General features: G+C 42.6%; 2 protein-coding genes across 5 annotated transcripts; both read right to left on the bottom strand.

The window, feature by feature from the left end:
• Positions 1-7,148: 7,148 nt before the first annotated feature.
• Positions 7,149-102,213, bottom strand: MID2 (midline 2). 4 transcript variants are annotated; one of them, XM_059384720.1, is made up of 10 exons: positions 101,954-102,213; positions 88,185-88,900; positions 74,605-74,700; positions 31,949-32,056; positions 30,190-30,338; positions 18,279-18,406; positions 17,226-17,459; positions 10,136-10,297; positions 8,431-8,638; positions 7,149-8,056 (listed from the first exon to the last, which is right to left on the bottom strand). In XM_059384720.1, exons 2-10 carry the CDS (start codon positions 88,842-88,844, stop codon positions 7,654-7,656), a joined length of 2,148 nt encoding a protein of 715 aa, XP_059240703.1. In that variant the 5' UTR covers positions 88,845-88,900; positions 101,954-102,213; the 3' UTR covers positions 7,149-7,653. The 4 variants fall into 4 exon arrangements, with proteins under 4 accessions (XP_059240703.1, XP_059240704.1, XP_059240705.1 ...); XM_059384721.1 differs by lacking the exon at positions 101,954-102,213 and adding an exon at positions 101,808-101,881; XM_059384722.1 differs by lacking the exon at positions 101,954-102,213 and adding an exon at positions 101,324-101,460 and having other exon boundaries at positions 17,316-17,459.
• A 32,106-nt stretch (positions 102,214-134,319) lies between these two features.
• On the bottom strand, positions 134,320-135,022 carry NCBP2L (nuclear cap binding protein subunit 2 like). The gene has a single exon (XM_059385519.1). It carries the CDS (start codon positions 134,994-134,996, stop codon positions 134,469-134,471), a length of 528 nt encoding a protein of 175 aa, XP_059241502.1. The 5' UTR covers positions 134,997-135,022; the 3' UTR covers positions 134,320-134,468.
• Between the last annotated feature and the right edge of the window lie 9,157 nt (positions 135,023-144,179).

The raw sequence follows: 144,179 nt of genomic DNA on the forward strand, positions 1-144,179 counted from the left end.
TTCCTACATGGACACATGGAAAACTGTCAGACAGCTAACCTGAAATTTGAAACTGAGACGTGACTAGAGCAGGATCTGCATTTTGTACAGTTAGTGAATAAATCAAGGGAAGAGGACTGAAGTGGAAAGCTCAAAAATAATGGTGTCAAATGTATGTGGGGGAGTCTGGCATGGGAGCTCTGAGTGAAAAGAAGTGTGTGAACAGGAGTACAATCACCTGGAAAGGGAGTCTGATGAAGGTCCCAAAGTAATAGCAATGTTACCCACTTTTCTCTTCTAGTTGCAGGGGTCCTGATGATCTGCCCTGGTGTCCCAACATTTTTGGGCTAGGTATGCAGATTTGACTTCTAGCACTACATTCAGGAAATTTGCATTTATGGGAAAGCCTACTGTTATAGCTAAAAGGGACCTTAGAAATTACTCATACATTTCAATTTATAGTTGAAAAACTGAGCCAGAAGGGACTTGGGTTTTTGGATTCTCTGGCCTTGGTACTGAATTTTGCTGGGTCTGAAATTGGTTGTGTGTCCCAGTTATTCCTTAAATCCCTGCCTCCACCCCATCCCCACCCCAAAGACACTGAAAGGACATGAATGGAAGGTCAGCAAAAGTGAGGGAGAGGGGGAGCTCCTCAGCAGACCCTGACTTTGCTTCCTTTGGCTTCCCCCCAGGGAAGGTACCTTAGCGTTCAGCTAGCTGCTGTAGGAGAACAACTGCTCTATGGCACCCAGGCAATCTCACATGATCTACATTCATCCTGCCAGCAAAGGCTTGAACCTTGAATCTGAATCTTGGCAGAATGCCTGTGATCCTCCCAGGGCACTAGAGGATGGGAGGCGTACAAGGAGCTGCTTCCAGACCATGGCTACTTATCTCCCACTACCTCCGTATCCCTCCCCTCTCCCCTGGAAGGCTGTCAAGTAGAAGCTCTTACCAGACTTGGACATAGGACATACATAGTAAATGCTGATTGAATAGAGCATTTCATCTCCTCCCACCTCCTGGGATCTGAGGAGATGAGAAACTTCCTGACTCATCCCTCTCAGAATAAAGCTACATACTATAAACCCACTTAGCTGCAGTATAAAATTGGCTTCTTAGCAAAGGGATGTCCCACAACTACCACTGCAGTCCTCTGGCCCCTTTTTCAGTGTCATCCTTTTTGGTGTTTGGGACAAGGACCACTAGGAGTGGGAACCTTTGACTACTTTTTCTTTCGTTGTGTAAATAATAAACTTAGAATTTTTTTTTAAATGATCCATTGTACCTGCTGAATAAGTCAGGCCTTGGATTTGTGTGCTTGACAGCTGCTTGCTGTGAATTTCACATTTCTGGCATATCACAACACCCTCCCTTATCACCAAGGGAGTTAAGCTGGGCCAAAAAATGTGTAGATCATAATGGCTTTTTCCTACCACTGGACATGAAAGAGAAACCAGCCCAAATTCAATTTTCTGGGACTCTAATCTGGCTGGAGAAGTAGCAGATCCTCTGCATCCTGTGGACAAGGCTAACCCAACAGGAAGTAAGCATCTATATTCCATTATTTGAAAGACACCTCTTGGCCCCAAATATGTCCCAAACAAGCCTGCCAGAGCATTACTGGCTGACCTTTTCAAACCTGTTAAGTCTATAGCTTGCCCCCCCACTTGTCAAACCCCCAGATTGGACAACTAAAGTACTGTCTCTAGGAGGTTATTGCTCACATTTTCTTGTTTTCTGAGAAGAAAGGAAGAGGTAGAGTGAGGAGCTGGAAGAGGTTTGAATTTTCCCCATCCTCCTCCATTAGCACATTATCGATGGCTAATCTATTAATTATTCTAATTATTCCCTTTGAAGAAGACCAGCCTTAAAGAACAGTTGCCTGTTACAAAGAGGCAGTTGTGGGAATGCTGGACCAGAGATATGTGCCTGAGAGGGATTACACAAGTGGTGCTGTGAAGTTCACCTAAGACAAAATTACAGTGTACAAGGTGGCCTGTTTGTCATTCTGTTTATCAGGTTCTATTTCTATTCAATCAGCATTTACTATGTATGTCCTATGTCCAAGTCTGGTAAGAGCTTCTACTCTCACCCCCTGTGTCTTCTGTAAAGGCTTCCTTTTTTCAGCTACCTGAGTACTCTTGAGTTTAGAGGTTAAAAACTATCTGGGGATGAATTATTGAATTGGATGCCCCACTAGATTATAAATGTTAGGAATACTATTTTCATCTTAGTATGCCCCCCAGAGAAATGAGAGGAATACTGGGAACACAATGAATGCCTTGTGAATGACCCATCCAGGCCAGTCACAATTGTAATTTGCATATTGTGCCCAACAGTTACAGGAAGTCCACCTTGATCCTCCACCCCTGAAAATTCACAGTGGAGGAGAGTCATTCTCATTAGCTATCATGCTGTATACACTTCCATTGTCCATGTAACAACCCACTTGGCAGATTCTGTTACTCCTAATCTTTATAAACCTCACCCCCAGTTACAGGCTCACTTTCATTGAGACTCCAGGAGCAACCCTATTCCCAGGTAGGAGAACATGAAGAACCCCATATCTTCTCTGTCCTGGCCTATCAAATAGAGTCAGACTTTCCAAACGTCACATCCCAAAACACACACAATCTTACCTGTGGGTAATAGCCCCATATTTGGCCTTTGCCTAGGTTGCTCTCCAGGTAGACCAGTAAGCCCCTGATATTCCAAATTTGTCTCTCTTATATTTTAATCTTCTTGTGTTGTGGCCATCATTTCTATAGGCCCTTGGTCTGACAATCTGTTTCAAGTCACTTCTGGCCCTACTGTGACCTTAACCAATAAGTTCCAGCAATGGGATTTTCTTTGTTCTTCCTTAATTCCCTCCTTCTGCCTCAATCCCTGAAACATAATGTGCATGTCTTCTTGGGTCTTACACCTTCATTTCTTTAGTCTTCCTGACTATTGCCTGTTCCTGAAACCAGTCTCCGTGATTGGATCCCGATTTCTAGACTCCCTGGATCTTCTCTGCCCAAATCTCTACCTTTTAAATGATAACTGATTTCCCCCAAGTCATTTAGACAACTCTGGTAACCTACAGCCGTCTTCCTTTTCAGTTTCCCCCAATTTAAACTCCAGTGAGAGACAATCGAGAACTCATGAATACATATATATTTATTTAATTCATAATATAGCATTTTGGATGGCTGGGATATTTTAGAAGGATGAGGCTGTGTAATCCACAGATGCTCAGATTTCTGTCACTAGGAGAGACACTATTGGTCCAGAGCTCTCAGTACAAACAAGTCTGGGATAAAATATTTGATAAAAAATAGTCCGACAATAGTCTAATAAATATTCTAGCCAACAACAATAACACAGTATATGTCTGAAGCTGGCAGACCAGACCGTAAAAGGCAGTTTCACCTGCCCTGATGGCAGTCAACCTGGCCAACCTGTAATACACAGCCAAATACAGCCAATGGCTCCAAGGCTGCAATTGGCTTCAGGAATGGAAATAAGCATGGGAGTGGTTCTTATCTGTCAGCCTCACATTCTCCATTCTGTAGAGGAAATGGTATCAAATATTTGAGCTTATCAAAAAGTCCATCCATGGATTGCTCCATCCAGGTAGTCATATATAAATATGTAAACCATGGAAGCTTAGAAAATTCACCTAGTGTATTTAAGCTGAAAAGAACACATAAGTGATGTTGCTGGAATCTGAATTTCACTGCATCCAAAGTTACACAATGGAATTACATGATAAAAACACATACAGATGCAGCAATTCTTACTTACAAGTAGTCACAACTCTGACGTGGCATTAAAATTTCTTTCATATTCTCAAAACAGTTTTAACTCTATTTTGATTAGTTTTGTGCTTTCTTCAATAAGACAATATAAAAAAGTGGAAACAAGCATAAATTGCAGACAGAAAGAATAATTTGCTAGCAGAAAGGATCGTAGGAGAATAGATTGAGTAGGGCAACAACAATGAAAACTGAGAGCGTCGCCTTCCTTGAAGATGTTAAATACAGGTCTTATTCCCTTTGTCCAACTGGGTTTATCTAGCTAGAGCCAGTCAATGGCTTCACTTAAGGTCTCTGGGGTTGCCACTATAGAGGAAAGCCTTGAAGTCTCCGGGACTAACCACACTGCCACAGGAGAGTACTTTGCCACCATGTTGTTTCGTGGAAAGCACTTTTCATTATTTGGCTGAGAGACGTCACTGTTTACCCCAAACCCAATTTAATTTCCTACATTATTCAGTAGATTAAACTATGAGCAATTTTTGGCTGTAGCCCAAACTTAAATTCACCTTCAGAGGACAAAGTTTGAAAAGATTGGAAAGTTCTTGAAAAGAATAGTGCCACATGCTCTAGACAATTCCCCAAGTTAACTTCCAAAGAGCTTCTGAGGCAGACAATAGTCATTTATATGTATGAGTCCTGGGACATCTGAAAAATAATATTAACACAGCCCAAATGAAGAAGTAACCAAGCTTTCCTGCCCAGGAAATAACAAACACCGGTATGGATATCAGAGTACAACAGGGAAACTTTGCTTATTCATTCATTCATTCATACATCCGTTCAATAAACATTAGTCAGGCAACTACTCTCTTCCACGCACCATGCCAAGTATTAAAAAGTACAACAACAAAAGACACAGTCCCTGCCCTCAAGGTATTCACAGTCTAGTAGGGAAGATGATTATTATACATTAAACTTTTGTGTGCATCAGAATTACCCGGGAACTTGTTCAAAATGTTAAAATTCCACTTATGTGCCCAGATAGTCCAATTAAGTACATCAGGAGTGGGGTCTAAGATCATTGTTTTTACAAACACCAAAGGTGACTCTACCAGGCGGTCTGAGGACCACACTTTGAGAAAAACACTGCTATACAAGGTGATTATTGCTGAGAAGGGGGTGGGGGGAACTCTCAGGGTGCCATGAGAGCTCAGAAGAGAACATACCCCAGTCTAGGGGTGGTCAGGAGTTAATCTGGTTGAGAGGGTGGGGGTGGGGAAAGGTAGTCTAGGCTAGGCTCAAATGTAAGGTGGGGAAATTGAAGCTTTGTCCCAGGCCACTAAAAGGTAAAGGGCAGAAAAAAATGAATAGCTGCGGAGACCCAAAGATAAGGTAAAAGGAATTGGACTGGGGTGGAGGGGGCGTGTTCTGCATTTATAGCATTTTCACACTATTCCCTCAATGCAAGAACAATTCCTGTCCCCTCTGGGCATCAGAACTGTTAGTAATGTCTCTATTCCAGGACCAAAGAACAACTTGTATGAAGAGTTGACCTTGTCTCACGCGACAAGTGGAAGGAGGAAAGTGGCAAAAGCTGAAGCTGGGAAAGCTAACAAGGGTCCTGAAAAGCCAAACCCAAAGTAAATGGGACCTTCTACTGAACGCTATGGGAGCCAGTGAGAGGTTTTCTGAAGGGGGAGTGGGGAAATTTTTTTTTTTTTAAACTGAGGGCCGACCCCTAGAGGAGAGACCAGAGTAACTGAGAAATGAAAGGCATCCATTTTAAAGCACCACTACACTGTACTGGGGCTGGGGCCGGGAGGAGGGGGTGAATGTTTCTTGTGCACTTCACTACGTGCCAGGTGCTGTGCTAGGCAGTTTACATGTGCTATCTTTTGAAATCTTTACAACAGCCTTGTGAGGTAGGTATTATTTTACAGAAGAGGAAACAGAGGCTCAGAGAAGTGAAGTGCTTACCCTAGGTCACACCACTAGGAAATGGCAGAAGAACTAGGATTTAGTCCAAAGACTACGAGCTGTCCATGGCAGCAAGCTAGCTCCCCGCACCGCTCAATCTGACTGAGGTTGCTCCTTTCCTAATTAGCAGAAATGACATACGGTTTATTTCAACCAAAAAGCCGATGTTGCTGCTAGATAACTTAAGTCTGAGCCTGCCATCTGTGTGCGCATCAGTCCTGCTTTCCCTGTTAAGTGAATAAACAATACAAAGCTGTTATTTAGGGGATTTTTATAGCTACTTTGTCTCTCCTACAGAATAGTAAGGCATTTGACAGCAAGGGACTGTGTTTTTATCAATACATCAGCAGCAGAATGGTACCCAGCATCTAGTAGTTTGTTGAATGAATGAATGAATGAATGAAAGAACGAACGAATGAACATACGTCCACCGAGGCTGTCGGAAGGAAGAGGGGAGACATTTTGGCATTGTTCCAAGTCTCCAGTCTGGTGGCTTGTAACAGCTACCACTTTGTACAGAAATAATATTTTTGCAACTCCCAAGAAGTAGAGTCCTCAAGGCGGACTTAATCTCTCCTGGGAAGGAGAAAGCTCTGGTTCTGACAACCTGAGTCCCTGCAGCGAGACTGACAAAAATCACAGACCATAAAACTTGATGCCCTTCAACAACAGTGAGGAAGACTGGGATGAAAGTTACATTTGCACTTGCCACGGAAGGGTCCGATAAGCAGATGACTAGTGTAAACAAGATCGCAAGAGGAACAATTCTTTAACCTGTTTAGGCAGACTGTTCTCGGGCACTCTGAAGCACTTCAGAAGTGTTTTATCTGAAAACACAAGTACATTTATATGCAAATTGTTGTTGCATCTAGAAAACTCCATTCTTACTGATTAAGTAAATAAAGTTCCTAAAGAACATCCATTATGCAACTCTTTTTTTCTTTTCTTTTTTTTAAGCCTAATTCTAGTAACTGTACGTACTTGAGAGTAATGAAACGTTATTTCTTTGGGACATCCCGTGATGGAATTTTTAACAATTCAAATGAACCTCCTCCATTAGGCAGCCTCAGTGAAACTGTGCTTCTACTTGGATCAATTTTCTATCCGGCAATAGCATCTCTTGTGCAGTCTTGTCCCCCAATCTCTCCTAATCCAATTTAGAGCTCTTCCCAGCATCTATGTCATTATTGCACATGTACCTGTGTGTGTGACAGGAGGGAGAATGGGAGGGATGAATGGAGTGGGGGAAGAAATGTTGCCTGATTTTGATGATGTTCCCTTTAGGGGACAAAAATGGATGATATAACTCATTTTCCCTTCCAGTATATTTCTCACTCAAATGAGCAAATCAAAAAATTTATTAGGTATATATAATTATAAAATGAATATATAACATATATTATTTATTCATTTTATATATATATTATATATACACATACATGTTCTTTGTATAATAAATCCTCGATTGTAGGCTTTTTATCAAAAACTACATATAATATGTGATCCTTTGACTCCTCAAAATTCTACTTGGCCAAACTGGCCAGTGCTAGGAAAGGCTGACACCCCCACCCACGCACACCTTTCCGGCTGGCTAGCCCCTTGTTCAGAGCATCTTTCTACATTATTTACTTAGAATTATCCTAATTCCTTCCAATATCATTTATACTCCTAAATCACTGGGAATTTTTAATTCTCCAATGATAAGAGAGGTATTCTCTAAATTTCTCCTCCAATGGCTTGAACCCAGACTACTCAGATAATTCATTCTGAGAGACTCAATACATTAATTCAAATACAAGCGTTAATGCACAGAAATTAAATCTATAGTATCTAGTTATTTTGGATGCTTCAGATGAACTTTATTTTGTATTTTGTATATTGGACACTAACTGAGGTTTAGGAGGGGAAGACCTGCTGGACTGGAGAGCCAGTGAATTATAGGCTCTCTGAAAACTTAATGGCAAGCTTTCATCCCAGAAACATAAGGGGATTCTTGAGGCCTGCAGTTGCATTCCTGCCGCTCAGGGTAATCAATAAAATCTGGGGCAGGCAAGCCAGACAGGATCATTAGGGATTTGTTCCAGATTGTGAATGTTGGACAAACTGGAAGAATGAAGGTCACGTCAAAAGTATGAAGATGGAGAGAGTTAGCTGGGTCATAGAAAGACAGCATGTTGTTGTCATAATCCAGAAGGACACCCAGACGTTTCAACTGTGGGGGCACATCCACCAGCATTTCCTTGTTGTTATGTCTCACTACAAAGTTACTATTGCATCGAGAGAAGACCCATGAGGAGGCGTTCTTGCCAATCCATTCATTCTTGGGCGCTGATTTGTAAGCGATACCAATTGCATACCTGTGAGACAGTGGAAAGGAGAGAGAAATAAACATGCATTAATGATCTCAGTGGTGCCAGGCACCATATGGGATATATAAGAAATCTAAAGCATGCCTTGTCCTTTACTAAATAGTATACTTTTATACCCATAATGTTAATAGCACAAGAGTTTTAGGAAGTCAGCAATTAGAGTGCTGCAGTAATTTCCAACCCCTAGCTCAGGGTATTTCCCAAGATTTTATATTTTTGCTTTTGTAAAAGCTGGCCAATTTTTCTAGGAGTGGTTTTCCTCACATGCCTTTTAACCTTGACTTACTGGTACTATGTTCAGGCTATGGAACTGAATCTCGCAGAAAAAAGGAAGAGAAAAACTACAAGTGGGATCCACTCACCAGGTGGAGGAACCCATGACCACTTCCCAGTAGTGGCAGCCACTGTCAATGAATATATTCCCTGCTGCCCCGTAGCACCCAGCTCCGCTAAACCTCTCCGGGGTATGGCTCTTCTTCAGAGAGCTTTCATCCTTCTCCATCTGCAACCCGTCATTGGAGATCTTCAACTTCTTGTGAGTCATTTTGGGATCCAGTTTAAAGGGTTGGCCTGAAAAACAAAAGAAAGAAAAAACAAAACGCATGATAAAGTATTTAAGAATGCCATCCCTGTCCTCCAGGACTATCGCTACCAGGGGATTCTTTATAGGATGATCTTTCTTGGGCCAGTGCAAGTTGGCTGCTCTTTTGATTATATTAAGAAAGTAGGGCCGGAAGCCACCATTTTCAATAAAAGAAGCAGCAGTTGCCCCCCTGGATAGGTTATCAAATTACAAGGAGGCTCTCAGGCTCTCTTGCTTTCAGATACGTTTTGTACTCTGCTTTATTTCAGTGGGTAGCTTGGGATTTGAGTAGGTCCTAGGGGAAGGAGTGTTTGAGGTGAGACAACGTGAGGGGAGCTGATGAGTTAATTGCTGGTTGGTGGCAGAACAAAAAAAAATGTAAGAAGAACTCAGTGAAGACCATCTTTCTACCCTCTTACTATGGGGATGTAAAGAACATATGATTAGGTACATTCATTAGAGTGACAGATGCATCAGGAATGATCAGAGATGGAATTTGTTGTGTAGGACCATTCACAACCTAGAATTTCTTATAACCGTATGATAAAACAAATGACTAGAAGCCAATTGCTGGGTACGGCAAGAGCTGTGTTATACAAAATAGGTCTGTGACAGACACTGTTGGCAAACATAACGCCCCTTCCCTACTTTTTTCTCTTTTCCCCATTTTCACCACAGAGGGCAGAAGAGCTAAATATTCCAGCTCCAAGCCTCTCTTGCTGCTAGGGGTGGCTAATAAGATGGAAGTAGATGGAAACAGAAGTCAGACAGGGTTGGGGACACTTCTAGAAACGTGCCAGGCTTTCTCAATAGAAGAGACAGCCATCCTATGCACCGACTCTCTCCCCCTCTTCCTATCTTAAAAAAGGAAATATGACATCTGGAAGCCACAAGGGCCGTATTGTGGCCATATGACAATAAGTCACTATGCAAGGGGAGAAGAAGCTTAGGTCTTTTACAACATCACAGAACTAGCTGCTGCACTAGCCCTATCCCGAACTGCCTACCTTCAATCTTCGTGCTATGGGAGACAGAGAAAAAACTGTTTTAGCTACTCACAAATACTATTTGTTAAGCTGAGTTAGCTGGAAGTCTGGGAAGTCCCCTTAGGTCAGAAGCATTCCTAAAAGGTATTGCTTCTCTGCAGAAGGATTCTACCAGATTATCCCAAATAGTCGTATCTTACAAAACTGTTCCCCTAGCACGGGATGGGGTGCAGAGAAAAACCCTTTATTAACACCCTCCCCAAACACCAGCTACTACTACATGCACTTTGCATGTATCTCTGGGTTCATATATTTCCCAAGGGCACCAGTAAACCCTGTGCCCAAAGCATAAACTATTAAAGCTATATAAAACTATTAAAGCCCCTCTCCTCAGTGCCTCCACTATGTTGCACTACTGTGGTTCCCCGCTCAGGCTAAAGGTATTCCCTGGCACAGAGGGAAAAACGGAGCTCTCCTTTTGGAATCACCACAACGTACTATTTGTTTTTAGTCGGGTGGGTTCACTGTTCCGGCTGCCTGCCTGGTTTATGGCTTTAACAATGAAGATGTAGCGGGTCCCGCTCTGAAGTCCGTGTACTGTGTAATGGTTCTGTTTAATATTGGGCACAATCATCCAGCTATCCACTGAATTGTACAGGCCTGTAAGGGGGGGAAAGAAAGGACATTAACCAGCAGGTAATACAAACAGGATGAGAAGCACACTGAAAATTCATCAAAAGCTCACCCCTCCCCCAACCTGCTACCACCCAAAAAAAAAAAAAAAAAAAAAGAAAGAAAGAAAGAAAAAAGAAAAAAGAAAAAAAAAAGAATTTCATCTTGTTTTCTTTTGAGTCCCAGGAGACAGAGTGAGATATCTTCTGCCTCTTTTCTCCCATGGAGCTAGGCTCATGCCAGGCTCCTTATGGCCACTCTACAAAAGTCATAGAATCATCCCTATTTTATGGAATCCCTGGATCTTGACACCCAAGGCCCAGTCCTCTGACAGCTGAGCCTGGCCTGGTATGGATGGAGTGGCACTGGGCAGAGCACAGGAACATGGAATCTCAGAGCCAACAGGACACCCACACATCCTATTTCCCTCATTTTACAAAAGGGAAACTAAGACTGAGAGAAAAAAAGTGACTTGCCCAAGGCCACAGACAGATGGTGATGTGCTGAGTGTAACCCTCGTCTCTCACCCTAGTCCTGTTCTCTCCACTGTGTGACAATGCATGAGGTGGACAGCAATGTGGCTTTGTCCCTGCAAGGTAGCGAAGCTGTCAGGGCTAATGGCTCATCTCTCCCACCTCCTCCCCACCCTTCCTCTCAAAACTAACTGCGCTCCGAGGTAGCATATAGGGAAGCCAAGGAGATGGCATGCAAATCAAAGCAAACATTACCATCTCCTCACTTGACACTACCCATTTTTTGCTCCTTCTAATACCCATTCTAAAACCCATTTGAAGTTGGGTAGTCCAGGAACACATTGTGGCCTGGAACCTTCTTCCCTCCCAAGCTCAGAGATCTAGGTTTTTGCTTTTGAAACTCTTTGGATCATAAACACTGACTTAAACAGAGAAAAATGTGCATAATCAAAAACATGTATTTGGCTAACTGTGAGTAAAAGAGGGGTTGACATTCTGGTTTGTGAATTATTGAGGCTCCTCTCTTCTGTTATCTGCTTTTCAATCCATTTATTGCTTTTTAATCACCATTCTACCAAAGAGTGCGAAGGAATGAGCAAGGAAAATGAGCAGTAAATGTCGTCCCTTCTATGCAGCACTTGTAAAGGATTTAGTGAGGCTGAAAATTAAAAATAAGCATGAGTGTTTTAGAAAAAAAAAATCATGGGTGTTTTGAAACAGATCTGAGCATGAGGGCTTTATAATGAATTTGGTAGGAAGTTGAAAAAGTCTCAAATAAAACCAGAAAAAGAAGCACAATGGAGGGCAAACAGAGATGTTCGAGAAAGAATAACTGGTGAAGATGCTCAGTCGTGCTCATGAAAAGAGAAGGATATAATATAATATAATAATTATAATATATATATATAATATTATATTATATATATAATACAATATAATAATTCCAGGAATAATGTTGGAGGGCTTGGTTATCCACATACCAATTCACAGTATGAATCATAAATTGCACTTTGAATTTTAATACAAAGAGGGAAATAAATGGTCTTCCAGATATTCTTCTAACAATACAAAACAAAAAACTGAACTTCATAATGAAGTACTATGTAGCTATGAAAAAGAATGAGGAAGATCTCTATTAACCAATATGGAGTGATTTCCAGGGTATACTGTTAGCTGAAGAAAGCAAATTGCAAAAGAGCATGGATAGTACGCTAATTTTTTTTTTGCAAGAAATAAAGGCAAATAAGAGAACAATACATATGTTTGAAGTCAGCAGGTAAAGGGCTAGGGATAGGATTAAAAAAGGGATAGGGATAGGCATGGGATTAAAAAGACATGGGAAAGAAAGACACTTCTCTGAATACACCTTTTTTGTCTTGTTTTTCCTTTTGGAAACACATTGTCTTACAAATTCAGAAAAGCACAATTAAATCAATACGAATGAAAAAGTGGGGACAAAAACTGAAGACAAGCTGAAACAAATGAACCCTACTGCATTTCAGATGAAAAACAACACACCAAAGGGAAGGGGGCAGGAGGAGGACTGAAAACAAATCCTGAACTATTAGTGCGGGCAAAGCGCTTCTGAATCTGTTCGATACATTACAGGATTAAGCAAATGAGCACATGTGTTGATGTCATTGGGAGCCAGGGTTCTCACTATGGAGGTTGGAACGTACAAATATGGAGTGGGGGAAGGCAAGAAAGAACCTGTGGGGATGGACTGGGATTGGAGGTACTGGTATGAACTCGTGATTTCTATTCGTGTGTGTGTGTGCGTGCACGCGTGTGCACACACACGTGCATCCATATACACACGTATGTTAGGTATGTGTCTCTGTATATTATGCGTGTGCATAGGTATATGTACATGGGTATATGGGTATGTTCCTAGTACCCAGATCTTGTTCTCCAATAACATCCTCCCATTAAAACAAACCAGGGTTCCTTAGAAAAATGACTGATTTCAAGGCTGGGGCAGGATAAGGTCAGTATGAGCCTAGAATCTTCTGTTCTGCTAGAAATAAAGAAGTCCTCAGAAAATGATGGGAAAATGTAAGAACCTAGGAGTCAGCTTAAATGGCCCTTACTGGCTAAATCTGGACAATCTGAGCATCAAAATAAGCAAGGGCAGTGAAGAATTATAAACGACCGAAGAAAGAGAATTCACGAGTCTACACTGAGAAGTAGATAAATAAACAGAAGGTGGGGCTTTTGCTTATAGTAGAATGCAGAGTGCCAACTAGTAAATGGGGGAAGGAGTGTTCATTTGGAAAATCATCATTCTGCAATCATCAGGGTAAAGACTGGAACATGCAAGAATTTTTGACTGATGCTAAAACAGGAGTGGGGTGTGATGAGTTTGATGAGGAAGCAGGACATTTTCATTGTCTCAAAGTATCACCACAGGGATTGCTTATTAGTTGCAAAAAGAAAAATAGTAACTATATGGTGAAGAAATCCGGCAATGTCTTTGACCAGCTGAACAAAATTAGTATCACCAACGAAGGGCAAGTGGACATCACATGCCTCCAGATGTGATGTCCTCAGGAGGACACAACATCTCCAATGCAGTATTCCAGCCATGAATGCATAATTTGAATGTAAATTGTGAGGAAGCATCAGAGGAACCCAAAAATAAGGGACAGTATAATAAAGAAATAAAAGGGCATTTTTAAAAAGAGGTCAATGTCGTTAAAGACAAAGAAAGGCTGAGGAAGCGTTCTAGATTAAAGGGGACTAGGGATAATGACAATTGAATGCAATACCTGATCCTTGACTCTAAGGGACAATATCAGGTCCTTTATATGTTAGAAAGGAGGTTATTGGGTCAACTGTCAAAACTGGAATATGAATGGTGGGATCAGAAGAAAAGTATTATATTAAATCTCTTCAAGTTGATAACCACACTGTCGTTATATAAGAGTTTCCTTATTAGAAAACCTACGTTGAAGAATTTAGTGTTCAGAGGTGATGATGTATGCAAGTTACTCTCAAATGGTTCAGAAATAGATGGGGAATGCTAGCAAATGATAAAGGAAATGGGACAAAAATATTAACAACAGATGAATCTGGGTAAAGAGTATACGGGCATTCTTGTGCTACTCTTACAACTTTTTTGTGACTTTGAAACCATTTCTAAATTTCGAAAAGGCAACTATAGAATTCTCTAGGTGTCACTGAGACTTGGCGAGATGGGGTTAACGAGTGAATTCTGGTAATGGAAGTATACACCTGGCTCAAATGGGAAAGACCACAACATGGAAATCCATGAACCTGAGTGTAAATGTGTGGTGGAGAACATTTGCATGGAAATAAAAAGGAGAGGAAATAGAAGTTTTATGTTTGTGGCAGTATGTTATTGTCGGCCTGCTCAGACAGAAGGTATGGCCAGTGCTTGCATAATGCAAAACACATAATTGAAATAGACTAAAGATAGACAGTAATGGGGAAGACAATTGGCCAAACATCCGTTTGAATCCAGCTAACAGCATCATCGGAAACACTATTGGCTTGTGACCATTTCAAATCTTAGATGAGGTGGGGAGATAGTTACAGATGAAGAAAAGAAAAGGGAAAAGGAAAAGGAAAAGAGAGAAAGAAAGAAAAGCAAAAAGACTAAGGGGAAAAGGAAAGCAACTCTCAGAGCCAAGGTTCAATCAACAGTGGCAGAACAGAGGTAGGCCAGACCAATGAAAAGATTAGGCCCTTGAATTTTCATGAATATGTATTCCCAATAAAATAGTTTCATCTTTTTCAAGATTTTATTTATTTATTTACTGAGGGGGAGAGGTGGGACAAACAGATTTCCTGGTGAGGAGAGAGCCCAACATGGGACTCGATCACAGGACCCTGAGATCATGATGTGAGCCACAGTCAAGGGTTGGAGGCTCAATCTACTGAGCCACCCAGGCACCCCCTAAAATATTTTCGTCTCATCTGCCCATTGCCAGGCAGAATTTTGCTCAGGGCTCTGCTCCTGTCACTGTCCTATTCCACTAGACTGGAAGATGACATGGAAGACAGGCTGGGAGGACAGAAACTGGATTTGAAAGGATTTGGGCAAGCTAGAATGTGAAGTCAAAGCTAACCAGACAAAATGGAAGCGGGATGAATTTAAGGTGTTGCATTTCAATTTATACAATCAAGAACTTGAAAGACCTAGGGATTTCAAGTGACTACATGCTCAGTAATCAACACTCAGTAGTCAGTGTGACTACTCGAATAAAGAGGTTCAGGGCTAGGGGGGTCAGACCACTTTTGTAGTACTGTATTCACTTTTTTGAGAGCACTTTTTGAAAAGATGTTATGCATTTATTTTAGAGAGAGAGTGAGCACAAGCGGAAGAGGGAGAGGGTGAGAGACTCTCAGACTCCATGATGAGTGCAGAGCCCGATGCGGAACTCGATCCTGGGCCCCTGAGATCACGATCTGAGCCATAACCAAGAGTCAAGTGCTTAACCAACTGAGCCACCCAGGCACCCCTAGACAGTGCATTTTATAATGCACTTTGACACACAGCAGTGTGTTCCTGAAAAGGATACCATGACAGTAAGGGGCCTGAAACCATCTCACATGAGGAGCGATTCAAAGAATTAAGGGCGTTTAGCCTGGAAAAGAGAAAATTTAGAAGGGATGTACATGAGAGCTACCTAAAGTTATCTGAAGAACTGTCATGGGAGAGATGGATCAGGTTTGTTAGTGAGGCACAAAAGGCTAGGATGAGGACTAATTAGTAGCTGTGGGTTTCATTCAAGAAACATTAAACTTGAAGTCTGACAGGCTTGTGTTCAAACCTTGACTCCATCAGTTTGTATCTCTGTGACTTTGGGCAACTCATTTCACATGAACCTCAGATTCTTCATCCATAAAACAGAATTAGTATCATCTATGCCATAAGGCTAGGGAAGAAGCCATGAGGACTCAGCGTGATGATCAATGTGGGAGCGTTTATAAATGACAAAGTGGAATGCACGTTATCAATTCCTATCGTCATTGTTATTTACTAGGAGGAAGGGTTAGGCCCTCTGTATGGAAGCCCTGACAATTATTTACAACAACAACAGAATGAGTTATTTTGTTAGAAGTGAGCTACCTATCACCAGAACTGGAAATGTTCCAGTAGAGGCAGGACAATCATCCACTGGGTATCTAGTAGAAGGGAAGAAGATTAGCCTAAAGGACTTCTAAGGTTCCTTCCAATCTGAAGGCGCTATGATCCTATCGCCATTAAGAATCATCCTTTAAGTTCTTCTTTACAAAGGGCTATATATCTTTGAAAATGGAGAGCAGAGCCTTCAGATCTTTGTCGCTTGGACTTATGGCTCAGCTCCCAGCAGACCTCTGCTCTATCCCTCTCAGGAAGGAGAAGCTCAGTTGCTGGCTTTAAGACTCACCAGAGCAAGGGAGAGAGAGACAAGTGCAGGAAAGCATGTCAGGGAGGCCTCAGGGTTTGTGACTCCTCAAGCTGAATAAAACACCTAGGAGCACAGCTACCCAGGCCAGGTGGCTTAGGTGGGAGCTGCACGAGGCAAGTGTTTTTCGAGTGTGACCCACAATGTCCTGTCACCTCCCCAGCCCACCATGTGGCCCAGCATGGGCACCAAACAGGAAAAGGAAGCCTATTGGGCTGGTGTCATGGGGAAAATTCCTCTCATGTGGGCCTGTGTGCGAAGTGAGACACAGATGCACACACACGTACAAAGGTAAAAGAAAATACTAATTTGCAGCTCTGTGGACTAGGGCGAGAGCCCCAGGGTGAACCTTAGGGTGGGAATCAGCTCTGGTCTTGAATCCAGTTTTAATTCTGCTTTCCAGTTCTCCCCGGCACAGGGAGGGGAACTCGCAACTGGGTCTCTCTCATCTGGCCATCGATGAGTCAAGTTTCTATTCTGCCTGGTCTTGCTCTAATTCACCAGAAGGTGAAACCATAACATGTGAGCTCAGTGACTGCTTTTTAAACATCTTTCATTTCATGGCCCACTGCCACATTTTTGTATTTGGTGTCATTCTCAGAGGAGGGGGAGAAGGGGGACAGTGACAGAGGCAGAAGGCTTATCACTATCATCGCAGACACAAATAGGTCCGGGAAAGGAAGCAGTTGTCCTCCAATGTGATGTATTTTATCATGTTAATGAAGTGGAAGAAGAGCCGAGGAGAGAGATGTTCACACACACAGAATCAGCAATGACAGTGGCGTGGCTGCCCAGGAATGAATCCTGCACTGGGTTCTGACTCAGGATGAGCAGAATGACATGGATTAACTGAGGAAAGGCTAGGGATTACAAAAACAAATGGGAGTGGTCCCCATGACTCCCCCAGCAAGGAAATACACACCTTGCTTGTCCACCCAGCAATACGGTCTTTGCAATGCCCTGGGGGAGCTTACACTGTCTACGAGAAACACTATACTCAACAACCTAACATGTCTTACAAACACTTGCCTCGTGGCGCCCCGGCCAATCTTGAGCAGCTTACTGCTTCCTTACATTTCCTTATCTCTGGCCACAGGCCCCAACTACACCATGACTTACTGATGAAGTTAGCCTGGCCAGTGAATATGGTGTACTGAAGCTCATAGGAGCTGATGCTGAACTCATCATCTGAGATCCAGTGGACTGTAATGGTGTCGTGGGAAGCAGTACAGAGCTCCTCTCGGATAGATGGTGGGTTTGGGGCTGTAAGGAAAGGTGGAAAAGAAGGTGAGGAAGGCACACTCTCTCTGTTCTGGAATTTTAGCAGTTGTCACTCTTGCTTCCCAACTCAACACCACGTGGCAAGGAGGTTCTCTTCATCAACGAGATGCATTTGATGGAAGCCAAGTGCCAAGACCTCCAGTGGTCATGTGGTTTTCTTATTGCATGACCTTCGACCTGTTTCTTTTTATTTTAAAATAAGTTTTGTCATATATTCTGGGCAGGATGTCCAAGAGCCAATTATACGAGTTTTCTTATCTGTGAAATAAGGGATGACCAATACCTGACAGATTTGTGGTAGATACTTACACTACAAAATGAATACACAGTGTCTGGCACAAAGTAGTTGTTCAGTAAATGACAGTTATTTTAATATGTTAACAAAAATAATGACCAGTGACAAATTATTGTACGTGTGTATTTTTCTCGGGAAGTGGCCATTCAATAATCCTGAAGGTAACAAGAATTTTTCACAGGCTGGATGCATCCCTCATTTCCTAAAATTGTCTGCAAGCCAGACAGTTCTTACATTTTTTCATCCTAATCTGCTAGTTTCTCAAATTTCCTTAAAATCATTTGAACAGTACGCATATCCAAGCGGGACATGCCTTAATATTCCATAACTGCCACCTGAGTTCTAACCCCTTCAACAACAAGCAACAATATATTACTGACATGTATTATCTTAAAAGTTATAAAAGCATTTTCATTGCAAATATGGTCCTTTTCTGATTACCTTAAAGTAAGAGAACACCAAAAGACAAGCATTAAAATGGGAAGGAAACCACAGTATTTTCACACCTGTTAAATAATCTAGCCCCTCCAGCAGTTTCTTTTCTCTGGAAAAATCTAAAGCAAAGTTTTCAAAGGCATCATTAAAATTGATGTCTGGAATCAGAACTTGAGAAGATGCTGTTGCCATAGCGACCCTGGAAAAGAGAAAAAGTGCATCAATATACATCAAAATCAGTTTGCAACTTTTATCCAATGTTTGATTCCTGGTTCAACAAGGCAAAAATATATGAGTCGGGGGGCTTGATTCATTAAATGGAAAATATCATATCTGTGATTTTCCAATGGAAACCAGTTAAAATTTTATCATCAGGAACAAATTAAGAGATATACCATATTTATTCACATATGTTCACCCCGCAAACACACTCCCCCATCCTGTCTTAATTTTGAGAAGTAAATACAGGATTTTTTCCCCTCTGCATCATTTTCCATCTGGCAGGCAGCATCAAAACTAGACCTCTGAAGGCTTGGTTAGAGCAGTTTGAGAGATATTTTTTCTTCCCCTCTATTTTTTTTATGCTAATCAACAAGCCAGCATGCTGGGGCTGAGCTGAGTTCAAGCCTTCACCTAAATACTGTACTTGATTTGTTCTTTTATAACATTTGCATTTAATTTTATTACTATTTACCATGATTATATAATGCTCTGCTACTTTTACCTCCCCAGTTAGTTCTAAGTATCTCAAGAGCAGGTTTTGTATTTTGTACCTCTCATAGCTTCCATGGTCCGAAACACAGTGTTGGACACATGGTGAATAAAAAATTGTTAAATGAATAATGAATGACTAAAAACAACACAGCTGCTAACATTTATTGAGCATTTAGTAGACAGAAGAGACCACGCATGCACTTTACATTCATGATTTAATTTACCTCTTGCCATAATCCTGTGTAGTAGATGTTATTTCCATTTTGTAAATGACGATAAGATATAACATAAACAAGAAATGATACATAGAAAGCTTAAGTAACTTGCCTAAGGTCACACAATCAGTAAGGGTCAGAAAAAAAAAGTCTATGAGTCTATGTTCATTAGATTCTAAGCTCTATACCCTGAACCAATTTAGATAGCTCTTAAAAAAAATTAAGGTAAATTCTTCTGTGCTTCAGCAATTCTTAACCATAACACATCAGAATTCTCTTGGGCAGTTTTGACCAAAGCACACATGTTGAGGCCCTATGACAGACCTCTGAATCACAGCCAATGAAGATCCTTGAACATGCAAATGACAGAATGGAAAAAAAACATTAATCTGGCAACAATACACAGGTAGAATAAGGGGAAGAGGCACTGAATGTAGAAGACTAGAGAGGAAACTTCTAAGGTGAATTAGTTGTAAGGGGTTGAGAAGTTAACAAACATTTACCCACGTAAACCCAGCTACACATCTACCAACAAGAGCTCTTGGCTGTTTGTGAAAATAGAGATGACTTAGGAATAAGCTGTAGGCCAGGATAAACATATGAAAGACTAACACTATAATCTTCAGGTCTTACATAGAATGGCCAGTCTTCAGGATTCAATGAGTAAGAAGACAACAACCCCTATAGGGCAAGAGTTAAGGCAGAAAATTGGCTCATAAAATTTCTTCCTGGCCTCCCCAATCTTCTTTCTTCCATTCATCCACCCATCTGTCCACCAGCCCATCCATACATCCATCCATCCACCCATCCAAACTCACCGAGCACAAATAATGTGCCAGGCATTGTGCCAGGCACACTGGAGACACACAGTTGTGGTCTTTGCCCTCACGAAATTCAATTTGTGGAGGAGAAAGATATTAAATAGGCAATAAAAATGCCACTACAAAGGGACTGTACCATACACAAGACCCCCCTGGCAGGGACTTGGGCACTAAGGGAAATCTCCCGGGAGGAAGTTCATTTTACGCAGTGACCTACACAATGCGTAGGAGTTAGGTAAGCTGAGACTATGTGGCTCTGTGTGTTCTCTCTAGCCTGAAGGTTGCAGAATTAGCAAAACCACACAGGGCCTTGTGGGCCACGTTACAAGGTTTGCACTTTATCCAAAGAGCAGTGAAGGCCACCGAACCACTTTTGGCCGAGGAGTGATGCTCAAATTTATGTTTTAGGAAGCGTGTTCTGCCTGTACGGATGGGTTGGAAGGGATCAAAATTGGAGGCAAAACAGATTTTAAGGTGTCTACACATGAGCAAAAAGGAAGGTAGTGACAGGAACATAGACAAATAAAACAGAAAATTAATTCACACAACATGAAAACAAATAGGCAACAAATATATTTCAAAGCCCAGGGTGCCTGGGTGGCTCAGTCAGTAAAGCATCTGCCTTTGGCTCAGGTCATGATCCCAGCATCCCTACTCAGCCTGCTTCTCTCTCTCTCTCTTTCTCTCTCTCCTTCTGCCTCTCCCCGGGCTTGTGCTCTCTCGCTCTCTCTCTCTCTCTCTCTCACTCACTCTCTCTCACAAACAAATAAATAAAATATTAAAAAATATATTTAAAAGCCAACTATATGAGGAATCAAATAAATGTAAATTAAAGTGAGTTTGCATTGAAGATTATAAATAATGACAATTATAGGAGCTTTTTATGCTGGTATGAGATAATGTCTACATATTTTATTAGGACTGAAACTGATAACGAACTTTGGGGATAAGTTTGGCATTAAATACCAACATAGATTAAAATGCAAATATTCTTTGACATCACAGTTCTATTTCATAAATTTATTGCTAAGGAAACAACTGAGGTGTAAGGGCATTCAACATACCATATGTACCCTAACTCTCTAACCATGGGGACTGAGCTAAGTAAATGTAATACATCAAAAGATGAAGTACTACAAGGCCACTGAAAATCAGTTCAATGACAGGGACAAGTTCATGATATATTGCTAAGTTTCAAACATAGGGTATAATGAAGTATATACAGCATGACCCTCTGTTTGTGAAATATTTATTAAATCTAGAGGCGCCCGGGCAGCTGAGTCAGGTAAGCATCTGACTCTTGGTTTCAGCTCAGGTCATGATCTCATGGTTGTGGGATCGAACCCCACCGCGGGCTCCATGCTCAATGGGGAGTCTGCTTGAGATTCCTTCTCCTTTCCCCTCTGCCCCTCTCCAGTCACACACTGTCTTTCTCTCTCTTAAATAAATAAAAATCTTATAAAAAATAAAAATCTAAATATTGGGATACTATATTCCCAAATGTTAGCAGTGGCTGAAAGTTAAGGATGAGTAAAAATGGCATCGGGGTATATGTAAGTGTGTGTGTGTGTGTGTGTGTGTGTGTGTGTGTGTGTATGTCTATGTTTAATATGTTTAAGCAAAACAACATTAGTTATCTCTCAAGGACAATATGATAAGTGTCATTTGTAAGGGGGGAAGGAATACTCTCCCAGCTAGAATTTCATTTTAACCGAGGTCTTGGCCCATAATAGATTATTACAATTATTATTGGTGGGGAAGAATTTCAGACCCTGTGAGAAACCACTGATGAAGATATTGAGGTTGGGCAGATGATTCTCAAGAGAAAAGAGAATAGCCTAAAACAGAATCATAAAGACAAGAGCTTTAAAGGAATAGGTCAAAGGCGATGTGCTCCCAAAGGCAAAAAGAAAATCAGTAGGTAGGAAGAAAAGCAGAAGTGTTCACCGAAGCTAAGGGCAGAGAAATTTCAAGTACGAATCATTGTCAGTAGGAACAAAGGTTATTGAGTAATTTTTTTAAAAAGATTTTATTAATTTATTTATTTGACAGAGACACAGCAAGAGAGGGAACAGAGCAGAGGGAGTAGGAGAGGGAGAAGCAGGCTTTCCTCGGAGGAGGGAGCATGATGTGGGGCTCCATCCCAGGACCCTGGGATCATGACCTGAGCGGAAGGCAGACGTTTAAGGACTGAGCCACCCAGGCGCCCCTATTGAGTGATTAAGGAAGACGAAACAGTAAGATAAAACAAAGGAGGGTATGTGCTATGGTGAGTGCTGTGAAGTGTGTAAACCTGGCGATTCACAGACCCGTACCCCTGGGGATAAAAATATATATTTATAAAAAATTAAAAAATATGGGGCACCTGGGTGGCTCAGTGGGTTAAGCCTCTGCCTTCGGCTCAGGTCATGATCTCAGGGTCCTGGGATCGAGTCCTGCATCGGGCTCTCTGCTCAGCAGGGAGCCTGCTTCCCTCTCTCTCTCTCTCTACCTGCCTCTCCATCTACTTGTGATCTCTCTCTGTCAAATAAATAAATAAAATCTTTAAAAAAAATAAAAATAAAAAATAATAAAAAATCTTTAAAAAAACAAAAAACAAAGGAACGTCTATTAGATTTGGCAACAGGGTATCCATTTGGTGACCTCAGAAAGAACACTGGGAATAGTGTGGTAGAGGCAGAAGACATTTCAGAGACTTGAGTGAGTGGGGAGGATTGAATAATGTGGTTTAAATTTATGTTTTATCTCTGCTCTCATGAAATACCATTGAAATGACAGTCAAAGAATAAAATGTCATAAACCCACAAAGACAAAGAGAATGGAAAAAGACATGCCAGCAAGTAAGAGATTGTCAGCAAATGTTTGGAAGCTAGAAAGGGATGCATGAGCGGTAACCAACAACAGACCAGAGAAAGCTGGGTCAGGAAGCCAACAACGTCAAGCTGATTTTGTGCCGCCGACAGTTGAAAGTTTATAGGAAGAATAGCTAGACCCCAGATCCACTCGACCAGAGAGACTACTCCTCCCTCGTCCTGGCAGGAGATGTGAGGTTCAGTTTCTGCAGAGCTTTGACGCTGCATCAAAAGCAGTCTTTTTTTTTTTTTAAGATTTTTATTTATTTATTTGATAGACAGAGATCACAAGTAGGCAGAGAGGCAGACAGAGGGGGGGGGGAAGCAGGCTCCCCACTGAGCAGAGAGCCCAATGTGGGGCTCAATCCCAGGACCCTGAGATCATGACCTGAGCTGAAGGCAGAGGCTTAAACCACTGAGCCACCGAGGCACCCCGCATCAAAAGCAGTCTTAAAACCCTCAGCCACCTTTTCTTGCTTGGATCCCAGAATCGTGGCAGCCAGCCTAGTCCCCCTCATCCCCCATCAGAAGCAGGAGATTGGTAGATTCTTTCTAGGGGAAACTGACTGAAGAGAAAACACCTACAGAACTGACATTTGGGTCCCCTCAGTTAAAATCTGGCATTCCACCTTATCCTATAGTGACATTCCCCAAGGAACAAACTGTTCCCATCACCTCAGATCTTCCAGTCACCCTCTAGTGGTCAATTCAAACAGTCAGCTGAAAGCTTACGAAACATGTAGGGGAAGATAGCAACTTAAACAAATGAATGGAGAAAAGGAACTTGGAGGAGACCAAAACAATGCAGAGCTTAGAAGTTTTTAAATCATCGTCCAGATCTTCAAGAAGATAAACAAATAGTTTGTATCCACAAAGCAAGGACAGAATGCTAAAAAAAAAAATAAAAGCAAAGATCAAGAAAGAGCTCTTATAAATAAAAATAAGAATGCTGAAATTAAAATTTTAATAGAAGGACTGGATAAAAACTTAAGGAAACATCTCAGATAACAGAGCAAGTAGACAGTGTCATGAAAACTAGGAAATGAAAGATTTTAAACATCAGAGAGAAAATCTAGAATGTTCAACCTCTGACTAATTAGCGTCCTGGAAAGAGAGAAGAGGGGAAATAAATGGGAGGAAATTGTTAGTGAAAAATATAAGAGAACTTCCCAGAATGAAAAGTCACTAGCCTCCAGATTGGAAATACCTACTTAGTGCCCAACAAAAATTAATGATAAAAGACCCATACCAAGGCATATCTTGGGAAATTTTAAGAAAAATGGGATTAAAGATAAGACCTTAAAACCTTCAAATGTTAAAATATAGATCAGGGATCAAAATAGCAGTGGGCTTCTCAGCCCAACACTAGAAGTCAGGAGAAGTCTAGGAGACTAGAAGTCAGAGCCATGCTTTCAAAATTATAAGGGAAATCTATTTCCAACTTACCAAATGTGAAAATAAATTTCAAATATTTTTTAAACAAAAAGTTTTTGAAAATTTACTTCCCATGCATTCTTTCTTGGAAGACCACGGGAAAAATTGTTCCAACAAAATTAAGAGAGTGAAATAGTACATGAAGGGAAAATCAGGCAGATCTTGATGATGTCTCTAATTAAGAACACTGAGACTCTAAGAGACTAAGTTGGCTGGAGTTCACAAGGCAGAGTATCAGAGAGAAGGCTGCACAGAGAGAATTCTGGAGACCTCCGGAAGGTTCCCCTCTAAGTATTCAAGAAAATACTGATCAATACATGCATGTGAGGAAACTGCCCAAGGCCAAGAAAAGAGCTCCCTTAAAAGATGAGAGGAAAGTGTGCGTGGGTGGCTCAGTTGGTTAAAAGTCTGCCTTAGGCTCAGGTCATGTCCCCAGGGTCCCAGGATCAAGCCCCACGCCAGGCTCCCTGCTCAGCAATGGAGTCTGCTTCTTGCTTTTCCCTCTCCCTTTGACCCTCTCCCACTGCTTGTGCTCTCGCTCTCTTTCAAATCAATAAATTTCAAAAAGTTTTTTAAAAACGGTTGAGAGGGAAAAAATCCCTGGTCCTCACAAAGGGCCAGGAATAGAGTCTGTTCCCAAAAGCCAGACTGGAAAATCTCATGATGCATAGAGCACCTAGGAGAGTACTCAGAAATGTCTTGCCTCGCTAGTACAGAAAATGTGACTCAGACTAAACACTGCTCTGATTCCACCTGACATGTCTTAAAAACAAGACCCAAAAGGATCAAGTTATTTTCAAGAAACCAAACCATGTCCTAGAACAAAGCTTAAGAATATTTATAGAAATACAAAAATATACAGCACCCAATAAGATAAATTTCATTATGTCTGACATCCAGGAAAAAAAAAAAAAGATCAGATATGCAAAGAAGGAAAAAAAACACACAACCCATAATGAGGAGAAAAAGCAATCAATTAAAACTGACCCAGAACTGACACAGATGTTAGAATTAGACATTCTGACAATTTTGATAACTGTATTCCATGCTCTGCCCAAGATCTGATTTTAATTTTCTTTTGAGTATAGTTGACATACAATGTTACATGAGTTTGAGGTATACAACACAATGATTCCACAAGTCTGTATGTTATGCTCTGCTCACCACATGTGTAGCTACCATCTGCCACCATTCAACCCGATTACACTACCATTGACTATATTCCCTATACTGTACCTATTATTCCCATGACTTATTCATTCCATATCTGGAAGCCTGTATTTCCCTCTGCCCATCACCCATTTTGCCCATCACCCACCCACTTTCCCTTGGCAACCATCAGTGTGTTCTCCATATTTGTAAGTCTGATTTTGCTTTTTGTTTGTTCATTTGTTTTGGTTTTGTTTGTTTTGTTTTGATTTAGATTCCATATGAGTGAAATCATACAGTATTTGTCTTTCTCAGTCTGCCTTATTTCACTTTGCATGGTCCATCCATGGTGTTGCAAATGGCAAGATTGCATCCTTTTTTATGGATGTGTAATATTCCTCTGTGTGTGTGTGTCTGTGATCTTCTTTTTTTTTAATATTTTATTTATTTATTTGACAGAGAGAGATCACAGGTAGGTAGAGAGGCTGGCAGAGAGAGAGAGAGAGAGAGGGAAGCAGGCTCCCCACGGAGCAGAGAGCCTGATGCGGGACTCGATCCCAGGACCCTGAGATCATGACCTGAGCCGAAGGCATCAGCTTAACCCACTGAGCCACCCAGGTGCCCTGTGTCTGTGATCTTCTTTATCCATTCATCTATCAAAGGACATGTAGGTTTCTTGGCTATTATACATAATGCAATAAAAATAGGGGTACATACATCTTTTTTGAATTAGTGTTGCGTGCCATATATTCAAAAGCTAGAGGAAAGGCTAAATATGTTTAAGTAGAAATATGGATATTATAGAAATAACTAAACTGAACTTCTAGAGATGAAAACTACAATGTCTGAGATGAAAAATACACTGGAGAGATTAATGGCAGAGTAGGCATTACAGAAGAAAAGGTTAGTGAATGCCAAGATATATTAGAAACTATCAAAATGAGGGGCAGGTGAGTGATTCAGTCTATTAAGCATCTGCCTTTGGCTCAGATCATGATCTCTGAGTCCCGGGATCGAGCTTGGGGTCAGGCTGCCTGCTCAGTGGGGAGTCTGCTTCTCCCTCTGCCCCTCCTCCGTTCTGTCTCTCTGTCTCTCTCTTTCTCTTTCTCTCTCTCTCTCAAATAAATAAAATCTTTTAAAAAAAAAAAGAAAAGAATATTATGGCTCCATCAGAAAGGATGAATACCCAACTTTTGCATCAACATGGACAGGACTGGAGGAGATTATGCTGAGTGAACTAAGTCAAGCAGAGAGAGTCAATTATATGGTTTCACTTACTTGTGGACCATAAGGAATAAAACAGAGGACATTGGGATTTGGAGAGGAGAAGTGAGTTGGGGGACATTGGAGGGGGAGATGAACCATGAGAGACTATGGACTCTGAGACACAAACTGAGGGTTTTAGAGGGAAGGAAGGTCGGGGGTTGGGTGAGCCTGGTGGTGGGTATTAAGGAGGGCACGGATTGCATGGGACACTGGGTGTGGTGCATAAATGAGCCTTGGAACATTGAAAAAAATTAAATTTAAAAAACATACCATTTTATGTGTCAATTATATCTCACAAAGATAATTTTTTTAAAAAAGAAAAAAAAAGTAGTTCAGAAACTACTGAAATGAAACACACAGAGAAAAAATAGCTAAAAAAGGAACAGAGCATCGGAGGGCTGAGACAAACTTCAATGAGCGTAACATACATGTAATAGGAGTCTACATAAGAAGGGAAGGAGATGGTGTAAAGAATACTCAAGGGGGTGCGTCTGGGCAGCTCAGTCAATTAAGCATCCAGCTCTTGGTTTCAGCTCAGATCAGGATTTCAGGGTGGTGAGATCAAGCTCCGCATCAGGCTCGGTGCTCAGTGCACAGTCTGCTTGGATTCTCTCCCTCCCTCTGCCCCTCACCCTGCATGGGTGTGCTCGCTCTCTCGCACGCTCTCTCTCTCTCTCTCATAAAGAAAAATTCTAAAAACTATTTGAGGAAATGATGGCTAAAAAATTTCCAGGTTTGTAGAAGTCAATTGTTAATGTCTAAAATGGTGGGGGGGGGGAATAGCAATATAAGAATGTTATTTAGAAATGTAAAGGCCATGCCAACAGAAATACCTAATAGAGCTGAAACTTCTTGGCTTTGCTAGGAAGGTGTAGACTGTGGCACTAAACTCCCTAGGTTTGATTCCTGTCTCTATCCTTTACTAGTTGGGTCATGTTAGGCAAGTCACATAACCTCTCTGAGCCTCATTCTCTCACTTGTAAAATGGGGATAATAATAGCATCTATCTCATAAGGGGTTTTTCTTGTGAGGATTAAATGAGTTAACACTTGCAGGGGCTTAGACTAATGCTCAACACAGAATCAATGCTCAGTATTATTCTTATTGGAGAACAGAAACCAGCAGTGAGGAGATTACTCTTTCTTATAATATGACTATTAGTAATATTTGATTTTTTAAACTATGCACAAGTATTACTTTAGTATAAATAACTTCTAATGTTGGAGAAGAGTAAGTCAGAGGTGAGGACATGGCACTGTCTTTGAAAAAGTTTGCTATGCGGGAAAGAGATGGATACAGCAATAGCCAGAGGGGGTGTAAGATTAGAGAAAGTTGTGGGTGTTATATTTTTTAGATAGGAGAGACATGAGTGGGTTTAAAGGTGGATATGAAGTCAACTAGAGAAATGGAAAAACTGAAGCTATGGGAAAAAAGAGAAGCATGTGGCCAAAACACAAATAATACAATGTAATCAAAAGGGAGGGGTGCCTAGGTGGCCCAGTCGGTTCATTGTCAGACTCTTAATTTCAGCAGGTCTTGATCTCAGGATTGTGAGTTCAAGCCCCACCTTGGGCTCCACAATGGGCATGGAGCCTACTTAAAAAAAAAAAAAAGGGGGGAGTGGGGAGGCAAAAGTGATGGATTTGGATGTAAATATGCCCAGCAGTTTGGTTTGAGAAGCTGAGAACTTTGTCCTTTGTCCTTTCATACCTGCCACTCTTTAAAAAAGGATGTGAAGTCATTTGCTGAGCATGAGGGGGAAGGTGGCAGGGTTGGAATTTTTTAGTTGAATGCAGAACACTTGAAATAGTCTTTAGGGAGACAAAGCAAAAAGAAAGCTGATCAAGGTGACGCAGAAGGATTTCAGGGCCCCAGTGAGATTAGAAGCCATAAATGTGTGCTGTGATAATACCAACCTCTTTGGTTATGTGGTTTTCTCTAGCTGGGTTCTGCAACTCAAATACAGACATGGAAAAGGTGGGAAGAGGGGGACCTGGGTGGCTCAGTCAGTTAAGCATCTGTCTTCAGCTTAGGTCATGATTCCCGGGTCCTGGGATTGAGTCCTGCATTGAGCTCCCTGCTCAGTGGGAAGCCCCTCTCCTCCCTGCTCATGCTCTCTCTCACTATCTGTGTCTCCCAAATAAATAAATAAAATATTTTAAAAAAGAAAACAGAAAGAACTGGGCTGGTTCGGGGTTGGGGATTCGATCAGGTTGGTGTGATAAAAAGACCAGGGAAGTGGGTACATTGCAACAAGAGTGAGCAGCTGACATGAGAAATCACAGAGCCTCAACAGACCAAAGAAAGAAGTAAAGACAGTAGGTAGCTGGTAGGTAGCAGTCGGGTCTTAGGGATCCCGATGAAGTTGAAGAATAGAGACTCTGGAAGAAAACCAATCAACTTTAAGTATAGCGGTTGTAGCTAGAACAGAGCGGGGATGTTAATTTATGATTTCAGTGTAATTCTGACTGATGGCAAGGTTCAGCATGGGAGCCATGGAAGCAGGTAGATAAAGGGGAGCAGAGGTGAGGGTCACTGGAGGAGGGGATGGCAAGGAGCCATGTGGAAGCCAGGGTCACCCGGAATGCTGGCAGAAGCAGGAAGAAGGAATACTGTGTACGTGGAGCCAAAGCCTTAGTAAATGGGAGACAGAGAAGGAGGCCAAGTTTGCCTAATATGTCTCTGTAGCCCCTTAAAGCCTCTGTGACTCTACTGAGCAATGTGCCACTTTAGACTTCAGATTCTTTGCACATGGTGTATAGATGGCCTTCAAAGGACCCATGAGTCCTCTAGAATCACATGCAAAATTCTACATGTACGTATCTAACATGCATTTCCCCCTCAGGAGAAGGCTCAGGACATTCATCACATTTTCAAGGGGATGACTGATTAAAAACAAAAGCCCAAGAATTACTGCTCTATCCATCTGTGTGAGAGATAACTAAATGAAAGGAATAAAAATTGCACAAAGACTCAGAGAGGGCACACACCTGTCCCTGTGGCCAAAAGTCTCTCTGCCCCTATGCTAACACCAACCTAGAAAGCCCCAGCACATTGGGACACCTGGGTGGCTCAGTCAGTTGGGCATCTGCCTTTGGCTCAGGTCATGATCCCAGGGTCCTGGGATCGAGCTCTGCATGGGATCCCTGCTCAGTGGGGAGTCTGCTTCTCCCCTTGCCTCTTCCCCTGCCTGTGTTCCCTCCCCCACCCCTTCTCTCTGACAAGGAAATAAAATCTTTAAAAAAAAACCCAAAATCAAAACAAAAAAAGAAAACTCCAACACTGAATGGGCAGCAGAGAGCTGGGGCAGAGCCCTAGCTAGTTCCCTAGTTCCCTAGGGAATGTGGCTTGCTGTGCACTGGCAGAAGGGGTGAAGCTACCTAGAGGTTACCACTGAGTCTTTAGTAAAAAAGTATCTGGTAAGATCTTCGGGCAGCAGCTGCTATGTAGGTGCCCAAACAGAATTCAGTGACTTCCAGCTGCACCCTTTTCCTAAGAGCAGGCCTAGAGAAAAGAAGAGAAGTTGCTCACCTCTCGGCAATATTTTTTGCAGACTGGAGAAACCGGGCCTGGTCATTTTCTTTCAGGATATGTTCAGCCTGGTTGATGAGGACTGTTGAGCGCTCAAGACACTGACGGCAATTAGCAACCTGCTGTGCCAACTTTCTCAGTTTCATAACCTTAAAGGAATGAGCAGAAGAAAAATGAGCTTCAACATCCAGGGCTTAATTAAAAACGATAAAACAACACGAAGGAGATCTGCTGCAGCAATGCTAAAAATAAGGCCTATTAATATCCCATGGACCCCGTACTAACCACTCACCTTCTCACCCCACCGTCTCTGTCTTGCCAGCCCCTCCTCCCACCTACAGCCCGCTTACTTAGGCTGCAACGCACTCATTCATACACTCTCAGTCATCTGCCTCCTCTTTTTCATGGACAAAAACGTTAATTTTTCTGATTAGAACAAGAGTGCATGCTCACAGTTGAGTATTTAGAAAATAAAAAGTATCAAAGGAAGCCCTGCCACCCAGGGATCTCCATCGACCCATTTTTATGGTTGATATATTTTCAGAGCCGAGTTTAATAAAAAGTACTTCCTTGTTCTTTATGGCACTCTACCTTCCAACGAGTATCTTTCTCTCTGTATTCTTTTTTTTTTTAAATATTTAATTTATTTATTTATTTGACAGAGAGAGAGAGAGATCACAGGTAGACAGAGAAAGAGGGGGAAGCAGGCTCCCTGCTAAGCAGAGAGCCTGATATGGGGCTTGACCCCAGAATCCTGAGATCATGACCTGAGCCGAAGGCAGAGGCTTAACCCACTGAGCCACCCAGGTGCCCCTTTCTCTCTGTATTCTTATGAGCACCTGCACATTCACAGATCTGTGTTCTCGGGAATTTCAGTTCCTGCGTTGGCTGGAACCACCCAGCATGGCACAAAGTATTGATCATCACCTCAGACTCTCATAATCCTCACACTGTATACCTGGCATGAACTTATTATCACTATGCTGACTGGCTGACCAATATGCCTACAACCATAAGGATGCATGGAGGCTCACACCTGACCTTGACCCTACTTCTTCAGTTCCTAGGCTAAAAACCTGGAAGTCTTCTCTTTCCCTTCATCTTTTACAGTGGAGCAGTCGAGGATTCCCATCATTTCCTTTCTAGTAATTCCTGTTCTGTCCTTTCCTTCCACTTGTGCTGACATTTCCCCTGTGTAGGTCTTCATTGACTCCTATCAAGAATCATTCCATAAGCCTCTTAGATTGCTTCCCTGACTTCAGTGTCATCCTGTTCGGATACACCCTGGTTACTTCTGCCATATCGATCACTCTCTCCCTTCCTAAGAAACTAGGATGGCTTCCCAATGCCTTTGTGGGTGAGCCCAAAGTCCTCATAATAGCACGCATGGTCCTTCCGAAATTCTGGCCCACATTTCTACCATCACTTTTTTTCTTTTTGGATTGACTTATAACATACCTACAGTAAAGCACCCACCTCTGAGTGGACAACTCAATGACTTTTTTTTTTTTTTGCATATACATACACCGATGTAACCATCAACCCAGTCAAGGTATAGAGCATTTCCAATACCCCAGAACTCATCATTTCTACCAGGTTTATAGCACTAGGCCAAACATCGCTTCTTCTTTGCCTCCCTCCCTCTAACCCCATTTCTTCTTACTTTCACGATCCAAGTTCAAACTGGAATCATCAGGATGAAACTCTGACATTTGTAAAGTCAACTCTGCCTTGGCCTCACTGAAGCTCCATGCTTTACCTTTGTCTCTTTGATTTTGACAGCGATCATTTGCTTCCTCTGCTGGATGATCTCTACCAGCTCGTCACATTCTTCCATGAGTTTTGCCTCATGCATAGCAGTATTCACCTGCCAAGAAAGTCCAGAATATTACACAGTGATTGCTGCCTTTTTCCCTTGCTGGTTCTCAAAGGTTGGGATTGACGCTAAGCATGCAGAACTTCTTCCATACCTCCCTCATTAGATCCACTCCTAGAAGAAGGGTAGAGATGATGATATTAATGATGCAAGGGCATTGAAGCACCACAGACAGGAAGCTCTCCGGCCTCTGGTAGATCATGATGGTTAATGGAAGGCTGGGCAGAAGGACAGATGAGATGGGGGCATGTTATTCCCACTGTATAATTCCCTTTACTCCAGCACCCTTTCCTCCTGTTGTTCTTTTGAAAAGAGGGTAAGGAGAATTAAGTATGTCAGGAAAAGAGGATCCCTCTCCACAGGCACAACAATATTAAGGTAACATTACAACAATCTAGTTCTACCATGCTAAAAATGAAATGTTTTCAATTTTCCTAGTTCCCGTCTCATCCTAAAACATACAAATGCACAGCCATGAGTTCAGAGTAAATATACACATGCGTAGATACATTTTCGTAGAGTTGTCACGATGTCTTAGCAGATACTTCTCACCTTCGGCCATCCAGAATCTGAATACCTTTCCCATTTGGGAATACTGGCTACATCAAAATATCTTTACCACAAAGTCAGATTTGGGGGGACAGGAGTTGAAAAAAGAGCCACCATTTTTCACCGTCTTTCCATATACTGATTTCTCCTTCTTCCCATCTCTACTACTCTGGACATTAGACAGGAGGAAGCCCCCAGAAGGGCTAAAATGAGAGCAGGGATCTTTGGGTGACCTAAGTATAAAGGCAAAAGAAGGGAGATGAACTTACAACTCTTAAGCACTCAGTGTTCCAAGCGCTTTCTAGATAAATTCTTTCATGTAATTACCATAAGCCCTTCATAATAGAGGAGCCATTTTTGTTCCCGTTTCACAGATGGAGAAACTGAAGCTCAGACAATTTGAGTGACTCACTCAAGATCACACAGCTATTGGTGGTAAGCCCAGCATTCACACCCAGTTCTGTCAAGTGAAACCCCAGGGCCGGCTGTGTGTCAGTTCCATTTTGCAGTCACACGGGGAAGTACAATCATTCCAAGAGTCTATTCCAGGAGTGCTGGAGCAGAGCTCTAGAAAGCCGAGGAAGAGACAATGGGTTCCTTGAGAGCATCCAAACTCCTGGGGTGAGATAGGCTTCATTAGCAAGGTAGGTCTGCATTTCCGATTGCTAGCCCCTTTCAGAGGATTCCTTTACATATTCTGAGCCAAGCAAAGTACTCCTCACTGGACCCTGCTGCCTGTTCGCTCATCCTCTGCCGGCCAATTTTCTGTTTCTTACTCAACTGAAATAAAATACGCGTGTGGTGTCACTGCCTGATTTCGTTTGATTTCCACTTGCTGGAGGGAATACCATAATGAGAGCTCCCATTTATTGTGAGTCAACAGTCCCACTCTGGCCATTAGAGTTTTCCCCCACTGAGGCTGTTCACACTTTTCCTAAATTGGATCTACATTTCTAAGGCAGAGAACCTCACCCTCTCTAGAAACTCCCACTCCTGTGAGAAGAAATTCACCTAGTGTTCCCTGAATGTGTGCTTAGAGTATCTGGAGACTTGGTTCCCGTAGTTTCCTTTTGAAGCTGTGGATGGTGTAGTACACAATGGTGTAGTGGTCTGTTTCTTGCCATTTCGCCCTTGGGCTGACCTTTACATATCCTCACTATATGCCAGGCAGGACCCTAATCAGTTTACACATAGCCCTCTCAACCATCAAAGCAATCCTACGAGGCAGGTACCATCAACCCCATTTTACAGATGGGAAAACTGAGCACAGAGGGACTAATGGATTCACTCAGAACTAGTAAGTGGCAGAGATGGGATTTTGACCCGGGAGTCTGACACTGGCGTCTACACCTCTAACCATTGCACTAAACCGCCTCCACAGGCTAGTGTAACAAAGTTCCTCCAGTCTCCGACACCAGTTACTTCTTTTGCTCCATCCATCTTTATTCTGTCATCCCATTCTCTTTAGTCATTTCAGATCACTAGAATGCCCCACACTTCTGTGACCTGTGCCTTGGCTTGAGACTTCTTTCACTTGGAAAGCCATTTCCCTATTTGTTTATTGAACAAACGTCTACTTTTTCTTTCCAGGCCTTGCTCAAAACTCTTCACTTCTGTAACTTTTTCTCACCCACTCGGATGCAAGTTGTCCCCTATTTATACCTTCACTGCACTTTCAATTTCATATTCAATTTCATATTTCAATTATACCATTTACTACCTTATGCCAGAGGAATTTACTAGTCTGTCTTCCCCACTCAAACATGAGTTCTGGAGGACAGGGCTTGTGTCGTCTTTGACTGTCTCTCCAACATGGTGACTGGCATATGGCAGATGTTCAGTAAATATTTGTTGCATGGAATTGAATAGAGGTAGAGAGTATCTCACTGCTTGCTAGACATGTCCACTTGGTTACTCAAGTTACCCTAAACTCAGTATATCTGAAAACAAACTCACTGGGCACCTGGGTGGCTCAGAGAGTTAAGCGCCTGCCTTTGGCTCAGGTCATGATCCCAGGGTTCTGGGATCGAATCCCACATTGGGCTCTGTGCTCTGTGGGGAGCCTCCTTCTCCCTCTGCCTGCTGCTCCCCCTGCTTGTGCTTGTTCTGTGTGTGTGTGTGTGTGTGTGTGTGAGAGAGAGAGAGAGAGAGAGAGATACAAATAAAAATCTTTTTAAAAACTTAAATCATCATCTCCCCTCTAAATCTGGTTTCCACCTCTGATTTCCTTTTTCTTTCTTTCTTTTCTTCTTTGTTTTGTTTTGGCTAATGCTACTATCATTATTGAAGTTACTCAGGTTCAGTTACTTCTGATTGCTACCTCTCTCTCATTCTCCACATAAATTCACAGCAGTCCCAAAGTCCTGCCCCTCCTTTTCTTTTCAAACTCACTAAAACTCTGGCAATACAACAAGGCTCCCAGCCAAGGAATCAGTAAGTTGAAGTCCTTATCCCTTTAGGACTGTGACTGTAAAAGCCTTATTAATTCATTCCCCTCCCTCCAGAATCTTTCCTTAGCCACTCATCCTTAGAACCCATCCTATACATACCCTGAAATCAGGAAAAATCATCCCCGTCTTCATCATCAAACATGTATTAAGCATCTTTTGTGTGTAATGCATTATGCTCAGGCCCTGCTCTCCATAAATCTGCAATCTGAATGGGGAAAAGCCACATGCATACAAAACAAACTAGTCAAGGCAGCATACCAATGAGTGAGGTAGAACATAATCTCCAGAAATCGAAGGGAGAGATCACTCTTGGTGGGGAAGTGAAGAAAAGATGCCTGAATGAAGTGGGCCTTGAGCCATAAAGATGGGCAGGACTTTGATTTTAAAGGTAAAAGGGAGGGAAATTTCGAACCAAGCCAACGAAATTGAGCTTTATTCATTAGGCAATATGGCATCTTTGAAAATATTTTTTGGAGAGTAGGATGGTGAGAGAATGAACTTTTAAAATAAATATATATTTTTATTTGAGTATAGCTGACACAATGTTGCATTAGTTTGAGGTGTACAATGCAGTGGTTCAACAATTTTATGCTGTGCTCACAAGTGTAGCTACCATCTGTCATCACTCAATGCTGTTACAATGCCACTGACTATATTCCCTATCCTGTACCCCTCATTCCCTGTGACTTATCCATTCCACAACTGGAAGTCTGTACCTCCCATTCCCTTTCACCCATGTACTCATTCTCCCACACCCTCCCCGCGCTTCTGGCAACCATCAAGTTAACTTCATTTTTTTAAAGAGTTGAACTGGGATTGATATGATTGGGCGTAATGGTAAGCTGGGGAGGGGGGTTGCTATGATTTAGGAAATTCTCGTGATGTCAACAGGACCTAGCCGAAGAGAGTAACAGGAATCCAATGGAAAGGTCAAATATGAGATACATTCCCTGGCTGGAAAATCTTCAATTCACAGCAAGGTCCTTGAAGAAAGTTTTTATGTCACTTTGTTTCTCCTGCTGTAACAGGCACAATGCCTTACACACAACAAATATTTACTGACTGATTTAGTAAAATGAAAAAGCACAAAAAGAATGACAAACATTACAAAATGGACTATAGTAAAGGCATTTTGTGGAGAAAATGTGGACGGAAGCGAGGGAGCTAGGGAGGGGTTTGGACAGCGAAATCAAACAGCGAGGCACAAGTAGTAGAGCAGAAATTGGGCTGAAGAGGCAAAATCCCAAACTAAAGGTAAAGCAGTGACATTAAAATGTTTCCATGTCAAGAAGCAGCCCAAGAGAGCAGGTTCCTTGAGTAGTTTCTGAAAAGGAAATACTCCAGGGTAAAACTGTCTTCATGATGTGAATAAAACATCTCAAATTGCTTGGAAGGTACTTGAAAGCCCTGGTATTTTCCTTTTCTGCAGTTTTCCTTGAAAATGCACTGGCGTATTTCACTTGCTTATTAACCCTTAGTTGAAAACAACTGGGCTTATCTTGATAAGCATTTTTGGTTGGTTGGTTGGTTGGTTGGCAAAAGATTCCAGATCTTTTTTCGGCCTTTGCTCTTTGGTTTGGGCTGGTGGGTTTGACAAGAAGGCTTTTTATCTGTGGAAAAATCTACCCTCTCCAAAAATTACCAGTAGAGTAATCTTGGCGGCCTACTTGTATAAATCTCTCTGTCCCCTAAACAGGGCAATTTTTGCATGGGCGGGAAGCAGTTTCTGATGTCAAAGACTGAGTCTCAGCACAAGGTTTCCAAGACCTATGCACTAGGGAGCCTCTCTTGTCAGGTCTCCAGGTCCTCTGCTCTGCTCTGTGCTCTTTTCTTTCTTCCCAAAGGCAGCCAGAATTTGCTTTGCACTTTTTTCTCCAACCGCCCACCCTACCATATCCCAAAGTTCCTTCCGACCTTCCAGTTCAAAAATTACACCTACAGTCAGACCTATTCTTCCCCTAATTTCCTCCCTTCCCTGACACTGACACACATATCCCATTAGAAGGATTTTACTGATGGTTTTTAACAAGGAAATAAATACGTGGGAGTTCACAAAAGCCACAAGTTGCAAAGGCTTAAGAGGCCACAAAAAAAAGTTGTATTTAGGTAATTGTTTCTGTTCTCTATTGAAATGTAAATGGACCAGACCTTTTTACCCTCAGCTGCCTTCCCAGAGCTTATTTGATAGTTTCTTGGGGGATCTCCCACATGCCCATTCTATAGGTCTTTTATTCTTGGGTTTAAAGTGCATCAGTCTTCCCTCCAACTCAACTGCATGAGAAACTTCCTCACTCATACCCTCCTCTTGGCTCAGTCCCATCCATCAGCCCTTCGGAGGAGCACTGCCCAGGAGTTCAGAAGGAACTGAGATCTCCTGGTCAGGTGGGACAATATTAATGAAGTTGTGGATGAGCTCTACAGCCAGAGTCAGGTGACATTCATTTATGTGGTAATGGACAGAACACTTCGTAGGCATCTCCATCTCGGTGTCCTCCACTGTATGGTCAATGCCAGCCTGGCTCATTCCCAGAGATCTTCTGTCTGAAAATCTCCTCCCCTGCCACAGAAGATTTTGAAATGCCAGCATTAAAGATCAGTTGGGGGAGTTGTTATCAGCAAGCATTAATCGAGGGCCTACCCTATGTACTACTAGGGTCTACGGGGGTTCACTGTGTGGGACAGAATGATGAAAAAGACTTAGCTTCTGCTTTTGAGGCACTTAGTCTAGTGGAGGAGGTGAGTGTGAATGAACTCAGCTAATTACAATTCACGGTAGAGCAGAACAAGTAATGTAACAGAACACAAACAAAGCTCCATGAGGGCACAGAGAAGAGAAAACAAATTTCGCCTGTGGCATAGGGCAATCGGGGGATCAGGGAAGGTTTCAGGTAGTGGAGCTGGTCTTCAAAGATGAGCAAGACTTGGGCACACAGAAATGGGGTTTAAAGGGAGAGAATTCTAGGCAGAGAGAATTCTGTGAAGAGCATGAACCAACGCACAGCCAGGAAAGTAGAGGATGTTTGGATAAAGCACATCAGCCCGGCAGGTGCAAGGGAGGGAAATAAGGCTAGAAACAGAGGTCGCATTACGGAGAGCTGAGCTGTCATTTTGAGACTTTGCATGTACCTAGATAAAATGTCAGGATCTTAAAACTAGAGTAACACCTTAACCATTGTTAGTTAACACCCTTGTTGAGAACAAGGGGGAGAGGAAAAGCCAGCACAGTACTCAGAGAAATGGGAAAATCACTCTCTGTGCAAAGGAGATGAGAAGGGAAAGTGGGAGGTAAATTGGACATCTGATGGATTATCAACGAGTTGTTATGAACAGCTTTGTCACCTTACGAGGCTGCAAAGAATTCATTACTCTCTTAAAACGGTGCGTTCAAGAAAATGCAATGTTCTCTCTGTTTCCATGAGTTCAGCTTTGATAGATTCCTTGATTATGGTTAACAAGACTGTGTTGTATGCTTGAAAATTGCTAAGAGAGAGGTGCTAAATGTTCTCACTACACAGACCTAAAAGGTAACTATGTGAGGTGGTGAACATGTTAACTAACCTTATCGTGGTAATCATTTTGTAATATACATGTAGATCAAAGCATCGCACTGTGCACCTTAACTTATGCCACGTTTTATGTCAACTAAATCTCAATAAGCCTGGGGCGGGGGGACTAAGAATCCACAATGTTTATGAAGCCAATGTAGCACCGACTACAGCAGCGTCTAAGCTAAGGTATTCATCCAGATCACACTAGGGGGATATCACACACACATACAGAAACAGAAACACACCCACACACAAGCTACCATCACCACCACCACAGCCTTTTGTAGGAGGAAGGTTCAAATGTATGAAAGGAAGAGGAAGATGAGACAATCTTCTTTTTTCATTTTCTAAAGCAAAACAATGTAACATTTCAAAGATGTTCCTGCCGGCTTTACATAATAGCTAAATGAAGGGGGGTGCTGTTTTTCAAATGGATTTTATCTGTTTCTTTAGATTTGAAAAGACAATTATCACTTAAAGGCCTAGCGGATATGCAAAATTATTTTTTCCTCTCTTTTTATTTAATTCAATTTATGCAAAATTATTAATAGGATTTTTAGTCCCCTGGACTGGAGTAACTACAGCTTAGGGGGCAAAAGAAATTACTGAGGCAGAATTAAGCAAGCTACTGCCTCAGTGCCTGAGTTAATTTTTTTTGGCAGAGGAGTGGGTGAGGGGTACTAGCAGGTAGAGGTGGGTGGGGAATGGGACTGTGGCAGCTGGAAAAGCCCTGTGGATGGGGTGGTGGCAGCCGGGCCATTTCGAGAAGTGACAGACACAGACATCGACTGACAGACACACTTCCCGCAATGCAGTAGGAACTATTCAAATTGCTTCATATATTTTAACTCATTTACATCTTATTAACCCTCTGAAGTTGGCGCTATTAATATCATTGCCATCCCACAGAGGAAACTGAGAGACATAGAGGTTATGTCACTTGCCCAAGATCATATAACCAGTACCTGGCAGAGTCAGGATTCGCACCCAGGCTGTCTGGCTCTTGTTCCATGATTTTAACCAGTGTGCGTGTGCGTGTGTGTGTGTGTGCGAGAGAGAGAGAGAGAGAGAGAGAGAGAGAGAGAAGCAGAAAGACAGACTATGCTCACACAAGTGCTTCTCTGACTCTCAGAATTGCCTCTCAAGATAATCACATCCCTCAGACAACTTCAGTAACCTCAGACTTGCAAATACTTTGTGTAATTACCTCCTGACTTTTGAAAATAAATATACAATATAAGAATGCATATATTGTAACATTTACAAAATATACATAACGCACATACATATATATGGACAACACACACACACACATTCCATGTTTATTTTACCCTGAGTCTAACTAATAAAAGTACTGGCAACAGAAAGAGGACAATTTGGGCACCTGGGTGGCTCAGTGGGTTGGGCTGCTGCCTTCGGCTCAGGTCATGATCTCGGGGTCCTGGGATCGAGTCCCACATCGGGCTCTCTGCTCAGCAGGGAGCCTGCTTCCTCCTCTCTCTCTGCCTGCCTCTCTGCCTACTTGTGATCTCTGTCAAATAAATAAATAAATAATCTTAAAAAAAAAAAAAAAGAAAGAGGACAATTTGCTCTATATATGTGACTTAGGAATGACCCTGTGCCATGTGGCAATTCTATGTAAGTTTAAAGGGAGAGAAGGCAAAGGACTTGAATAGGCATTTAGAGTCCGTTCACCTCAGGGCTCAGACTTCCAAGCCTTTGTCACATTAAGATTAGTTCCTTTTATCCCCATATTCTCTTTCCGCACAAGGTAACTATTTCAAACATGCTAGAAAAAAGTGGGAGAGGTATAATCTAGGCTTGTAGCTGGTATTCTATGTGTATGGCTAAAAATCCCATATGAAATGAAGTAGAAACCTCCTTTCTTTCTCTTCAGAACCACAGAACTGTTAGATGTAGAAAAGACTAAAGAAGAGCATCTTGGTGGGGGGGCTCAGTTGGCTCTTGATTTCGGTTCAGGTCATGAGATCAAGCCCCATGTTGGGCTCTGTGCTGGGTGTGGAGCCTGATTACGATTCTCTATCTCCCTCTCCCTTTGCCCCTCTACCCCATCTCCCTCCCCCCCCCAAAAAAAAAGAAAGAAAGAGACTAAAGAAATCATAGGTTCCTAGCCTCTCATTTTACAGATAGAAATTGAGTCCTAGAGAGAAGGGCTTACCTAACATCATACTACTGATCAATGACAAAGCAAGGCTGAAGCCGTATCTTTTGTGTTCCCTCCACTCTACTGCTCATTCTGTGAAACACAACACTTGCTTATAAACCCCTCTAAAGACACAAGACTCTAGGGCCGCCTGGGTGGCTCAGACGGTTGGACGACTGCATTCAACTCAGGTCATGATCCTGCAGTCCCAAGATCGAGTCCCGCACTGGGCTTCCTGCTCGTCAGAGAGTCTGCTTCTCCCTCTGGTCTTCCCCCCTCTCGTGCTCCCCCTCTCTTTCTCTCTCACAAATAACTAAATAAAACCTTTAAGAAAAAAGACATAAGACTCCAGATTTCACCACAGAAATATGAACATTCATGTCTACACAAAAAAACATACATAAATGTTCACAACACCTTTACATGTATTAGCCAAGAACTGGAAAAAGCTGAAATGCTCTTCAGTGGGGGCATGGATACACAAATTGTGCAACATCCGCAATAAAATTAAAAAAAACTATTGATAAACACAACAATGTGAACGGATCTCGGGGCATTCTGATGAGTGACACAAGCAAATTATAATATGTCAATCATAATATGCTACATAATGTATGTCATCATGTACATAACACTCCAGAAATTATAAAATTATCAGTGATGAAAAACAGATCAGTGGTTGCCAGGGGGACAGATGTGACTATACAGAGGTAGCAAAAATGAGTTTCTTGAAGTTGTAATGCTCTAATTATGATGGTGATTACACACATCTATACCTGCGACAAAATTCATGGAATGATGGAACCTCCCCTGTCCCCCAAAAGTTAAGGGCATGTGACAACTGGTGGAATTTGAATGAGGCCTATAGTTCACTTAGCAGAATATTCTACTGGTGATAATTTCCTGGTTGTGGTAGTTGTGTCATTGTGTAAGATGTTAACACTGGGGATGAGTAGGTGAATCATATGTGGGAACTCTTTCTGTGTTATTTTAGCAACTTCTACGTCATATTAAACTTCTTTCAAAATCTAAAAGAAAAAAAAGAAAGAAAATTCCAAAAGTCCCATAGTGTTTTGGGCAGGTCTGGTGAACCAACATTTATATAGTTCTCTGAAATTATAACTAATATGTATTTAGGCCTTTGCTCAAGTTGTATTTCATCTCACACTCTATTCTGTACCTTAGTTTATTTCTCCCAGTTTCACTGAGAAATAATTGACAGACATCACTGTGAAAGTTTAAGGCATACAAGTATGACATTCTGGTTTACATATATTGTGAAATATATGTAATTGCCTCAACAGTTTCAGCCAACATCCATCTTCTCATTTAGGTAGAATAACAAGAAAAGAAAAAAGGGGGGGAAAAACCTTTCTCTTTGTGATGAAAACTCATAGGATTTACTCTATTTTCCTATGCATCATACAGCAACATCAGCTCTAGTCATCACGAGGTACATTATATCCCTAGTATTATTTATCACGTAACTGTACGTTTGTATTTTTTCTCTTTTTTTCTCCTTAAACTTTTTTTTTAATATTTTATTTATTTGACAGAAATCACAACTAGGCAGAGAGGCAGGAGGAAGTAGGCTTCCTGCAGAGCAGAGAGCCCGACGTGGGGCTCGATCCCAGGACCCTGGGATCATGACCTGAGCCAAAGGCAGAGGCCCCAGCCCACTGAGCCACCCAGGCACCCCTTAAACTTTTGTTTTAATGGGTCTCAAAATTCTGTGACAGATTTTTGGTCAAGTTGTTTCCATTAAAAAGTACTGATTTTAAAAACTAATAACTTAAAACTGCCACATACACACAAAAACAAATAGTCCACAAATCATTCTCCTTTCCTTCTGAAGGTTTTAAGATGCATTGTTATCATTAGCTAGTCTTTTACTATTATACTTAAATGGACTAATTGACACAAACAGTTCAAGTTTGTACTTTTTGACCACCTTCCTCCAATTTCCCCTGCCCCCATCCCCTGGCTCTGGTAAGCACAATTTGGATCTCTTTTTCAATGAGTTTGGTGGTTTGGGGGGGATTCCATGTATAAGTGAGATTATATAGTGTTTCTTTTTCTCTGACTTACTTCACTTAGCATAATGCCTTCAAGGTCCATCTGTGTTATCAAGAATAATAGGATTTCCTCGTTTTTTTAATGGCTGAATGATATTCTATTGCATTATATACCACAACTTTTCTACCCATTCATCCATTGATGGGCTCTTAAGTTGTTTCCATGTCTTGGCTGTTGTCAATAGCGCTCTTAGGAACATGGGGGTGCAGATCTCTTTTTGAGCTAGGGTTTTCATTCCCTTTGGATATATTTCCAGAATATATCTGAATCATATGGTAGCTAATTCTACTTTTAATTTTTTGAGGATCCTCCTTACTGTTTTCCAAAGTGGCTGTACCGATTTATAATCCCACCAACAGCACACAGAGGGCTCCCTTATCTCCACATCCACACCAGCATTTGCTACCTCATCTTTTTGATGACGGTTATTCTAATAGTCATGAGGTGATATCTCACTGTGGTTTTAATTTATATTCCCCTAGTGACTAGTGATGCAGAGTGTCTTTTCACGTGGTAGCTGGCCTTTTGTATATCTTCTCTGGGGAAATGTCTATTCAGATCCTTTGCCCATTATCTAATTAGGTTATTTGGTTTTCTGCTGATGGAGTTGGATGAGTTCTTTATATATTTTGGATATTAACACCTTACCAGATACATGTTTTGCAATTTTTTTCCCATTCTGTAGGTTGTTTTTCACTTTGTTGATAGTTTATTTTGTTATGTAAAACATTTTAGTTTGATGCAGTCCCATTTATCTATCTATTTATTTATTTATTTTGCTGTGCTTTAGATGTCATATCCAAAAAAGTCGCAAATATACATAACAAGGGGCTTCCTGGGTGGCTCAGTCATTAAGTGTCTGCCTTTGGCTCGGATCATGTTCTCAGGGTCCTAGGATCCAGCCCTGCATCTGGTTCCCTGCTCAGTGGGAAGCCCGCTTCTCCCTCTCCCTCTGCCTGCTGCTCCCCCTGCTTGTGCTCTCTTCACTATGTATCTCTCTGTCAAGTAAATAAATAAAATCTTTTTTAAAAAGTCACACATAAACATATCAAGGACTTTTATTCCTGTGTTTTCTTCCAGGAGTTTTATGCTTTTAGGTCTTATGTTTAAGTCTTTAATCTATTTGGAGGTATTTTTTTTTTAGAGAGGGAGGGGTGAGGGGCAGAAGAAGAGGGAGAGAGAGAATCTTAAGCAGGGTCCAAGTGCAGCATGAAGCTAGACATGGGACTTGATCTCACAACCCTGAGATCATGACCTGATCTGAAATCAAGAGTCCGACGCTTAACCGACTGAGCCCTCCCAGGTGCCCTTATTCAGAGTTAATTTTTATGAGTGATAGAAGATAGAATCCACTTCCATTCCTTTACACTTGAATATCCAATTATCTTAGCACCATTTATTGAAAACACTGTCTTTCCTCCGTTGAGTATTCTTGGCTCTCGCTAAGTATTAGCTGACTATATATGCTTGGGTTTGTATCTGGGCTCTCGAGTCTGTTCCAATGGTCTATTTGTCTGTTTTTATGCCAGTACCATACTGTTTTTATGACTATGAATTTATAATTTAACTTCAAATCAGGACATGTGATGCCTCCTATTTTGTTCTTTCTCACAATTTCTTTGGCTATTTGGGGGTCTCTTGTAATTCCATATAAATTTTAGGAGCGTTTTTTTCTACTTTGGTAAAAAATGCCATTGGAATATTTTTTTTAAGATTTTATTTATTTGACAGACAGAGACCACAAGTAGGCAGAAAAGCAGAGAGAGAGGGGGAAGCAGGCTCCCTGCTGAGCAGAGAGCCTGATGCGGGGCTCGATCCCAGGACCCTGAGATCATGACCTGAGCTGAAGGCAGAGGCTTAACCCACTGAGCCACCCAGGCGCCCAGTTCACTGTTAATGTATAGAAATGCTCCTACAATTTATATGCTATTTTTGTATCCTGTAACTTTACTGAATCCATTAATTAGATCCAACAGTTTTTTGGCTAAGACTTTAGAATTTTCTATATATGAACTCATGTCACCTGCAAATACAATTTTACTTCCTTTCCAATTATTATACCTTTCCTTTTTCTTGCCTGATTGCTCTAGCTAGGACTTCTAGTAATATGTTGCATAGGAGTGCTAAGAGTGGGCACCCTTGTCGTAGCCCTAATCTTAAAGGAAAAGCTTTCAAATATTCACCACTGGATGTGATGTTAGCTGTGGTCTGGTCATATATATAGCCTTTCTTATGTTGAGATATGTTCCTTCTATATATATAATTGACTGATCTGCAAATGTTGAACTATCCTTACATCCTGGGATGAATCCCAATTGATCATGGTGTATGATCCTTTTAATATGCTGCTGAATTTGGTGTGCTAGTACTTTATTGAGAATTTTTGCATCTATATTCATCAAGGATATTGGCCTGTAGTTTTCCTTTCTGGTTTTGGTAGCTGGATAATGCTTGCCTTGTAAAATAATTTTGGAAGTATTCCCTCCTCTTGAAATTTTTAGAAGAATTTGGGAATAAGCACTAATTCTTCTTTAAATATTTAGTAAAATTCAACAGTGAAGCCATCTGGTCCTGAGTTTTTCTTTGTTAGGAGATTTTAAATTATTGATTCAATCTCCTTACTAGTAATTGGTCTGTTCAGATTTCTTTCTGATTCAGTCTCGGTAAATTGTATGTCTCTAAAATTTTCTTTATCTCTTCCATGTTGTCCAGTTTGTTGGCATATAGTTGCTCACGGTAGGCTCCTGGGATCCTTCAAATTTCTGTAGTATCAGTTGTAATGTCTCCTTTTTCATTTATACTTTTGTTGATTTGGGCCCTTTCTCTTTTTTCCTTGTTTAGTCTAGCTAAAGGTTTGTTAGTTTTGTTTATCCTTTCAAAGAACAAATGCTTAGTTTGGCTAATCTTTTCTATTGTTTTTCTGTTCTCTATTTCATTGATTTCTGCACCAATATTTATTATTTAGTTTCTTCTGCTAACTCTGGGCTCAATTTGTCCCTTTTTTTCTAGTCATTTAAGGTGCAGAGTCAGGTTCTTTTTTTTTTTTTTTTTTTAAGATTTTACTTATTTATTTATTTGACAGAGATCACAAATAGGCAGAGAGGCAGGCAGAGAGAGGTGGGGTGAAGCAGGCTCCCTGCTGAGCAGAGAGCCTAATGCTGGGCTTGATCCCAGGACACTGAGATCATGACCTGAGCAGAGGCTTAACCCCCTGAGACACCCAGGCACCAAGAATGAGGTTCTTTATTTGGGATCATTTTTGCTTCTTAAATGCAGACATTTAATGCTCTGAACTTCCCCCTTAGAACTGTTTTTATTTTATCCTATACATTTTGGTATGTTTTATTTCCATTTTGCTTGGCTCAAGCAACTTTTATTTTCCCTTTTAATTTCTTCTTTGATCCACTGGTTGTTCAGGAGAACATTGTTTAATTTCTATGTGCTCATGAATTTTCCAGTTTTCCTCTTTTTGTTGATTTTCATTTTCATGCCATCATGGTTAGAGAAGATACCTGGTATGATTTCAGTCTTCTTGAATTTTCTAAGACTTGTTTTGTGGCCCAACATGTGGTCTATCCAAAAAAAAAAAAAATGTTCCCTGTGCACTTGAGAAGAATGCGTATTCTGCTGCTGTGGATAGAGTGTTCTGTATATGTCTATTAGGTCCATTTGGTCTATAATCTTGTTCAAATCTGCTGTTTCTTTATTGATTCTCTGTCTGAATGATCTATCCTTTGTTGAGAGAGGGGAATTAGAGTCCCCAACTATTATTGTATTACTGTTCATTTCTCCTTTTAGCTCTGTCAGTTTTTGCTGTATATGTTCATGTGCTCTGATGTTGGGCACATAAATATTTGTAAGTATTATATCTTCTTTATATAGTGATCATTATATAATGACCTTCTTTGTCTCTTTTTCCCATTTTTAGTTCAAAGTCTATATTGTCTGATATAATTACAGCTACACTTGCTTTTTTGGGGAATGTGTTTTTCCATCCTTTCACTCTCACTCTATGTGTGTCTTTAAGGCTAAAGTGAGTCTTTCCTATAGGAAGATGTTTTTAATTTTTTTTTAATCCATTCAGCTAATTTTTGTCTTTTAACTGAAGAATGAATCCATTTGTATTTCAAGTAATTATTTACAGGTAAGGGCTTACTACTGCCATTTTAAAAAATTATTTTCTGGTTGTTTCACAGATCACCTTTCCTTTGTTTCTTATCCTGCTGTCTTTCTGTGTGTTTTGATGTCTTTTAGGTATCAGTATGATTTGACTTCGCTATAGTGTTCTTTTGTTTAATTACTACAGGATTTTCCCTTGTGGTTAACCTGAGGCTAACATAAAATATCTTAAATTTACAATACTTGTAAACTGATATAATCTTAACTTCAATAAAAGTTGTAAGCTTTATACTTTTACCTCTCCTCACGTCACATTTTAGGTTACTAATGTTACAATATACACTTTTTTAATATTGTGTAACTAATAACAGATTATTGTAGTTATGGTTATTTTTACTATGTTCTTTTTTTAAACTTTTAAATTAGAGTTGTAAGTATTATTATATACTACTATTATTATGTAAGTATTGCACATACCTAAGTTCTATGTAAGTAGTATTATACACCACAGTTAAACACTACTACTACCATATTGCAGAATCTAACATGATGCTATATCTACCATCACTAGTGAGATTTATGGTAACTTTTTATGTTTTTATTATGTTAATTAGCATAGCTTGACTTCCAGTCAAAGAACTCCCTTTAGCATTTTCTGTGAGGCAGCTCTGTGGTAATTAACTCCCTCACTTTTGTTTGTTTGAGAAAGTCTTTATCTTGTCTTTTTTTCTGAAGAACAACAGCTTTGTTGGGTTTGGGATTCTTGGTTGAGAGTTATTTTTTTCCATTATTTTGAATATGTCACTCCCTTCTCTCCTGGCCTAAAAAGTTTCTGTTGAGAAATCAACCAATCATATGGAGGGCTCAGTCATATGTAGTGTTTCTCTTTTTTCTCACTGTTTTTAAAATTCTTTATTTTGACTTTTGACAATTTAATCATGTGTCTTTGTGTAGTCCTATTTGGATTCAACCTATTTGGTATCCTTTGAGCCTCATAGATCTGTATGTCCATTGCTTCTCGGATTTTGGAAATTTTCAGCCATTATTGCTTTAAATATACTTTCTTTCCTTTCTCTTTCTTTTCTCCTCCTGGAATTCCCATAATGTGAATATTGTTTCTTTTCATATTATCCCATAATTCACCATAATGTGACAATTGTTTCTTTTCATTTTGTCCCATAATTCCCATAGGTTTTCCTCACTTTCTCATATTTTTTTTCTCTCTTCTGACTGCGAAATTTACAATGTCCTATCCTCTAGGTCACTGATTATTTCCTCTATATGGTCAAGCTGACTTTTGAAGCTCTCTATTGGATTCTTAGGTTTAATTATGACATTTTTCAACTTTAACATTTCTGTTTGGGGGTTTTTTGATGGTTGCTATTTCTTCATCAAAATTCTCATTTTGTTCATGCATTGTTTTTCTAATTTCATTTAGTTGTCTGTGTTTCCTTGTAGTTGCTCACTAAGCTTCCTTAATAGGATTATTCTGAATGCGTTGCCCAATAGTTCATAATCTCCACTTTTTAGGGTCAGTAATTACTGCTTTATTAGTTTCCTTTGGTAATGTCGTATTGACCTACTTTTTCATGATCCCTGATATGTTACATTTGTATCTGTGCATTTAAGTAATTGAGCTTCTCTTCCAAACTTTACAGATTTGCTTTGGCAGAGACAGTTCTTCACCAGTCAGCTCACTTCAGGTTTTCTGGGCATCTGCTCTTAATGTCCTTGGGCAGAAGGGATTGCTATTATGGATTATTTTTGGATGAAGCAATAGCGTGAGCTCCAAGGATAGGAGGGGCGGGGGGTGCCACTGGCTGGGAATAGCTAGATAGAACTGCTGGTTTCGTTCCCTACCCAAGTGAGGCTAAAGATTGGGTTCCACTGTCACCTGGATTATCTGGTCAGAATTACTAGATAGTTGGGACTGGGTACTATATTCACTAAAGGATGTGGATATGAATTAGCTTCCCTTCCCTGGCAAGGAAGCAGCCCAGGGTCTGTACAGCTTATTGTTTGGGGGCCAGAATCAGGCATAAGTGTGCACTGGATTCCCTTGTCAGGTGAGGCCCTGATTTTGCTCTGCAGAAGGGGAAACTCACCAGCTGTGCTCTCTATTTAAGTGCCACTGTATAGAGAGCTGTTGAATGGACTATGCAGCTTCCCATGTCCTCTGGTTAGGTTCCCTGGCCAGACAATCTGAAGGTTTTATTCAGTGATGAACAAGGCTATGAGTTAGATCCCCTCACTGGGCACAGCAGGAGAAGCAGCTCTAAAGCCAGGAAAGCTCTTTGTTGTTTTAACTCAAGCCAACCCACACCCCAACTTCCCTAACTGAACAGGGCCACCGGCTTTATTCAGAAAATGACCGGTTCCACTCACTTGCCTTTCTGCTTGAGTGCTGCTGGACTGCACAGCTTTCAGGAGTTGCCTCCAGCACTTCTGGCTAGAAAGGGCCAGAAGATGCTCTTCATGGTGGGTGGGGCTATGTCTCAGCTCCCTTGCCTGGGAGAGAGTGGGAGAGGCTGTTCCAAGTCACTCTCAATTTCCCCATCTCTCCCATTGGTTGAGCCAGGAGCTACCCTCAGCCTTAGCTATTAATTAATACCCCTGCCCTTACATACAGAATGCTTTGTGTCCAGGACTAGCTTTGTCCTGGGGGTGATCAGTTCTGCCTGCTCACCTCTCTGCTCAAGTGTCACTGGGCTGCGCTGCTTCCAGGCATTGTCACCAGCCCTTCTTGTCAGATGGGGCTGGAAAACACTCTCCACAGCGCATGGGACTGTGATTCAGCTCCTTGCTTGCACATGGACAAACTGGGCTCTAGGGCTGTCAAAACTCCTTGTTTGAGGATCCAAATCTAGATCTGCACCCGACAATGTACTTTGGTTATTAGAGTGTTTCTCCAACTTGATTCTGTAGATAAGCAGTGCTGCTCTTGGGATTACTATCTGGGCCAAGATCCATACGTGTTAGTTGTTGCAATCCACTCCATCTTCTCCATCATTGTCAGATCCCCAGTGGTTGAGGCCCAAAGATACTCCTGCAATCCCCATGGTGTGAAATCAGAGTAGGGGTTCTCACAAAGTGAACCACAATGTCAGGGGGAGATGGGCATCCCCACTGGGTTGTTTGGTTGTTTTTTTTTTCCCCCACTGGAGGAACTGGAGGCTCAGGGGAGACCTCTGCTTAGTGCTGCACTAGGGCTGAAGGATGCACAATGTGCTCAATGTTTAGCCACTTCTCGCCCTTCTAATGCAGTTTATCTGGATCTCTGTGGAGCAAAAGTGTGCTTCAGCTTCTCCACCATATTCTAGGATTGTCTCAATGGGGTCCTGTTCATGAATTGATGTTAGTTGTTTGTGAGGGGAAGATTGAGAGGGGAAGCAAAGTCAGGAGCAACCTGGGTCACCATCTTTCTCCTAGTTTATCTTTCTCCACAGAATATATAACCCTTAATAAAAATATATTTGCTGGGTGCCTGGGTGGCTCAGTTGGTTAAGCAACTGCCTTCAACTCAGGTCATGATCACAGAGTCCCAGGATTGAGCCCCACATCGGGCTCCCAGCTCCATGGGGAGTCTGCTTCTCCCTCCAACCTTCTCCCTTCTCATGCTCTCTCTCTCTCTCTCAAATAAATAAATAAAATCATATATATGTATATATGTTTATATACATATATATGTATATACATACATATACACACACTATTGTGTGCCTCCCCCAGCCAAAATGTAAGCTTAAGGTTAAGGACTTCGTTTCATTCATTACTCTATCGCCAACACCTAGAATAGTGCCTGGCACCGTACAGGTACTCAACAAGTGTTTATTAACTGAATGAGTGAATGTGAGTGTGTAGGCCCTGAAATAAAGATATAATGAAAAATTGTAGAGCAGGTTACATTTCTTCATTGCATGAGACAAATTTCCCTTATATTTTCTTCTTACCCAATTACTCAAAATGGTCATTTTGTTCCATCATTTACATATTATTTGCTGCATCACGAAAGACTTAGAAAGATGTTGGGACAACAACCTAGGTCCTAGGAGACCACACATTCTAAAATAGTTCCTCAGCTAATCTTAAAGAAAAACTGACCACTTTTGGGTAATTGCCAATGGTCTACCCATTTGTATAATGCATAAAAGGTGGTACTTATAACAGCTAGCCACCAGAGGGTACTGTTTATTCATTTATCTCTTCTCAATATCTACTGTGTTTCAAGCCATGTGCTGGGTATAAAAAAGTGGACAGGACACAGTTTCCACTCTCAGAGTTTACAATCTGGTAGTGAGACCAATTGGTACACAGAAGTGCTATGACAGAAGTGTGCATAGGGCACTCCAGGTACACAAGGGAGAAACACCTGAACCCTATTAGGGAGCTAGGGAGAAAGGTATAGGACATGAGTGATTGCTTTCTAGAGAAGGTGATGCCTGAAGTGAATCTTAAAGGACAAGCAGCAGTTAGCCAGCAGGAAAGAGGAGTGTAAGTACTGTGAGGACAGGTGCCATGTCTACACTGTGTCCCCAGTGCTTGGCCCAAGGCAGAAATACACTTAAGTGTTTGTGGAATGAACACAGGATAAAGGGCAGGTGGTAAAAGGGCATGCCAGAGACACAGGCAAGGTCCAGATCATGATGGGTCTTCTTTATCTTAATGGTGATGAGGAACAACTGAAGGGTTTATGGTGGGTAGGGGGTGACATGCGGGCTTTGTATTTTAGAAAGCTCATGCTCACAGCAGTGTGGAAAATGGGTTAGAAGGGGCCAGAATGGGTCAGGGAGACTAGTTAGGACCTGAAGTTTCTGTAGTGAATGTGGACGGTCATGGCCATTGCCTTCAAGAAGCCAAGAGGCCAACAAGGAAATAAGCTGTCATCAGGTCACTGCAATACAGCAGAGTAGGCTGTGTAAAGGGTATGTGCAGGTTGCTCTGCCCAAGTTCATGTAGCTACCGGGTGCCAGAGTCAGTAGTGGAACCCAGGCTTCCTCATTTCTAGTCCAGGGCTTTCCCCCAAGCCCTCCTTGTCACCGCCTTTCACCACTACAGAATTATGTAAGGGAAGGAGAACAGGGCCAAGCGATTGAAAGATTATGTCTTCTCTATCCCCAGACTAAACTGTGGGGAGCATTTAGCCCCTCTTTGTACTCAAGTCTGACATAAGCATCCCTCCCCAAGACCTCTGTTTCTGGGAGATGGCCTCAGCACCCTGATACTCCCTGTATACACAGAACTGAGAATCTCTAACCCAGAGGGCCAGGGACATGCACACTCTGATAGCTAAGATCCGGGAGGGCATATTCGGAGAAAGAAATCATTCTTTCTGAGACAGGAGACTTTGGATGACAAAAGGAAAAAAAAAGAAAAACCTGGTTCCATGTTCAGAAAAAGCAGATGGTCACTAGAAGAAGCAAGAGCCCGAGTGGACGAGTACAAGTAACTCAAACAAGGCCTATATTGCTTTCAAGCTGAAAGGGAAGAGTGGAGTGGAAGAGTGGGGGATAGCGGAAAAAGATGGAGAAAAACCAGGAATGAGCCCCAAGACAAGGAGGAGATCTCTGCACAATACTCAACTCCATGACTAGGTAACAAAGATGTCTTGAAGACATATGTCCAGTGGTCCCAAGTACTTCATGAGTCAGGACAGAGACTAGAGCTAAGGGGTCCGTATGGTGAAAAGCCCAAGGGGCCCAGGGAATCCTGAGGAGAGCTCTTGGTTAGGTTATCTTGGGAGGGATGGGAAGAGAGAGAGAGAAAGAGAAAAAGAGACAAAATGGAGGGGGTAGGGGTTCTCTGGGAAGGGCCCTGGGAGTTCAGGGGTGGGGGGTTATCTTTACTGAACCAAAGCCAAAATTAGAACTGGCGATCATTAGAAGAATGGGCTTTCAAGTCAGACAGCCTAACATTAGTCTCTTGGCTCTGCTGCTTTACCAGCCACCTGTTTGGTCTTGAGTGGGTGGGCCAAGTTTCCCCTTCTGTGACCGAGGACAGTACTAGCAATAGCCTCAAAGGATTTTGCATATGTTTATTAAATGAAATCACAGGTGTCAAGCACCGAATACATTTTCTGATACGTGATAGCTAGTCGAACTGTCGTTTCTGTTTGGTTCAGTTTTGACAACTATGATCGTGATGATGACGACTGGGACTGCTCTTGCTATAACGACTATAGCTTCTGGGGTTTTCTGATAATGAACAGGTTAGCACTGTTTCACCATCTGGTTTTTTATCCTGTTTCTGTGTCTACTTTTGCTTTCTGGAATATACTGGGTCACGATTTGCTTGTCCCTGAGATTGCCATGTCCCTTCTCCTATTCTCCTCACACTTTAAGCACCTAGACCTCCTCCCCAAATGCGGTTACCTCCACACTGCTGGACAGGGTCTGCCCAGTCTCAGAAGATAATATGGTCTCTCTTCCTCCCAGGAACCAGACCATCATCTACTCCCTCCGTTGAGAGCAGGGGCTGATGCCAGGAAGGAGGTCAAATGTTGATTTCTGACAAAGCACCAATTCCATTTCACACCCTTGGCTGGGAAGAAATTTGGCTGCCCCCTGCTTGTTATTCTCTGTTTTTCTGCTCTGGGTTCCCCCATAATTAACACAATGCCCCAGGCTCAGAGCCCAAAAGATATTAGGTTGAGTCGAGAAGAAATAGGTATGTAAGCAAGAAAGCTACCTAACACATTCCCTCGTGTATAAAAATATAATGCTGTAATTACGTTCCATTTTAGTCTCCTCTGCGGTGCTCCCTGAAGGAGAGGAACCCATGCGTCCTGCACTCTCAGCTCCAAGCACAGTACAGCTCGACACTTTGGGGGCTCATTAAAATGCTTGTTATTTCACTGATGACTAGGCACCTTCCCACATCCAATCCCCGCTCTCCAGAGCAGGGAACCCACCAGTCAACCTGCCTGTGTACTGACGAGGAAGGATGAGAGACAGTTGTCAAAACTATGAACAGAGTATGGCGCTGTGAAAGTATATGGCCCTAAGCTCCACTGGCCCATCCAGGGATTCCAGCCTGATGGATGCTGTCTTATGGTGAGAAGTCCAGAGGTTTCTCTCTCTCTCTCTCTCTCTCTCTCTCTCTCTCTCTCTGTGTGTGTGTGTGTGTGTGTGTGTGTGTGTGTGTTTCTGTGTATATAATGCCTATAATTCACAATCTCTCTTCACCGCCACTAGGACAAAGCAGACAGATCTGTGTGCCCATCATCACACTTGCTCAGACAAAAGGCTACACTCACCTATATATAAACGGTGAGGGTCTAGGGGGGCACAGAGTGCAATTTACTCTGGGTCTCTACTTTCTCCCTAGGGCTCCGGGCTCAGTTCCTCACTTGGGGAAATCCATCAGCTTCGAGAGAAAATACAAAGCAAAGGACAAGGAACCTCAACTTGCTGGGAAATTCCAAAGAGCTTAATCCGTTGTTACCGTTAATCAAAGAAATCAGTAACTACAAGTAGTGGAGTTGTTACAGCTGTGCAGGTTGTTGTGGTTTAGCCTAGAGAGCGCTTTCCGATAGGTCTGATCTCTGTATTTGATCTCTGTAACAACCTTATGAGATAGATAGGACAGGCATTACTGTCTGCATGTTATGAATGAGGAAACCATGTTATGAATGAGGACCCAGAGAGGTAAAAGTAAATTATCAAAGTCATAAAAGCTATCAAGTAATGGAGTTACAACCCAAACCAGTTTTTCTAATCCCAAGGCCAGGGCTCCTTCAGATTCCTTATTCCATTCTAACCATCAAAGTTAGCCTGCCCTTTGATCACTCTTTTTTGTAACTGTAACTGGTTGTGTGTGTGTGTGTGTGTGTGTGTGTGTGTTTTAAGGGGGGGAAAAAACCACTTTCCTTTTTTTTCTTTTTGAGGATTTTCATGTTCTAAGTTTCCATTTCTTCTCAGCACCTTTTTCTCCCAGAAGGCAGCAAAGTAGAGTGGAAAGCTCTGGATTTGAATTCAAGCAGACCTGAGCCTGAATTCCAGCTTTGACACTTACAAGCTGAGTGACCTCAAACAAGTCAATGACATCTCTGAGCCGCCCCCACTTCTGATGAGTGAAACAGAAATAATTATTACCCATCTTGCAGGTTGTTGTAAGAATCAAATAGAAAATAGAGATAAAGGTCTTAGCACGAACCTGGACCATAGTTAGTAGTTAAGTAATATGGATGCCCTTCCTCACTCCACCACCTCAACTTGATGCTCTAGTCTGTAAATACGCAGTTCTTATTTGCCAGAAAGTGGAGGTTCAGGCTTTGATTTATGTGTGCATTTACTTCTCTGACTGTAAAATAGGTTGGCTGGCATTTCAACTCTTGATGATTTACTGTTTACAACAGAAATTTCCATAATCATTTATCGGTTAATTGAGACAGTTTGGGAACTTGTGACTTGTAAGCGTGTGTGCACACACGACTCTAAGTCACATGAAGGCTGAAGTTATTACTCAGAAATTACTTCTATTCTATAAATCATTCTTCTTCATTTCATCTAGAACCAAAAGGGCTGAGGTGGCCTTACTTGACTAGCGAGCTAATTTCATCGACCCTGTTCTGAACATGAATATTCTGCAGGGATTTGGGCTTATGATCTCTTCGAGTTCAGATCGCACATCTCCAGCACCAGATTCCAAATGCATTTTCTAAGGAAGGATGGGTTGATCAGCAGCCAATTTCCTGTGCCTTTGGACAGTAGTGTGGTTTCGTTCTCACACCTGGCTCTTTCCCTGTCATCACATTTTCTTCCCCAAGGAGCTTCAAGCAATGTGACTCTGAGAGAAATGGATTTGGTAGACAAAAAATAAGCCAGGCCATACCCAATTTCGATGGAGAGAGGATAGGGAAAACTTAAAGATGTTTTCTTTATACATTTTAGCATTTTTTTTTACTGGCTGTGGTGATGGCGGTTGTTATCATTTTAAACATTTTTATTATGAAATTTTCTAAGCATATTCAAAACCAGAGAATATGAGGAAATGCCTTGTAGCCACCCCCGCCTTGTTTTGCTGGAGTATTTTAAAGCAAATGCAAAACACTGTATATCATTTCACCCCTAAATACTTCAGTTTATGCCTCAAAAATAAAAGGATGTTTTGTTGCATAATCACAGTGAATAAATAATTCCTTAATAACATTCCTCTAAGGCATGCCCCATATTTAAATTTTCTGAATTATATTTAAAAATGTGCTTTTACAGTTGACTTGTTTGACTCAGATAATTTATGAAGAGGAATTTAATACTGAGTTTTCAAAGGCCATGCATATTTCTAAAGAATAATTAAATACCACTGTTATACAATGGGAAAAAAAGAAGACTCCATCATTACCATGCACTGCCTCCACTTGAATTTTTGACCCTTAAAATTCTACTGTCAGAATGTATGTCCTTTGTGAAAATACAGATCTCTGTACAGAAGTTTTCCTTCATTCGTGAAGCATCAGGAATTTCAGTGTCCAAGAAAACAAGTTTTAAAAGAAATATTAGAAAAATCAATCAGGGCCCCCTGGGTGGCTCAGTCAGTTATGCATCCGCCTTTGGCTCAGGCCATGATCCCAGAGTCCTGGGATAAAGACCTGCACCCAGCTCCCTTCTCAGCGGGGAGTCGGCTTCTCCCTCTCCCTCTGCCTGCTGCTCCCCTGCTCCTGCGCTCTTGCTCACTCTCTCTCTGACAAATAAATAAATAAAATCTTTAAAAAAAAAAAGAAGTCAGTTATTGGACAGGACAAAGACAGTCATAGTCTCAGGGATTCAGGTGTGGGGGCAGCAGGAACTATAGAGGGAGCTACTTAAAGACCAACATAAGGCTATTTATTTTTTTAAGATTTTATTTATTTCTTTATTTGAGAGAGAGAGAGAGAGAGAGAGTGCATGAGCACTGGGAGGGGCAGAGGGAGAAGCAGACTCCCCACTGAGCAGGGAACCAGACATGGAACTCCATCCCAGGACCCTGGGATCATGACCTGAGCCAATGGCAGATGCTTTACTGACTGAGCCACCCAGGCGCCCCCAACATGCGGATATTTAACTGCTTAATCAAAACCACTGATTTCTCTGACCTCTTTCTGGATTGAGGCAACCTGAACCCTAAAGACTCAATGGTTTTATTTGCTATAGGAATACAAGGCCTACCAGATGACATCCATGAGTTCTGTTGACCCTAACCCTAATCCAGTGGGAGCTCCAGCTCTCAACTACTGCCTGGCATCCAAGAATTTTTCTCTTAGAGAGAGGACAAAAAAAAAAAAAAAAGGCAAATGTAGGTGACTGAATTCAGTAGCATTCCTCAACAGCATGGCAGAGGAAAACTTAGGAAAGCCCCATCTGCTCCCTTGTACATTTCTGGTGGGAGTATAAATTGCCTTGGCGAGCAGAGATTGTTGACAATATGTATTAATAACTTTAAAAATGTGCCTTTGCTTTAAACTGTCAGTTGTACTTCTAGGAAATAAATATTCTTAAAAATAGAGAAAGGGTAAGATTAAAAAAATACAGTGTGAAATCAACAGATGAAGTAAGTAGGTTTCACACTGAAAAAATAAGCAAGGATAGAGAGCATTTTTTTTTGTAATCTGCAAATAAAACAATGTAAAAGTCATCTAGAACTTTGTATCCTATAGAAAATATACCTTATTCTCTTCTATTCATGGAACTTTGACCACTGATCATATACTTAGCCACAAAGAACAATATAACACAGATTTTTAAAAGTAGAGATTTTATAGTCTACCTTCTCTGATCAGAATCTTGTAAAATAAAAAAATAACAAAAATATAGACCCTTAAATCCGAAATCACTGGGAAATTAAGACACACACCCCTATGTAATTTTAGAATCAAAGAGGAAATCAAACCTGAAATTCTTTATTTTATAGAAAATAATGAAAAAACACACTTAATAAGATATCGACAGGATACAGTTAAAGCTCTACTCAGGAAAATGTATAAAGGTTGAAAATAAATGAGTTAATTTTTCAACTTAGGAGAAACTTGAAAATAATGAAATAAATGAAAATGAAATAAATGAAAAGAAATCAGAAGAGAGGATTTCATTTTTAAAAAGCTGAAATTAATAGAATCAAATTGAAACTATCATACAAAGAATAATTAAAATCAAGAGCAGTTTCTTTGAAAATCCTGATTATGGGAAAAGAAAAAGGAAAACAAAACAAAAAACACAATACTGACAATGGAAAGGGGATATACTCATAGACAACAGTGTGCTGGTCATTTAATAATTCACTCTCAAAAAAAGCCACTATTTGTAGTGCTTGCTGATTTCCATGGTGCAAAGACTCCCACCATGGTGACTTTTAAGCAGCCAATCCAAATAAAAACTCTACCTAAATCATAACTTTTAAATATGCTAAAAAATACCAAAACATCATACTAGATGGGGAAAATGCTAAAGTCCTTCTCAGATCATGAATAAGGCAAGGATGCTGAAATTACCACTATCATTCGGCAGTGTTTTAATGTTTCAGCTGAGGCAAAAGAAAATGAGAAAATTAAATAACTGGTATAAATATTGGCTTAAAAGAGAAATAAAGACCTTCAGATAAGCCTTAGAGACTCTAGGTTTGTTTGGTTGGTTGTTTTTTGTTTTTTGTTGTTTTTTTTTTTTTTTGTTAAGAGACTTAATTTGGTAAGATTGTTGTATATAAAAAAATACATAAAATCAAGAGCTTTTCTCCATATGCTGTTTTAAATGGAAATAGAAAAGCAACCCATTCACAACAGGAACAAAAGTCAATCAGAGGAAGACAATTATCTTATGATCTCTCTGATATGAGGAATTTGAGAGGCAAGGCGGTGGGGGCGGGGGTGAAGGGAGGGAGATAAACCATAAGAGACTCTTAATCTCAGGAAACAAACTGAGGGGTGCTGGTGGGAGTTGGGGGGGATAGGAAATCGGGGTGATGGACATTGGGGAGGGTATGTGCTATGGGGAGTGCTGTGAATTGTGTAAACCTGGTGATTCACAGACCTGTACCCCTGAAACAAATAATACATTATCTGTTAATTTTTTTAAAAAAGATCATAAAATGCCTAAGGATCAATTTAGTAAGAAAGCTATTATACCTATTTGAGGAAAACAATAAAATATTCAGAAGAAGTTCCCCAAAATAAAACTTACAAAAAATGCAGAGATATACCATGATTCTGATTGGGAAAATTTATCATCATTTCTTCCAAAACTTAATAACTGTAATACAGTGATAATCACAACCCAAATGGAGTATATTTTGTAGCTGGATAAAATTATTTTAAAGTTCATGCATAGAATGAGAACAAAATATCCAAGAATAGCAAGAAAATTATGACAAAGAAGTAGTGGATATCACCAAATATTAAAAGTTACCATAAATCCACTATAATGAAAATAGAAGGTATTGGCATATGAACATCAAGTTAAATGAGTGGAACAGAGTAGAATCTAGAATAGGTCCAAGTACATATGGAAACCCAATATAAGGCAATGGTGGCAAATCCACTGAGTGGGATAAGGACTGTCATATGAATAAATGGTCTTGGTATAGTAGCTATTTATCTGGAGGAAAACAAAACTCAATATCCTACAATAAGCTGCAAAACCTTATATCCTAAAATAAACTCCAGATCTATTAAAGCCATGAAATACAAAAAAAAAGAAAGTCACTAAAAATATGAGAAGAAATTTAGGGAGGAAAGACCTTCCTCCACAAGCCAGAAGAAAAAAAAAAAAATACAAAAGCTATACAAGCAAATAAATGGCAAACAAAAAAAAAATCACAACACAGGTGACATAAAAGGTTTGTATCACTAATATAATGATACATTAGATAGATGATAGATGATAGATAGATAAATAGATAGATAGATAGATCGCTAGTCGCCCCTCACCTAAGCAGCATACTCTCCCTGGGCATTTTCATTTTCATGGTTTTAAGTGTGACCTATATGCTGATCACACAAGCATAGACTGATTCCCCTTTAAATTCACAGTGCCCAGGGGCACCTGTGGGGCTCAGTCAGTTAAGCACCCAACCTTTGATTTAGGCTCAGGTCATGACCTCAGGGTCATGAGCTCAAGCCCCGCATCGGGCTCTGTGCTGTGTGTGGAGCCTGCTTAAGATTCTCCCTCTCCCTCTGCTCCTCCCCTCTCCCTGCCCCCCATTCATGCTCTTTCTCAAAAAAAATATATATAAAACAAGCAAACAAATAAATCAGTTCATAGTGTTCAGCTTCAAATGGGCTCCCAATGTTTCCTACTGATCCTGTTATTTCTCTTAATAGCTCTCTCTTGATCCATGCAGTGGATTCGACTCTTACAGTCCTCCAAGTTCCATCCTCACCACCTCCTCTCTCACTTATAGTAAAAACACAGCAAATGATTTTACATTTTTCTTCACAAAGAAAAAAGAATTCACCCTAGAGAATTCCCTCCAATTCTCACAACAAACAAATAAACAAACATATCCGCCTCCTAAACCATCCTTCCCTCCTGTCTGTTACAAAGAAGCGAGATCTCTCATCCCCTACTAGAAAGTTCATTCCTCTGCCTGTGCTCTGCATCCCATCCTCTCCCAGTCCTTGCTTGATTCATCTTCGCCTCTCTTTCCTCCATTCAACCTCTCCCTGTCAAATGGCTCCTTCCCACTGGCAGTTAAAGATATTTATGTCCCTTCTCTCATTAAAACAAAAAAGATCATTCATTTACTTCTTCTGTAAATATTATACTCTCTTCCCTCAGGTTCCATGGTCCTAATTCTGTTAGCTGTCCTTTGGTCACTCTAGCTCTTTTGCCTGTGCTTTAAGATGCCAGTATTCTGAGAGTTCTAATACACAAACTCTCTTATGGGATCTCACCCACTTCTAAGGCTTCGATACCATCTATATGATGTTTATCTTTTATTTTTTATTGTTTATCTTTTATTTTTTAATTTTTAAAATCTTTGTTTAGATACCATTTACATACCACAAAGTGCACCCATTTTAAGGGGACGATTCAATGATTTTGGGGAATTTTACAGAATCATGTAATCACTACCCCAATCCAACTTTAGGATAATTCTGTCACCCCCAAAAGATTCCTTTTCACCTTGCTTATCCTTATTTCCATCCTAAACTCCTTCCCATATCCTTCTCCTTTAGATGCGATTCTTCTCTAATGTCCTTTAAATGAATGAATGGCACAGCTGGCCCCTCAGAAATCCTGGACATCATTCTTTTTTTTTTTTTAAAGATTTTATTTATTTATTTGACAGAGAGAGATTACAAGTAGGCAGAGAGGCAGGCAGAGAGAGAGAGGAGGAAGCAGGCTCCCTGCTGAGCAGAGAACCCGATGTGGGACTCGATCCCAGGACCCTGAGATCATGACCTGAGCCGAAGGCAGCGGCTTAACCCACTGAGCCACCCAGGTGCCCACCTGGACATCATTCTTAACTCCCCTTTCTCATCCCCTATATCCAGTGAAGGATCATTGGATCATAACATACATTTTACTTCTGTAATGTAAGTCAAATCTGTCCCTTTCTATCCTTTATTGTTACTTCACTTGTTCTGTCCTCTAAAATCTCCTCCTTAAATTACTCCCATCCATCCACCTAACTACTCATCCACCCAACAAACGTGCACCGAGCACCTACTATATATACACCAGGCACTGTGCTATGACAGCCACCTACCTGGTCCCTCCGTCTTCGAACTTGAATCTTCTCAATGTGGTCTTAACCCAGCAGCCAGGCAGCATAATCTCTTTAAAGACACGCTATTTCCATGCTTGAAATGGCTTCACACTAACTTTTAATTGGCTTTCCTCTGACCTTGGGATTAATTCCAAATTTCTTAACAGGAGCCTTAAGGTCTTTTGTGATCAGGTCTCTCCCTGCCTCTCTAAATCTCACGTGCCATCACATCCCTTGCATAAGTCACTTAGTTATCTGCATTTCCTCATCTGAAATAAGTGGGGATAATGACAGTGCCTATCTCAGAGGGAACTGAGAGGATGAAATGAGATAATGTCTGTGAAGCACATAGCACAAGAGCACATACTATGCATCAGGGAATGGTGGCTACTGATGATATAGGGATTATCATGTTAGCATTCCTCAGCCTCCCGCTCCTCTGAACACTTTTTTTTTTAAGATTATTCATTTATTTATTTATTTGACAGACAGAGAACACAAGTAGGCAGAGAGGCAGGCAGAGAGAGAGGGGGAAGCAGGCTCCCCACTGAGCAGAGAGTCCAACGCAGGGCTCAATCCCAGGACCCCAGGATCATGACCTGAGCCGAAGGCAGAGGCTCAACCCACTGAACCACCCAGGTGCCCCTCCTCCGAACTCTTAACAGCACGTTCAGTTGGTATCACACAATTTCACACCCAATAATGTCCTTGAAGACAAAGACAGTGACTTACGTACCTGCTCTAGTCCCCAGAGCACTTCAAACTAACTAAGCACTCAGTGGAGTTTAATAAATACCTTCTGATCAAGGTTCACAGAGGAAAAAGTGACGTAGGGCTTACTGACTCTCTATAAGGGTAGCTGCTATTTAAAAGACCTTAAATAATAAACACCAAAACCCAGGGCAGGTCATTTGCTTTCACCTACTGAGCTAACGACACATTACTGGGTTAGCAACTGTACAGTGGGTTAGCATTAAACATGGACTTACTGGAGGTCAGTGGTTTTCTTCACATGGTTTGCTGCCAATAACCCTGTTTTTGACAGAAATGGAGTATGAAAGCATGAAGATGTTTAATTCTACTCCCTGGCGTGCAGACAATATACAATTTGCCTACTCATGTGTGAGATCAGATTTTTTTTCTTTTTTGCTTCTTAAATATAAATGTTCTCTCTGTGCTACCAATATAACATAGATCCCATTTCATTCGAAAGCCAATGGAATCCTCTTAAAATAGTTCATATTTCTTGGCTGATGGCTGGGTGGCAATCAGAATCCCAGAATAGCCCCCAGGAAGCTAGAAAATTCGGAGCTCTTCGGATGCTAGAACACCCCACAGATTTGGCAAGAATTCCATTGTGTGTGCACTCGGTAGTAAACTGGCACACTGTGATTGTTTTCCCCTTCGTTTTCAAATACTTTCTGACTACCTCCCATTTGTGATCCTCTCCTGCCTTGTCCTCTCATCTTCTCTAATCGCCCTCGTGTCCTGTGACTGCCTCTCCACCTGACATGTTTCTAGGAAGACATCTTTGTGAGCTCCTCCACCCTCTGATCTGTGCCAGTGCGCAATTACCCGGATATAGAGTGGGCGTGGAGGAGCTAAAGGTGGAACTCTGGGGCTCTATAGGACATGGACTCCCATTGGTCCAATGCAATTTTGTAGCTAAAGCTTTACTGGTTTAGAAATTATTCCAAAGCCAATGATTGTCTCGTGCCTTTGATGTTGCTAAGGAGAAGCTGGAAATCGGCATGGGATATAAAGGAGATGAGAGGAGAAACCTGCTCTGAACACAAGAGACAACACTTCCAGTTGGGGGAAACAAAAGGCAGTCTCCTCCAGCTGTGTCCAGGTTTCTCCTTCTTTATGTGGAAAATACCAAGGGTTTGTGAAGAACCCTCTGAGGGAAAAAATGACAACCACCACCAGAGGTCAAATAGGACCTCATGGCCCAGTTTAAACACCAATTCTCTCACTGGACATACGTTCTTCTTTCCACATATGCCCTCTTAACAATACCATCCCAAAACACACACACACACATACAAACACACACACACACAGACATGAGATGAACACCAGGCTGCCATCTGCAAAACAGACAGATGCATATAGCAAGTACAAAGGCATATAAGATCATGGGCATGCTCTATGAAAGCGTATCACCACAAAGAAAGGCACACCCAGGGCGCCTGGGTGGCTTAGTAAGTTAAGCATCTGTCTTCGGCTCAGGTCAGGATCCCAGGGTTCTGGGATCGTGCCCCACATCGGGCTCCTAGTTCAGCGGGAAGCCTGTTTTTCCCTCTGCCTTTGCCCTCCCCTGACTCATACTCTTTCTCTCTCTTTCTCTCTCTCTCTCTCAAATAAATTAATAATTTTTTTAAAAAGGCACACCCACATACTGCTCCAGATACACAGCAGGCCATTCCCACATGGACCCACACTCACATAACACACCAAGACTGGTTATGCAGATAGACATTTATCCTTACCCTGACCTTAAGCACAATAATCAGCAATGTGCAAAAGGCGGTACATAGAGCCACTGACTGACAAATCTTGTCAGCTTTTTTGCTTCACTTTCAATACAGCATGTTGTTATAAGAGCGGGGACTCCAGAGTCTGGCTGGATGCCAACCCTCCCTCTGCCACTTATCTGTGACTTTCTGCAAATTAGTTATCTGCCCCGCGTCTCAGTTTGTCCAGCTGCAAACTGAGAATTGTAACGGTACTTTCCACACCAGGTAATTGTGAGGATTAAATGAGCTAATGCACACCAAGCCCTTGGCAGGAATGAGAACTTCCAGAACTGCCTGAGAATGGGGTATACTTGGATGGGAGATACAATCGGAGAGGAGTAGTGGGCAGGGGTTGAGGTGTGGCACAAAGAGTTGATTCCCTGGGCGTACGTGCACTTCTCAATAATTTCCACCAAAGGACAGGGGTCCATCATTAAAAATGACAATAGACCCACTCTTTTTTCTGAGGAAATCTGTGTATTTGCAGGTTTGGGGTATTGTATTTATGCGCTGGCTGTTTCAATGTGATAACACTGAGTCCGCTTTTGAGAGTACATCTTTGCTGTCTACCTCTTCTGTAACTATTAAGGGGAGCATGTGTGGTGTGGAGACTTCTTCCACCTGGCAACACGCTCATGCATGAGCCTTGAAGGAGGACCCCACCAAGCCACCTCGGGAAGGAAGTACATGTCCCACAGTAAACTGCCCGTGTGACTTGGAGCTGTATCAGTAACCTATAGCTGCCCGCTCTATTTTCAGTCCTCACTTGGGTCTCACAGCACAAAAATAATCAGAGCAAGTACAAGTGCCTTGACAGTGGACACTCCTGCTTCCCTCTGCCAACTCCAGAGACAATCCTCCCTCTGCTTCCCTGTGAAGGGCTGTGAGGACAGAGCTGCTCCGGACTCAGAGATCCGTCCCTGAGAGGCTTGCCATGGACCAAGCCTCCAAAGAGATCACTGATGCCTCTAGAGCTGTTTAATGAAGGGAGAAAAAAAAAATTTCTAACTTCTCGCATCCTTGGGTTTTTCATCCGTAAAACAAGAGTGCCACCAGTGGTACCACAGGGTTGTGGGATCAGGGACAAGAATGCCTCTAGTATGGAGCATTAGGATGCTTTCCCACTCCCAAACCCTGCTCACCCTTATCACACAGCTAGAATTCTCTAGACAGGCGGGGGGCGGGGGCAGAAAGAGCATTTCTTTTTTTTTTTTTTTTAAGATTTTATTTATTACAGAAAGAGAGCATACACGAGTAGTGGGGAGGGGCAGAAGCAGAGGGAGAAGCAGGCTCCCCGCTGGGCATGAAGCCCCGACTTGGAGCTCGATCCCAGGACCCTGAGATCCTGACCTAAGCAGAAGGCAGATGCCCAACCGACTGAGCCACCCAGGCACCCCCAGAAAGGGTATCTCAATGGCTATGTGCATGTCTGTCATCATGGTGTTGGCTTTTTGTCTTTGTTTTGGTTTGGTTTGGTTTGGTTTTGAGGGGGTTACATCGAGGCAAGAAAGATTGGAGGTAGGTAGGGGTACAGAGTGGAAACATTTAAAGGTACAGAGTGGGCTTGAAAGGACTTTGCCTTGAATTCTTAGAATTCCACCAACTTTCCAAGGGAATGCTAGAAATGGGGAACCTGGATGGGCTGGGCAAAGAGCGGAGCCAAGAGGGGATCCAAAATGAGGCAGGTGTTCTGGTCATTCGGTGAGTAACCTGGAATTTGCACACTTGAGAAACGGGAACTGGAGGAGGAAGCAGCAGATGGGAAATGGCGCTATAAAATGAGCTTCACTGCACCAAAGAAAATGCAAAAACAGAACGAGAGTGCGTGCCTCTATGAACCGTTTTGACTATGAAAACATGATTCCACCAGACAGCTTATATGTCCTACAGATGTGGGGCAGGAGGAGAGGAAAAACAATATTAATCTAACCCTTTTAGCCTTACAACCTGCCATGTGTCCATACTCTCCAAATGTTTCAAACGCAGCAGTTCACGTCCTTGAATTTTTTATTCTGCTGGAATTTAGCAAGAATTGTCAAAAAGTATGGTTGAAAAAGAATGGAACGCTTTAGATGACTGAAAAATTATAAAGCACTGGCTTTCCTAGTATAAAAATAGGTTCTGCCCACACCTTGGATTCTGCAGTTGATTTAAGTTTTTCATCTATATTAAATGTCAATTACCATATACTTAATAGGATTCAACATAATACAGTGAATTAATCATTTCAGTGGTATAAATGAATGGACTGACTAGGTCACTATGCACTTATTTTTCATTGTTCATGGAAATCATTTTTTCCATCTATAATTCCACATTGGTTTCAAAATAGCTATTTTATTCTCACCAGGTGCTAGTAGCCCAAATCTTCCTCGGGAGCTGTTAAGTAGGCTCGACTTGCTCTGTGATCTCTCACAAAAATCCAGAACGTTTTGGCTACTAAACCTTTTAAAAATCCCAAAGAACTCTCTTGTTTTAAAACCAAGAGAAATGAAAGTATGTGTCCCCTCCCTAAAACTTTTTTTTTTTCTTTTTGTCTTTGCTTAGAGGCAGTAATCGAGAGGGATCTGGGCAGGATAATAGGTGAGTTTACTTAAGTATCAAATTAAGGACTCCCTTCAATATTCTTGCATTAGGGCAGGGGACTTTTTCCCCACTAGGTAAAACTTAATTTGGTAACTGAAAATGAGCAGCTTATGGAGCGCAAGACCCCTTTCTACTGGGCCACGTTTGCAGAGATGCGGGTGGGTCACTGAATAGGGTCATATGGCTGAGGTCGCCGACATTTTTAGTGCTGCAATTCGCTACACCGCCCTTCCTGAGGAGCGTTCTAGTTCATGCACATTAAATTTGAAATTGATGAGCATTCGGGAATCACTGTCCTCCCCACCCTCAGAAATAAAGATAAATACCTCTAGAAGTCTGGAGGTCTGGGAGAGGAATCTCTGGCAAAGGAGTGGTGCCCAGAAATACCACTTAGTACTACAACAGCTGACAGCTGCTCCGACTATTACTTCTACTCCTCTCACCACAACAGAATTACTACGACCGTTTATTGAGTCTTGACTATCCCAGGCACCTTGGCAGGGGCTTTGCATGTAGTACATTTCCCTTTAAGGTAGGATTAGTCTAGGTTCTACAGATAATGAAACCGAACACGGAGTAGTTACATGCCCAAGGTTACAACAGTGAGCAGGACCCCCATTCGTCCAGTTCCAAAGCTACCAGGGCGTGCTGCATCCAAGAACCTACGTACCATTTCTGGAAGGACAGAATTGTAGAAACTGGGGCTTTGGAGCTAGGCAAGAGGGCCCTGGGTTGGAAAGGTGGCTGGAAGCCAAGTGAGAAAGGGAAATGAGGCATGTGTTCTATGAGTCAGAGTGGACGTGGTGACTCCTGCTAGCAGCTACCCGGTCACAGAATAAACGACTAGAGCTTACATGTGTGTTTGTGAGTCAGATTGTCCTGCACTTCAAGAGGTAGATAACCACCACTCTACTTCTCTTTTTCACGTTCATCATCAAACTCGTGGTGGTCTGCATTTCCTTACAACTTAACTTTCTCCTTGACCCTCGGAGTCTGTCTTCCAGCCTCGCCTTTCCGCTTAGCCTTCTCTCTTAGAGGTCACTAATGATATCTTCCCGTATGATGTTGCCACTACTGCAGGGGCCTCTATCAAACCCTCCACACCTTGAAGGCTTCTCTTCCTTTGCTGTTTTGCCAATGCTCTTCCTCCCTTCTGTTTTTCATTTCTCTTTTGCTCTCCTCTGGTGTTCCCATACCTCACTCACACCCCTTACTCACTCCAAACCATCCTCACAATGGGCCAGGAACCACTGGGGATAGACAAGAAACATCAAGCAGTGTGTGCCTTGGCTTTATCAAAGGAAGCACAGCGGGGTGGTCAGAGACCCAGGCTCTGGAGCTAAAGCACCTGGATTCAGACCCCCACTCGGTTACCTCCTAGCAGCATGACCTTGTTAAATCACTTCGATCCCCCTATATCTCAATGTTTTACCTGTAAAGCAGGAGTAATAATAGTGTTTACCTCATTGAGTTGTTGGAAGGATGAAATAAGTTTCCATATATAAAGCACTTACTTGGAACATAGGAAATCTTCATTAAATGTTATTTATTATAGTCTGTACAAAGGCAATTTCTAAAATGTTGATTATTTCCACAAATGAATTATTTACTTCTGATATTTAAAATTTTTTAAGATTTTCTTTATTTGAGAGAGAGACAGAGTGAGCATGAGCATGAGACTAGCAGAAGGGCAGAAGGAGAGGGAGAAACAGACTCCCCCTTGAGCAGGGAGCCTGATGTGAGGGTTCCATCCCAGGACCCCAGGATCATGACCTGAGCTGAAGGCAGATGCTAAGCCAACTGAGCCTCAGGTGACCCTTAAATTTTTTTTAAAGATTTAGTTATTTTGAAAAAGGGAGAGCACACAGGTGGGAGGGGCAGCGTGATAGGGAGAGAGAAACTCAAGCAGATTCCTTGCTGAATGTAGAGCCTGGCATGGGGCTCGATCTTATGACCCTGATATCACAACCTAAGCCAAAACCAGGAGTCAGATATATAGCCAACTGAGCCACCCAACTGCCCCTCTGATATTTAAATTTTTAAAAGGTACACCATTCGTCAGTAATCTCATAAAAAGTTCCACACTCTCTACTTATCTCGGGAAGGTCAGCTTGTTGTTGAGCTGATCTGTCCTGGGCCTCCTTGTTCTCAACTTTCTCCATGGCTTTATGTGCCACTTAGGTTCTGATGAGTCCTAAGTCTTTCTCACTTCCCCAGACCTCTCTCCTGACCTCCAGATCCAGCCAGCCAGCTGCCTACTGAGCATTTCTTCCCTATCCAGCTCACAGTGCGACAAACCTCTTGTGTCTAGAAAGACCTCCAATTGTACTTCCTGACTTACTTAAAAGGCCACACATCCATTCAGCAACCCAAGCCAGAAACCTGGGGATCAGCCTACTATTCTCTCACCCTTTCACCCATCACATCTAACTGATCACCAAGTAATCCTGATACAGGAGTGTTTTAAATGTATCCTCTCCTCCCTAACGCTACTACCACACTACCTTAGGTTGGGCCTCAGTCCCTCCCTGCATCAGTAAAAGCCATGTAACTGGTCACTTTGCCATCATCACTTTTGATCTTTGACCCCTGTTCCACTGGGTGGGTGGGGGGGGGGGTGCTACAGCCAGAGCAATCCTGAAATGCAGGTCTTATCTGGTTATTCCCCTGCTTTAAATCCTTCCATGGCTCCCCAGAGTCTTCAGGACCAGGTTCAAATACCTACACAAAGCCAACAAGACCCTTCATTATGTAGGCCCTAGCAACTTCTTCACCTCTTGCAATGAATGAGTCTCCCCTCTCACATTCTAGCTTCACCAAGATGTGCCTTACACAGCTCTGTGTACTTGACCCTTCCGTGTGCTTCCATGGGGGGTCCCCTTCACCACCTAACCTCACTCTCGTTGGCAAAATTCTACCCTTATTTCAAGACAACTCTTTTTTTTAAAAATTTCCATTCTGCTGTCTTTCCTAAGTCCCTTGGACAGAGTGGGTGTTTCTTTCTCCATGCTAGCCTGTCATCTCGCACTTAGCTTCGTTGCAATAATTACCACTTCACATTGTATTTGACATTTTACCTGTCAGGTAAGTTCCCTCGAGTTGAGGACAGGGACTGTTTCCTATTTATCTCTACCCACCCAATGTCCGCCCAGGGCACAGCATACCATTTTCGCCCATACGGCAGGCTCCTTTATACCTCTCTGCTCTCTGTCTCCGTGGAGCGAGTCATTTATCTTTCCTCCCTAAACATTTGGCTAAAATGCATTTTATCTGTGAGATTTTCCCTGATTACACTGACTTCCCTCTCCTCACTCCTTCATTTCATCATGTCCTCAGGGCTTAGAGAAGACTCTTCCAACAAACAGATTTGTGCTTTAATGCTTTCCGATTCAATTCTTGCTCCTAGCTTGACCACTCTAAAAGGTTTAGGAAGCATCTGCTGAAATCATCCACAGAAGTGTGGTTTTAAAAATTAATTTCCGTTCAAACACCTATTTTTTTTTTTAATGCCTGGAGAAGCAGTCAGGCTTCTTGCCTTTCCCAAACCAAATACCCTGTCAGCGCACGATATGGGCAGAAAGGACAGAGAACACCGAGTCATCTACAGTGAGACTTCTGAAAGCAAATGAGGCGAAGACTGAACTAAGGGAAGCCACCCAGCTCCTTAAAAGGCTTCAGAAGGACCAGAAAGAAATTAATCTGCCCATGGGACTTCTAGAATGGACTGCTGAAAACAGATGCCACACAAAATATCCAAGAAGATGCTTTCGTCAGCTCGGTGCCCTGAAACTTACCCAGGAGACTAAAGAAGTAAAAATGGAAAGGCCACACTCCCTACACTGCGCGCTGCTTCCTAAATACTCCTCTTTTTTACTAGAAACTGTATTTTCCCCGAGCTAGACTCCAAAGTTCTTGGAGGCCAGTAACAGCATATGTTTCTTTTTTTTTTTTTTAAGATTTTATTTATTTATTTGACAGAGAGAAATCACAAGTAGATGGAGAGGCAGGCAGAGAGAGAGAGGGACGCAGGCTCTCTGCTGAGCAGAGAGCCCGATGCGGGACTCGATCCCAGGACTCTGAGATCATGACCTGAGCCGAAGGCAGCGGCTTAACCCACTGAGCCACCCAGGCGCCCCCAGCATATGTTTCTTTTATAGTTCCCAAGTTGCCCACCCCACTAAGTACGTAGTGTTGGCTCAAGAAATGCTTTGTTGTCCACTCACCCATCCCCAAGTACTTAACTATTTTTCTTCCCCTCAATATTTTCAGGAATGCTTGTTATTCACAAAAGAGCACAGTCTTGGAAGCCAAGAGGAAATATTCATCTGTTGGTATACATTTTCCCTTGGCTATGCATTAAACAGAGATTTCCTTTGGAAATGTAAACAAAGGATGCCTGATGAGAAAGGACAAAGAACTATATATAGAGATCAAGTGGCCAGAGTCTGGGGCGGGGCGGGGGGGGGGGGTCAAAGCATGGCCCTCCCTTAACCAATTTAAAGGAGTCTTCCTTCTGCTCCTGCCTCCTTCCCATGCTCTCTAGCCCCAACCAAAAAATAGTTTCCAACTGCCTATCCCCTGAATTCTGGAAGCTGAGCAGCAACTGGAACAGGCTGATTTACTAAGGAATTCAGCTAAAAAATCTGTGGTGATCTTAATCTCTGTTTCTGTAATAATAGGAAGACTGCAGCTTTGTTTACTTTCTGGGGAGAATAGAGAACAAGAAGAAAGAACCAGGAGAGAGGCAGTATTTACAGCCCCTTTATGAAAAGTCAATCTAAGACAAAAACATTTGCAGACAATAAGGAAGGGGAACAGGTTTGGCAGGAAAATAGCCTATTCCAGTTTTCTCAGAAGTGCCTTAGCTGGTCTCCTCCACCCCCGCCCAACGTGAAAGGCCTGGTTCACACTGTGAATAGAGTCTTTCCCTATAGACAAAGCTGCATTCGATAGAACGCCAAACACATAAACACGCGCCCGCGCGCGCGCGCGCGCGCGCGCGCGCACACACACACACACACACACACACATTCACATCACCCTTTAGTGTCTGGTTCTCATGACAGCCTGTCTCCTACTATTTATTTCATTGTGTAAAGTATTTAGAAGCATTTATGAAGTCTCAATTCACTTCTTTAACTGCATTTTTAATCCCGGGGCTTGTTCCAAAGCCTTCTGGACACACAGGCTCTGTGCTGAATGAGTATAATAAGTACCCTGGACTCACCCTATTATTATGGGGAAGTTTAGGGCACATCCCTAACCTTTCAGAAGGGATGATGTCATAGAACACAGCCATGCTCTTCCATAAACCATGTTGTGGGCTTCCTGTCAAAGACAGAATCCTAAACTGGAGGGCCTATGGAGTTAACTCCCCAAATACTCTCACCCTTGACGTTTAACATCGGATCTCGTGGTTCTTTGGCAACCGTCGGTTACCAATTTTATGCCATTGTCTCTATTGCCCGCACGTGTATATTCGTAGTGGGGTGGATTTGTACAGCATATAAGCCATCCAAAGGCAGATATCGTGCCCGCCCGTGCTATTTTCTTTGTACCTGGTACAAAGCCGTGCGTAAGCAAGTATTGGCAAAAGGTGACCTTTTGTGTGGCAGAGCAGACAGCGGCCTACGCAATGGATTTAACAAGCATCTCTAAGGGAGCCTCTTAAGCCCCTCCTTGGCTGGTTCATCGCAGGACTGCTCTTCCCTCCCATTTGGTTTGTACCTGGCAGCACTGCTGTCATCTCCTGCAAGGCTCGAGCCAGAGGACTGAGACATACCCTGTTACCTAGAGGGCCAGAATGAGTGCTCCTCTATTAACACAAGGATGCACTGTTTTATGAGACTAGCTCCTCCTTGCTGCTTGAAAAGAGTGGGGCCCTGAATACAAAGATCTGGTGGGTGCAGTGGGCGGGGAAGGGCTCTGTCTGGGTGAGGCTGGTCAGAGTGATCAACTTCCGGGGGGCAGGGGGGTGATAATACGTCAGAGAGGTCTCAGGGCAAATAAGCAATGAAAACAAACTGTTTACTTTGCTAATTTGACTACGACTTACACTATACTTAATAGTCTTTTTGATGAGAATGAGGAAGGTGATAATTATAATTTCTAACAACGTTTTATTCACTATTAGCTGTTACCCCACCCTCAGCCATGAGAATTCTAAGCCAAGGGATCCCTTATCTTGTCTCCGGCTTACAATACTTCCTTGTCTCTCCACCAGTGTGGGTTTCTTATACTGTAATCTGACAGCATAATCAGAAGCTTTGATAGAGTGGAACAGAGAGGGAGTCTGAGTAGCTAAAAAGCACTCTAAAATGCCTTCTGTTTTGTTTCTCCCCACGCAGTAAAGGATAAAATCAAAGACCAAAGAAGAGAATAAAAAATGTAGCTCACAGAATCATGACCCGTGAAATTTGGAAGACACACAGAAGGTCAGGGAGTCAGTTGAATCCCTTATTTTCACAGGTAAGGACCCTGAAGCAGAGTTGCTGGGTGACTTACTCAAATTCATATCACTGGTTAATGGCAGTGTCAAGACTGGAACCGTATTTTGTAACTTACATTCCAGAGTTCTTTCTTTCCATTCATTGGGCTTCTTCCTAACTGTCCTGCTACATTTCCACAATCTCGCCCCTGGTTTAACAGTGTCCTCTACCCCCTCCATATAGCAGCACTCTCCTCCACAAATGGAGTGTCCAGCAGGGATTAAATTGTTATGGTGCGCTCATCATCCAAGTACACCCTCCTTTAAGAAATGCAAGACCTGGGTATTGCACTGAGGAGGGCACGTGCTCTGATACGCACTGGGTATTATACTTAACTAATGAATCATTGAACACTGCATCAAGGACTAATTATGTACTATACAGTGGCTAACTGAGCAGAATTTTTAAAAATTAAAATTAATTAATTAATTTTTAAAAAAGAAATGCAAGACCTGAAGACCTCCAGTTAGGAGTGCTTACTTGTATAAGACAATTCTTTTTCTTACTAGAAGATTCTCACACTCCCTTAAGTAGAAATCCCTAGGTAGGATTTACCTTGAACCACCACATTTATCCATCATACAAGGAAGCTTAGAACTAGACCATGAGGTTGTAAATAGAATTAGAAATCTTTTCATCCAGGGGTGCCTGGGTGGCTCAGTGGGTTAAGCCGCTGCCTTCAGCTCGGGTCATGATCTCAGGGTCCTGGGATCGAGTCCCGCATCGGGCTCTCTGCTCAGCAGGGAGCCTGCTTCCTCCTCTCTCTCTGCCTGCCTCTCTGCCTACTTGAGATCTCTCTCTGTCAAATAAATAAATAAAATCTTAAAAAAAAAAAAGAAAGAAAGAAAGAAATCTTTTCATCCAATCACTGCCCAGGAAGAATGCTGTAACATTTTATCCGACCTGCTTTAGACTTGAAGCCTTACGGTTACCTCTTTAACAAAACCAACACAAAACCAAATGCTATAGCTGAGATCCCGTGCTCTTGAGAAAGAGAGAGAAATAACACCTTTCTTTCATTACATCCACTGAACTGATGAAAAGACTGACTCCTCTTGTAAGCTCTGCACTTTGATGTCGCCCTGACGTAGGTAACAGGTTTCGAAAACCTTAGACTGGTATGACACTTTACAATTCACAGACAGCTTGAACAGAGAGAGCATTTGTTGATGACAAGAGCAAGTGGGATGGTGATGAGTGAGGACCAAGTAAGGTCCCATTCCTAAGGGAATGAGACTTCCCAGAACTATCATTGAGCCCTTCACTCCAAATGGCTGAGCTACACTCTTGAAAAAACTCAAGTATACCCCAAGGATCACCTGATCTGGTCCCCTGAAAGAATCACAAAAGTTTCCATTACATACCTCAACTTGCTGGCAGATCTGTATTAGTTTGGCCATTTGATTTTCTAGTTCACTGTTGCGCTTAACCAGGTTGGTGAGGTTCATCTCCAGAGTTTGCTGCCATCGATGAGAGTAGGAAGCCAGAGGGAAACAGGGAAGAGGGGAAAAAATAGGAAACGTTCAGTGAGCTTGAGAACCAATATTAATGTGGAGATCATTCAGTCGGTTGACAAAGAGTCAACCGACTCATTTCAAAGAGACACTGAGCACTTGCTGTGGGCCAAGCACTCTCCTAGGTGCTAATTCATAACACTGTGCATTTGCTCCAGGCTCTCATTATTACAGGAAAGATAACATTGATGACTTCGTGGATGTAGGAATTTAATGATATTAAGACAACTTTATGTTTTCTACAAGATTTTTACCTTTTTAAAGTATTTCATAGTATTTCATTTTGCCTTTACAGTAACCCAGGGGCATAAGGAGAAGAGGTATTATCCTCTCTTTTACAGATGAGGAGACTAAGGGAACTCTGTTGAACAAACAGTACTTGCAAACACTATGCTAGGCAATTTCATCTAATAACAATAACAGTCCATGAGGTAGGATACATTAGCATTGAGGACTGAGCTTCAGAATGGGGGCAAAGTGTTCTTTGCTGTCCTGTAATTAGTAGATGACAAAGCTGGGACTAGAACCCAGTTCTCTAGCCTTGGTCACGGCTTTGTCCCAGTATTCATGACTTTTTTCTTATTTTTTTTTCCCTTGGAAACATTTGAGATTTATCAGTAGGTTCCTTCAGGAAAAAAAAAAAGATGGTATTTTAACAGTGAGATTCATCAAAATCGAACATTGTATCTCACAGCTTCCCTCCTTTGGCCCTAAGGAATAGCCCCTGGAGATGACAGACTTCAAAACTTGATGCCTGGTGTATCAAGGTAGGACACCCATTGCTTAGGATTGCTTACTGGGACATAGATCCTTTCACTATATTCCAAGCACTTTGCAAATCTCTTTCAAATAACAGAAGTACAACAGTACTCAGAACTCTTAGTGTATTTTCCGTTGAGCAAGCTACTCCCTCCCATTCCTTATGTGGAAAAAAAAAAAAACAACAACAACAACAGAATGTTAGTCACTCTAGGTTGATAATGGGCTTTTATATTCCTTCTCATTCCCAAGTCTTCGGCTCTGGTGGCTGCTTCTCCTCTAGAACCAGTCCCCAAATCCACTTCTCTCTTACTCACCACCCCAACACCCCCACAAAGTCTGTTCCAAATGTAATACCCCATCTTCTTGGCCCTTATTCTGCGAACATTCCGTCCCTCAGTTGTGTACACTGCTTTGTTGCTGTCTCCGTAGCGCAAAGTCCATGTTTTTTGATAGGAGGGAATGGGGGGGGGGGGCAAAGGGAAGTGGGGGAACAGGGAGAGGACTCGTGTACTTGGCCCCTTTCTTGTCCACTAAGTAGCTGTGTGTGGCTCCTCAGTATTCTTGGCACTGGCCCATGAGTCCATCCCAGACAATGTATTCCCATAGACATATGTATTTCTAAGATGGGCGGTCTGATCTCCCTTGTTCTCAAACTGGATTATGAGAACCAGCTTAATCTTTGCTTCCCTTCTTGCCAGATCTCCCTTGGTCTCTTTGGCTTTATTCCCATGGAAGTGATTTTTCCCCATTTATTCCACTGTTCTTGGCTTGGGCACAGGGTCTCCCCTGGCTTCTTTAACTCCCCAACCATCTCCAACCGTGGCCTTCTCCTTAGCAAGGTTAAGCCAAGTGAAGAAGGGAGAAAGAAGGGCAGCGACTGTTGATTTGGACACACTCTCTAAGCTAAGGAGATGTCATGAGATAAAAAAAAAAAAAAAAAGAAATGGCAGAAGTTCAGAGATTGAATACAACAAAAGATAATGAGCACCTGCTCTGGTGAGGGGGCAGGGAATTCCAAGAGAAAGAGGAGGGGAAGCAAAGGTGGGTCTTGAAGGACAAGGGGGGTTTTAACAAACAGAGATAGAGGAGGACGGAATGTTCTATGCACAAGGAATAACCTGAGTGAAAGAGAATAAAGTATAAAGACGGGCTCAGGGAAGAGAAGTTGAATTTGGCTAGAACAGAGGGTACAAGCGAGAGGGGAGCAAGGCTGGAAATGCAGCTGGAGGTCCTGTTTTGAAGGTCTCAAACGCCTAGGTAGGGAGTTTATACCTATTTTTATTTTCTAGCAGTGGGGACTTGCCAAAGCCTTTGGAGCAAGACAATGGCATAATCTGGGCCACATTTATGAACTCAACCTACCAGCAATAATGTGGGGCAGACTGAAACAGGAGAGCCTAGGGGCAGGGACACTGGCTAAGAGGAAGCTGTCATGTTCAAGGCAGTTGGTACTGCAGGTCTGGGCCAAGCTGAGAGGATGATCGAGAGAAACACGTTTCGAGAAAGGACTTGTCACTGTCCACTACGCAGAGGACAAGAAATAGGAGGACGAAGTAAAAGCAGTTGGATTTGGTAATTACAAGTCACCAGTGACCCCTGAAAAAGGCGTTTCAGTGGGGTTTGGAAGCAAATGCTAAAAGGAACAGAGGCAGGGAGTCCCTCAGTAGTGACGACGTGGAGGTGGCAAGTGTGGACTTCTCTTCAAAAATCTGGCTGCGGGGGGGCACCTGGGTGGCTCAGTGGGTTAAAGCCTCTGCCTTCAGCTCAGGTCATGGTCTTGGGGTCCTGGGATTGGGCCCCACGTTGGGCTCTCTGCTCGGCGGGGAGCCTGCTTCCCCTTCTCTCTATGCCTGCCTCTCTGCCTACTTGTGATCTCTCTTTGTCAAAATAGATAAATAAAATTTTTTTAAAAATCTGGCTGGGGCTGGGTGGGGTGTTAAGACAGATCTACATAGTTCAATAAAACGATCCAGCTTAGGATAGACAATGGGCATTGGCAATGGGCCCCATGAGTTTAAGACTTCTACTAGCACAAAGGTCCAGATTCCCAGATCAGTGGAAACCCCATGTCTCACCATTGACGATATGGACAGAGAAGGTAGAGATGATGTAGGCTGATAAACTCTGAGTAGACACAGCATTAGAAATCTGCGTTTCAAACTGTAATGCATTTCCATTCAAGCACAGGATTCCATGGGGAAAATGTTTTCTAACAAGTCCATGCAACCTGTTGCAACACTTGTCGTGAAACTAATAGCCTATACATAATTCATAGCGCTGAGCAGGACTAAAGGTCCCTGCTGTGTGTTCCTCATTTATGGCCCAGCACCAAAACTCGCAGCTTCTGTAAAGCCACCGAAAATGAAAATTAGGGCTGAACCCATAATTTGGGGTCTGGTTTGACTATGGACCTTGGGGTTACCGTCACAATATGGCAAATGCTTCTTTTGCTCGGGTCCCCTAGCAATTTGCAGAAAGCCAGCCCATTTTAACACGGCAGAACGAGAACTGACAAGATGACTCTAATTTCAACCTTACTTCATTAATATGAAAATTCTTGGAAAAATAAATCTCTGGCTAATGAAAACACCATCTGTTGATGGCTTTTTGCCACTGTTTTCTTACATTACAAGACATAATTTGAGGAAAACCCCGAACATTTACTTACTCACTTCCTCTTCATTTGCAAGGAATGAAAGCCTCCTCTCAAACTGGAATTGATTCTCAATAATGAACATATGCAAAGGGAAGCGGAGAATTGCTGCAATTATGCATTCCGTTTCCTCACTCTTCCTTATCATGCCTGGCACTGGCGAATCATTTAGAACTAGAAATTCGGGGCCACTGTAGGCTCGAACGATTGCATTGATTTGGCCAAGTAATTCTCTTGCCTGTGCTCTGGCTAAGTAGACCAAGAGAACACATGTACGTATGTGTCTGTGTGTCAGTGTGTGTGTGTACACAGTCTGCTTATAGAAAATTAAACGCATCTTTTTGTTGTTGTGTTGCTGTGGTTTGGTTCTGAAACACGGGTTTGTTTTGTTCTTCTCTTGCGTCGTCCAGTGAATCCCTGGGCCAGGGTCCCTCTGTCCAAGCCTCATTAGCGTAGCTTTCTCAGAACAGCTGAAAACAGGACAAAGAGACAGCCAGAGTGGCAGGGGAGATTGGAATAGAGATATATGCCCAGAGGAAACAGGGAGGGGGGGATGGGGGGGGGGGGGGGGGAACTGGAGGTTGGCAGGGAAGCAGGATGAAGCTCCCATTTCCTGCCTCAGGAGGTTACCTCTGGGTCCTTCTGTGCTTCCCCTGTGTGAGGGTCAGAGAAGCCATTTGCACCGCGACACTGAGACCCTAGTCACCTCCAGATGACAACACCGTTACAGCTTCCATGGAATTGTACACGGGTCCTAGCAATGTAACCAAGGTTTTAAAAGGCCCAAGAGAGCTAAACTGATGGTCCACACCCATTCCGGTTTTTCATCCGAGTTCCACTGCAGTTGTATCAGGTAGACTTGGCCTGTTTGGGCTCAGTTCTACCCTTCACAAAAAGGAGAATGCTGGCCATTTCTGAGATACCAGGCATGGCCTAGTCTTCCAGACAGCATCCCATAAAAAGAAATGGCTTCTTTAACCCTCTCAAATAATTGCTGGTGTGTTTGTTTTTTAAGATTTTTTAATTTATTCATCTGAGAGAGAGAGAGAGAGAAAGCAAGAGCACAAACATGGGGGAGGGGCAGAGGGAGAAGCAGATTCCCCGCTGAGCAGGGAGCCCCATGCAGGGATTCAATCCCCAGACCCCAGGGACTGTGACCTGAACAAAAGGCAGAGGTTTTGCCAACTGAGCCACCCAGGTGCCCCAATTGCTGGTTTTTATTATTTTTTTCCATGTCTCTAGACACAGGTGGTTTCAGATAACTTTCTCATTGGCTCCCTCAAGAAACCAAGCTATCCGTCAAAACATTGCCTCGTCATTAAAGCTAGAGGTTCCCCTGACGGCACACGCTCTCGACCACTATTGCCACCTCTCGTGCTCCATGAAGGCACGTGTATTCACACATAGGTGAGCACACTGACACACCCCTACCTGACACCACTCGTCTTGAAGCCTAAAAAGGGGTGACGTCTGCCTGTACTATTTAAACCTGTCAAAGTGCCACCAAATGCATGCAAACTCTTTTGCTCTCTAAAAAGCACTAGAGAGCAGTATTTAAATCTACACAAGTTCCCAATTGTTTTGATGTGGGAATTGACCTTTGGGGGATTCAGGAAGAGAAGAGAAGGGAAGAAAGGCCAATATACCCCAAACCTTGAGCCTTCCCAACTCACAGAAGACAGCTTCATCTTTAAAAATGATCTGAGCCAGTGACCCCATTACTATTTCTCGACATGCTCTTTTTTTCTGACATGCTATCTGCTCACTGATGTTCCTAGCTCTTCCAAAAGCCAGTAACCAAAAATCTTAGCACACTTTTGGGGTCACATTCTGCTTTCCTTTTTTAACTGCTTTTCTTAAAATACTTACTTTGCTTTTGCTTCAGTCTGTCACTTTATGTATCAATTACATATGGCCTTTCAACAGCAGAACACACCATCTGGTCTAACAACTGAAGCCCACACCCTTCTGCCAGAATGTGTTCCTTCCCCAAACATTTATTTGCTGTTGTATAGACACGGGCTATGTCCCAAAATGAGATACAGGTGATATACTGGATCCACAAGGTCTACGCTACTCGAAGTTCATTAGAGAATAGCCAGACTGGTCCTCAAGCCAGGTGAGCCAGGTGGCCATCTCTCTTCTTTCCGGAATGTTCTGACACCATTCCACAAACACCCATGCCTCCCCTAGTGCCCTTATCAGGAATGCTACACAAACCATCCTGTGTTTTTTTTGTGTGTTTTTGTTTTCCCCTCTCCTCAGGGGCATTGCATGGTTAAATCTCTAGCTTAAATGTGTAAATTTTTATTTGGACCTTCTAAAAAAAAACCTGTATTAAAAACCTAAATCCAGGGACGCCTGGGTGGCTCAGTTGGTTAAGCAGCTGCCTCCAGCTCAGGTCATGATCCCAGCGTCCTGGGATCGAGTCCCACATCGGGCTCCTTGCTCAGCAGGGAGCCTGCTTCTCCCTCTGCCTCTGCCTGCCATTCTGTCTGCCTGTGCTCGCTCTCTTCCCCCCTCTCTCTCTGATAAATAAATAAAATTAAAAAAAAAAAAACCTAAATCCAGTTGTATTATTTGGGTAACAGAATAGTGAGCCAAAGCCGACTCTCCTTTTCTGGAGTCCTCAATGTTGTATTTTACTTGAGCTATTCCTCTTCAGTTCCCGCCTCTTGCGCACACCCTCTCCTTCCTCTTTCACACACTCTTCCTTCGTGTCTCCATTCTAGACCCTGACTGTGCCACAAGGCTCAATCCTGGGCCCTCACTCAGCTCACCACTGAATGACTCTGCCTCCACGCTGAAGGCACTCAGTCTACATCTCTAGCCCTGATCTTTCAACCACCACAAAGGCCTGAATTTCAACTCCTTCTAGAACATTTGCCCTTGCAGTTCTGAGAGTACCATGTTTTCCCTCCTCCAGATATTTGAGCAAACTATTTTCTTTCTGCTAGAGCACTTCCTGCCCCTTACTCCATCCCTGTTCCCCAACTGGGCATCCAAAAACCCTCCCAAAGCCTCTTCTGACGGATGTCCCTCCCATGCAGATTTCTCTCAATCCCTTGTGCTTCCATTGTCATAGAACCCACCACAGTGTCTTGTAACTGTGTCCTTGACTATCATTCTCCCCACACTGAGCTGAAAACTCCACCAGGGTTGGGCCTGAGCTCTTTTATCAATATAACCCCAACATCCCTTCTGGTACTTGGCATCTAATAGGTGTTCAGTAAACGTTTGATGAATGAATGAATGCTGAATGACCCATGATTATAACAAACTCAAGGCTAAAGTCAAATCATCCCACCCAAACTGTTAGCCCCTTCCAAATTTCCCTACTTCTATCCCCAGTACCACTACTCTTCAAGTCATCTCCTATTCCAAAATCATTTTTTTTTAAGATTTTATTTATTTATTTGACAGAGAGAGATCACAAGTAGGCAGAGAGGCAGGCAGAGAGAGAGAGGAGGAAGCAGGCTCCCTGCTGAGCAGAGAGCCTGATGCGGGACTCGATCCCAGGACTCTGAGATCATGACCTGAGCCGAAGGCAGCGGCTTAACCCACTGAGCCACCCAGGCGCCCCCAAAATCATTTTTTAACTCTTTCTCTCCAACATCTGTAACCATAGAGTCAGCCATTCACCAAGTCCCATCCATCGTTCTTCACAGTCTCCAGTTTGACCCTTCTCTCTAACAAACTCATTCATGATTCCCTGCTTTGAGCTCCATGACTCCCTTTCCCTGAGTCCCTTTGCACTTCCTACCATCCTGCACACACCTCTGTCATGGCACTTACCATACTGCTTTGGAATGTTTGATATACTTATCTGTCTCTCTTACCACGTTCAAAACTCTGCAGGGCAGTGACTGTGCCTGATTTCCTGTGTCCCCAGCTCCTACCGCTATGACTTGACCAGTGTTCAGTAAACAAAGTGAGTGCTCATGAATTGTTTGTTAAATGAATGAATGACTCCTTGGCCTTGATCCCTGGTGCTACAGTTTAAGCTACTATCTGTCCTGTCTTCAGGGGAGATAAAGAACAAGACATTACCTCATTACATCAACCATTCGAGAACTTGCGTGTCATTATCACATTTCCCCCCTTTCAACTTTGCTTCTTTGGGCTTAGTAATTCTTCTTTCCTTCATCTTTCCTCACCTATATTATACTTCTGGAATATGTTCCTTTTCCCAATAAGAATAGACAGGATTTTCATCCACCTAGGAAGCAATCTCTAAGTCAACATTTTGTAAATTGTGCTCGGACTGACAACTATTAGCTCCTTGCAGATGGTGGTGAGAAGAAGACTTGGAACAAGAGAAACGACAAAAACAGAGAGATGGCAGCACAGATAATAGGAGTATCCACTTGCTAAGCCTGCTTTCAAACCAATTAAAAAAAAAAATAGAAAACATCTTCTGACACATTAATACTATGTGAGAACACAGCCAGAGACTCCATATAATTATTCGATGGAAAAAAAAAAAAAAACAGGAGTTCAGATAAGTCTTAGCACACAGTTCGAGCAGAGATGGAATTAAAAGCATTTTACCTCCCACCCCCACAAAATGAGTAGAGATTTGATACATATTAAAGTAGTGGGGAGCACGTTGTAGAAAGAGCATAGAGAAGCCAGATCCAGAAGCAAGAGTGACCCTATGATCATGAGCTGAAGGCTAGTTTAGCTAGTTTAGAAACTGCATGCCAGATATTAATTACCCTCAACCCCATACTTATGTGTCCACCACCATATCATAGAGAGTGCCAATCTGGACCCAAACACTTCGTTTATATGATATTTTGCTACTGTGGTTCAATACCTAAGCGGGTGAAATGGAGAAGTAACTTTTTCTGCTCCCTCACCTATAGTAACCCAGCCTGGCTTCACTGAAGCTTCTCATCATGAGAATTTATGACATGGCTCATTTATTAGGGAGATCTTAGTCTCAGGATAGATTATACTGAGGCCATGACCCTTCTTAGGAAGACCATGCTCACGGCCTTATGCTCATGGCATCCTCATACCCAACCTCTCTATAGATACGCCCACAGAAGATGAACACAGACGCTCTCTCCTCCTCACACACAGTGAAACACATAGACAAACAAACAGAGGCATTCTCAGCCGCTTAGCCACGCAGAAATACACACACTCATATATGGTGACACATACCTATGTATGCAAATATACTTCCTCTCAACCCAGGCTTTCATAAAGAGCTTTCTTTCTTTCTCTCATATTAATAGTCATGCTGGTTCTGAAACAGTCAAATGCCCAGTGGTAGATAAGTTGAGAGGGTATCTGTCTTGGCAGACAGAAGTGGGTGTCGAGTGGGTGAGCAGACAAATGACTGGGAGAAGGTGGTGGCTGAGTGAGAATGGGTGGGTGGATGACAGAGTGACTGAGTAAGAAGAAAGGCAAGTAATCAACTCTGATAAGATTCTAGAATATCATATTTTCCAACCTTTTAACTCTTGTTGTGACTTTCCTTTGAACATTCTCCAAGTCTCATATCTCCCTTCTCTTTGTCTAGCGATCTTTAGCTCTCTCTGTCTCAGCCTCTCTTTCCGTGTGGATGGGGGGGTGAGTGTGTGTGTGTGTGTGTGTGTGTGCACGTGCACACACACACACGTGCACACCTTACTTTCCCATAACAAAAAGCTTACTCTGGTGCCAAGTAATATTTTATAACAACAAGATCCCTGATATGTAAATGTAACTGCATTTAAGAATTATTTGTAGTAATGAATTTGTGGAAATGTAATGAAAAAAAGAAAATGTGCTTGTTTATTCCTTTCAGGAAATTCCTCTATTCCCTCTGGTTTTCATCAGCTATATTTTTGGCAGGCTATGGACATGGAAATGTGAAGACATCACTCTCAAAGAGAATTATAATAATCGCATCTGATTTATACAGATGTCACCATAGGGTTAGGCAGTTGGAAAATCCAGCAATCCAAATGAATAGGCACTTAAAATAAGGACATGCCATACATTTGCAAACACTCAGTTTTTTTTTAACATTATCAGTAGTCCATGGGAGATTTTTTTTCCAGACCTCTGAAGTAGTCACAATGGCAAGACAGATTGATATGTTACAAGATGAGAGCTAAAGCAAGCGATAGACGCCAGTGGTATACTTCCCGCAGATCTGTTATAAAGATTCCATTCACTTGGATGCCTTGAGCATATACTGTGTATGCAAGGCACGAAGGAGGATACTGAAGAAATAAAAGACATTGTGCCTGGCCTCAAAGAATTCATGGGATAGTTGGGGTGTTTTAGAGTGGACCTTATGGGGTTTTAGCTGGGGACTAAAGAATGAGTAGGACTCCTAAGAGGGTCAAGAAAAGAGCACGGGTCAAAGTTAGGAGTCACCCAAAAGAAGGAGTGGTGTGTTCAGGAGACGGTTAGGAGGCTAGTCTGGGCAGATGAAGGTAGCATGTCTGAGAGTGGTAGCGGGGTAAGACAGATGGGCAGCACACGAATCAAGTCGTACAGGATTTAGAATGTGGAGTTGAGCTCTGTCATCAATACAGACCATTGAAATGTGACCTCTTTTTATAAAGCCAACACTTATGAATGCAACAGTATCGATCTCTTTGAAGGAGAGAAACTCGTGGGCCGATGAAAACTCTTTAACATGTGAAGCATTTTTATAGAAATGCAGCAAAATATCACAAGTTAAGAATATATATTGGGATCGGGGCGCCTGGGTGGCTCAGTGGGTTAAGCCTCTGCTTTGGGCTCAGGTCAGATCTCAGGGTCCTGAGATCAAGCCCGCCTCGCCTTGGGCTCTCTGCTCGGCAGGGAGCCTGCTTCCTCCCCCCCCCCCCCCGCCCACCCCACCCCCGCCCGCCTCCTCTCCGCCTACTTGTGCTCTCTTTCTGTCAAATAAATAAATTAAATCTTTTTAAAAAAAGAATATATATTGGGACTAGCTCATGGAAAGAGAAGGGACAGAGGAAATAATGACTCTGATAGGCCTTTCTACTGTGAAGAAAATTATTCTTTGGAATTGAAGAATTAATTGAACCACTAGTGGCCTTCGGAAAGACATGTAGTTAGAATGGACAACTAAATAGGGATAATAAACCATAGTAAGTATCCCAAACCCTGTCATCCAGTTTGAGCACATGTTAAGAAGATAGGCTGGCTTCTGGTTATTCTGACCTTTCATCTTATAACATACCAGTGTGTTTATTCTTTATTGAGCAAATAAATACTAGAAACCACTAATCCTACTCAGGGAGGTTAGTACAGAAAGGGTAGTTATCAAGGTCAACGGGGAAGTTCCAGAACCAAAAAGAACAAATAAACACCATTTCACTCACTGGTCGGAAAGTAAAACCCGTAAGTATATGTAGTATCCTCCTTCCCCTTCTCCTGTAGGACTGTCATGCTCTCTCAGGGCCAATGGAGTAAAAGCCCCAGGCCATCTCCCCCATAGCTTCTGACAATCCGTTTTCCCCTTTCTCCCTGGGGAAGAATCTGGCAGGTTAAGGGGATAATCCTAAATGCTTTTAAATTGAAATGAACCCAAAGAAGTAAGAATACTGAGACACTAAAAGTCAGACCTCCTCTCTGCTTCATGTGGAGAACTCATAGCCTTTACACCAAAGTGATTCCCCACACATCCAACACACACACGCACGCACACACATACACTCACACACACTCTCTCCCGCCCCAAAGTCCAAGATGTTCCAGACAACATAACAAACCACGCGGTTGGGAATGATTCATATGTTTCCACTCTCGGTCCAAAAATGAGCCAAAAAAAAAGTTTCCACTTAATTTATAATCAGAATTTTCTGCACGTTTCCTAAAAAAATTAAAGGGGAACAATTCAAAAATCTGGCCTTTCTTTCTCCAAAGATTACTGATTAGTTACAGACCAAAGTATCTTTCGGTAAAATACTTTTGTGCTCCAACCAGCCCCGGAGACTAGGGCTATGGCTGTGTGGTGCCAAATAGCTAATCAATCATCCAGTGTTTTCGTGTTTTCGGATGTTTTCAAAAAGCTGGTGTTCTGCAGATACAGGCTTATTCTATCCAGTCTTTTGTTATCTCCATCGTACATATGGATACAGAGTTTTCTGTTTGGAGTGTTTCTCAAGGCCAATGCCTTATTATAGTTCCAACACCTGCAAATATTTGGCAGAAACTGCTCCATCCTCTCCATATCCCCCCCTTCCTGCAGCCCCACCCCCACCTCTTGCCATTACGAAGCTGTACGTTTCTACAGTATGTCCTTTCCTTGATGCTGATAATCGTTTATCAGTGACCCATGAAATGTGCAATTGCCAGAGCATAAAGTTAAGTTGCAAATCACATTTCATGGGCAAAACTTAGGTCCAAAACAAAACGGCGGCAGGCCACAGCAGAAAGGATACTTAACGTGGGGTCTAAAAGCCGAGTTCCCATTCCAATTCTGTGACTCTGACCGAATCACTTAACCTCGCCAGGTCTTAGTTCATACCACGTTACAGTGTGAGGCTTCAGCTAGAACAAGTGCAGGGCCTAGCGTATTAGGCATCTAAGAACTGAAATCAATGAGCTTATTCCTCGCTATAGTTTGGAAGGGAATGAGAATATCACCCTTGAGTGAAATCCACAGAAAAGTGCTGAATTTCATACAAATTTGTAAATATTTGGTATAAATAAAAATCGAAGGTGGCACAAACCATTGTCAGCGTGACTACTTCTCAATACTGCTTGCAACAAGTTACGGGAAAGGAAAATATATCCTATTCAGAGTATTGCTTCCATCGCCAACCATGAAACTTTTAGGTAAGTTACCAGGACTTGTTCAGGACATGGCAAAAGGGTCTATCTGGGTCTTCCTTCCAGCTTGGCTTCTATATCCAGGCCCTGTTTGGGGGTGGTCATCTTGTCAGTCATTTAAACATTTATTTTTCCTGGAATTTCTGCTAAATAGCTCCCTTCGTAAGAGCAGTTAAGCCACACAGCGGGCAGGCAACGGGAAGAAAACAATTTGCCGGAGCTGACATGTGTTAACATCAAAGTGAGGCAATAGGGTTTTATAAAATAGGCACTTAGTCTTGTGCATAAATACTATGCGGCATGACAACTTCGGAAAACTCTGTCCACAGAACACAAATTAAAGACTGGGAACTTCCAAGGCAGGGACTGCGACCAAGGGCTTCAGTCTGCAACCCACAAAAACGAGCACAGGCACAAAATCGGATACTGGATTCAAGATTTATTGCCTTCAGTTTAAAGTTTTAGTTCAGACATTGGATTATCCCTCCTGACTTCTAGTAAACTAAAATTCCTTTTTTTAATTTTTGGTCCGCTGTTCTGCTCTGGGTTTGGTTGTTTTTTTTTTTTGTTTTTTTTTTTTGGTTTTGTTTTGTTTTGTTTTGCTTTTTAAGGCAGGCTTAGAATGAGCCCCAGTTAAGGGCTTGAGGGCAATTAGTAGCAGGCAGCCAATGCCAGGCCTTTGTTTCTTTAGCACACTGAGCGGGCTAACACAGACTCTACTGTCCTCCACACAAATCTCCCGCCTACATAGAGACACACTCAGACACCTCCACAGAGACACGCCCAGCTTTCCCATTGCTCTCCCCATAGCTGTGCATATCAGCACATATGCTAATTATAGTACACCTACACAGGTACTCACATACTTAAAAGAAGAGGTGGAAAGATCATGACAAAGATATGTAGTGTGCCATGTATCACTGACAGAGGAGAGAGGGACTCGTTTCCCTGGATGGGCTACTGGAGTGGCACACAGGGCCAAGGGCTTAACTCATCCAGACCAGAACTGGCCAGAGGTGAAGGAATGAAAGCAGGTTTATGCAACTGACAAAACAGGTTCCAGTGAGAGCTTGCAAGTGGGTAGGCTATTCCTCACGAGAGCACCTTGGGAGTTAATGGACTTGTCACCTAGGCAAGGTGGCCCGAGCTTTGTTAGGGAAGTCACTAACTGTACGGCTACGTATAAAAGAGACCAAGCTGTGTAAGGGATATTTCCCAGATCCCTTACCTTGAGTTTCTCAAATCGGTCATTCAGGGACGCGACCTGATGGTCTCGGTGACGTCCCACCAGTTTGCATAAGGCACAAATCAATTGGTCATCGGACACACAATACATGTTCACTTTCTCATTCTCATGGTCCAAGCAGGTGATCCCTCGGAGATGCGTGTCGGGCACTGGTTCCACCAGGCGGTGGCTGGTGAAAGGTTTCTTGTTGGGGTGTGTGGCCCGCAGGCAACGGTCACAGTAGGAGACCTCACAGGTGATGCATGTTTTCACTGCATCCCTTGGCGGGTCCTGCTCGCAGAACTGGCAAGCAATTCGCTCACTCGACATGGCCGTGCTGGGCCTATAAGTCCTCTCCCGGCGGCTCTCACTTGGGGAATTGGGCCCACTGACGGAAGCCTTCTGGAAGCGATCGATGATGTTCTGCAAAGTCACATTCCTCTTGAGGCCATCCAGGCCCCGGTGGTTCAGCGAGATAACATACCTGCACGTAGGACACTGGAAAGCAGTAATGGGTTCAATGGATTCACCAGAGCTGCAGCTCGAGACCAGGATGCGGTGGGCACAGCTGAAGCAGAGGCTGTGGGCACAGGGGAGCAGCAGGGGGTCCTCGAACAACTCCAGGCAGATTGGACAGGTCAATTCGGACTCCAGTGTTTCCATCTTTAGTGAAAATAATCCTGCTGGGGCATTAAGAACCACAGAGGCTGGGCTTTCACCTGCAAGGAATACAAAGCAGGAGTCACTAAGCGTCTCCAAAGGAAACGTGGATAGAGCGTTGGTTCCACGCTCACCAGCGGTGACTCGGCGCGCTGGATTCCCCGAGCGATGCTGGAGCAAGAGGAAAGCCAGCTGGAAATTAATCAAAAAGCCTTTTGCCCCCTGCTTCAAGCCTTGCTTTCGACAAATGCCCGAGTTTAGGCTTCTGTGCTAATAAATAGAACTGTGTGGCCACTTCTGAATCCTGGTTGACTGGTTAAGACTACTTTCCAGCTCACAATAACGGCGCGGGGCCATCCCTCACATATCATCCACTGGCATCTCTGGTCCTGGACTATGATGAGCCTGAGGCCTTGCGAAATTCTCCATCCCCATTTTCCAGTACCGTTTTGTATTTTATGTCAAGCAAGCTTTGCACCCCGTCAAGCTCAATGACAAGGGACTGTGACTTTGCAACTTACTCATCAGTAGCTGCGGATCAATAATGAAGATGCATTATCTTGTGGTTTTGGCTGGGTTTTATTAGTACACACCCACTGAGCGGGCACAGGCCTGCTACAAAGCGCACCTCCCTATGTGTGTTTTCAGACATCCTAAAACGTAACAAGATGCAAACCAACACCCAGATACAAATTAGCAAGGCGAGGGGCCAGAAATTTTCAGATCTGGTAACTTTCACTTTGGTAGGTGCCACCAGAGAGTAAAAGAAGTCACCCAATTAACATGAAACTAATCTCTTGGTCAATCTCTCTCTTCTTCCACAGACATTCCTGAGCTGAACATAATAGATACTGCCAAGGGTCCTCTGTTAATTAAAATCAACACACAGAAATGTTCTAAGCTAGACCTAACTGGGGAAAAATATGTCTTAACAACAGAAAATGTTAATCCTATTTATAGAAAAGAGAAAAAGCTGTCTTTGGCTTTTGAATAACTTTTGTTCATCAGCTCACTATCATTGGAGACCTTCACCAAGGCCTAAAATTTCGATTCTGCCACTAAGTATAACAGATCCATCTTTAAAAGCTGTTTCTAAATCAAACCTTTAAGCGTGCACTAAACTAACTAGCTATCTAATGGAAATCTATAGGAAAGCAGGCTGTAAAAGTAGAGTCTTTTTTCTTTTTTTATTCTTTTTTTTAAAGATTTTATTTATTTATTTGATAGAGAGAGATCACAAGTAAGCAGAGAGGCAGGCAGAAAGAGAGAGAGAGGAGGAAGCAGGCTCCCCGCTGAGCAGAGAGCCCGATGCGGGACTCGATCCCAGGACCCTGAGATCATGACCTGAGCCGAAGGCAGCGGCTTAACCCACTGAGCCACCCAGGCACCCCAAGAGTCTTTTTTCTAAAACAGCCACTCTCGGTTTGGTAAGTTCAGACGTTTGTATGACCACTTTCGTTCAAACATGAGACATGTGGTCAGTCTTAGTTTATGATTTACAAGGGATTCTAAATTGTTGGCTGGCCGTATGTGACTTATAGTCTCTATCAGCACTCACCTATAGAGAGGAAAAGGTAAAACAATTACAATATGCATATATCACAGAATCCTAAAATTGGAAGAGACTCTGGAGTTGATGGATTCCAACTTTTGCTCCAGGCAGGAATATACCCTTTGATAGCTCCACTGCTCAAATTCAACATGTCCATAAATGGACTTGCTATTTATGTGACCCCTCCACCCACCCCTCCATCCCCACCACAAAAACCCCAAACACTTGCTCTTCTTCCAGTCTTCCCTATCAGGTGAATATCAGCATCCATGCCTACAAACCTAGGAGTTCGCGCATTGACATGTTTATCGCCACAGCCATTGGTGGCTTCCAGAACATTCTCTTTTATTTCCTTTACAGATCTGTGTCTCCAGCTAACTCTCCCTGCTCCTTGAGGGCATCAACTATTTCATATTTTTATTCTGAGCATGGTGCCTCAGACATACATAGGTATTCAGTAATTATTAAACGAAGGATCCCTTAAAGTAGAAGTCGGAAGAAGGGACCTAGCATTTATTGAGCACCTCCGGTATTCTGAGTACTGTTAAGCCCTTTACACACATCACTTCAATAAATTCTGTCAGGAAGCCTGTGAGGAAGGAACTACCATACCCATATTACAGTTAGGAAACTGGGGCTCAGGATTGCTAGTAAATCAACCAGGAACATACATACCCAGCACACTGGGTCAGTCTGATGCCAGTGCCTGTGCTCTTTCCCCTACACCTTTCTTTCAACCATCTCACCTCCTTCACTGAAGTTTATCTTGACTATTTGCAAGTGGGTTTCTAAACAGCATGTCTCTGCTTCTATTTTTGTCTTTTTGTGTTCTCCTGAGTTTCTCTGAAACCTCCTCTCATTCCGAGTCCCTTCCAGGATCCTATCTTTTTCTTCTAGGCCCAACTCCACCTCACACTGCATTTATTTACTCTCTCTTCCAGAGCTAGAAGTCTGCATTCTTCAATGTCTTTGTTGGGAGCTACCTGGGAGAGCTGAGGAAGGCTTCCCTCCAAAATGACAGATGGTCAGGAGCATTGCTGAAAGACCTTTACGTGCTGAAACCTGTAGAAAAACAATTAGAGCATTTGTGGTACTCTTCTAAATCTTAGGAGCGCGCCATACAAATTCTTCCGTACAAGAGGAAAAGCTCTCCCAAGTTTCCCTGAAACCATAAATACTGTTCTGCAGTAAGTGGGACACTTGAACCTCGCTATGAAATTAAGCTTGGCAAAATTTGCTATAGGTCAGCATTGCCTCAAATAAGGTCAAGAGAGGACTTTTAACCACGGATTTCTGAACCTCCTAGAACTGTCTGAAGAATGTCGTGTGTTTGTCATATATGCATTCTCATGGGAAGATGTTGTCCACAGCATTCAAAATGTTCTCAGAAGAGTCCTTGACAGAAAAAAGTCAAACATCAGTGCTCTGAAATAATCCACCTTAACTGATTTCAGCTCTATAAAGAATAATATAAGATGGTTACAATCTGTTGCTCATGGTAAGTCACTTTTCTATACTATTTCTATTCTGTTCTGTTTCATCATCATCTAGCAATGGCGGTAGCTGAGACTGGGGAACTGAATCTTTTTTTTCAGCTTCTTCAAACATCTGTTCATCTCATCTCCCATTTATGAGGCCACCTTGTTCTGGCCACTCCTAATATTTCAACATCCTTTCAACTATTTCCCTTTTACGCTACTTCCCTGATTATTGAAGCACTTTTCCCCTTTCAAATTTATCTGACATGTACTCTGTGCCAGGTCCTAAATAATATCCTTTACGGGCATTATCTCATTTCATTTTCACAACGACCCTCTAAAAGGTAGGTAGTATAATTACCCCCCCCCAAATAATAATAACCTGTCCCAGATCACATTTATTTGCAAGTAGCAGAGCTAAGATTCAAACCCAGAATAAGACTGAGAGTCCAGAAATAAACTGATATACACATATGTTTATGGGCAAGTAAGTTTTTTTTTTTTTTTTAAGATTTCGTTCATTCATTTGACAGAGAGATCACAAGCAGGCAGAGAGGCAGGCAGAGAGATAGGGGGAAGCAGGCTCCCCGCTGAGCAGAGAACCCGATGCGGAACTCGATCCCAGGATCCCGAGATCATGATCCGAGCCGAATGCAGAGGCCTAACCCACTGAGCCACCCAGGCGCCCCGGGCAAGTAAGTTTTGACAAGGATTCCAAGTCCACTCAGTGAGGAAAGAACAATCTTTTCAACAAATGGTATTACAACTGCATATCTACACACACAAAAAAGAAAAAGGTGAAGAAGTTAGACACCCCCCCACATACCATATACAAAAAATTGTCTCAAAATAAATCAACAACTTAAGTGAAAGTGCAAAAACTACAAAATCTCGGAAGGGAACATAGGTGTAAATCTTTGTGAACTTAGATTAGACAAGTGTTTCTTTTCCTTCTTTTTAAAAGAACACAAGCAGGGGGAGTGGGATAGGGAAAAGCAGGCTTCCTGCTGAGCAGGGAACCTGATGCAAGTCTTGATCCCAGGACACTGGGATCATGACCCAAACCGAAGGCAGACTTAATGACTGAGCCACCCAGGTGCTTGTAGGCAAGGGTTTCTTACATTGCACTAAATGCACAAGCAACCAAAGAAAAAATAGATAAACTGAACTTCATCAAAATTTAAAACTTTGTGCTTCAAATGACATCAAGAAAGTGAAAAGACTACTTACAGAATGGGAAAAAATAATTTCAAGTCACAGATATGATACAGGTCCAGTATCTAGAAATACACAGAACTCTTAAAAATCCACAGTAAAAAAGACCCCCCAAAAAAATGGGCAAAGGATCTGAAGAGACATTTCTCCAAAGATGATATACAAATAAAGGATCAGTAAGCATATGAAAAGATACACAACACCATTAGCCATTAAGGAAAGCCAAATCAAAACCACACTGAAACACCACTTCGTACTCACTGGGATGGCTATATTACTACTTCACACCTACTAGGATGACTGTAATTTTAAAAAATAGCAAATATCAGCGAGGATCTGGAAAAACTGGAACCCTCAGACACTGCTGGTGGGAATGTAACATGGTGCATTTGCCTTAGGAAATAATCTGGCAATTCCTCGGATGGTTAAATGTGGAGTTAGCTTATGATCCAGAAGAACTGAAGATGTGCTCACTCAAAAACTTGTACACAGATGTTCATAGCAGCATCATTCATAATAGCCAAAGGGTAGGAATAACCCAAATGTCTGTCAACTGATGGATAAACAAATATGGTACATCCATCCAATGGAATATTATTCATCAAGAGAAACTAATAAAGTATTGATCCATACCACAACATGGAAGGAGCCAGTCACAGAAGGCCAAAAGTTGTATGATTCTTTTAATATGAAATGCTCAGAATAGGCAAAACCATAAGAACATAAAGTAGATTAGTGGTTGCCAAGGGTTGGGGAGAGGGAGGGAAAGGTGGTGACTCCTAATGGGTACAGAGTTTCTTTGGGGGATGACAAAGAAAATGTTCAGGAATCAGTGTGATTGTTGCACAGCTTTGTGAATATACTAAAATCCACCAAATTGTACACTTTAAAACAGTGACTATTATGATACATGAATTACATCTGAATTTTTTTTAAAAGACTCAAACCCAGGTCTGACCCTGGAGTGTAAACAATTCACCACTATACTATACTGCCATCTATGTAACTATGTAGTCATTCTAAACCTTACTGGATTACTTCTTTCTATTGTTTTTCTAGGTCAGTGAGTCCCTGTCTAGATTTTCCAACACCCTAGAATACCTCTAATGATCAATGGTTGTCAGAAAGTTCTCAGTTGCCAATTTGTATTCATTTAAAAACCACAAAGCTTGCCTGGGGTGGCTCAATCAGTTGGGCATCTGACTCTTGGTTTCAGCTTGGGTCATGATCTCAGGGTCCTGGCCTCCAGCCCCTAGTAGGGCTCCGCTCTCGGTGCAGAGTCTGCTTGGGATTCTCTCTCTCTCTCCCTCTCCCTCTGCCCCTTCCCTTGATATCGCTTTCTCTCTCTCTCTAAAACAAATAAAATCTCTAAAAGTGAAATAAAATAAAAACCACAAGACTCCTTAAAAAAAAATGCCTGGCTCCTATATCACTAAATACTTTTAGGAGAGATAGAGGGAAGCAGTATGACAAAAATGAAACAGTGGCAAAGTGTCGCAACTTCCAGAAGTCTGTGAAACACTGATCTCTGCAAAATTAGAGTGTGCTAAAGATAAAGACACGATGTGAACCCGATAGAGTGCCACCCGATAACAGGTAATCAGGAAGCTTTTGCCAGAAAACACTATGGTTTGTCACAAAAATGCACTGATGAAATGCCTGGGAGGGCAGACCAATTGCCATGTTAAGAAACAAATGCCCACATCTGAAGACACTGATCTGTTCCCTTCTTTATCATTTAGTATGTTTATGCATTTGTCCTTGCTGGACTTTATAACTGTTTCTGCCTGCCTTATCTTCACTTTGCACCCCCTTCAGGTGGAGACCCCTAAAAAACAGAGGTTGATGAGACAGAACGATAAGAAGCTATCGGAAGGCTGTGTGAGTGAGTGGAAATACAAAAGAGGAGCTTCCATGCAGGTGGTTAAGATAAAAATAATGCATTCTACACCTACAAAATGAAAGATTGATTTCACCATTGCCCTCCAAATCCAGCATGCCGTCAACTCCGATCACCGAGAAAGGCTATGATCTGCACTTGCCAGAATTCTATTATTTCAAATGTTATTTGAACATAATTAAATGCTCCTGTATTTCAGCAGTTTAGATTCAGTCTAGTTTTCATCTCCCAGGTCTGCAGAGCGTGGCCCTGGGCTCTCACTACCTCCCTAAGGAGCCATGGTTCCCTCCCACCCCACAAACACACATCCCCTTCTTCTTCACAGAAAAACCCGAGAGTGTGAAACCAAGCCTGACCTCTGGGCTGTAGAATGAGAATTGAGCTGAGCTGCAGAACTTGTTTTAAAAACAAATTAATGGAAAATAAACATTCTTCAGGATATTAACATGAATGTCCCATGAGCTTTTCCTTAAAACACTACAAACCCCTCTCCCTGCCTTGGGGGATGAGAGAATGAGTCCCAGCTTAATCTGATGTTTCCCTAACTGTAAATGTCATACAAGTTGAACTAGAATCACCACACAATCTCTTTAAGATGCTTTCCAGTTCTGATATCCGATTACTACAGAGCTCTTGCTCTCTGTCCCCACATAGGAATGACACGGAGGCTTTATTGAACACTAGCTGCTCAAAACACAAATCTTATTTATTGGTGTGACAAGAAAGGCTGACCAGTGAAGGGCATCATCGTGAAAGGAACAAAATGCTTTACTTTCCTGTGGCTACACCCAGATGCTGAAGGACAGTGGCTGGTTTTGCCCGTTGTACCTCAAGGAACATATAATGGGTGTTCCTAGAGGACAAAAGAGGGGGAGAGGAGTACAGGGGTGGGGCGGGGGAGTACAAACGAACGAGAACACCTTTTGGAACTGAAAAGGAAGACAACCAAATCCTGGAATGCTCTTAGTAGGAAAGGACCCCCCTGAAGCTGGGGGTGGGGGGAAGGAGCATTTGGGATCACAAAAGGCAACAAATGAATAGAATTCTCACCCTAAAAGGACATGGACTAAAAACAGAAACCCAGGAAAAAAGAGGCTAGGTGGTCAGTAAGCATAACTAATAATAGCCATCTTACATTTGTGTACCATGTGATAGTTTCAAAATGGTTCCAAAGCCATTATCTCACTGGATCCTCAAAACAGGGCCTGGTTATAGCCTGACTCTAAGCTGAATTAGCTGAGTGATCCTAGGTAATACATTTAAAGTGACTGGGCCACAGCCTCCTTATCTGTAGATTGAAAAACACTGGCCTTTCCCCCAGCTCACAGGCTCTTATGAGGAGCGCATGAAGATAAAATAAAATTATTAACTTGCTTTACAAATAGGGAGACATTCTCATCATTCACTCACAGACGGACAGATACAAAGCGAGTTATTGAGGAAAGCAGCAAATGTTTGGAAATTCGTTCCCAAACATTTGGAAATTTGTTCCCAAACATGCGGTTTGTATGACGGAGAAGTGTCACACTGCCCTGAAAGTTTTCTGGAGGACCATGTGTCTGTGGTCTTTCTTATGCTCATATGTCTCCCCTGTTAGACTGGAGTCTCCCCAAAGGGAAGAACTGTCTGTCTTTTTTTCAGCTTTTATCACGCACAAGTAGAGCTGAGAACTGGAGGTTGATGACTGACTGACAGAGAGCACCAGTGCTAGTTTCTGTCCAAAAGATCATTAAAGCCTACTTAATATTTTATAGCATGTGGATTTAACGGTGTTTTCCTTACAATAGTTAGCTCCTAAAGCCAACCATTGGCCATTTTGTATAATAGAGTCACCATAAACATTACAGTGAATATCACAATAGCAGAACAGAAAGTCATAAGTACAATTCATAACACCTTTATCTTCATGCAGAACACACCAGCAGTCACAATGTTGAACAAATGGAGAACCAACTTAATCTACCTCATGCTAGCAGTCCAGCTTTCCATCTGTTCTAGGACTGCTTTTCCCAAGCTCTCTTACCCCGAGCAATGTCTGTAAATGTTTAAATGTTCAGGGACACACCTGGACGGGCAGCCCTCCCCACTCCTACAGAATAAAATTGGCAATATATGTATGTAGGACATACTGTTGAATGTAAGGCTGAGAGCACCCCAAGTTCAGGTCAGAGACAAGGGACAGAGAACAGAAGCCTATTTGAAATCAAGCTTCTGCTCCCTGGGGAATCACATGGAGCCTAGCAACACCAAACAAAGGGCTATAGACAAAGCAATTGAGGATTCTGGACCGTAAACCATTTTTCTATCTCTAGGCTTTATACATTCACACATGTCACCGTCCTACATTAGCATCGTCTCCCAGGCCAGACATCATGCTCCTAACCGGGCAAATTGTAAATCCTGCGATTTTTGGTTTCAGGAGGATTTGAGTTTACATAATGAGTTTGTTACCAGATCATTTGGTCTCTGTTAGAGAAAAGATCCAAAGACTGGAGGCGCTGTTCATCAACCAGAGGAGTCTCACCTGCAGGAAAGAGGCTGAGACAAAGCTCGAGGTCAACCAGTCAGAGCTCTGCGGGGAGACAAGAACCCAGGTAGGACACGTCTTACTAATGATACTTCGCTAACCCACTTAGACTGAACCAACACCCTAGTGTGCACTCAGGTGAACCCTGCGTGAAGAAGGGAGTGGCGGGGTGTTGGAACATTGCTCAAAACCCCTCCACCACCCACACTGTAACCCATCTAGCAGCCTGAGCAGCTCACGGGATTTCTAAGGGAAATGCAGGAGCTGGGAGATGGACTATTGAAAAGATTATGTCTGCCTATGGTCATGGAGAAGGGAAAGATGGAAAAAGAGAAACGCTGGGAAAAGCCACCAACCTCTGGGGCCGACAGAAGACTTTGAGCAGAGTTTTCATTCATGGAAATGGAAAAACATATTGATCCTTGGGAGAGAGGGGAAATGAAAAGGGGACCAGCAAGCAGTCTGCGCAGGGAGGATAACAGGAGCTGGAATTTCTCGTCTCAGCACCACTCATCCAGTCTTCTCACTTGTTAGCATGATCCATTGTGCCAGCTGAGAAACACTTTTCTAGTCTCTGCTCTATACTGGGCGGTGATGAACCCAGTGGCTTTTGAGAGACCTGAAGTACAGAGATTACAGTAATGCCACCTGGGTACCAGTGTTGCAGTCATCAAAAATTGGACAACGGGCAACTCTCCTGAACTGTCGTACATCCAGGATCGACCCGTTCCCCATCCTATTTTGACGATGCAATGCTCTAAGTCAAGATCGCCAGCTGAAGTAAGGAGGCCTTTCACAAACACAGTGCCTCGTTTTCCCCTTTGCACAGAAAGACCCAAACAAACAAACAAACGCTGAATGGAAATGGAGCACCCCCTGGCCTCTTCTAGCAGTGGAGTCACATAGCCTTACAGCTAGGGAGTTGCCAAGATCCATAAAGACTGGATGACAGACTCGCAAGAGGCCAAGCAGGTGCCTCTGGAAATGGCCATTCAAGACACATTCTGTGCCTCAGCCCTGCCCTCACATCCTGTTTAGGGCTCTGTACCCTGGCTGGGAAAGAGAGAATCTGAGTGCTAAGAGACAGAATGCGAAGAGGACATTCTTTCCTCTTCACCAAGCCAATGAGGTTTGCTGAGTGGTAAAGACCTACTCCTTCTGCAGTTTTCTTCTCAACTGTCATGGTGTCAGCAGGTTATGGGAGGAGGGATGAGGGAAGAGACGGACACACTACGTAGAGCAATTTTTGGATGCAATTATGAGACTCCAGTGGCTTTAGGATCTGCAAGTTGGAGCAAGTTGCCCTGCACTTAGAGGAGGGATTAACTAAACCAATTTCATCTAAATCAATTTGCACTGTTCAGATGATATATTCATGAAGCAACCCAGTCACCCTGATTTGTTGCAGTGCTTCCCAAGGGTGACCTTGCAAGGTAGAACATGCTAGATGACAAGTCTAGTGGTCATGAAAGAGGGAGGGAAACAATCGCCCCTTCATGTCCCTAGCCTCTCCCCCTGCCTTGCTCCTCCCTGTCCTACTCCTGGAGCTGCAAGTAAGGAAGCAGGCCTCAAATAAGCAGGAGGGCCAAAATTCTAGGCCAAGACTGGGGCCTCAGCCCACACAGCAGGGAACTCTGCACATTGTAGGTGCTTAATAAATATTGTTGACTCACGTTGCTAGATGCTAATCATGCTTATATTGCCATGCCTAAAATTATTTGTGCTGCTTTTCAGTAGAAATTAACTAACTGCCCCCATATAGCCTAAAAATGGGTGAGGTTATGTTTTCAAATGAGTCTGACTCAGATTGTTAGGTTAGAGTACATTAGATATGATCCAAGTCTCAACTTAAAATAATCACTCTGCATGCCTAGTTTTATGCATGTTTTCATTCAGTTGTACAGGCATTAGGAGCAACGACAACAAAAAAGGAGTCCTGAGTATGGTGACAGATTTGGCTCCGGGGGGGGGGGGGGCGCTAATAATGGAAAGTTAAGTTTTCCAGTAAACTAGGGTTCCTCCTTACATCCAGTCAATCTATTATCCCAATAAAAGGTAAATGAAGTACTTTATTTGAAAAGCATAATGCTAAGGGTTTATAGAACCCTTTCATCTTCAAAGGACCAAGCCAAGACTCACAATACCCAGCACACAATATCATGCCTTTTACACAAGTGCATCAACTATGAAAGAAAGGTCATAGGGATGTCCTAAGGCCATAAAGCCAATGTAACATCAGATTTGGGATAAATTCTCTTATCGTCCTGACTCCTAGACCTGTATTTCAACCACATAAATCAAGTTGTGAGGAACAACCAGGAAAAATCTAATTCACATTATATATCTGTATTAAGTTAATCGATTGGGCAGGAATATATAAAAATAGCCAAGACTGTCTCCCCCTTAGGGCAATTAGTATGAGTGGAAAGGGGTGAAAAGGGGGACCTGAGGGTTGGGGTAATCAGCTGGGGTTAAGCCAGAAGGAGGGGAGGGAAGCTCCCTATTCCGCATTCCCCTTCTATTGGAACATGGCCAGAGAAGTGATTAGAGTACTGGGAGGGAACAGAATAGGGTTAAAGGCAGTCCTTTATGGCCCAACTCCAGAACCCAAGGAATCAACCCACACACATTACTTGTCTATTTACACAGTCTCCATATATTCCTGTATAGGGCTCCTCCTCGCCGACACACAACCATCACTATCCACTAGCCCCACACTCAGAAATCGTCAAAAAGGCAAACGGGTTGAGAAGCAAGAGGCTGCAGAGCTGGGCGGCAGGCAGAGTGCACAGGTTGGTGGGGGGCAATACGGGGGACAGATGGGTTCTGGTGGGCCATCTGGGTGGGCAGGTAGGTGTGTGACGACTCAGGAAGAAGGCAAGTAAGCTGAGCGCGAAGGCGGGTAGGGGAGTGTGGCAAGAGAGAAAGTGAAGAAACTAAGGACACCAGGATCCCAATTTCCTGCTCTGCGAAACCAAAACACACACACATACACACAACAACAACAACAACAACAACGCCTCTAAGGAATAACGCTCTACAAAGTACGAAGTAACCTAAACCTTATCGTCGCTAAAAATGTTTCTGTAAATCCACTCCGCCGTTATTTACTTAATTCTTTCGAGCCAGGAATGGAAAAACCCCACCTCTGCCCTGTTCAGTCGCAGTCTGTCCACCGGACATATGTAAGTTTTCCCTCTCCCCCACCGGGCTGCTTTCACAGCTAGGCCAGAAATAAGGAACCACCCAGACTGAGACTGGAGGATCGCTTCCCTGGCAGAAAAGGGATTAAGTTTCTTCGGGCCTCCCCGCTGGCAGGGTGTCCACAGCATCTCCGGGCTGCTGCAGCGGCCGCCGCGGGGCGGAGGGCCGGCGGAGGGGCACCGCCCGGGCCGCGGAGGCTGCGGGCCGCCGGAGCGTGGGAAGGCGGCGGTGCCCTTTCCCAGACTCGCGCCCCGGCGCCGGGGGAGCGGCCCCACTGCCCTGCGCCGGGCCGGTCGGGGCTCGGGAGGCCTCGGGCCGCCCCCGCCCCGCACCCCGGAGTGCAAACTCTGTCCCAAGAGGGCAGCGACCGGCGCCCGGGCCAGGCCGGGGATAGCCCCCGCGGCCCCCGCCCCGCCGCCGCCGCTGACACCACCTGGAGCCTCGCGGGCCCCGTCACCCCGCCCCTCCGAGCCCCGGAGCCCTTGGCCCGCGCCGGGCCCCGGCGGCACCTGAGAGGCGGCCAGAGCTGAAGCCGGAGCCCGGGCCGTGCCTCACGCGGGCAGTGGCGCTCTGCTCCCGCGGCCGCGACGAGGGGGCGCGTTTTACCCATAGCGTTCTGGGGTGCCAGCCATCTCCTCGGCGCGCCCGAGGACGCCCGGCGCTCGCCTGCCTCCGCCGGGAGCTGGCTCGGGCTCCCGCGCCAGCTCCTGGGGCCGCCGCGCCGCCGCCGCTGCTGCTCTAGGCCGCCGCCCGCCTTCGCCGCCGCCGCCGCCGCCGCCGCCGCGCAGCAGCCGGGATCCGCCCGCCCGCGCGCCCCGCCAGGGACAGCACGGCGGCTGCGACGCTACCGCAGCTGGGTCTCCCGAGCCAAACTTAAAGAGTTTTCGCCCTCTAGTCCAGGGGCAGCACCATGACACCGCGGCAGCACCACACTGTCATTTCCGCCGCCGCAGAGGAAAAAAAAAAAAAAAAAAAGGCGATCCCTACGAAAAGGGGGGTGGGGGGCAAACAGGACTGGAGCTGGCGCCCCGAGGGACCACTGGGAAGGGTCTCCGGCAACAGGGGCGCTCGGCCACCTTCCCGGGCTCACCTTCCGCCTCCCCCGCGGCTCCCAGCTCCCCCAGCCCCTCCCGCGGAGGCGCGTTTACATGTTTTCTCCCTTGGCTGGAGTGACCGGAGAAACCTGAGCAAGCAAAGGCAGCGGGTGGGTGGGGTTCGGGTTACTACTGTACCTACCAGCTGATTCCAGCAGCCTTTTCTCCAGCGCCCTGTCATCTTGAAGGAAGACACGCCGAAAGGGGCCCGAGCTGGCGTGTGTGTGCGCGCAAAAGAGAGAGAGAGAGAGCGAGATCGAGCGAGCGCAGAATGTGTGTGAAATGCTGAAGGAAGACTATGGCCAAACTCTTCTCCCACCCGCCAGCCCCCTGGTCCCACAAGCCACCAGGCTAGAACAAGGAAAAGGCCGTTGCAACCGGCAATGAGAAGAGAGTGCCTGGGTCCACCGCACTGGTCCTCAGATGAAGCTTCTTTAATGCAAAGTTAACTACTGAGTAAAACAAAAATAGTGGAGGAGACAGAAAAGGGCAGACAATTGAAGGAAACCCAACCCCTCTTTCTTTTTACAAAGGGAGAATGCCAGTGCTTTATTGGCCTTGGGCAGAAGTTGTGGGGATGGATTAAAGCCACCAAAATTTAAAAAAAAAAAAAAAAGAAAGAAAGAAAAAGAAAAGAAACACAAGAAAGTAGTGTTTCGTTTGCATATTCAAATCCTTGATAGGCAAAACAAGAAGGTGCTTAAAGAGGACAAAGGGGCAAATGCCAGCTATCCAGGTATGATGTCCCTAATAAGCTAATTGGTCCATCAGGAACCCAGAAGCCTCATTGGTCTGGAGTCAGCCTGTCAGCTGACCTGTCATTGGCTCAGAGACCACCACTCCACTCAAAGAGGATGGGAGACGAAAGAAGGACGATGCCCCCGAGGAGATTCCGCACCTAACATGGAATAAAGGGGGGAGATGAAGGGGGAAAACGAGAGAAAATGAAGGAAACACCTCCCCTCACCACCACACACACACATAAGCCTCCCATTACTGTGTATGGGAAGGAGTCCAAAAAAATTAAGGTAGCTCTGGGAGTAACCCATCAGGGAACCAATAGTAATTAGCCAACACCCCTGTTAAACAATGTGCTAGAGAGCACTGAGGTGGAAACGAAGACAAAAATCACAACCAGGCTATCCTGATGAAAGTCTGACCCTAAAAGAAATAAAAGTTAATGAGTCACACAAAAACACAGGCAAATGAAAGCAGAAATAGACAAGTAGGACTACATCAAACTTAAAAACTTCTGCATGGCAGAAAAATTAACCATGAAAAGATGCAAATGGGGAGAGACTGTTGGCAAACCATATGTCTGATAAGAGGTTAGTATCCAAAATATATAAAGAGCTCTCACAACCCAATAACACAACAAATTACCCAACCAAAAAACAGGCAAAGGACTTGAATAGACATTTCTTCCAAGGAGATAGACAAATGGCCAAGCATTTGAAAAGATGTGAAATATCACTAATCATCAGCAAATTGCCAATCAGAACCACAATGAGGTATCACCTCACACCAGTTAGGATGGCTATTATTTTAAAAACAACCCAACAAACAGAAAGAAAAAGTGTTGGCGAGGATCTAGAGAAACTGGAGCCCTTGTACACTGTTGCTGGGAGTGTGAAATGGTACAACTGCTCCGGAAAACAGTATGGAAGTTCCTCAAAAAATTAAAAATAGACCTACCATATGATCCAGCAATCCCTCTTCTGGAACTATAGCCAAAAGAGTTGAAAGCAAAATCTCAAAGACAGATTTGCACCCTCACCTTCATTGCAGCACTCCTAACATGAGACACAAGGTCAGAGCAACCTACATGCCCGGGAGCAGATTAAAGTATAAAGAAAATGAGGCATATACATCCAGTACAACGAGGCATGTACATGTCAGCCTTGGAAAAGGAAGGAAATCTTGGCATATTCTAGGACATGGATGAACCTCGAGGATCATATGCCGAGTGAAACAAGCCAGTCACAGGAGGACAAATACTGCATGATTCCACTTATAGGAGGTATCTAAAATAGTAGAACTCATAGACACAGAAAGTCAAATGGTGGGTGCAGTGGGGAGGTGTTGTTCTATGGATGTGGAGTTTCCGTCATGTAGGACTGGGGTGTATGTGTGGCGGGGCGGGGTGGGGGTAGATTTCCGGGGAATCCATTGCACAACAATGTGCACGTGGCTGACAGTATTGCACTGTACACTAAGAAACGGTGGAGAGGGTAAATTTTATGTCATGTGGTTTTTTGCCACAAGAAAAAAACTAATTTTTCAAAAGCTGAGTCAGAAGGAAACTGATCTTAGCATAACAGAGAAGTGAATAAAGACAAATTATATATGTGTCTTATACCTATCTCTCTCAAGGGTTGTTAAATGAAAACAGCAAGTGGTGTATGGTTTGCTACAACTGTGAAAAGCTGATTACATTGGTTGCCTGAGGGTCAAGCATAGGAGGAAGTATTCAACATCGTATACGCCCTTCTGTACTGCTTGCATTTTTTATAATGTCCCTGTATTACCTTTTCAAAAACAATTTTAAAAGAACAAGGAGCATAGAGACAGAAAATAGAACAGAGGATAACAGGGACTGAAGGGAGGGGAGAATAAGGAGTTAACTGTTCAGTGGCTACAGAGTTTCTGTTTGGAATGATGACAAAGTGCTAGAACTAGATAGTGGTAGGACTTACGCAACCTTGTGAATATACTGATTGCCACTCAAAAATGGTTAGAATGGCAAATTTGATGTGATGTCTATTTTACCATAACGAAATTTCTTTTTTAAATTAAAAGAACAAGGACATATACAGAACAGGTAGAGATCATTGTATTTGTGTAAGAAAACAAATATACAGTTGACCTTCAACCACGTGGGTCCCCTTATGCACAGATATTTTTTATAGTACAGTACTGTAACATATTTTCCTCATGATTTCCTTAATTACATTTTCTTTTCTCTAGCTTACTCTAAGAATACAGCTATATTGTCAGGGTGCCTGGGTGGCTCAGTTGGTTTAGTGTCAGGCTCTTGATTTCTGCTTGGGTCATGATCTCAGCATCATGAGATCGAGCCCCATGACCGGGCTCTGTGCTCAGTGGGGAGTCTGCTTGAGATTCTTTCCCTTTCCCTCTGCTCCTCCCACCTCCACTAGTGCTCTTATCTCTCAAATAAATACTCTTTAAGAAATCCAGCTTTATTGTACACCCGAAACTAATATAACACTGTTTTTTAACTATACTGGAATTAAAAGAAAAACTTAATAAAAATGTAGAACAAAAAAAAAGAATACGGTATATAATGCATATAACATACAAAATACATGTTAAACAACTGTATGTGTTATCAGTAAGACTTCTGGTCAATGGTAGGCTATTGGTTACATTTTTAGGGAGTCAGAATTCATACATGGATTTTCAAGTGCACAGGGGTTTGGACCTCTAACCTCTGTGTTGTTCAACCACTGACCTATGTAAATGCACAGAAAAAAATGTGGGAGCACATCAAAAAATAGTGGGAGCCTAGAATTATGGTGGGTATTGAGAGGATTTTTTGGGTTTGAGTCTATATATTTTATAACTGTTTGAATATACTGCAATGAGAATTTCTTTTGTAGTTAAACATTGTTTCAAGTTGTCTCAAAAAAACCCAAGTTGAATCAGAAGTCAATTGATCCCTTAGAATTCTTTAACCTCACTGGATATGATCTCTGCAGAGAGCTGGAGAATTTTCTAAAACATGAAAAAGTGACCACTTTGGTCACGGACACCCGAGCCAAGCTTGCTAGCTCTTGGCAGCACAGTCCTTTAGAGGACATTTGCTTTTAAAGGTCTTTACCATCCTTCAGAAACCACACTCTCCTTCACTTTTTAGCAGTCTTTCCTCCACCTGAGTTTTTAAAAAAGATTTTATTTATCAGAGAGAGAGAGAGAGGCAGGCAGAGGCAGAAGCAGACTCCCCATTGAGCAGGGAGACTCCATCCTAGAACTCTGGGATCATGACCTGAGCCGAAGGCAGACACTCAACCAACTGAGCCATCCAGGCATCCCTATCCTCCACCAGAGTTTCCAGTGCTTTCAAGCTCGTCCCTGGGCAGAGTCCCGTGCAGAGTGCTGGAACCCCACCTTCCCTCCCCAGATACCAGCCCATATTCGGGACCTTTCCTTTCCCTCAACAAAACTTAAAACTGCTTCTGGGTCCGTTTCACAAAAGACCTTACTAATTAAGGATTTCAGTCAACTAATTTGAGCAAAATGTTAATAGCTCCATTTGTCTCTTTATTAGTAGATAATGTTTTAATTTTAACAAAGGCCTTCAATGTATTAACTCAAAGGAATGACTAATAGTGTGTGTGGGTGGGCATTGGGGGGTGGGGGGGATTTTGCTAATCATATCACATAAGCAGCGGCTTTGAAAATATCCCCATGTTCAGTGGTTTTATGCAAATTATCGCTGTAAATGTATGAAAGTAAATGTTTCCTATCTGGCAAGGAGATGCAAAATGGGCTGGAAGTATGTGATGAAATTATTTGTTTATAATTATTTAATGATTACCTTTGTATAGAACATGTGTTGATCCTATTATTAAAATAAAGTCAGATCCATGGGGGAAAAAAGATGTTTGACACATTCTGCTTGAGGTGTTGAATTGAATTAATCCGAAGCCGACTCACCACACCACTGTCCTAGAGCATGAAAGGGACAGCTCATGGGCTCTTTTTTTTTTTTTCCAGCTAAGAATTAGAGAGGAGGAAAGGGGGAAGGACTCCAGATACTTTCTACAGAGAGAAGCACAGAGCCCCGTCTGTTTCAGAAGGAAAAAATCACAGAAGGGAGATTTTGTTGCAGAAGAGAATTGTCGCTTCTGCAGAAGGGAACCTTCATACTGCTCTCAAAAGAAACAGCTAGTTGTCTGAAATCCAGAGGTTTGCCAAAGGCTTTTCTAACCAGGGGGCTCTTAACAGGATGGTGAGAAGAAAGGTACTTTGGCATAGGCTCATCAATAGGACATTGTTCTAAATCTATTTATGAACCAGCCATTTCATGGCTTAAGAGACAGTGGTTCAAAATAAATATGTTCCCAGCATGGAGAAATGGCACGTTCCTGATATTTTCTTATCCTCCTTTGATCTATATTTTGGTACTGCTTTTTATTAATTTTGTAATTTATCCGAATTGTTGTTCGTTACAAGGCCTGCATATTCTTTGATATTTATATTACATTGGTAAATAGTTTCCTGGAATTTTTAAAAGATTATTTATTTATTTGAGAGAGAGAGAGCACTCAGGAGCAGGAGGGAATGGCAAAAGCAGACTCCCTGCTGAGCAGGGAGCCGGAGGTGGGGCTTGATCCCGTGTCACTGGGATCATGTCCTGAGCCTAAGGGAGACACTTAACCGACTGAGCCACCCAGATGCCCCTTTCCTGGAGTTCTAATTAGTCTTCAGGCCTGAGCCTAAACGTTCCTACTGGCCATGCCTTCTTAACCAGTGCCCCAGGTCACTTAGCTTCTGACCTCTGATACCACATTCTCCATAGTTTTTCTACCATCTCACCGCCTGTTCCTCAGGTTCTGTTGTTTCCTCCTCCTGCTCTTCTGTCTCCAAAGGTTGGTGTGTCCCAAGACTTAGTCCTTGGCTCTGTTCTCCATCTCCACTCACTCCTTCCCTGGGTGACCTTCTCCGATCCCACGGCTTTAAGTACAATCTCCATTTTATCCCTCCAGCTCAGATCTCTCTCCCCTGAGTCCCTATGTGCATAGCCACCTGGCTATTTTACATTTCCATCTGGAGGCCTCACAGAGGGCTGTAACTTAATGTGACTGAAGGAAAGCTCTTGGTTTCCACTCTTCCCCATCTCATTAAACGGCACCACCTGGCTGTTCAAAACAGGCACCAGGATGTCATCCTTGCCACCCTCTCCTCTCCCCAACATCCAACGTTCAACCCATCGAGTCTTATTTGGGTCTCACTGCTTACACTTTTGACCCTTTGTAGTCAGTACTGTGGCCAGAGCAATCTTTGATTTATTTTTATGTATATATTTTTTGGAGAGAGAGAGAGAGAGATAGAAAGAGCACACGAGCAAGGGGGGAGGGGCAGAGGGAGAGGGAGAAAGAGAATCTGAAGTAGGCTCCACACTCAGCTCAGAGCCCGAGGTGGGGCTCAATCTCACCACCCTGAGATCATGCCCTGAGCTGAAATCAAGAGTCAGATGCATAACCAACTGAGCCCCCCAGGGACCCCCAAAGTGATCTTTTTAAAATGGAAATCCGATATTTTACTCCTTCTTCTCACTGCCATTAGCATCAAATTCAAATTGCTTAATGCACTCTATTAAGACATGGTATTAGCTGGCCCCTGCCTACCTCTCCAGCCTTATCCTGTTCTGTTTTCGCTCTTATTCGCTGCAATCCAAACAGTGGCCTTCTGGCATGCCTTAAAACACAAGCTCTTGGCAACCCCAGGGACTTTGTATGTTCCCTTCCGTCTGCTAGATACTCCTTCTACTCACCACATGGCTGTCTAGATGGTTCTCTTAGGTCCTTAGAGAAGCCTTCCCTGACTACTTTATCTAAAGTAACCCTTTCACATTATTCTCTAACACAACACACTATTTCTTTCCTTCAGGACACTTATCATTAGCTAAAATTACCGTCTGTGTCTATTATATGTCCTCTTCCATACACGAACACACGAGCACATATTTTCCACAAGAACAAGAACCTTGTCTGTCTCTATCACTCGTGTGGTATCTCCAACCCCTGGAACAGAAGCTGGCTCATGGTAAGTACTAATGTTTGCTGGATGAATGGCAATAACCAAGAAAGATGGTGCTCCGGAGACCACCCTTACATGCCCAACACAGATTTACCCCAGTCTTCAATCTGCAGTGAGAATATCACACATGGAAAGACCTTTTGGCAGAACTAGTGCATTTGTAGCAGATTCATGCTGGGAGGCCAGACACATTACTCAGGGCCTCGACTACCTACTCGCCAGCAATTTTCAAACTGACTCAAGAAACACTAGTGCCCCTCAAGATATTAACTGGCGTTCTAAGAAAAAAAAAATTGAGCAAAGAAGTTTAGGAAATCCTACAGCAGTGAACAGCACCCATTAGCCTATCAAGGCTTTAAGAATTCCTGCCAGACATAAAACCTATCTTAGCTTTATTTAGCATTTCCCAAATATGTTTGACCATGGAACTTTTATTAATATCTAGTAGGACACTAACATCTCTCAAGATGTGGTTTTGGAAATATCATCGGTGTAGATATATAGGCATCGATATTTGGTCTATAGATATGTACAGTGTCCCCTGCTCCCCAAAATCACAGCACTCCTATAAAACCTTTCTTAACCTAAAATGGCAATGGCAAACAAGAGGCAATGGCAAAGAAACAATGACCATGAAATTATATGGAAAATTTTTAGAGGCCCCCAAAATAACCTCTCTTAAGCGTTTCTGATACCCTAGGACACATCTTGCTAACAGACACATGAAATAAGTCAAGATAAATCACAGATGTTCACCGACATGATTCAAAGTTATGGTGGCTTGGCGCTAAGATGCTGAGGGTTGGTCCAGGGGAAGGAGCTGGGTGGTGTCCCTCTTGCTGTGTGGGATGTGTGCTGCCTCTATAAGGGCTCGTTTTGAAACACTGAGCATTATTTTCTTATTTTTAAGATTGTATTGATTTATTTGACAGAAAGTACGAGCACAAACAGGGGGAGCAGCAAAGAGAGGGAGAGAGGAAGAAGCAGGCTCCCTGTGGAGCACGGAGCCCCATGCAGGGCTTGATTCCAGGATCCTGGAATCATGACCTGAGCTGAAGGCCAACGCCCAACCGACTGAGCCACCTAGGTTTGTTTGTTTTTGTTTTTGGTTTTGGTTTTTTTGGCTAGTGAAAACAGAGGCTAATGTAGGTCTTTCATGAATGCAAAATAGGGTACTTTCAAAAACCAGGAATAACCTGTATAATAGACATGAATGAGAGTTCACTTAAGATCCATGACCATAAATTCCAACTCAAAGATATCCGTGAAATGAGGTTGAGTGAGATTCAAATTTTATTTTTATTTTTTTAAAGACTTTATTTATTTATTTATTTATTTATTTATTTAAGAGAGAGAGCACAAGCAGGGAGGAGGGGGAGAAGCAGGCTCCCTGCTCAGCAGGAAGCCCAACGTGGGGCTAGATCCCAGGACCCTGGAATCATGACCTGAGCCTGAGGTGGACGCTTAACCAACTGAGCCACCCAGGTGCTCCTGGGATTCAAATGTTAAACAAGGCATTGATGGGGGTAGTGTCTTCTGTTGATATAGACCTATTAGGAAGGCACTGGCCTGTGAGGGGTTGAGAGTGCTGCTCTAAAGTAGTTCAAACCTTCTGGCCTGACTGAGTAACTCCCTGAGGCTACTGAGAACTTGCAACTAAGATCAATGAACTACTGTCACCAGAAATCATCGGACACACAGGAGAAGTGCCAGTACCAGATCCTCCAAGACTAAAGATGAACTACTTTCAAATGGAGCAAGAAAGTAGATTTTGCAAATTACAGACAAGATTCATATCACTCTTCTTCCTCTTACCTGTTTCCTCTCACCTATGCATCTTTCTGTCTACGGCTTTTGCATTGGCTGTTTTCTCTGCCTAAAAAGCTCAGGTGGGCAAACTTTTTCTGTCGAGACAAATACTAAATATTTTAGGCTTTGTCTGGCCATCTGGTCTCTGACACAACGGCTCAGGTCCCTGCAAAAGCAGCCATAGACAATGCATAAACAGTAAAACTTTATTTACAAAAACAGGCTGTGGGCCGGATTTGGCCCAAGGTGGTCAATGTGGAGTGTATTTTGCCAGGACTGTTAACATAGCTAACAGAATACAGAATTCAGCTCAGATATCATTGTCTCCCAGTAAATGGTTCAAATCAAAGTAACTATAAATTTACTTGCTTTCAAATTGCCCTATTTTAATTTTTTCCATTGCACTTATCACTAACATATTTTCTTGTGTTGACTTGTCTCCCCACACCTACACATACCAGGATAATAACAGACACTTTCTTTTTGAGCTCTTACTGTGCACCTGACACTGTTCAAAGCATTTTACATGTATTAGCTATTTTAGTTTTAATAATAACCTCCTGAAAATAATCCTTCATGTCCCCATTTTATAGATGAAGAAACTAAGGCTGAAATTAAGTCATTTGCCCAGGTGGTCACATTGTTTAGCAGGTAGTGATTCCAGGATCTAGAACCAGCTCATAAGAATTATGCTATTGGGATACTGGGATTTAATATAAGAAATAAATATTTGGTCTTTGTCCCTGTGTCCAGCACAGAGCTTCTAAAACTGTTTGGAATTTCCGAAGTGATGGGAGCAGGAAAATATGTCTTTTGTTATGTTAATGAGATGACTTTTGGACCACACCTAAAGATGGGGGCTGCTTGCCAAGAGAGACAGCCCTGTGATTAGAGGGCTGGAACTTTCCATTCCTCCTCCCCGACCCCTGACCTCCTGGGAGGGAAAGGGCTGGAGGTTGAATCAATCAACAACAGGCAGTTATTTAATCAATCATGGCTATGTACGAAGGCAAAAGGACCAGGCTGGAGAGCTTCCAGGCTGGTGATCACATGCTGATGCTGGGAGATTGGGCTATGGGAGAGGGCATAGAAATTCTGTGCTGCTTCCCCTATACTTTGTCCTATGCTTCTCTTCCATCTAGCTATGCCTAAATTGTATCTTCTTTAAAAAGATTTATTATTTATTTTAGAGAAAGAGAGAGTGCATGCACAATGTGAGCAGGAGGAGGGACAGAGGGAGAGAAACTCCAGCAGACTCCATGCTGAGCACAGAACCCAACATGGGGCTCAATCCCACAACCCCAAGATCGTGAACTGAGCTGAAATCAAGAGTCATATGCTTAACTGACTGGGTCATCGAGGCATCCCCCCCCAAATTACATATTTTTATAATAAACTGGTAATCTAGTAAGTAAAATGTTTCTCTGAGTTCTGAGCAAATGAACCAAAGAAGGGGGGTTCCTGGAACCCTCCATCTCTAGCCATAGGTCAGAAGCTCAGGAGACAACCTGGACTTGTGATTGGCATCTGAAGTGCAGAAGAGGGCAGTCTTGTAGGAATGAGCCCTTAACCAGTAGATTCTGACACTATGTCCAGGTAAACAGTGTCAGAATTGCATTGAATTGTAGGATACGCAGCTACTGTCAAAGAATCACTAGGTGGTGTGGGGGAAAGCTGCAGTTCCCATTGGAACTGGAGTCAGAATCATAGCTATGGTGCATCTCAATTATAAGCTCCATGAGAGCAGCAATTTTTGTCTGTCTCGTTTACCAGTGATAAACCTGGAACAGAGTCTAGAACAATGCCTGGTGTACAGCAAATGCTCCATAAGTATTTGCTTAATGAACATTCTGGAATGCTCAGATTATCAAAGGGAGGCAGTTGTCACTAAGAATGAGTCAACTGAACCTGATTTCCTTCTTTGATGAGGCTAATCAGTAGAGAGAACAAGGAAATGGGAATAGAACTTTGCATTTCTTTCATTTTTAGAAAAGCATTAAACAAGGTCTTTCCTGGAACCCTTACTTTACTCAGTCCTTTAGTGTCATTTAACATTGATGTTCTCTTCTTTCTTTTTTGGGTTTCCATGACACCACACTTTCCTAGTTCCCTTCACACCTCTATAACTATTCTTACTTTGTCTTTGGCATGATCCTCCTTCTCCATCAACATGTAGGTGTTGACCAGTATCTCATACTCGGTCCTTGGTTCTTCCCACTTTCCACTTTCTCGCTGATGGCCCCATCCATTCTCATTGTTTCTATTTTTATCTTTGTTCTGATGACACCCAAATCTACATCTCTAGGACAGAACTTACCCTGAGTCTTAAAAATATCCCACAGGTACCTCAAGTTTAACATGTCCAAAACCAGACTCGGTATCTCTTCTTCAAGCCTTGTCAATGTTTTATACTCCCTGTATCAAATGATGGCAAAAGGAAGTCACCCCCATGCCAGAGACCTCAAAGTCATTTCTACTTCTTCACTTTCTCTCTTACTCTCCGCAGAGCTAAACTCTGACCCAATCTTGACAGTTTAACTTCTCAAATAATTCTCAACTCATCACACACCTAGTAGCTGTCACAAACTCGCAGCCAGTCTCCCTGCCTCTAGTTTTAACCATGTCCACATCTCCACACAGCCACCGGAATTAGCTTCAAGTGTAAATACTATCATGTAACACTCCATTGCCTACAAGATGGAGTCCAAGCTACTTCTGGACCACTCAAATCTCCTCAAACTTGCCAGCTATCCCCCACTACATCACATGCACAGCTTATGTTTCAACAATACCAAACAGCTTGCAACCTTGACATTCTCCAAATACTTCTATGCCTTTGACCGCATGACAGCCTCTGCTTTGATGCCCATTCCCACTAATGGTCCCCCCGTTTGCCTGGCAGAATCCTTGTCATCCCCTCAGACTTATCCCAGGGCATGATATCCCTAAGGAAATCTTCCCTTAACATGCCCCACCCTGAGCTGGACTAGAAGTCTCTTTCCTGCTTTCAAAGAGTCCTGAACTGGTCTCTGTTGCAACTCTTGTCCCAACACATCTGTTCCCAGGCTTTTATTCCTCCCTAGCCTGTGAGCTTCCTGAGGGCAAAGACCATGCTTTATTCAAAATTGTATCCATCACACCATTACAGTGTCTGGCACATAGTAAAATCTCAATTAATGTTTGACAAATCAGCTATTTTACGACCATAACACGCTGTTGACGCATAAAGTTGACTTACAACACCCTTAACACTTCTTCACACAAATAACTGTCATGTAGTGCGGTAAGTGCAAAGAACAGAAGGGGGACACCTAATATGGTCTGAGATGGTGGAGGGGGATGTACTAATTCAAACCTAGGCTGCAGTGATAGATATAGAGTATATGGAGCCAGCAAAGAGAGAGTGCAGGCCTATTCAGCATAGTCAAACTATGCCCCACCAACATTTCAATCTGTGAGTCAAATCAAATAATTCAATAAATGCCAGTGGTTTGGAAAGAATAAAGCCAAACCTCAGAAAGGATTGAAGGAATGGGGAGATGTAACCTGGATTAAGGGAAAACTGTAAGGGACATGATGGTTTTCTTCAAATATTGGAAATGCTCTGTTATGGGTTGAATTGTGTCCTCCCAAAAAAGGTTCATTGAAGTCCTAACCCCTGGGATGTCAGAATGTAGCCTTATTTTCAAATGGAGTCTTTGCAGATGCTACTAGCTCAGATGAGGTCATATTGGCATGGTGGGTTGCTTAGTCCATCCAACAGATGTCCTTATAAGAAGAGGGAAATCTGGCCATGGACACAGAGAGAAGATGGCCCTGTAAAGACGGAGCTAGAGATTAGAGTTGCATTGGCACAGGCCAAAGAACAGGAGCCCCCAGAAGCTGGAAGAGATCAGGAAGGATTCGACGTCAGAGTCTTCAAAGAAAACAGTCCCACCAGCACCTTGATTTCAGACGTCAAGTCTCCAGAATAGAGTCAATAGATTTCTGTTATTTAAAGCTACCCGGTTTGTGGTATTTTGTCACATCAGCCATAGGTAATTAATACAGGCTTTCAGAGGGAATAGACTTGTCCTGTGGGGGAGCCTGGGTGGCTCAATCTGTTAAGCAGCTGCCTTCAGCTCAGGTTATGATCCCAGGGTCCTGGGATGGAGCCCCACATCAGGCTCTGCCTCTCCCTCTGCCTGCCACTCTGCCTACTTGTGCTCTATATCTGTCAAATAAATAAATAAAATCTTAAAAAAAAAAGACTTGTCCTGTATAAGACCCAGTGGATGGAAGATACTGGGAGACAGAAATTCTTCCTTATATTGAATGGAAACCTTGTAGTTATGCTATCCAAAGATGAAATGAGCTGCCGTGGGAGCTGATAAGCTCCCCATCACTGGGAGTGGGGTGTCCAGGATGGATATTTGTGTGATAGAAATAATGATACTAGAAATGATACTAACAACAATACAACTTCCATTCATATCCTGATTTGAACAAGCCAACTTCAAAGAGATGCTTATGAGATAAGTGGAGCTATTTGAATGCTGAGTGGATATTTGATTATATTAAGGATTTCATGTTAAAGTGTTAGGTTAAAATAGTGGCATAATGGTCATAATGAGAGAGAGAAGGAGGTCTTATCTTTTGGTGATACATACTGAAGTGTTTATGGAGGAAATGATACCAGTGTCTAGGATTTGCTTTAAAATAATCCAGGAGGGGTGCCTGGGTGGCTCAGTCGGTAGACCCTCTGACTCTTGGTTTTGGCTCGGGTCATGATCTCTCGGTCCTGGGATCCAGACCTGGGTCGGGCTCCACAATCAGCATATCTGCTTGCCCTTCTCCCTCTCCCTCTGTTCCTCTGTTGACAAATCAGCTATTTTACGACCATAACACGCTGTTGACGCATAAAGTTGACTTACAACACCCTTAACACTTTTTCACACAAATAACTGTCATGTAGTGCGGTAAGTGCAAAGAACAGAAGGGGGACACCTAATATGGTCTGAGATGGTGGAGGGGGATGTACTAATTCAAACCTTTGCTCACATTCTCTCTCTCTCAAATAAATAAATAAATAAATAAATAAATAAAATCTTTAAAATAAAATAAAGTAAAATAAAATAACATAATCCAGGAGGAAGAGATGAGTTTTTGTATACATAAAATATGATTGGCCACACGTTGATAATTGTTGTAACCGGGTGATGGATACATGGAGGTCCATTAATATTACCTTCTCTACTTTGTATGTGCTTGAAATTTTCCATAAGCAAATACTAAAAAAAAAAAAAAAAAAATAAAAAAAAAAAAAAAAAAAAATAAAAAAAAAAAAAAAAAAAAAAAAAAAAAAAAAAAAAAAAAAGCAAAAAAAAAAAACCTGCCAGTCACCAAGTATTGAGCACTTACAACATCCAGGAACCATGCTAAGTATTTTTAAAGCATTATCTCATTTAATGTCTCATAACACTAAAAAAAGACCTAAATAAAAAGTGACATATTCTTGTATAGGAAGGCACAGTATCATTAAAGACTTTCTCTCTGAATCAGTCTGCATAATCAAGATGAAGAGAAAGCTCAATTTGTTTAGATTGCTTGAATTTTCAAAAGAATCTATCTGTGTCAATCTGTATACATAAAAAAAAATCTCCACAACAGCTCAATGAGGCCTTACTGTATCAATTTTCTAAATGAGGAAACTGAAGATTGGGTAAGTGAAGCAAAGGGCCCAAGGTTGCCTAACAACTTAGTGGCAAAAGTGGGATTTGAACCCAGATTTCTTCGACTCCACCCTTCTGTGCTTTTAATACCCTTGCTATTCAGTGTGGACCAAGGGTCAGCAGTATAGTATTACAGGAAAGTTTCCTAGACAAGCAGAACCTCAGGACCCCTTCCCAGACCCACCAAGTGACATTCCACATTCAAGGTTAGGAAGAATGGCATAGTGATTAGACCCCATCAAGGGTTCTATACCCATTTCAGATTATACGGTATTGTACCTCTGGAGCGGGACCTGCCAGTCTGTATATTTACAGGATCCCTTGGATGAGTTATCAGGGATGAGAAGCACTGGAAAATGAAACCTCTAAAAATCCTTGGCTCTCAGATTCTCCAATTCTTGATAAGTTTGCAAGAGAGAATGAAGAGCTCAGTTATGTGCAACTGTGGAAAATTACTTGCCTGTTCATTGAAGATAGTCATTTGAAAGGGACTTGAAGTTTTCTTCTGAGGAAATGTAAGCTTCAGGGAATGAAAATGAAGTCCTAATGGACAGAGTGGGAGGATTAGCAACTACACAAAAATGCATGACAATTAATATATAAATCTTGAGCTTTATTTCAAGAAATTGTCAACGTATTCATATATGATAAAATAAGATACAAGCCTGGGACCACAAAGCAATTTGCTTGGTTTCCATTGTTGTCATATGTAAGTCAAATCATTACACTAGAGTCTGTTTTTTCCTTTATTTTTGAAGTATAATTAATATACAATGTGATGTTAGTTTCAAGTGTACAATGTATTGATTCCACAATTTTGTCTATTACTTGGTGGTCACTGTGGTCAAGCGTAATCACCATCTGTCACTATACAACATTATTATAATATTATTGACTGTGTTCCCTATGCTGTACTTTTCATCTCCATGACTTATTTATTTTAGAACTGGAAATCTGTACCTCTTAATCGCCTTCATCTATTTTGCCCATCCCCCTACCCACCTCCCTTCTGGCAACCACCAGTCTATTCCCTGTACCTAAGAGTCTGTTTTGTTCATCTGTTTGCCCATTTTCCTTGTTTTTAAGATTCCATATGTAAGTGAGAGCATATGATAGTTGTCTTTCTCTCTCACTTATTTCACTTAGCATAATGTCCTCTAGGTCCATCCATGTTGTCACAAATGGCAAGACTTCATTTTTTTTATGGCTGATAGTTTAAAGGGAGTTGGGATAAATTGGAAGGGGAGGTGAATCACAAGAGACTATGGACTCTGAAAAACAATCTGAGGGGTTTGAAGTGGCGGGGGGGGGGGGGGGTTGGGGTACCAGGTGGTGGGTATTATAAAGGGCACAGATTGCATGGAGCACTGGGTGTGGTGCAAAAATAATGAATACTGTTTTTCTGAAAATAAATAAATTGAAAAAATATATATATTTATTTAATTGTTTGAGAGAGAGAACAAGAGTGGGAGAGGGACGGAGGGAGAGGGAAAGAATCTCAAGCAGACTCTGCTGAGCATGGAGCCCAACGTGGGGCTCGATTCCAAAACCCTGAGATCAAAACTTGAGCCCAAACCAAGAGTCAGACGCTTAACCAACTGAGTCACTCAGGCACCCCGAGAGTTTATTTTTTGATGTATACCAAGTCCTTGTCCTTAAGGAGTCCACAGTCTAATAGGGGAAATACAGGTGAGCAAACAATTACAATCAAGTGTCGCAAAGCCTTGAGATGTGATCAATACAAGCTGCTACAAAGCATGTAGGATGGGATCCTAATGGACAGTAGAAGTGGGAGGAGGGTAGTCAGGGAAAGATGAGTCTTGAAAGCAGTGTAGAAGGTATTCGGGGGACAAAGCGCATTTCAGAAAGGTGGCACAGCCCACACAATGGCACAGAGGCCAAAGAGAATATGGTAATGGCAATGAATGGATAATATTGTAGGCAGATATGTTGAGTGTAGAGTCGAATAAAGAGGGGCTGATGAAATTATCCAAGAATGGATCACAAAGTACTCTATGTGACATTCCGAAGAACATGGACATTATCCAGAAGCTGTGAGCCATCTCAGAGTGGTTGGAAATAGGGGAATGCCATGATGAAATTTGTATTTTAAAGAAGATAGTCAGGTACTTATGAGAAGGATGGATTTGAGGGGTTGGAGAATGAGGCAGAACAGCTGTTGGGAAACAATCGCAGTATATTAAGAAAAATAAAGAGAACCCAAATAGGGGCACCTGGGAGGCTCAGTTGTTCAGGGTCTGCCTTCAGCTCAGGACTTGACCCCAGGGTCCTAAAATCGAGCCCAACATCGGGCTCCCTGCTCAGCAGGAAGGTTGCTCTACCTCTCCCACTCCGCCTGCTTGTGTTCCTGCTCTTATTGTGTCTCTCTCTGCCAAAAAAAAATGAATAAAATCTTTTTTAAAAAGAGAGAACATAAACATAAAATATTGAGAACTTCAAATAGAACTTTGTGACCAAATAAGGAAAGAGAAAGGATGAGTTAGGTCAATCTGATGGGGTACTTGGGGATGGTGGTGCGACTATATGGGGTAGGGGATATAGAAAAAGGAGAATACTTTTGGGAGAAATGAGGATGGGGTGATATGGGGGAAGAATAATGAGATCAGTCTGGGACATGCTGAGTTTTGAGGAGTCTATAGAATAATGAAGCAGAATACTTGAGGAGACAAATGGATGTGTGGATGAGGAGCTCAGAAGAGAGGTAAGGACTGAAGACACAGACGTGGAAATCATGAGCGTGTACAGTGGAAGAGAGGCCAAGTAAGATGACAGACGGACTGAGGACAGCAGAGCCCCGGGGGTGGGGGGACATCAACAATTAAGGAGTAGCAGAGGAAGAGGAACCCTGGAAGGAGCCCAGGAAGAAGCGAAGAGGAGCAGCTAGAGACGTAGGAAAAGCAGGACAGCGTAGTGTTGTGGAGCTAAGTGTACTAGTTTTCTATTGCTGTTGTGTGGTACCAGAGTCCTCCCTGATTCATGGTTTTGCTTTCTGCCATTTCAATTAACCACTGTCCACTGCCATCCAGAAGCAGACGATCACCCTTCTGATATACAGTGAGAAGGTCATTAGTAACCTAATGCTGTGTCACAAAGCTTCTGTCATTCCCCTCACTTCATCACATCACGTAGGCATTTTATCATCTCACATCATCACAAGATGAAGGTTGCATACAGAACACTAAGATAGGGGCACCTGGGTGGTTTAGTCAGTTAAGCGTCTGCCTTCGGCTCAGGTCATTATCCCAGAGTCCCAGGATTAAGCTCCACCTCAGGCTCCCTGCTCATCAAGGGGTCTGCTCCTCTCTCTCCCTGTGCTGCTCCCCCTGTTTTTATTCTCTCTGACAAATAAAATCTTAAAAAATAAAGAACACTAAGATATTTTGAGAGATGACATTCCCGTAATTTTTATTAGAGTATATTGCTATAATTGTTCTATTTCATTATTATTGTCGTAACTCTCACTGTGCCTCATTTATAAATTAAACCTAACCCTAGGGATGTGGGTATAGGAAAAAAAAACACAGTATATGTAAGATTCAGTACTATCTGTGGTTTCAGGCATCCACTGGGAGTCCTGGAACATATCCCCTGCAGATAAGGAGGGACTACCATATTTCTATTTTTATTTTATTAGTTATCAAACTGCCACAAACTTTGTGCCTTTGAACAACACACATTTATTACCTTATATTCCTGGAGGTTTGAAATCAAAAAGCGATCTCACTGGCTAAAGTCAAGGTGTCCACAGGGCTGGTTCTTTCTGGAGGCTCTAGGGAATAATCTCTTCTCTTGCCTTTGCCAACTTCTAGAGACCACCCGCATTCCTCAGCTCACCGTCATTTCCATCTTCAAAGCCAGTAGCATAGTATTGGCACATGTTCTTCACTGCCTCTGCCTCTGTCATCACATCGTCTTTTCTTTTTTTTAAAGGTTTTTATTTATTTATTTATTTGAAAGACAGATCACAAGTAAGCAGAGAGGCAGGCAGAGAGAGAGAGAGGAGGCAGCAGGCTCCCCGCTTAGCAGAGAGCCCGCACGTCGTCTTTTCTTTTCTAACGGCTCTCCTTCTTCCCTCTTATGAAGACCTTTCTGCTTACATCGGGTCTACCGAAACAATCAGGATAATCTCCCCATCTCAAGATCCTTAACTCAATCACACCTACAAAGCCCTTTTTTCCATATTCGACAACATATTCATAAATTCTAGGAACTGGAACTTGGACATCCTTGGCGGGCCATTATTTTACCTACTGCACTAAGGAAGTGGAGTTTCAAGATGGAGGACTTTCAATGGAGTCAGACACAGAGGAGAGATCAAGGAAGATCAGGGCCAGAGTGAAAATACCGAGGAGTCTTGGGAGATCTTATGGCCCTGTGGGAATGCAGTGACTGAAGGGCTTTGGTTTTTGTTTTTTGCTTTTTGTTTTACAATACAGTGATGTATTAGTTTCAGGTGTACAGTGTAGAGATTTAACACTTCCATACATCACCCTGGGCTCATCACGAGTGCACTCCTTAATCCCCATCACTTAGTTCACCCATCCCCCACCCATCTTTCCACTGGTAACTGTCAGTTTGTTCCCTATAGTTAAGAGTCTGTTTCTTGCTTTGTCTCTCAGTCTCACTTATTTTTTCCCTTGGTTTATTTGTTTTGTTTCTTAAATTCCACATATGAGTGAAATCATGTCTTTCTCTGACTGACTTATTTCACTTAGCATTATACTCTCTAACTCCATCCATGTCATTGCAAAATGACAAGATTTCATTCCTTTCTATGGTTGAATAAATTTATATTTATGTATATAATGGAATATACATACATATATATATATATACATACACATACATATATATGCATGCCATCTCTTCTTGATTCATCAATCGATGGACACTTGGGCTCCTTCCATATCTTGTCTATCATAAATAATGCTGTTATAAACATAGGGGTACGTGTATCCCTTTGAATTAGTGTTCTTGTATTCTTTGTGAAAATACCCAAATTGCGGAACATGAGATGGTTCTATTTTTAACATTTTACTCAACACTCAAAAAACAAATAATCCAATTAAAAATGGGCAGAAGACGTGAATAGACATTTCTCCAAAGAAGACAAACAGATGGCCAACAGACACATGAAAAGATGCTCATCATCACTTATCATTATGGGCTTTGGTTTTGATGATTCAACACACTCGCCAGCTCAGCAGGCACTCGGGCCCACATAGGATAACAGCTCTCAAGCAAACAGGCCCCATGCCAACCAGCCCTCCTCCAGGAAGCTTCTAGGTCCAGGAAGCTTCTAGCTTAAAACTGAGAGGAGACTTAGCAACACTTCAAACCACAGAGTCTCCCAAGTTCTGGCCTAGTCCTGATATAACCCTGAAGCCTTGAGACTGAAAAGTAATGGGATGCCCATGAACAGAGTTTCCCATGACATGGATTGTGCATCTTGTAGTCCTAGAATCTTTCCCCCAATACTATAAATACAACTACTATCCTTGGGTTTTCCACACTCCAAAATTTGGGGGACTCAGGATTATCTAAATTACTAGCAAATTCAAGTGGTGGCTTTATCAAGTTCATAGCCTCTCTACAATTCTGTGCACATTGGCTCTGTAGGAAGAAGGGATATAAATGTATACTCATATGTTCTAGATATATATTCTATCAAAAAATAAAAGAAATAAAAGAATACAACACAGAAAAAAGAAAAGAAGGATTAGTTTCAACAGTCAGACACAGAGGAGAGGTCAAGGAATATTAGTACCAGAGTGACCTTTGAATTCAGCAACTGCAAAAATTTGTGCCCTTGGCAAGAATCATTCTGGTGAGTGGGTCGAACCAAAGTCCAAGTATAGTAGGTAAAGAAGTGATTATAATATATTGTGGATACTGGGAGTCAGATAGCTTACTGTTGGTCAAGAAAATTAAAATATGGAAAAGGAGGACAGAATGACTCTGTAGTGTTGAATTGGAATTGGACCATCAGTGTGATTTCATTGTTTTTAATACAGAGATAGATGCTGAAAGAGACATGTGTCTCTCTCAGGGGTTCATTTCTGCAGGTATACGCATATATGCATATGAGTATAGGTGTGTGTACTCACATCTATGTCATAGTTCTGTCCACTGTGAAGCTCTACAGGCAACAAACATAATCTGCACTCACACCTCGGTTCCTCAATGACATTCTTCACCAAAAGGAACAGGACTCCTTGCAGAAATGACTGATTTCAGGCCTAGGGCAAGGAAAGTATGAGATAAGCCTGGAATATCTTGTTTCTGCAAGAAAGTAACAAACTACTTCAGAAGTGTAAGGAGCAGGTCAAGTTCATACTAGAGCTAGCATGAAGAGACTTCTGCTGGCCAAATCTGGAAAGTGTGAGCATTAAAATAAAGTATCGTTATAAAAGATAACCCTTTGAAAAGTATGGGAATCTGTAAGTTCACACAGATAGAAATGAACACGTGGAAAAGAAGGGAAAGCTCATCTTCACAGCAATAAAAAAGTGCAGGAGAACTGGTAAAACTGACCAGGGGGAAGCATTTGGCCACCACTTGGCATGAATCATCAGTGGATTCCAAAACTAGTGGAAGAAAATTTGAGCAGAAAGATATTTCTGTAGTCTTGAAGTGTCCTGCTAGATATCTATTAGAACAAGAGGAAAAAATAATAACTTTATAGTGGAGAAACCTAGCACGTGGAGTCTTAACCAAGAGATCAAAGTTAACGTGGCCAGTAATGGGACAAATCCACATCATGTGCCTACTGAGGACACAACACTTTGTGATGTTCCTTCCACAAGCACATAATCTGAATCCTCCCATGAAGAAAACGCAGATACTTTCCCACTCTGCAAAATAGCTGGTCTGTACTCTCCAAAACTGACAATGCCATGAAACACAGGACTCTAGAACTATTTCAGATGAAAGCTGAGAGCTACTTGTGAATCGAGATGTTCTGCTACAGAGGACAGGATTGGGTCAACACATTCAGTGAAATCTGAATTAGGAATCAAATCTGTACATTAGTAAATATTGTATCAATGTTATTTTCCTGGTTTTGATGATTGTGTGACTGGGTTATGTAAGACAGTGTGCTTATTATTGGGAAATATACTCTGAAGTATCAAAGGGTAAATGGCATCATGTCTGCAACTTACGATCAAGTAGTTCAGAAAAAAAGAGGGTGTGTGCGTGGGGAGGGAGAGAGGTGGGGGAGGAAGGGGGGAGAAGGAAGTAGGATGTGGGGGTGGCAGAAAAGGATGAAGCAAATGTGGTAAAATGTTAACATTTGGGGAATCTGAGTAAAAGGCAAAACGGGCTTTTCTTTAAATCTTATTGCAAGTTTTCTGTAAGTCTGAAATTCCATCAAAATGAAAAATTAAAAGACAAAGAAGTGATTCTGAGATGAAGTGGAGGCAGCAATGTCTTCTCCGCTAGTTTCACTTTACTTTCAACATTGCCTGTGAAGGCAAGCCCAAGGGAAGGACATGGTGGTCATGGTGGCAGCCGCCGCTCTGGTACAGCTGGGACAGATGTGTGCCAGGGGAAACGTCGAGTAGAAATAAAGGGGGTGTTGCCACTATGGGACACATTGGCGGAGCTCCACACTGATGGGACATTAGTCTTAGAAGGACAGATAGTCCCACTTAAGGAGGAAACCATGAAACTGTGTGTATGTAAGTAAGTTTGTATAGAAGGAGCTAGCATGAGAGATATCCCTCCTGATGGCCTATTGTCTACAAGAGTAGGAAGCAAACTCCTGTAGAAAGTGTGAGGAGAGAGGTACATAATTTGGAAAGTAGTATATGGTCAAAAGAGCTGTTCTGAGGAATGACAGATGGAGCTAATTAGGGAATTGGCAAATTCTCCAGTATCTCTGCAGGCCCAGCTGAAGTTAGAACCCAACCACAAAAACTGGCTTCTTTGTGGGGCGCCTGGGTGGCTCAGTGGGTTAAAGCCTCTGCCTTCGGCTCGGGTCATGATCTTAGGGTCCTGGGATTGAGCCCCGCATTGGGTTCTCCACTCAGCGGGGAGCCTACTACTACCCCTATCTCTCTGCCTGCCTCTCTGCCTACTTGTGATCTCTGTCAAATAAATAGATAAAATCTTTTTTAAAAAACTGGCTTCTTTGCAAAAGAGTGAACACACTGATTGACTCCCATTGTACAGACGATGTTGCCTCCTACTCCACAAAGTTAGGGCTTTAGCTTTCACATGGATGAACCACCAGATTCTCAGTGCCTTGACCTATCCATCTCCCATGGTCTTTTTCATCACTCCAACTCACCCACCTACTCCCATGGCTACACCTGGACATTACCATCTCTAAAATTCTATCACCTCTCCCATTTTTATCTGAAACATCCCACTCCTCTGCCGCCCACCCTTACTGCCAACACACACACACACAGACACACACACACACACACAGCCTCTCCAAGCCCTCCAATCTGTTGGCCATCACTCTTCTCAATATCCACCAGCCTCCATGTTGACTTTATTTCATTCCTTAGCCAGTCCCGAATCGATGTTTCTTACTTACAAATACAGTCAGTTCCCTTGGCCCTCTCCCTCTGTTGACTTTACTGGCAAAACTCCAATCCTAAATGAACTCTGCCATCTGCCTTCTTGGAACCTTCACCCAAGTAGGCAGCTGCATAGTGTAGGGGGTATCATATAACTAAGCTGATTGGTTTCACTTTAAGTTCATGAAATTAAACCTCAAGAGGGCACTCAGTCCCTCCATTGTGCTCTGAACCCTATTCTTTTTCGTTACCTCAAGGAATCTTCTCTAGTTGTCTCCTTTCTCTTCTGCAACATCAATCCTTCCCTCTCCTTTGGATCATTTCCATCAGAGCTCAAGCATGCTCTGCTTGGTTTTCCTCCTAACTTCTTAGTCACTACTCCTTCCCTTTTGCTATCTGCTCTTCCCTTAGCTAATTTTAAGTATTGGTATTCTTTAGTGATCTGTCCTATACCCTCTTCCCATTTCATTTCTATATTCTTTCATTGGCTAATCTCCGCCATTCCCATAAATTTAAGTGCCATTTTTCCTGCTGCCCCCCCCCAATAAATCTCCCAGAGCTTTCTCTGAGTTCCAGTTGTCCACTCGATACCTGTTTAGAGAGATCACACACATATATCATGATTCACATATCCAAAACTGAAGTCTGGATTCCCCAAATCATTTCCTTACTTTCAGCAGAGAGCACCACCATCAATCTTATTGCCTAAGCCAGAAATCTATGTCATCTTTGATTTTTCCTTTTCCCTTATTCTGTTCTTCACATTGCACTCATCAAGCAGGCTGTATCTTCAAAACATACGTTAAAGCTAGGCACACTTCTCCATCTTCATCTCTATGACCTGGCTACTTTTAACTTTAGCCTAGATTACAATGTGACCGGATTTCTCCACTTGCATACCCCCTTGTAATCCTTTCTCCCACAGCAGCAAAAATGACCCTTTCAAAATGAAAGATCATGTCACTCCATTGTTTAAAACCCTTCAGTGCACCTAGGAAAAAAAATACAAGTTCTTAACGACCACCTAGGCCTTGTGGAATCTAGTCTCTGTCCACTTCTCTAGCCTCATCTTCCTTGTTTCAGCTTCCCTGGATTTCTCTAAGTGTTTGAAACACACTAAGCTCTCTCCTGAGTCAAAGTCTTTACACTCGCTCTTCCTTCTGCCTAGTACACTCTTAGCACTCTTCCTCTGTGTCTTTTAAGTCTGAACTCAAATGTCAACTTCTTAGAGACGACTTCCCTGGCCAGTGCATCTAAACTAGGCTCCCTGTGTTATTCTTCTTAGCCTTTTGTTTGTTTCCCTTGTAAAATCTACTGTAATTTCTAATTATTCTATAGATTTTACTTTTTTTTTGCCTATCTCCTCTTCTGGCAGAATTCAGTAGGGAAGTCTCATTTTTGTTCCACGTGGTGTCAGGTTGGACAGCTTGACTGGGTCTGCAGGATCCAAGATGGCCCCACTCACATGACTCACATGACTGGAGCCTCGCTGCTCGCTGCCAACTGGGACAACTTAATTCTTTCCCTCATGCTCTCTTTTTCCAGCCGGAGAGTCTGGACTTCTCTAAATAGCAACCGTGTGTTAAGAAGTTAACTGGGAAAGCAAAAGCTGCAGGATCTCTCAAGGCCCAGCATTGACAGTTTTATAAATCATTCCTATTCCATTCTATTAGTCACAGCAACTTACAGCCCAGATTTTAAAAGAGAGGGGAAGACTCCACTTCTTGATTGGAGGAGTAGCAAGTCACATTATAAAAAGAATATGCTGGGGGCACCTGTGTGGCTTAGTCAGTTAAGTGCCCGACTCTTGGTTTCAGCTCAGGTCCTGATCTCGGGGTCACAAGATCGAGCCCCATATTGAGTCCCACATCAGCTCTGCATTCGGTGCGGAGTCTGCTTGAGTTTCTCTCTCCCTCTGCATCTGCTCCACGCACCCCCACCCCGCAAACGCTTGCTTGCTCTCCCACACTCTTTCCCAATCTCTCTTTCTCTGAAATAATTAAATGAATGAATAAACAAACAAACAAACAAAACTGTCTTTAAAAAAATGAAGGTAGAATTACATATCTGTTCCCTGGATTTAGATCAGAAATTTGTCTGGTGCCTTATCCTTACTCAGACAGATAGTTCCTCTAGGACAGAATACAGCAAAGAATCCAAATAGCAGACTGACTATGCATTCCGTCTCCCCACAAAGGGAAGTGTTGGTGGCACTAGTACCAAGGAACGTGATTTGAATGAAAATGAGTTGGCGGGGCGCCTGGGTGGCTCAGTGGGCTAGAGCCTCTGCCTTTGGCTCAGGTCATGATCCCAGGGTCCTGGAATCGAGCCCCGCATCGGGCTCTCTGCTCAGCTGGGAGCCTGCTTCCCCCTCTCTCTCTCTGCCTGCCTCTCTGCCTACTTGTGATCTCTGTCTGTCAAATAAATAAATCTTTAAAAAAAAAAAGCAAATGAGTTGGCAAAAGTAGCGTTGTAGGAAAGACAAGTGTTCTCTAAGAAGTTTTAATCGAGGAAAGCGTTCCATCTTATCAGAAGAGACACAGAAAGAATAGCCTGCCTCTTCCTTTCTCTGCTAGCCTCCAATAAGCTTTTTGTTCAGCATGATTTTTAACAGCCTTATTGAGATATGTCACATATCATACAATTGGTTCATTTAAAGCTTTTTGTTTAGGGGCGCCTGGGTGGCTCAGTCGATTAAAGCCTCTGCCTTCGGCTCAGGTCATTATCCCAGGGTCCTGGGATAGAGCCCCATGTTGGACTCCCTGCTCTGTGGGTTAAAACCTCTACTTTCAGCTCAGGTCATGATCCCAGGGTCCTGGGATGGAGCCCCACATCACATCGGGCTCTCTGCTCAGTGGGGAGCCTATTCCCTCCTCTCTCTCTCTGCCTGCCTCTCCGCCTACTTGTGATCTCTGTCTGTCAAATAAATAAATAAATAAAATCTTTTAAAAAATAAAGCTTTTCATATATTCACAGAGTTGTGCAACCATGACTACAATCAATTTTAAAACATTTTTGCCACCCCAGAATGAAACCTCATACCCATTAGCAATCACTTTCCCCACTTCTCCCCAGAACCTGGTATTAACCGACTTTCTGTCTTTATGGATTCACCTACTGCGGACATTTTACATCAATGAAATAATACAATCTGCGGTCCTTTTTGACTGGTTTCTTTCACTTCACATACCGTTCTCAAAGCTCATTCGGATTGGAGCACGTGTCAGGTCCTCATTCTTTTTAATGGCCAAATGATATTCCATTGTATGGATATGCCACTTTTTTTATACATTCATCAGCAGATGGACTTTGGGTTGGGTTCCACATTTCAGCAATTATAATGTATGGTGTTATGAACACTCATGTACAAGTTTCTGTGTGGACATATGTTTTCATTTCTTTTGGGCATATACTTATGGGGAGAATTGCTGGGTCATATGCCAACTCTATGTTTAACATCTCAAGGAACTCTTTCCAAAGCAGCCATAACACTTTACATTCCTGTCGGCAATGTATGAAGGTTTCAATGTTTCTGTGTTCTTTTTTTAAAAGATTTTATTTATTTATTTGACAGAGATCACAAGTAGGCAGAGAGGCAGGCGGAGAGAGAGGTGAAAGCAGGCTCTCTGCTGAGCAGAGAGCCCAATGCAGGGTTTGATCCCAGGACCCTGGGATCATGACCTGAGCCGAAGGCAGAGGTTTTAACCCACTGAGCCACCCAGGTACCCCTGTTTCCATGTTCTTACCCATGCTTGTTATTGTCTGACTTTTTGGTTATAGCTGCCCTAGTGTTTGGGAAGTAGCATCACATTGTGGTTTTGATTTGCTCCCTGATGGCTACTGATGCTAAGCATCTTTTCGTGTGCTTATTGACTATGTGTATTTCTTCTTTAGAGAAGCAACTATTTAGATCTTTTGCACATTTGTAAGTTGGGTCAATGGTCTATTATTGTTCACCATAAGACTTTTTTTAATTAAATATTTTATTTACTCATTAGACAGAGAGAGCACACAAGCAGGGGGGGGAGGCAGAGAGAGAGGGAGAAGGAGACTCCCCACTGAGCTGGGAGCCTAACGTGGGGCTCCATCCCAGGACCTGGAGATAATGACCTCAGCTGAAGGCAGCTGCTTAACCATCTGAGCCACCCAGGTGCCCTAAACATTAAGACGTCTTTACATTTTCTAGGTACAAGTCCCTTATCAGACATATAATTTGCAAAATATTTCCCCCATTATTTGTATTGTATTTCTACTTTCTTGTTGGTGTCCTCTGAAGTACAAAAGTCCTTAATTTTGATGATATCCAAGTCATCTACTTTTCCTTTGGCTATTCATGCTTTTTGGTGTCATATGTAAGAAACCACTGTCTAATCCAAGGTCTTGAAGATTTATATCTATGTTTTCTTCTAAGATTTTTATTGCTTTAGCTCTTTAAGTCTTCGATCTATTTTAAGTTGATTTTTGTATATGGTGTGTGGTAAGGGTTCACCTTCATTCTTTTTCATGTGGATATCCAGGCAAGCCAGCATCATTTGTTTAAAAAGCTAATCTTTGTGTAAATACCCTATAGTGCAATTGCTGGATCATAGAGTATTTCTATTTTTAACTTTTTGAGGAAACTCCATACTGTTTTTCAGACTGGCTGTACCAGTTTGCCTTCCTAACAGCAGTGCAGGAAGGTTCCCCATTCTTCACATCCTCACCAACACTTGTTCTTTCTTATGTTGATTTTAGCCATTTTGATGGGTGTGATGCGGTATCTCATCAGGATTTTGATTTGTATTTTCCTGATGAGCAGTGATGTTGAGCATCTTTTCATGTGTCTGTTGGCCAAGAACCATCAGTTTATTCTCTATAGTTAAGAGTCTGTTTCTTGTTTGCCTCTCTCTCTCTTTTTACCCTTTGCTCCTTTTTTTGTTTCTTAAGTTCCACATATGAGTGAAATCATATGGTGTTTGTCTTTCTCTGACTGGCCTATTTTGCTTAGCATAATACTCTCTAGTTTCATCCATGTCATTGCAAATGACAAGATTTCATCCTTTTTGATGGCTGAGTAATATTCCTATATATATATAGATCTATAGTTCTATATATCACATTTTCTTTATCCATTCATCAGTGAATGAACATTTGGGCCATTTCCATAATTTAGCTCCTGTAGATAATGTTATAAACACTGGGGTGCACATATCACTTTGAATTAGTATTTCTGTATTTTTTGAGTAAATACCTAGTAGTGCAAAAACTGATTGTTACCAGAGGGGAGATGAGGGGGGATGGGTTAAGGAGAGCACTTTTGATGAGCACCAGTTGCTCTATGAAGGGCCAAATCACTATATTGTGCACCTGAAATTAATATTATGCTGTATGTTAACTAACTGGGATTTTAATAAAAACTGAAAAAAAAAGGTTATTCTTTCTTCATTGAATTGTCTTGGTACCCTTGTCAAAAATCATTTGACTGTAAATGTAAGCATTTGCTTCTGTACTCTCAGTTCTATTCCATTGATGTATGTCTATCCTTATGCCAGTACGACAAGTACAACACTGTCTTTTTTAAAAGACTTTTATTTATTTAGTCACAAGAGACAGGGACAGAGAGAGAGAGAGAGAGAGAGAGAGAGAAGCAGGCCCCCCAAGGAGCAGGGAGCCCAATATGGGACTCAATCCCAGGACCCTGGGATCATGATCTGAGCCAAAGGCACATGCCCAACGAACTGAGCGACCCAAGTGCCCAACACTGTCTTATTTATTATGTGTAGTAACTTTTGAAATCAGGAAATGTGAGTTTTCCAACCTTGTTCCTCTATTTTAAAATTGGTTTGGCTATTTTATTACATTTCCATATGAATCTGGGGGGTCAGTTCCTTGACTTCTATAAAAAAAAAAAAAAGGCTTCAATTTTGAAAGGAATTGCATTGAATCTATAGATCAATTTGGGAGTTATTTCCCTCTTACCAATATTAATAAGTCTTCTGATCCATGAACCACTGGATATCTTTCCATTTATTTCCTTTCACATCTTTCCATTTATTTACTTTCTTTCAACAATTTTTTGTAGTTTTCAGAGTATAAATTTAGCACTTTTTGGCATATTTTCCCCTAAATATTGTCTTCTTTTTGATGCTCTTGTAAATGAAATTGTCTTAATTTCATTTTGGATTTTTATTTATTTTTTAATTTATTTTAATATTTTCTTTATTTGTCTGAGAGAGAGAGAGAGAGAACATGTAAGCAGTGGGGAGCAGCAGGCAGAGGAAGAAGTAGGCTCCCCGATGAGCAAGGAGCCCGATATGGGACTCAAATCCCACACTGGGATCATGACCTGAGCTGAAGCCAGACACTTAACCAACTGAACCACCCAGGTGTCCCTCATTTTGAATTTTTTAACTAATGGTTCATAGAAGTGCTATTGATTTTTCTATATTGATTTTTGTATCCTGAAACTTTGCTGAACTATTAGCCCTAATAGTCCTTTATCATGGCCTCCTTCTGATTCTCTTTATACAAGATCATATCACCATAAATATAAAAATATTTTTACGTATTCCTTTCCAATCCAGATGCCCTTTATTTTATTTTCTTGCCTAATTGCCCTAGCTTAAAACCTCCAGTACAATATGAAATGAAAGTGTCTTGTTCCTGATCTTATGGGTAAAGCTTTCAGTCTTTCAACACTGAGTACGATGTCAGCTGTGGAGTTTTCATAGATGTCTTTTATCAGAGTGAGGAAGCTCTGTTCTATTCCTAGTTTGTTGAGCATTTTTATCATGAAAAGGGTATTGAATTTTTTCAAATTCTTTTTCTATGCCTACTGAGATGATCATGTGATTTCCATCCTTTGTTCTATTGATATATTCAGCGTGATTTTGAAGAACATGATATATTGTAGGATCTACTGGAGGACACTTCTAACCATACAGTATGAGAGTTTCTTTACTTAACCAAAAGTATGCTTCACAAGACATTGTTAAATGCTTTTTCTGAGCCTAGGAAAAGACATCCTTGGGAGCAGTCCAAGTGGGAAGCCACTAAGAGGAGTGGTTGAGATATATGCCAAAATACTCCTCCAGAAACATTTCGTAATTAAAATCCAATTTTTAATCCCATGACTTTAAACATATCTTCTTCTCTTTTAGGGAAGTTGCAAGGGGGGAGATCCTAAAAAGTTAGTAAACTCCGTTACTGTACGCCGAGTAATCTAAATTGTCCAGAAATACATGTCAGATGTTCTTTTTTCTCTCAGGGAGTAAAGATACGTATGGCTGGGTGGTATTAGTGTTGAACCTGAGTGATATTGAATGTCAGGGCAGAAAGAACAATGCACTGCAGAAGCTTGCTTGGGGTGGGGGTGGAGCTCAGGTGCAATGTAGCCAGTGGGATAATTTCCAGAGAAAAAGGAACCTCAAAGAGAGGTTTGGACCTAGTGACCTGACTGAAGGTAAGGGAAAGAGACAAAAGAGTACACTGATTAAGGGCACCAGCTTTGACACAGATTCCCTTCCTTTGAACCCCAGCTCTGTCACCTACCATTTGGTGACCTTACTTTCCTGATCATCAGTATCCTCACCTATGTCACAGGTACAGAGCTGTTCAAAGTAAATGAGATTGTGCTTTAAGGCTTCTAGCAAAGAGCCCAGCACATAACAGTAATTCTATAAAAAGTGGCATCCCCTTTCCTCTCTTATTCAGGAAAGAATGTTACCGACCAGAGAAGATAACCTCAGGTCAGAGAGTGAAGGAGTCAGGAGTAAGAAGCTGATTTTTATCTAACTTCCCAGATGTAAGGTCACGAACCCTGGAGATATATGTTTGGGCTCACAAGGGAGAAACTTAAATCATTTACACAAGAATATAATTAAGAAAAAGTATTTGGTGGGACGCCTGGATGACTCCGTTGGTTAAGTGTCAGAGTCTTGACTTCCACCTAGGTCACGATCTTGGGGTCGTGAGACTGAGTCACGCATCCGCTCTCAGTGCCCAGAGTGAAACCTGCTTAACATACACTCTCTCTCTGACTCCCTAAGCCACCGCCCCCAACCCAGCTTCCACTGCACAGGTGCACTTGTGTGTGCGCTCTCACTCTCCCTCACTCTAAAAAAAAAAAAAAAAGAAAGAGAAATTATTTGATATCAGAGTGCTTTCGGGTACATGTTAACAAGCTGGCTTACACAATAAAATAATGTCTTATCTCACACAATAGGACACTGAAACATTGTGTGGCAAGGTTAGCGGATTTCAGCAGCTGTGTAATTTCAAGAAGGCCGTAGTTTTTGCCCCCTCCTTTCAGCATTTAAAGTGTCCGATTCATCCTAGGGCTGGTTTCACCTGTGATGGTAAGGAAGGCTTCTTGTAGCAATCATTATATACATCTTATTCACAACCACTAGGAAAAGACATAAACTAAAAATCCTTCATTTCAGTCTTGCTGGGGTCCCCATTGGTCTGCCCCTGAACTTACTAATAACTATCATCACAGGGTTTGTCAGTCTCCGATCCCCTTAAGTTTGGATTCCTAAACCAATCGCCAGCAAGAGAGAGGTTAACTGCCATAACAGATTTACACTAATGACAGGGACAATATACCTTCTGGGCCCTAGAAAGAGGATGATCACTGAGGTGTGGAGCAGGACCCCCCCCCCCCAGGCAATTGGCAATGGAAATGTGGTGTGAGGATCAGACTATACTGATTGTAAGCAACTAAAAGTTTTCTGGATTGTTTGTTACTAATTTAGGTAACAATAGAAAAAGTAAATAAAGTGCTATTTACTATATTGAGAGGATGGAGAGAAGTGAAAACGTGGGTGTTAAGTGAACTAAATCCAAAAGCAGGAAGTCAGTTTGATGATGTTTAAAATGAAAATAAAAAGTATATGCAGTCATGTTATTTAGAAATATGAAGGAAACTACCAGGAAAGAAACCGTTCCTCCCCCAAAAAATAATTGCCAAAAAATTAAGGAGCTCCTGGCTGGTTCAGTCAGAACAACATGCGACTCTTGATCTCGTGGTTGTGAGTTCGAGTCCCACATTGCATGTAGAGATGACTTAAAAATAAAATTTTAAGGGGCTCCTGGGTGGCTCAGTGGGTTAAGCATCTGCCTTTGGCTCAGGTCATGATCCCAGGGTTCTGGGATGGAGCCCCATTTGGGGCTCCCTGCTCAGTGGGGAGCCTGTTTCTCCTTCTCCCTCTGCCACTTCCCCTGCTTGTGTACTCTCTCTGTGTCAAGTGAATGAAATCTTAAAAACATAAAAATAAAAATAAAGTCTTTAAAAAATTAAAAGTTATTGCCAAGAGAGTAGGCCTGGGGTAGGAATTGGTGTGGCAAGAGAATTTTTGTTTCATTATAAACTTTCCCAGATTTTTAATGTTTTTTATGCTAAAATAATGTGCCTTTATTCCTTTGATAATTCTTCTAAATTTCCATTGATTTGACTTTATTTTATTTAAGCTCTTTAAAAAATCATTTCAGGCCCTGGAAACATGACCATAAAATCTTCCTGAAATGGTAGTTGTGCTTTGGTTGACTCAGATACCTAATTTATACCTAATTTATTCCTAACGTCACTTTTGACCACCAGGCAGTCAAACTGGAAATCCGACAACCCGCTTCAAAATTAAGACAAGAGCAAAAGGATGTTTTTGTTTGTGCCATTTAATAACATTTCAGAGAGGAAAAGTACAACCAAAGGGTGTCTGCTCAGCACATAAAGTAATTTCAACTTGTTACAAAATGGATTATTTGCTGACCTGGTGTTGTTCCTTAATGGACTTTTCCAGGGGCCAGAGCTGCAGGTTTTTCGCTAATGGATTCCTCTTCTATCACAGCCCTGGGCCTGTTTTCCAGAGCCACCCCTACCAACATCAAAATCTTCACGCAAGTCATCTCTTACTTGGCCCCCAGGTCGGCGGCGGCCATACTGCCTGCCCTCTCTAAAGCCCAGATCCCAATCTGTGTGGATAATATGATCATCTAGGCAGGTCCCATTTAGGAACCACATGGCATTTTCGGCATCAAGTCTGTTATAGTATTCTACAAAACAGAAGCCACATGCCTTTTTCTTAATTTTATCCAGGCCCATAAATACATGCTTGACATCACCACATCTACTAAAGAGCTCATATATTTGCTCTTCGGTGGTTTGAAAGGAAAGATTCTCCACGTAGAGAGTGGAGCTCTCCTTCAGTAGTTTCTCCTGTTCATCATTATCACCACCGCGCTGCTGGTCCCCGTACTCGCTCAGCTCCAGGGAGGAATCGCCTTGCAGAATTCTCAGATCGTTGGACACGGTGCCCAGCGGACGCCGTGAGGGCAACTGCTGGCGATCCATCTTAGCAGCAGTGACACCGCCAACAAAACCCTAAATCAAATTTAAAATAATAATAATAAAGTTACAGGGAAGGAAGCAGAAACACAAAGCTGTGTATATTTAAGAAGTTTGTGCCCCGATGCATAGACACCTCAGCTCTTGACTATGAGGATCACATCAAGGCAAACCCAAAATGGAAACTTCTAGGCCCCAGGAACATGGTCATAAAATGCAGCTTCAAGAGTCTTCTTGCAAGGGAAACTATGCTGTCTTTGTTTGACTCAGCTTTTACATACCTAATCTATTACCAAAGAGCACATTTAATGACAGAATGCTCTTGGAAAATATGGCATAAAACAGTAAAATGGATCAAATTTTCATGGAGAATGAGTACTACCATCATTCCTGATCGAGGATTAAGCATCTAATAAATCAGATATCTATAATCAGGGTCAAAACACAAATACAGTTAACCCCTCATGGCTTAAAATAACAAATTCATGATTCAAGTCTGTAATATGGAAATCAATATATTGTATACTGTTAGGTTAGACAAAACGTCCCTATATATACGCTATAAGTATACATGTAGCTCTATAAAAACAAAAACTTTCTGGCATCATAAATTTGACCTAAATTAAGATAAGATTTTACTAGCAATAAATCCACTTTTCATCTTAGACTTAGAAGACTCTATATGTGATTACTCGAATATTCCATCTATTTAAAAAGTCTTCCCAGAGAATTTTAACTAATGCCCTTTCCCCCTTGACTAAATTTTCCTGCTGCTGTCAGAGACATTAAAAATAATCCAATCAATTTTAGCTATACTTTTCAAAAACGGGCATTAGTTCCACACACACCCCCATTTAGCAACAGTTCCCAAGTTTTAGTGCGCAAGAAATACCTGCAGAATTGGATGGAAATGCAAATTTTTGCAGCCTGCCCTTCAGAGATTCTGACTCAGTAGATCTAGGGCAAGATCCAGGAAATGATGCTCAACAACTAACCTGCACCCCTTGCCCCTCCGTGATCCAGAAGCAAGTGGCATAAGGACCACACTTGGAGGAACCCTGCTGAGGAAATGCTTTCTCCTAAATACTTCATGAACACTCTTTTCTTGCCAGGCACTATGCAAGGTGCTACAAACCCAAGAACGAAAAAGACATGGCAAAAGTACAACGTTCAGAAATTATTTGTATCCCCGGCACTAAGCATGAACAATGATCTGCACAGACACAGGAGACATGCAATAAATATCTGTCAAATGAATGCGTGCATGAGTTCAGAATTGAGCGATGAAGCCAGACAAGTAAACAAGAAAATACAATATGGCATGATCGACACTGGTATAGAGCTATACAAGGGGGAAAGGGAAAAAGGCAATGAACATTTCCTGGGGATCTACTCTGTGATGGGCACTGTGGTCACTTTCCACTACATCACACAGGAGGAGGAGAAGCAGTTACCCAGTGTGGGGGCATCAGAGAAGGCTTCCAGAAGGAGAGGCTGCAATGCACTGACTCTCAACAGACAAGGAGGGTGAGTGTGTGTGTGTGTGTGTGTGTGCGTGCACATGCACACACATATGTGTTTGGAAGGAAGATGTAGAAATGTCAGGAATGAACCAGACACAGAAAACATGTGCAAGGACAGAGCACAGTCAAAGAAAAATAAAATAGAAAACTGAAATAGAAGCCTAAATAAAACCAGGTGCAAACAACAGAGCTGCGCAATTCAAAGCAATGAAAATGGAGGGGGGGATGCCTATTTAGATGTCATTTGAAGAGCAGTAGAAAGCCCACTGCCCAAAAACCATCTTCCTGACAGCCTGACGATGATGGCTGAAAGTGTGCCGCTAGAAACTCATTACTCTGAGTCATTGACAAATTGCCCCACTAAAAAACAAATATCCCTCCCTGACTTCATTTCCTTTTTTTTTTTTTTTAAATCTGGTTACTAGATTGGTAGATCGGAGAATGTGATAGCTAGAGTGGATTTCATTTCATCCAGGCATTGGAAAAAGTTTCCTATAATTTTCTTGTAGACGAGATGACAACGTATAGGCTGGACTCTCCAGCTGTTTGTTGAGAACTCGAGTCTGCAACTAGTTGAATATGGAATGGTTTGGTGTCAGACCAGAAGGGAAGTTCTAGCAGTGAGCCAAAAGGCTCTATTCTTGGCTGTGTCTTGTTCAGCCCATTTATAATTTTGGCTTTCTGCAAATAAGAGCTTTCAAAATGGTCAGAACTGCCTAAGATGGAATGGCTGCCTTGGGGAGCAGGGAGCACCAGGCACAGGGGATTTCAAGCCAGCCTTGGAGAATCCGTTGCAGAACACTCAAAGCAATGGAGAGGGCCTCTTTCTGTCAGTGTGGCATATGAATCAAGCATGAATTTCGAAGTCAAAAGACCTCAGTTCAAATCTCAGCTTTACCACTTACTAGAAACGTAACCCTGGGCAAAGTGCTTAACCATACTGGTTTCAATTTCCACATCTGTAAACTGGGGATCAAAACATCTGCCTTGCAGCAAATGCTGTGACAGTGTCAGGTGCAAAAAAAAAAAAAAAAAGCACCTAGCACAATGCTTAACATGGTGTAGGTGTTCAATCAATGGCAGGTATTAGACACATTATTCCATTCTGTGATTCAGTGACTCAGAATAAGACATATAAATACCTGTCAACTCTTCCAGTGACTCAAGGTACTTTGAACGGATCTGGGCAGCCTTGGATTATGTTAAATCCAAACTGACAAGGTGATGGCTAATACTTAATAAATGCCAATTATGACTTTTAGATTTGACACACAGCAAAGAGCACAGGCTTGGGAGCCCTGTTTTATCATTGGGGCATCCCATACTGCATTTTTTTCACCCATTTCTTCATTGGATAAACATTCCTGGAGTACTGTGCCAGATCCTGGGGAAAACAAAAGATAAGATATGCTTCTGCCCTCAAGAAGCTCACAGTTTGGGGAGCTAGACAGCTTAAAAGAGAAATAACAACAAATTTTGCTTATAGGAGCACATACTAGGCCCAGAGGTAGCACAAAGAAGGGGGTGGAGGGAAAGAATGGGGGGGAATAACTTTCTAGAAGACATGATCTCTAAGTCTTCTTTTTTTAATGACCACATTGTACTTATATTTCAAAAAAACCAATTCAGATGTCTGGTACAAAGTACAAAATGTACCAAAGGATGCGAAAGGCAAGTGGCAAGCTGGCCTCCCACCTCTGCCCCAGCCCCCAGTTCTCTGTAGAGGCAAATTATTGTTACTAGTATCTGGTGTAACTCTCCTGACCTGCTCCAAACTCAATTTTGGAAGTTGAATAAGAGTTTGGCTGGAGGACAAGGGGTCATTCTAGGCCGAGAGAACAGTGTGTCCAAAGGCGTGGAGGCAGCATGGGCTGCTTGGTTTGCTGTTCCTTGGACACAAGGATAAGGAAAGCATTATAGGTCATAAAGAGGAGATAAGATTTGGAGGGTAGGCAGGGCCAGGTTGTGAAAGTCCTTGTAAGGGATAAAGAGAAGCTTGGACTCTACCAGGAAACAGTGGGGAGTCATGTAAGGCTTGAAGGAGAGAGGAGTGATGCGATGTGATTTGAAATTCAGAAAACTAATTCTAGCCCCAGTGTAGAGAACAGATTAAAGGGGAGTAGGCTAAGAGTCAGGAGACTAGTTGAGAAACTATTTAGATAGTTTAAAGAAAGAAGATGGAAGGGGTGCCTGGGTGGCTCAGTGGGTTAAGCTGCTACCTTCATCTCGGGTCATGATCTCGGGGTCCTGGGATCAAGTCCCACATCGGGCTCTCTGCTCAGCGGGGAGCCTGCTTCCCTCCCTCTCTCTCTCTGCCAGCCTCTCCATCTACTTGTGATCTCTCTCCATCAAATAAATAAATAAAATCTTTAAAAAAAAGAAAGAAAAAAGATGGAGAGTCTGGATTAGCATGGTGTAGTAACATAAAGAAATGAAATACCAGGGATTCCTGGGTGGTACAGTTGGTGAAGTGTCTGCCTTTGGGCTCAGGTCACAATCCCAGGGTCCTGGGATCGAGCCCCATGTTGGGCTCCCTGCTCAGTGGGGGGTTTGCTTCTCCTTCTCCACCCTGCTCATGTTCCTTCTTGTGCACTCTCTCTCTCTCAAATAAATAAATAAATAAATAATCTTTAAAAAAGAAAGACAAGACAAGTCATACCAGAGACTTAGAAGATAGACTTAATGGGCACCTGAGTAGCACAGCTGGTTAAGCAACTGCCTTCGGCTTGGGTCATGATCCTAGAATTCGAGGATAGAGTCCCACATCAGGCTCCCTGCTCAGCAGGGAATCTGTTTCTCCCTCTGACCACTCCCCTCTCATGCATTCTCTCTCTCTCAAATAAATAAATTTTTAAAATCTTTTTTAAAAAATAAGATAGACTTAACAAGTCTTGGCAACTGCTTGAATGAAGAGTCTTGGATGACTCTTGAGATTCAGGCCTGGACAACTGTGTGGACAGAGGTGTGGATCACCAAAATAGAGGTAGTGGGGTAGAGAGAGGATAGGGGGCAGATTTGAGTAAGGAAGATGAATTTGTGACACAGGGAGCTTGGTTTTGAGGTACCCATGGGACATACCATGTCCCACATGTTTAGTCACAATTGAGTAGTCAGGTTTGGAGCTCACAAGAGAGGGTTGAGTCTATAACCATGGTGCAGGGAGTCATCAGCATGGTAGGTAGATAAAACCATGGGGATGGATACAATGATCAAGGGGAAAGGTATAGAATGAGAAAAATGCTGGCAAAGACCAGCACTGAAAGGGTGGCAGAGGAAGAGTCTGCAAAGGGGCACAGGAAGGAGTAACCAAGAGGAATGAGAAGAATCATGAGAGGAAGAGCCTGACCAAAGCCAAGGAGTAGGCACTTTCAAGAGAGGCATGAAGGCAGAAGTGGAGTGAGGGCAATCGTTTACGTTATCTGCGGCAGAGAGAGTTCCAGGAAAATCAAGACTTCAGATTGTTCATTGGGTTCAGCAATCAGGATGTCATTGGTTTCCTTAACAAGAGCAGTTAACAGTGGTGTTCTGGGGTCAGAAAAGCCAGAATGGGTGGTGGAAAGGGCAGGGCTGAGTTTTGAATGGGAGGTGAGGAAATGGAGGCAGCAAGTGTAGACTGTTCACTTTCGAAAAGCTTCCTTGATGATGGAAGGCAAGAAACAGGGTGAGCGCCAGCTGGGACCAGTCGAAGAAGAGTTTTTGTTTGTTTGTTTAGTGGGAGAAAGTGGAGCAGATCTAAATGCTCACTGGAAACATCCAATAAAAAAGAGAAAGAGTGGTTGAGGATACAAATGAGAAGGGGGATAACAATGGAGAAAAGTTCCCAAGAGGCAGGAGAGAATGGACTCTGAGGCATAAACAGATGCATTAGCCTTGAACTGGACAAGCTATGTCTATTCCTGTAAGAAGAAAGAAAGAAAGAATAGAAGGAAGGGAGGGAAAGAAAAGAAAAAGGAGGGGCGCCTGGGTGGCTCAGTGGGTTAAAGCCTCTGCCTTCAGCTCAGGTCATGATCGCAGGGTCCTGGGATCGAGCCCCACATCCGGCTCTCTGCTCAGCGGGGAGCCTGCTTCCCCCTCTCTCTCTGCCTGCCTCTCTGCCTCCTTGTGATCTCTCTCTGTCAAATAAATAAGTAAAATCTTAAAAAAAAAAAAAAAGAAAGAAAGAAAGAAAAGAAAATGGAGATTAGGACCTGTAGGGCCGCAGCTCTGTGGCAGGGTGGGGTAAGGGCAGGAAAATGAAAGTGAGCATCTGATGGCCTTGATTTGCATAACAAAATACGCGATCAGGTTATCTGTTGAAAACAAAGTAGATGATGGGAATAGGTTGGTAAAGTGGGCTGGACATGAAGAGGACTGAAAGGATTAAGCTTGTGGATGGGTCATCAAAGTCACTCAGGATGGTAGCCAGAGTTGGGGAGACCATAACTGAGGTGCTGAGGTCCTCACTAAGTGAAAGACCTGGAGGGCAGTAGATAACAGGAAGTATGGGAAGAGGGTAGCTATAGCATCTCCTGGCCCCATGGGGTCAGAGAGAACAGAGACCCTCAACCACCAAACCTTTGGAGAGGTTGCTTAGTAGATCTTAGGTACTGTATCTGACCCAAAGTAGGTGCTCAATACACCTGAAGAGAGGACTTCCTTTTTTTTTAAGTCAACAGAATCATAAAATCATATTAGAAGATCATAGGAAGGAAGGGTCCTAATGCGCTCAGCACGGGTCAAACCACACAGGAAACGGTATGTCCATTTCCAGGTGCCTGATTTTAAGATGAGGGTCAAGAAACCACTGTAGGGGCGCCTGGATGGCTCAGTTGGTTAAGCAACTGCCTTCGGCTCAGGTCATGGTCCCGGAGTCCCGGGATCGAGTCCTGCATCAGGCTCCCAGCTCCATGGGGAGTCTGCTTCTCCCTATGACCTTCTCGCCTCTCATGCTCTCTCTCAAATAAATAAATAAAAATCTTAAAAAAAAAAAAAGAAACCACTGTAGATTGAAGGCACCTGGGTGACTCAGTTGGTTAAGTGACTCTTGGTTTCAGCTCAGGTCATAATCTCACAGTCAGGAGGTCAAGGCCCATGTCAGGCTCCATGCTCAGCAAGGAGTCTGCTTGAGATTCTCTCTCCCTCTCCCCTCCCCTTCAACCCCCACCCTCATGCCGTACTCTCTCTCAAAAATAAATAAATAAATCCTTAAAAAATACTGAGGGACCTGGGTGGCTCAGTTGGTTAAGTGTCTGCCTGCAGCTCAGGTCATGATCCTAGAGTCCTGAGATCGAGCCCTGCATCAGGCTCCCTGCTCAGCAAGGAACCTGGTTCTCCCTCCCCCTCTGTTGCTCCCCCTGTTTGTGCTCTCCCACTCTCACTCTCTCTCACTTAAATAAATAAATAAAATCTTAAGAAAGAAAGAAAACAAAACAAAATACTGCAGACTGATTGAGAACTGGGCGCGTTTAGTCTCACAAAGAGATGGTTAAAGAAGATACAAGAGCCCTCACGAAAAATTCAAGGGATTCTTTCTGCTCCATGTAGTAAAAGTAAGATTAATGGACAAGGAGTCACAAGGGATGATGGCAAGTCCTTTTCAGTACAGTTTTTCATTTATCCAATCAAGAGATGTGAACTTATCCAGTGTATTTGAGGGGAGGCTGGATGAACACCTACTTGCAACAGGAGTTAGAAAGGCCACAGTTAGAGAGAAAGAGAAGATGGAAAAGCAATCCAGTCATTGTGCGCCACAGACCATCAAGTTGATTTGTAGACACTGTGAGAGACTATTTCCTACTTTAGAAAGTAGAGCTTGGCTAGAATAGAAGGCCCTCCCTGACTTTTGCTATTGGGGAAGAATGAGTCAGAGACTCTAAAAATAGAAGAAAAACTTGAAGAATGGCTCAAAATGATCACGATCAAAATCCTCGGAGGAGTAGGGTTGGGGAGAGGAGAGAGGAGAGGAGGCGGCAAGGTAAAGCAAACAACCTTCCAGGAAACAAATTTTACTGGCCTTCTGGAATTGGCAGGAGGACCCCGCGAACAGCCTTTCCAATAGCTGCCTTAAACCAATGCTTGGTATCATTTCAACTATGCCAAAGAAATAAGCCAGGCTGTTTCCTGCTTCAGATGAAGACAGCAGCTCTGAGAAAGGAAATTCGAAAGAGCTGGGACGTCAGTGTTACATGCTTTACCTTTATACAACTGTTCCTGGTGTTAGAGAGCTGGGAGCAGTTGCTAAAGCCTGGAACCCCCATGGCCTGTGATCTAGCTTGTGCCAGGAGACACTTGTGTCAGGAGCCTGATTCAGGCTGCTTAGAACTCAGAGTGGCAGAAAATGCTCATATGTCTTTAACACCTGTTTCTCAAAGAGCAGTTGAGAGGCCCCTGCGTGGTGTGGTCAGTTTAGCAACCGATTCTTGGTTTGGCTCAGGTCCTGATCTAAGGGTGGAGATATTGAGCCCTGCATTGGGTTCTGAGCTCAGCACAGAGTCTAAGTTTCTCTCTCCCTCTCCCTCTGCCCCTCCCTTCTGTTCTCTCTCACGCTCTCTCTCAAATAAAATATATCAATCTTTTAAAAATATAAATATAAACAAACAGTTGAGCATATGCTGAAACAGGCAGATCGAAAGCAGAGACAATGGCCTGGGGCCGCCTATAGGAGAAAAGGGAATCATAAATCGAAGTTCAGTGTTGAAGCTGACCCTGATAAAATTAAGAATGGGGTGTTAATTGACGCTTGATTGTTTCGTTTATCGATTGCACCCTGTGGCCCTGCTCCTCAGTGCTGCCCGGGGCCCACAGGAGCAGCATCACCTGAGAGCCTGTTAAGAAAGCAGGAGGCTCAGGGCTTCCTCCCCAGGCCTGCTGAAGAGACATCAGCTTCGGGGGGCTTCGGATGATTTTGTATGCATAGTTAACAGTTTGAGAAGCATTTGTCTGTACCAGGTTCTTGTGCCTAGCAAAACTCTGTACCAGGTTCTTGTGCCTAGCAAAACTCTTCCCCTTCACCTCTCTAGATAGCTCCATTCTTTGTGAGCTCACTGATAACTCTAATCCTGGCTGATAGCCCTCCCTGTTGGTGATGTACCTCCCGATAAGGGAAAGAAAAGGCTGGCTGAGTACAGACTGTAAAAGCCTGGGTCTGGGGAGTGGGAAACTCCTGACCTGCTCTCTAACCGTACCCAGGAACCTTCGTCAAGCTCACTGACTTTCCTGAAACTCTGTCTCCCGGTCTATAGAATAAAGGTCATTACAGCGTTTACTTGCGAGTGATTTTGTGAGGCCGAAATGAGGAGCAGGTAGGTGAATCGACGTAGAGGAGCAGCCCAGGATATGGTAGTCATAATTACTGAAAGCTGTCAGTTTTGAAGGAAAATTAGAAAGAAAAAAGAACTAGTGCTGTGACCGCCTGCAGCCTCGCAAAGTCATCAGAGGATTTCCGAGGAGCCTTCATGAAAGCCTCATTCTACCTCACCCAACTCGACTTCCTTGTCTCCTGTTCCAGCCAGTGGCCCAGGCTAAAGCATGACTTACTCCCTTGGACTGTCTTCCTATTTTGGCTGAATGACCAAATTTTCAACCTTTTCATTGCAAATGGCCCACACTTCTAGTACATTAAAGTGTGTGTGTGTTTAGAGTGGTGGGCTGGCCTGGAAATATAACTACCATTTATAACAATATTTTC

This window comes from Mustela nigripes, chromosome X (assembly GCF_022355385.1).
Source record: "Mustela nigripes isolate SB6536 chromosome X, MUSNIG.SB6536, whole genome shotgun sequence".
Lineage (NCBI taxonomy): Eukaryota > Metazoa > Chordata > Mammalia > Carnivora > Mustelidae > Mustela > Mustela nigripes.

Excerpts from the sequence above, each read along its gene's own strand:
- MID2 (XM_059384719.1), bottom strand. Across the intron at positions 17,460-18,278 it reads GGGGCTAGATTATTTAACAG|CCCCAAACCCACCATCTATC; the intron begins GTGTGAAAATAC and ends CTTTCCTTACAG. Across the intron at positions 10,298-17,225 it reads ATTGGCCGGGGCGCCACGAG|GCCTGTACAATTCAGTGGAT; the intron begins GCAAGTGTTTGT and ends CCCCCCTTACAG.
- NCBP2L (XM_059385519.1), bottom strand. The coding sequence starts at position 134,996 with ATGGATCGCCAGCAGTTGCCCTCACGGCGTCCGCTGGGCACCGTGTCC.